At 43.3% G+C, this 144,179-nt stretch overlaps 2 protein-coding genes and 1 long non-coding RNA gene across 4 annotated transcripts; all 3 read left to right on the top strand.

The window, feature by feature from the left end:
* Positions 1 to 32,548: 32,548 nt before the first annotated feature.
* LOC133028665 (uncharacterized) lies at positions 32,549 to 57,983 on the top strand. Of its 2 annotated transcripts, none has more exons than XR_009683304.1 (3): positions 32,549 to 32,610; positions 56,054 to 56,154; positions 57,157 to 57,983. It is a non-coding gene; the product is annotated as an uncharacterized LOC133028665 (long non-coding RNA). The 2 variants fall into 2 exon arrangements; XR_009683305.1 differs by having other exon boundaries at positions 56,054 to 56,259.
* A 1,044-nt stretch (positions 57,984 to 59,027) lies between these two features.
* On the top strand, positions 59,028 to 73,461 carry ccdc149a (coiled-coil domain containing 149a). The gene is made up of 12 exons (XM_061066132.1): positions 59,028 to 59,141; positions 61,077 to 61,238; positions 61,639 to 61,677; positions 62,446 to 62,553; positions 62,660 to 62,776; positions 63,181 to 63,353; positions 64,029 to 64,101; positions 64,300 to 64,384; positions 65,083 to 65,227; positions 66,963 to 67,039; positions 70,571 to 70,663; positions 72,247 to 73,461. The coding sequence occupies exons 1-12, from the start codon at positions 59,076 to 59,078 to the stop codon at positions 72,744 to 72,746; spliced, it is 1,638 nt and encodes a 545-aa protein (XP_060922115.1). The 5' UTR covers positions 59,028 to 59,075; the 3' UTR covers positions 72,747 to 73,461.
* Positions 73,462 to 81,233: 7,772 nt separating this feature from the next.
* dhx15 (DEAH (Asp-Glu-Ala-His) box helicase 15) lies at positions 81,234 to 105,807 on the top strand. The gene is made up of 14 exons (XM_061066304.1): positions 81,234 to 81,394; positions 82,685 to 83,009; positions 83,953 to 84,146; positions 84,517 to 84,676; positions 86,329 to 86,547; positions 90,115 to 90,282; positions 96,645 to 96,731; positions 97,106 to 97,255; positions 97,744 to 97,852; positions 101,069 to 101,260; positions 102,279 to 102,401; positions 102,488 to 102,678; positions 104,183 to 104,352; positions 105,176 to 105,807. The coding sequence occupies exons 1-14, from the start codon at positions 81,390 to 81,392 to the stop codon at positions 105,291 to 105,293; spliced, it is 2,211 nt and encodes a 736-aa protein (XP_060922287.1). The 5' UTR covers positions 81,234 to 81,389; the 3' UTR covers positions 105,294 to 105,807.
* Positions 105,808 to 144,179: the final 38,372 nt, after the last annotated feature.

Below are 144,179 nucleotides of genomic sequence, written 5' to 3'. Positions count from 1 at the left end.
CCCGAGGGGTTCTGTTGTTGCTGGGGCATCTGGGTGAAGAGAGAAAGGTTTCTGTGAGCTCAGCCTATTTAAGTCATGTTCTAGGTGACTCCCCCCTGGGAGGAGGGGTCAGGGGTCAGTGTGGCCCTCCAGCCAATTGAGTTGTCAGGATTTGGCCCCCAGGGGCGGGCTTACAGTGGGGACCCAGGAAGTGACCTGCTGCCACATGGTGATAAACGCTCCATGCTGGATTTCTAATGTAAGGGGTTACCCGAGCCTGGCCTAAGGTTTTACGACTCTTTGTTCTAAGTCAGATCCCTGGGCCTTGCCCAACAACTGCCATTTTTAATCAGTCATGCAATGTAAAGGTTTATGTTTTGTAGTATTGTTTAAAGCATGTAGCCTTAATGTGCAATCTTCTTTTTTTTCTCAGGAAAGTACAATACTTGAGGCAGGTTGGGAACATGAAGGAGGTGGCAAGCCGACAAAATGTTAACCAGGAGTTGATTTCGATGCTGGATGAATGTGCTGAGGGTGTTCTCTACAATGATTGGAAAACTAAGGTGATGCAACATACAAATGCATCCTTTGAAACCCCACCACTTTGTTCTAACAAAGTTACTTAGTCACATTGTACAACTGTTAATATTAAATGTTTGCCACTGTAGTTTTCAACCGACTTGATGCAGAGGGTGGATGACAAGAAGAAACCATACATTGAAAACATACTGGGATTACTCCGCTTCATGCGAAACCTCCATGAGCACTAGTAAGTTAAAAGGAGGAATAAACTCAAAACAGTGATATTGAGATTTTTAACAAGTTGCCAATTCCCTCCCTGACCACCATAACTCTATTCACCTCCACCTTTAAGGTGAAGGAGTAAAATATGTTCATGAGACTGTGATTGACAAATAAGTATTTGGAAACATTTTAGGATTTTAAGCGTCCAAACAAGTATTTATTCAGTTATACATTTACATACAAGTTCATGGAAAAAAAATTTGGACTGCATTTATACAATAATTTTTTCCCAACTGTTTTATTTATTTGTTGGTATTAGTTGAACTAACTTTAACTTTAACATTGCACGTAGTTGTTGACTATATGTCTGCACATATATCAGTTCGTTGCCACTGTTATATGAATTATTACGAGAAATAATTACCTCCAAATACCTTCTTATCTCTTTTGTTTTTTAGTTACTGGATTATTTTGTGTACAGGCCCATCAGTCCCCTCAATATGACCGATTTTTTTCATATTTCCTGGGAAGTTTGTGAAATTGTGCAAAAGTGATACTTTTTAAGAGGCCACAAGCCAAAGTTTCAGAAGTTCCTGGTCTACTTTACATTCAGGATTTTCTTGGTAATATTATTCCACTTCTCTGTTTGCAGTCCCGATGATGCAGCCAGCGTTGATCTGATATCACTGTTTCCTGATCTCTTTGGATGCGTTTATAAACTCGCCGAATGGAAAGAGTGGAATTTAGAGAATCCCCTGAAGGGAATGTTCACACCCGAAAAGAGAGTAGGCGTCAACAGACATGAAGTGGAACCCCAAAACAAGGACGAGCACATTGGCCTTGCAGTTCAAGAATCTGGACACACTTTCACTGAGCCAACTGAAGATGCCAAAAGCAGCATCAGCTGTATAGTCCAGTAGTACGAACCTAAATGGACTCTGCATTGATGATGAAACTGCACCATTCATAGAGACCATTTGAACAAGCAGTTTAAATAAATGTTAATATCTTTAGGCTTCATTTTAAGTTGAGTTTAATTAAAGCACTCAAACAAATCCAATCAAGTTAACATGTGGCTAAAACTATGTTCATCACTGCCTCCTATATTTGTTAATAGATTTGTACTAACAGTTTATACAACTATCCTGTGCTGGGTACCTAGGTCCCGAGCTTTGTATTAAACTCCAAAATTAACATGGGGCAGTTTTCCTCAGATTCAGAAGTCCAAGGCTGGTCATCAAAATATTCCTCTTTCACTATATTATGATGATTCAGTATTTTATAATGTATAATACAGGACAATATATTGACTATTTTGTCTAAGCTTTTGATGAAGCTTTTACACTTGACCCTGAGACTTAAAAGTAACAATTCTGTTTTTTCTGGCCACAGTAGATTCTTATTTGACAAAGTTGAGGATTATAGCGAAGTAATGTGATCAGAAAAATCAACAATAATTTGTCATAGAGTACTAAATCTATATTTCTTGAAAAAAAACTTGACAAATATACATTACAAATATTGATTTTAGTCCTTTTAGCTCCTTGAAATGTTAAACTTGATCTATTAAACATGTAAAAATATGATTGTGAGAAATGTTTCAACTTGTTTTGATGTGTTCATGTGATGCTACTGCCCACCCTGCGTATACCCTTGTGAGAGAGCTTGTGTGAGTGCAAACAGGAACTTGGCTCCTGAAGAAGATAACAGAGGACATTTAGGCTAAAAAAAAATGGTGTAAATTACGTAGTTTCTAGTTGAATTTGAATGTCGGTTTAAGAAAACATTCTGTTTGTATTCATCTATCCTATTATTTTAGACCCTTTTACAAACAAACATGACATATTTAGTGCAGAATTGTATGGGACTGCTGGGTCTTTTGCAGAAGTACGTGCTTAACCATGTGCCATTATGACTGCACTGTATTTTATACTTTCAGAGATCTGAGGTTTTAAAAGGAGAAGAGGGGTTGCTGCTCAATGTAAAAAGCAGCTCCCATTGAAAATCCAGATGACGTTCCTGAGGGTAGAAAATGTATCCATTTGGATGTATAGATTTATACAATCCCCTTTGTCAATGGTTTTATACCCATAAAGAAAGAACCAGAACCTCATAGAGATATCATGTTATAAATATTGATTTATTCCCATTTGGGACAATTTGGTTTGGTTGCCATCTACCTCATGTTCCAGTGGTAATGGACAGGATGTTGCCTTTTGGGTTTCATGGACCCACAGTGCCTCCAGCTGGCCGTGATAAAGTATCACACCCCTTTCCTTTTTTCACACAGGGAATGTAATGAAAGCACAAACCTTTAATTATCATAGCTGAAATCACAGTTGTTAGAGTGTAGTTTAGTGGAAAAGATTACTGGGTGCTAGAGATGATATCACATACAGTTAGAAAAATAAGTGGTTTTTGGGATGAATTATTCAGGACTGGATATAGTGTAATGCCTTCTTAGACAAATGTTGATGAATAGAAAATCCCCAGTTAGATAGAATTTTAGCTCAGAGGTACTTAAAGTGGCAAAGTAGACATGAGATGTGTTTGGGTGATGTCAGGGAAATTCCACCTACTTACAAGTTTGTAAAAATAGCACCAGTTATTGGACTGCTAACTTTGTAACCTTTTTTTGGGGCTATCACTAAGAAAATGCTCCACATTGCTGAAGTCAGTGGACTCAAACAAATAAATACATTCAACCGAGGACAAATGTGTGTCCGGAAAATTAAAAAAAACTAAATCTATGTAAATATGTCCACTTCAGTTGGGAGACTTTTTTTGTCCATCTTTCTGTTCTTGGAAAATGTTGACTCACAAGCAACGAAATGTACATAAAACAAGGACAGCAATGCCACTACCTGTCTGTCAGCCAGAAATCCCAACAGATCTTCGCACTTACTTCAAAGAAAACAAAATGAAATGTTACCACAGCTTGCAAGAGTAAGACATTCAAAAAAGGGTGTTTGACAAATTCTTTTAAGATGAACCTAACAAAATCAGAATTCAAAGAGTACATCTCCTTATTAAGTGAATGATATTGCAATTTACATTGGGGAATATGCAGGCTTTACAACATGCAGTTTCATTTTTTATTATTTAGTTTTAAAAATATTGAATGTTATTCTCAAAATATACTGGAAGTTTAATCAGTTGTGTATGAAAATAAATGTGTAAATATATGATTGTGAGGTGTGTTCTATCGCGCATTGATCAGCACTTGCAGGGAAGTATTTAACACTTTTAATCAGCTAATACGCAGCAACCAAAAGTAACAAATGTGTTTTAGGGCAAAGGTTTCTTTCAACTTTCCCTGAGGTGGTAAAGAGAGTTCGACGGTGTATCAATGGTGTGTGATAGACAAAGCTCTGTATGAAAGTGTGGGTGAGGCAGACACATACAGGCCCCAACAGCTACCGATTTAAGATCCAGTGTGTAAGATTTAGGTGAAAGGGATCTGATGACAGCAATTTGAAATAACATAATCCTAGTGATGTTTTAACGAGTGTGATTCTTCTAAATTATACAAATTGTTGTTGTATTTTATCCTAGAATGAGCCCTTTATGTTGAAATACTTTTTATTTACATGGGGGGGTCCTCTCTTTGGAGGCCGCCATGTTTCTTGTAGTAGCCCAGACTGGATAAACTAAACACCCTTTGGATCTATTTCGACCTCCCTCAGACCGTCACCACGGTCTTAACACGAATGATGTCCTCATCTCCCTATCCTCGAGACCAAATATCAACAATGTCACGTGAGTGACCTTAAGGGGGCTGGGCTCACCGCCCATAAAGCTCCCCGGTGAGCGCGGCCGCCTCCTCTTTTCTTCACTCGCCTCATCCGAGACCGACAGGTAAGTAAGATATTTTGGGACTCCACTTTTATCAATCCGACACTTTTGTGCAGGCGCCTTGTGTCCCTGAGGATTGTTTGTGGTTTTCCCCTTCTCTAAAAGTGAGGCAGAGGGCTACACTGCATGTGTTAAGCTCTGCTCTTTGTTTCAGGCAGCTTAATTAGCTGCACCTGGTACTAACTACTCATGTTCACAGCTTTGGGTAAGTATTGTTTATCTCGTGCTGTTTGTGTCCATACAGAGTTTGTTCTCTTACAGGAGTGAGTAGAAAAGTTGGGAAGCTTAATCAATAAATAATCTATCCCTTAAAACTGATTTGGATCGGGGGTGCCCCCCCCCTCCTCACCCCGTAACTCGCTGTCCGCAGGGAGTGGGGTTTCTCCAACTCCCCCTCGTGCGTTTGCGCACAATGAGTGGAGGTGAGTTAAAGCCAACCTTTTCACGTTTATTTGCCTTTCAAAAATGAATAAATAAACCGTGTTTGAGGCCAGGTAGTGTCCCCTTTTCACCTCTGTGCGCAGCAGGTGGGATTGTTTGCCTGTGTTCCCTGTATAAAATACAGTTGGTTATTGGTTATCACCCTTTGTAGGTGCTATTTTGTTTCCCTTAAAGCCCTGTTCGCAGTGGCTGGGATGTTGTTCTCTCTCCACCCCCCCACCCCCCTTGTTTTCTGCCATTGCAGGCATACAGTGGGCATTTTCAGGTGAATTAGTTATGTCACCCCTTCCTTCGTTTTATGTGATATTGGCCAGCTGTGATTAGCCTGTTTATAAGATCCCCTTTACCAGCTATCCGTAGCTGCTGGGCGCCATTGTTTATATATTTATTCTTAAATCACAAAAGTAACACAGAAATGTCCTCACATTTGTGCCATTATTGCCGGGGTATCATGGATCCCCGAGATGGCCACCGTGAATGCCCGACTTGTTTGGGCATGGCACATTTAATGGATGATATTGAGAACCCCTGTGTGGCAGCAGTGGAACTGCCTGTGGAGGAGCGTGTTAAAAGAGCCAGATGGGTGGAGCAGTCTGTTCGTGCTGGGGCCGTGCAGCCTCTACCAGCCAAACTAAATGAAAGGGGACACACCTCAAGGAAAGCCCCCCGAAAACGTGGGCATGAGCACACCCCTGTTCGCAGGCGGGACTCAAGAGAGACACAGGCTCCAAAACCTTCACAGAACCCAGCTGGTCAGCATGATGACACTCAGCTGCAAATCCTAGCGGCCATACGTGGTCTGTCAGACAGGTTGGGTAGAGTTGAGGCCCAGTACCCGGCCACAACAGCTAGGGCATCGAGGCATGGGCACTCCTCCCCGGTTACCCTCCTATCAGGAGGAGAATGTGGTTCACCCTGACATTCTCTCTCTCTATGCTCAAAATTCCCTTTTTGGAAGTGATGGGCAGTCTGAGGGTGCTGCTGGGCTAAAACAGCCTAAATCCACACAATGTGAGGGGGCGTCCAACCTCAGCAACATGGGTGAAAGTGAGCCTTCACCCATGGACGTCATCTCAAGGGTTTCAAGTGCGGCAAAAATTGTGGGGCTCAATGTTCCAACTGAGGCTCCTGCTCCAATGGATGGGATTTGGGCCGGCATCACTCAGACCCAGCAATCAGTTACTGTACCTGTGGCTGGTGACTATTTGCACATGCTCAGGAAAGCATGGAACATCCCAAGTGGGGCACCTCAGTTCAATGCAGGTTGCCGGAGACTGACTAAGAATCAGTATGCTCCTGAAACAGGTATGGGGGATATGCCTCCAGTTGAGCGGGAGATGGCAGCCTTAACATCTCTGGGTCCAAAGCGGGTAACCACCAATCCACGCTGTCCCCTGAAAGAGTGTGATAAGTCAGACCGACTGGTGTCTCGGACTTATAATGCAGCCACACGAGCAGCCCCCTCGGGCAATGCACTCGCCATTTTATTGGCAGCTCTTAGGAGAACAGCCAACCCAGAGGACCAGGACACCATGAGCCTGATAGACTCTGCCCTGGTCACTCATTCCCAGTTAACAAGGGACATTGGTGCAGCTATGTCATCTGCCATGGTAGCTCGGAGGCAGATCTGGTTGGCACAGACAACTTTTCCCGAGAATATCAGGAAAGAACTGACCAATATGCCAGTCGTGCCGGCACATGTTTTTCATCCTGACTCCCAGGGTGTGTTAGATAAGGCTGAACAGTCTCGGCGTACCAGAGAGTCAGTACAGCGCACTTTCAGAGGGGCTGCGACTACCAGGTATAAACTTAGGGGCTCCCAGCCTCCCCACCGATCATCATCCTGGGCCCGTAAGGAGCCATGGGTGAATGACAGGCGACAGGCTACAGGATTCACAGCCTCTGGTGACTCCAAACAGCCTTCACAAAGTCGACGTGGGTTCTATCCCCGTTTTTCGACTAGAGGTGCTCCCCAGAGGAGGCGCCCCCCCAGAGGTCCAGGACCTCGGGGCGGTACAGCCTAGGGGTGGGGGGACACCCGCCGAACTTCATTCTCAGCTATGCCTGGACAGCTGGGAAGAAACTGTGTCAGACCCATGGGTGCTTGCTACAGTATCAAAGGGGTACAGAATTCAGTTTCGGCGGCGGCCCCCCCCTTACTCCAGGTTCCGCATGACGATTGTCACGGACCCAGTCCAGGCTCAAATCCTGGCACAGGAAATTTTAACCCTTCTGCAGAAGGATGCAATTATGAAAGTAGATCCAGACGAACAGCTCACTGGCTTCTACTCCACGTATTTCCTCGTGCCGAAAAAAAATGGCGGAATACATCCCATCTTGGACCTAAGGCGATTAAACGCCTTCATAAAGGTACTTCCTTTCAAGATGCTGACCACGGGTCAGATCTTAGAATCTATTGAAAGAGGAGAGTGGTTCACCTCGATAGACCTGGAAGACGCGTACTTCCATGTGCCCATCTGTCCAAACCACAGACCTTTTCTTCGGTTTGCATTCCAGGGGCAAGCCTATCAGTTCAAGGTCCTGCCATTTGGCCTTTCCCTCTCACCAAGGGTGTTCACCAGAGTGGTTGGGGCGGCCTTGTCTCCTCTCCAGTTGTCAGGAGTAAAAATCCTTCCCTACCTGGACGACTGGCTGATTTGTGCTCCATCTCTTGGCCAAGTTGTAGAGGATACCCAGAGGGTGTTGTCGCATGTACGGTCCTTGGGTTTCAAGGTAAATGTGATGAAAAGCAACCTCGAGCCAAGGCAGCAGGTGATTTTTCTGGGACTTTGCTTGAATTCCCTTACAATGTCTGCATCCCTCACATCTCAGAGGGTGAGGAAGATTCTAGCCTTCCGGAAACGATTCCGTCTCGGCAGGCAGCTACAATTTATCAGCTTTCAGAGGATGCTGGGGATGATTTCAGCCGCAGCAGCTGTTGTTCCTCTGGGCCTCCTCAGGGCCAGGCCAATTCAGAGGTGGCTGAATGCCTTCAAGCTCGACCCGAAGCTGGACAGACACGTGAAACTTCGTGTGACACGCACATGTCTCCAAGCCTTACGCCCATGGGCAGACCGGGTGCTCTTGCTCCAAGGAGTCCCCCTTGGGAACATTCCCTCGAGGAGGACAGTGGTGACGACAGATGCTTCCCTCACAGGTTGGGGAGCAGTCTGGGAAGGCAGAATGGTGCGTGGCCCGTGGATACCCCCTTGGGGTGGCGAACACATCAATGTTCTGGAGTTGAGAGCGGTTCACCTTGCTCTGAAGGCTCTCCTTTCCTCCATCCAGGGCAGGCATGTCTTGATAAGGACAGACAGCACTTCAACTGTGTATCATATAAATCACCAGGGAGGCACAAGGTCCCTGCGTTGCCTCTAGGTGGCACAGAAACTTCTGTTTTGGGCTTTTCAGCATCTGGCTTCACTCAAAGCAATCTTTATCCCAGGGATTGTAAATCGAGCAGCAGACCTCTTGTCCAGGACTGGTCCTCTCCCAGGAGAATGGAGACTTCATCCAGAGGTTGTATCCCTCCTATGGAGTCGGTTTGGCACGGCTCAGGCCGATCTATTCGCATCAGCAGAGACAACCCACTGCAGGATGTGGTTCTCTCTGAAAAACCAGGGAGGTCCCCTAGGCCTAGATGCACTATCTCAAGAATGGCCGGAAGGGTTGTTGTACGCTTTTCCTCCATTCCCTCTGATTCCCCAGGTACTCAACCGGGTTGCCTCGGGCCACTACGAGGTGCTGTTAATAGCCCCCAGGTGGCCAGGGAGGCATTGGTTCCCAACGCTCCTTCGCCTGGTTCACGGTCAACCATGGGCCCTGCCAGTCAGGGCAGACCTCCTCTCACAGGCAGAAGCTCAGATATGGCACCCCAGATCAGACATCCTGCAGCTTTGGGCTTGGCCCCTTCTCAGTACCTCTCTCAAAGGTTAGATGAGGCTGTCCTGAGGACCATAGACAATGCCCGAGCTCCCTCCACTCGGGCTAACTATGGCCATAAATGGAGTGTGTTTTCTACATGGTGTCGCAACAGACAGGAAAATCCAGCCGCTTGTCCTATTGAGCTGATTCTCCGTTTCCTTCAGTCACTTTTGGACTCTAACAGGGCACCTAGCACCATTAAGGTATACATTGCCGCAATCTCTTTCTTCCATGAGACAGTGGGAGATGTTACAGTTGGTAGACACCCTCTAGTGTCTCAGTTCATTAAAGGAGCACACCGCCTGCGACCAAGCAGGGCTCCCAGGGCTCCATCATGGCAACTCCCCTTGGTATTACGGTCCCTGATGCAGTCTCCCTTTGAACCCATAGGGCAATCCAGCCTTAAGTCTCTATCTTACAAAACAGCTTTCCTCCTGGCTATATGCTCTGCCAAAAGGGTGAGTGAATTGCATGCTCTGTCTATAAGTGACGATTGTCTAAGATGGAGGGCAGGTGACTCAGGTGTGTCTCTCTGGCCAAACCCCTCGTTTTTGCCTAAGGTCATAAACCATCAGACGGTAAATCAGGTGATCGAGATCAGCACTTTTCAACCTGATCCGGCTCTACTACAGGAGGAAGCCGACCTGCCTATGTTGTGCCCAGTAAGGGCACTGAAGGCTTATATTGCACGCACAAAGTCTCTGAGGGGCTCATACTCTCAGTTATTTGTCTGTTTTGGGGGTAAAAAAGTCGGCCACCCTGTGTCTAAACAGTGTTTGTCCCATTGGATCGTTAATACTATCGCTGAGGCCTATTCTGGACAGAACATACCAGTCCCAGATTCCTTGGTAGCTCATTCCACCAGGAGTATGGCCACTTCCTGGGCTGCTTTAAAGGGGGTCCCTCTTTCAGAAATATGTGCAGCAGCAACATGGAGTGCTCCCTGCACATTCTCTAGATTCTACAGGGTCAATGTGGTTTCCCCCACACCATGGGCTTCCGCAGTGCTGCTCTCAGCTGCTGGGCGAGGATGTGAGGCGATAGAGTCCTCCGTTCTTCGCGACCCTGATGATACTAGTCATCCGTGTTAAGACCGTGGTGACGGTCTGAGGGAGGTCGAAATAGATCGTAAGTTATGACCATAACTATGGATCTATGAGACCGACCGATGACCGTCACCCTCTTTTGTCACTCAGAACGGGCTGAGGCGTTCAGACAAGGAGGAGGCGGCCGCGCTCACCGGGGAGCTTTATGGGCGGTGAGCCCAGCCCCCTTAAGGTCACTCACGTGACATTGTTGATATTTGGTCTCGAGGATAGGGAGATGAGGACATCATTCGTGTTAAGACCGTGGTGACGGTCATCGGTCGGTCTCATAGATCCATAGTTATGGTCATAACTTACGTTGTGTTTCATGTTTGAAAGGGGATGATGAGGTGAGGGGTATTCAGCTGCAACATGACACTTCACCACTTTATGTCACTAAATTCTACACACTGCAACCTGTGTGTAACCTGAATACAGAACTGAGGGCAGTGAAGCTTGCTGCGGTTTGCACTCAAACAAGCTTATCAGAATTTCCCTAATTTCTTCATTCAGACTTCATTGATAGGAAACTCAGAGATCAAGGTGCGGAGTGACTTCAAGGAAAACAAACACTATAAAAGTGGGTGAAGTCCAAGTAGGTTGTCACTTGGATTGTTTCTATAAATGGGAGGAGCAGGAATGATACAGAGAAAGAGAGAAAGGAATACAGGAAACTCACAGTATGTTAAATTTCGATTCTTCTTTCTACAGGAGACACTTCACTTCGTCACAGTGAGTAAACTTCCCCTCCATTCCTCTGCTGGTAGATCAACTGCATTTCCTTCAATACAAGTCTGATTATAAACGAAACACCAGGACTCGGTATGATGACGTGTAACTTCCGGTCTGTCGATAACAAGCAAAGCCCCGTTTGAACACATGTACGGAGCTCACTGGTATCAGGAGAAGGAATCAAAAAAAGGTCCGTTCCCTCAGTTTAATAATCTGTTCCCTCGGTTTAATAATCGGTTTCCTCAGTTTAGTTAAGGAAGTCCTCAACTGCGTCAAACCACATGGAGCGCTCCCCGCCACCTCCTTCAGCTCGACATACTTTTAATAAGTTTATAAAGTCTGTTGTTTTTACCCAGACTGAGTTTATACATGTGCCCGATCATACTGCGTGTGTGAGTGTGTGTGTGTGTGAGAGAGAGAGAGAGACAGAGAGAGGGGAAAAGAGCGAGCGTTCCTCAGCCTGTAGAAAGAGAGAGAGAGAGGGAGGTGGAGAGACCACCATTACATTTTGCCTCTCGCGCTCCCCCTAGAGGCAGCTCGCGCACCACCACACTTTGGGAATCTCTGATCTAGAGCCTGCTTGACGCATGGATCATCATTATCTCAATAACGTGAGCTCGCACATCGTTCAAACAACAATTATGACATTATCGTAGACGATTTGTATCACACGCCCCTAGATTTCAGGTAAAAGCATAGACTGTATATAAAGATGAACAACAAAACCTATTGATTTATATAGTATCATAATCATACTACATATGCTTACATGCTTCAAGTGGTTAGTTAAACTGGGGGAACGGCTTGCATCCTTGTATCCATGTATCACACACCCCAAGGTTTCAGGTAAAAACATAGACTGTATATAAAGATGAACAACCAAACCTATTGATCTATGTAATCATATCATATCATAATTATACTACATATGCTTACATGCTTCAAGTGGTTAGTTAAACTGGGGGAACGGCTTGCATCCTTGTATCCATGTAGCCACTTTCTGATGTAACTGTTCTCAGTTTTGAACTAGAATGTCTTTCAATAGAACGTGCACCTAAGCCAAGGCCAAACTGTCTCCTTAAATTCAGTCAAACTGCACCGAGCTGCACATGGTCCTTGATATCAGTCCCTAAACTAGACCGGATTTAGTTTTTCATCAAGATCCTGGGAAATTGGTGAATGTGTCAAAAAACTTCTGTCTTGCAATGTTGAATAAATCTGTGCCTGAGTTTAATTGTTTTTTTGGTTTTCCACCAAATGTCGTGAAAAACCGCTAAGTAGTTTGTGCATAATCCTGCTGACCAACTAACCCAGTAACCAAGTCATAACCTCCTTGGGGAGGTAATCCATCTTAATACAGTAGTGGGAAATGGAAACTTAATTTAAGTGTTCAAAAGCGCTGAAAATGATGCAGATGGAATTTGGTAAAGTAGTGTTCATTCCACTTTTCTGTGGATTCAATCGGAAATATTCACGTAGCCACTGTGCTAAAATATCCCGAGTAGCCTTTTGGCTGCTTAACTCATAAGTTTACAAAGGCATCACATGTATTAATAATGATGATATTTGTCCGCCCACAGGTAATCTGAAGCAGAGAAATGGATTTTCTACCACAGATTAAACTGCAATTCCCTCCAACGTCAACACATCTTGTAATACAGTGTGTAATTCAAGACGACCTCAAGAGTCTAAAAAAATTACTGAGGGACAATGACATTAATGAACTGTTCCCCTGCACTGAGTTGGGTGATTATATAACACCACTGATTGCTGCTGTTGGATATCAAAAGAGGGATATTGTCATTTACCTTCTAAAGGAGAAGGGCGATCCAAATGCTTGTTCCAAAAAGGACTTGACACCTTTGCATTACGTTGGACTGTCCAATGCACCGGCAATTTTTGCAAGGATGTTACTTGATGAAGGCGCCGATCCAAAAGGACGATTACCACAGCAATTCACACCTCTGCAAATAGCCGGGATTTTTGACAGTGATGAGGTCATGAAAGAGCTCCTCTCTGCTGGTACACCGGTAAACTTGATACCTGTGACTAAACATGAAGATCATTCTTTGAACCATAAAATAGCTCAGACTATTTTTAGGTTGGCTTCCAATGGAGATGAACGATGCTCCAAATTAAGGGATTTTGTGGAACTGTTAATTGCTGTGCTACACGGACAAGGTCCAGAAGAAGTATTTAGAACTTTTGACAGTCGTATGCTAAGGGTTGATCCTCAGACTCATCTGACCATGATTGAACTTCTCTTTACTGTTACTGGGAAAAATGGAGACAAATATCGCAGAGAAAGCGTCAAATGGCTGAAAGAAAATGAAAATTTGAACTCCTTCATTACAGGGGCAGTGAGTCGCCTTCCAAAAATTCATCTGGAATATGTACATTGTTCGATAAAGAGTTTACATGTAGTCTTTTGCACAATGGAGCAGATCCCAGTTGAGCAAGCACTGGTTATCATCCCACAACTATTGGAAAGACTTGGCTACAAAGAGAGACCTGATATTAAGCTGTTAGAAGCTGTTCAGTCAACACTATATGTGATAACACAGAAAACACAAGTCACAAATGGCTGGCATCCCAGTTTTATTGAGAAGTTGTGCGGGACAGTTGCTCCTTTTGTCAACGAGCAATACTCCTCTGACATCCGAGGCTACACATATGGCATAGTTGGAAACTTGCTGTCTGTTGAACATGCTGTTAGCATCTTTACATCAGTGGGGATAACGTCAGTGCCAGAGGACATACTGGCATCTGCAGATATGAAAATGAATGACAAGCTGAAAGAAGTGCTCAGACGACTGAATGATCATTTGCGCAAACTCAACGAAGAGTGTGAAGGGGCAAGGAAAAAGAAGAAGAAAAAGAAAAAGAAGAAGCCAGAAAAGACCCAAGACCCAAATGATGAAGTTTGCATTGCTTCAACTGATCCAGCACATCCAGCTGAAGCATCAGGAACACACAACTGGCTACCAATTAGCAAGAGGTGGAGGAAAAAATTAGAGAAGCTTGAACACTGCTTAAAGACTGATGAAAGTAAAGTCATCAGAATTGGAGGCATTGCTTACATTAGTGATGTTGAGTTTCGCATAGCGAATGGGAGCGATTGTACTGAAGTCTTCTTGGGGCTGAGAGAAAGTGACGGCCATGAAATTGCAATTAAGAGAACTTCTAAAATCCACTTTCAAGTGCTGAAGCATGAGGTGGAACTTCTGCGACTTCCAAAACTGTACGATAGCCGTGTTGTGAAATATGTTGACTTTGCAGAAGATGAGAACTTTGGATATCTTTTTCTTCAACTTTGTGAATACACCCTGGAAGAATATATCAGAAACAATGATGGCAGTCTGCGTCCGGAGAAACTTGTCTATGACGTCCTTGATGGTCTAAGGGCACTTCATTGTCAAGAGCCACAAATTCTCCTCCGAGATCTTAAACCACAAAAATGTTTTGATCGGTAAGTAAAGAAAAAAATATCTAGAACAATATAATTCACTGAAGCTGTTTTCAAACATGAACTCTGGAAAATGTCAGGACAACTGAGTCCTGACACTCTACAGAGTTTGTCTTTCACACACAGACAGGAGATTATTCAGGTCAGACAACAGGAAAATGTTGAAGCATTCAGGTGATGGGTGGCATCAGGGTAGAGCATCGGGATGTAGAACATAATGTATAAATACAAATGCGTATATTGCATGCTTTTATTTAGAGTAACCAGTTTCGCCCCATAGGTCAAAAGCTAGTTGTTTTTCCGTGTTGACCTCTTCTTCGGTACCTTCTATGTCTATGCCACCATCCATCACTTGTTAAAAACATCAACGTGCCTAGGCAGCATAACAAAACAGAATTTACTAAATATTTGAATTCATGTGGTACAACAGATTTATTTTCACTGCATCAATCTACTCCATTTATCTCACAGATGTGACCGGAAGGGCTAGATTAGCTGATTTTGGCATAAGCAGACGTTTGCCTAAGAACCAAACAACTTATCACACACGCAGTGCAGGAACAGAAGGCTGGATGGCCACCGAGACTTTAAAAGAAGATGGTGACATACGATACAAATCGAGCACAGATATACAGGTTAGTATTTGTGTTGCATGTATTCTCTTTTTGATTAAGTGAAAACTAAATATTTTGTTGATTAAACTGCGCTGCTGACTTTTCAGGTGGCAGGAATGCTGATTTATTTCATCCTCTCCGGTGGACACCATCCTTTTGGAGGAGATCGCTATAAGCTTATGTCAAACATTCAAGAGGGGAAGTATAAGTTGGACCATGTTCAAGATGTGGTGGCAAAGGATCTCATCGAGAGGATGATCGATAAAGAACCAAAGAACAGACCCAGAGTGGAAGAGTGCTTGAGTCATCCCTTCTTCTGGACCAGCAAAAAGTAAAATCTCTTTTGTCATAGCCAGTTATCTCAGATTATTCAGATGCTGCAGCTTTTATGTTTGAGAGCTAGCATAGTGTTGACTCAAAGGTTTACATACAGTGGCTGTTTTCAGAAACTGTGGCTCTTCCAACTTAATGTTAACATGGTGATTCCAAGCAGGTAAAATATATACCACGGCCACCATCTTAGATTAAGATATTAGCATGTCAATATTTTCTAATAATAAGGAAATTGAATTTTCTTTTTTATATTTTACTTGACAGCACTGTAGGAGTTCAAGGATATCTATTGTGATACACCATTAAATGGATGTACTAGGTGACATGGCTGTTCATCAATTCAACTGAGATCAATTCAGTGTACACCAACATGGTGGACAAGCCCACAGATATGACCATCTGTAGAGCCATGCCACCAGTAAGACCATTAAAAAATGAAAGAGAAGTGGTTAAGCTGGAGAAGCTGCTGTTGACTTTTGTTGTTACTTTTTCTTCAATGTCATGCAATGAAAAGGTTTATGCTTTGTAGTATTGTTTAAAGCATGTAGCCTTAATGTGCAATCTTCTTTTTTTCTCAGGAAAGTACAATACTTGAAGGAGGTTGGAAACAAGAAGGAGGTTGCAAGCCGACAAAATGTTAACCAGGAGTTGATTTCGATGCTGGATGAATGTGCTGAGGGTGCAGGGCTCGTGACTGCGACTGATCTGGTCGCATATGCGACTGGAATTTTGGCCGTGCGACTTGATTTGAAATCACGGTCGCACGCGTGCGCCTATAAATATAAGCAAAAATTTCAGGTGTGCGCCTAGATAATGGGCTGCAGAACCAAGTCATAAGCTGGTATGAGCGCTAGAAATAATAAGATCCACGCCCCGCGGGCGAAAACTAGTCCCCTGACAGAAACAAGCGATCAAATAAACTACTCTGACACAAGCGATAGAATGATAGTTGCTGTCACTCGCCCGCTTACACAGAACCCGGAAGCGCTATCGCTGGCAGCGCTAGCAGCGCACCGATCCATAATTCCCATGACGTTTCATCGGCGCAGTGTGAGAGGGGCTTCTCCGCTCAGAGACGAATCAAGAGCTCCACTAGAGCCAGCATGGGTGTGGGCACCGTGGAGGATTTAATCCGCATCTCTGCGGATGGTCCTTCACTGGAGGACTTTGATCCACTTCCTTCTGTAAGGAAGTGGATCAGAGCCGGCCGTAGAGCCAGGAGACCGGAGTTCAGCCGTCCCTGCCCTGTCTAATGAGCTGACTGTTAACGTTGTTGTTTTTTCTTATGTACATGTATGATGTTGAGTAAGTAAGAAACTTAAAGGACATTATATATATAGTGTTGTAAAACTATGGCACATGTAGTAGATAGTAATATGTTGTTCTACTTATCATGACTGTAAAACTGATTATATTTTTAGCTATTAATGTCAAAATTAATCCTGATCTGTGAGGCCATTCTTATGTATGATGTTAAGTTATTAAGAAAGGACATTATATATATAGTGTTGTAACACTATGGCACATGTAGAAGATAGTAATATGTTGTTCTACTGATCATGACCGTAAAACTGATTATATTTATAGCTATTAATGTCAAAATCAATCCTGATCTGTGAGTGTCACCATGGTTTCTGAATGTTATAATATTCTTGTTATTTATTTTTCAACAGTTGACTGCAGGTACAAGAGCAGTCTGAGTAATAAAGAATTTGGTTAAAACAAATGGTGTGATTTGTCCTACTTCCCCTACCATCTAAACCACCTTAAATACCGTGCAATTATTTTCCACCTATCAATGTAGGCCTTTATCTAAGCAAGGTCATGCCTTACCTTTTATAATCGGTTCAAACATGTTATTCCAGGTTGTTAACATTGTCAATAGTAGTATTACTTGGTTTGGCCAAAGTTTTATAGTGGTGCGCCTAGATTTTTGCTGGTGCTCCCAATTTTTCTGGGTTAGGAGCACAGTGCTCCTAAGCCAAAAAGTTAGTCTGGAGCCCTGTGAGGGTGTTCTCTACAATCAGTGGAAAACTAAGGTGTTTGCAACTTAAAAATTCCTCTTTGGAAACCCCACTTTTGTTTTAAAAAAGTTACTTTGTCACCTTTTATAACTGTGAATATGAATTGTTTGCCACTGTAGTTTTCACCCGACTTGTTGCTGAGGGCAGATGACAAGAAGAAACCATACCCTGAAAACATACTGGGATTACTCCGCTTCATGCGAAACCTCCATGAGCATCAGTAAGTTAAAAGGATGAATAAACTCAAACCAGTGATATTGAGATTTTTAACAGGTTTTCAGACCCGTCCCTGAGCAGCACAACTCCATTCACCTCCACTTTTAAGGTGGATTTACAAAGGAGTAAAATATGTTCATGAGATTGTGATTTTGACAAATTAATATTTGGAAACATTTAGGATTTCAAGTGTCCAAACAAGTATACATTCTGTGATACATTTAAGCTAATGGAAAAAATGTTTTTATTGACTGCATTTATTCAATAATTTTTTTTTCACTGTTTTATTTATTTATTGGTATTAGTTGAACTAACTTTAACTTTAACATTGAATGGGTTCTCTATTCACCCATGTCCCATCTTTCCACCAAGTCTCAAGGAAATCTGTTCAGTAGATTTTGTGTGATCCTGCTTACAAACACACAAACCAACCAACAAACAAGCAAATGGCCACGGGCAAAATCATATGCTTCTTGGCAGTGATAACCAGTTGGCAACATGCAACTGATGATAAGGCAGTGTTAACAGTGATAGTTTGTGAAATTGTGCAAAAGTCATACTTTTTAAGAGGCCACAAGCCAAAGGTTCAGAAGTTACTGTACATTCAGGATTTTCTTGGGAATATTATTCCACTTCTCTGTTTGCAGTCCCGATGATGCAGCCAGCGTTGATCTGACATCACTGTTTCCTCATCTCTTTGGATGCGTTTATAAATTCACCAAATGGAAAGGGTGGAATTTAGAGAATCCCCTGAAGGAAATGTTCAAGCCAGGAAAGACAGTAGGCGCCAACAGACATGAAGTTGAACCCATAAACGATGAAGAGCACGTCGGCCTTGCAGTTCAACAATCTGAACACACTTTCACTGAGCCAACTGCAGATGCCAAAAGCAGCATCAGCTGTATCTAGTCCAGTAGAGCTAACCTGGGTAGACTATCACACAGACTGCGGGGGTACTTAGCTGGAGATAGACTGTCTGAAGGGGTATGGGACTGTAAAAAGTTTTGGATCCACTGTCATAGAGTACTAAATCTATATTTTTGAAAAAAAACTTGAAAAATATACATTACAAATTTTGGTTTTGAGTCATTTTAGCTTCTTGAGATTTTGAACTTGATCAATCAAACATGTAAAAATATGATTGTGAGAAATGTTTTATCTTGTTTTGTTGTGTTCATGTGATGCTACTGCCCAACCTGCGTGGACCCTTGTGCGAGAGCTTGTATTGGTGCAAAGGGGAACTCGTCTCCTGAAGAGGATAGCAGAGGACATTTAGGCAAAAACAAATTGTGTAAATGATGTCTTTTCGAGTTGAATTTGAATGTCGGTTTAGGAAAACAGCTGTTTGTATTCATCTATACTATGTTTTTAGAACCTTTTACAAACAAACATGACATATTTTGTGCTGAATTGAATGGGACTGTTGGGCCTTTTGCAGAAGTGTGTGCTTGACCATGTGCCATCTGGACTGCACTGTATTTTAAATTTATTCAGACTTTCAGAGATCTGAGTTTTTAAAAGGAGAAGAGGGGTTGGTAAATGTAAAAAGCAGCTCCCTCTGAAAATCCAGCTGACATTAGTGAGGGTAGAAAATCAATTTGGCTGTATAGATTTGTGCAATCTCCTTTGTTCATGGTTTTATAACCATAAAGAAAGAACCAGAACCTCATAGAGATATCATGTTATAAATATCGTTTTATTCTTATTTGGGACATTTGAGGATGGAACAGGTTTGCCACCTACCTCATGTTCTAGTGGTAATGTACAGGATGTTGCATTCTGGGTTTCATGGACCCACAGTGCCTCCCGCTGGCCGTGATAAAGTATCACACCCCTTTGCTTTTTTCACACAGGGAATGTAATGAAAGCACAAACCTTTAATTATCATAGCTGAGATAACAGTTGTTAGAGTGTAGTTAAGTGGAAAAGGTTACTGAGTGCTAGAGATGATATCGTGTACAGTAAGAAAATGAAGGGGTGTTTTTTTGGTGAATTATTCAGGACAGGATATAGTTTAATGCTTTCTTAGACAAATATATATTAATAATTGTTAGATACAATTTTAGCTCATAGGTACTTAAAGTGTCAAAGTAGACATGAGGCGTGTTTAGGTGATTTCAGGGAAATTCCACCTACTTACAAGTTTAAAAATAACACCAGAAATAGCACCAGTTGTTTGACTGCTAACTTTGTAACCTTTGTTTTAGGCTATCACTAAGGAAAGGATCCACTTGCTGAAGTCAGTGGACTCAAACAAATAAATACATTCATCCGAGGACAAAAGTGTGTGCCCAAAAATGAAAGGAAAATAAATCTATGTAAAAAAATCCATTTGAGTTGAGAGACTTTTTCTGTCCAAAAAGGATATTTGCAGGAGTCTTCAGCAATGAACCTAAGACAATCGGAAGCCTAAAAGTACTTCTAATGAGGTGAAGTGTATTGCAATAAAAACAAAATAACATGAGTGAATATGAGGGCTTTAAAACATGCAGATTCTTTTTTTTACTATTAAGTTTTAAACTTATTGAATGTTCTTCTCAAAATATACTGGAATTTTTATCAGTTGTGTATGAAAATAAATGTGTAAATAAATGATTGTGACATGTGTTCTATCGCGCATTGGTCATTATGATTGTTGTGCAATAGAAGGGTGACTCGTTGTTGGCTAATTATCAATAATCATGGAATATGATTATTGAAACAATAAAGATTATTTATCTAAAAATAATTAGATTATTAATTGAAGATGATCAGTAATCAAATAACAATAAAACTATTAATGAGTAAATAAGGAAGTTTAACAATTAAGAATTATTAAATCACTAATTTGAGAATAATAAAGTTTATCAATTAAGAATAATTAAATACTCAATGAAAAACTTAAGAATGATCAATCAATGAATAACAAACTATTAATGAAAAACAAGTAATTATCAATTAGAAAGTACAAGCTGTCAATTAACAATGTTAAGGTTATCAACCAAGAATAATGAAATAATTAGTCAAAACAATAAAATTATCAATTTAAGAATAATACTATCTATATTAATACTCGAAGAGGGCACCACCCTGGTAAACAGGGACCAGCAACTTAGTCTATAAATATCAGTCTCATCTGATAAAGTTAAATTGATAATCTCAATATTGGATATTAAGGATTATATAATTAACAGTGAAGGCTTGAGTTCGAGCACTGGCTATAGTTATCCAACTGTGTTCACAATGTTATGCACAAATAATCACAAGATCCAAATACTTTAAGTATAAAAGAGGATTTATTAAAACGAAGCTATAAAAGTCAATGTTGTTCAAAATGATTCTTCACTTAACACAATCCGCTATACACAATACAGCCACATCACATTCATCACAATATATCACACTGCAATACTTCTGATAAAGCTGTGTTTGTATGTGTATGTGTGTGTGTGAGTGTGTGTGTGTGTGTGAGTGTGTGTGTGTGTGTCTGTGCGTGGGAGAGAGAGAGGAAGAAGGGGGGTCGATGACTCACGAGTCTTAAGAGGGCCGGCTTAACCCTGGTGGTTGACTACAGAATTGGTGATGTAATAAGCTAGAACTACAACTCAAGATGGCGGAGTCGCCTAAGAGGTTTAGAGTCCTGAATGGAGGCAGGCCTCGATGTGTATTACAGTCGATGGCCGCCGGACCATGTGGCTTAGAATCAGACTGATCAAAGATGGCCGACTTGAACCCACGGGAGACAAAGGCCGAGTGAGAACAAAGGGATTCTTTATCTTAGCTTAGCTTTAGCCGAATGGCGTTGAGGGCTTAGAGCCAAGATGGTCAAAGATGGCTGACTTAAACACTCGTGAGACAAGGCTGAGAGAGGAAAAATGGGGTTCTTTGTTTAGCCCTAGAGCCGAACGGCGTCGAGGTGCGTTCAGGGGCCCTGGATATCAGAATGACTATGTATAAGGTGACTGTGTGTGTGTGTGTGTGTGTGTGTGAGGATGTGTATGTCGGCGGATGTGAGCGAACAACAGAGAGAGAGAGAGAGAGAGAGAGAGAGAGAGAGAGCAAGTAGTAACACAGATCGGAGATGATCTTAAAAACGCCGTCAGAGGCGATCTCACAGTGAAACCGGCAAACCAGTTACGTGAGAGGTGTCTTTTTAACAGATTCACGACTCAGTGAGGCCGACCTGAAGGGAGCCGAGTCAAACCGGAAGCGCCGGGTCGTCACCGCGCGCTTTTCACAGTAAGATCGACACGGCGGTCTTTCTATCAAGTTACACTCAAATAAGACACACTAAGTATAAAACTAAACTATGCCCAGACATATGTCTCTTACTTCGTGTTGCTTCGCGGGGTTTCGTGCACGACCGTGGAAGCGCGAATCCCGGAAGGAGGAAGTGGATGATTTCCTGGCCTCAGGAAGATGATCACGGGGCCGCGGCGGCGGCGGCGGGATGACGCTGGGCCGAAACGGAGAGGATGCTTTTCGTTCTCCTTGGCAAAGTCTGTGCCCGTCTGCAGGAAGGGACACCCGTGTCCGGATGGTCCGTAGATGGCGGGGGAAATGTCTCTGAGCTCGGCCAGCGAGTGAGGGGATTCTCTGCCGCGCTCTCTTCAAAATAAAAGCAACTTAAAAAGAAGCTTGTTCAAATTAAAAGCTTTAAGGAAAAATAAGGAAAAATAAGCTTACGATGTACTAAAAAAGAATAAGTTAAGCTTAACCTGGATTAGAAAAAGGTAGCTTTAGACTAAAAGTGAACTACAAAAAGATAAAGTTTTAGAAGTAAAACTTAAGAAAGGTCAAACAGCTGCAAGATGTGTTTCCTTTGTGTCCTCTACACTAAGAACTAAACTGAGATGCTAGCTCTACTGTATTTGGAACCGGAAAGAAAGATTTGAGATGAGTGGGAAGTTAAATAGTATCTCTGAACTGGCTCCCCCCCTCCGGCGGGGCTAAAGGTCTCAGGCCAATAGGGGGGTCAGAGATCAAATCTGAGGCGCGGCTAGAGACACAGCAGGGGTCACTGTAGTTTGGGGAAGCTCAAACTTTTCCCTCCAGAATACTGTTACATGGATCGGAATGTCACACAAGGCCTCAGTTCTGGGGCCTTTTTTCCTGTTAGGCCCCCAACATGATGATGAAACAATATTGAAACAAGATACCTTGTTAATCTCTCTCATTTTGCTAATTTTCTCCCCATAATGTTCAAGTGAAAACTCAAAATATATGGAAGCCTAAAGTTAAAATTTTGTCATCAGCACTTGCAAGGAAGTATTTAACACTTTTAATCAGGAAATATACGCAGCAACGGAAAGAAACAGATGTGTTTCAGGGCAAAGGTTTCTTTTAACTTTCTCTGAGGTGGTAAAGAGAGTTCGATGGTGTATCAATGGTGTGTGATAGACAAAGCTCTGTATGAAAGTGTGTGTGAAGCATTTTGAGTGGTTGATAACACTGGAAAAGCGTATATACTGAAAACAAAGCTCATTTAATCCATTTATAAGGTAGAGCAACCTGTTAGGCTACATACAGGCCTCAACAGCTACTGATTAAGGTAGGGCAACCTGTCAGGCTACATACTGGAAGGAGAGGATGAGGTGAGGGGTATTCAGCTGCAACATGACACATCACCACTTTATGTCACTAAATTCTACACACTGCAACCTGTGTGTAACCTGAAATACAGAACTGAGGGCAGTAAAGCTTGCTGCTTGTTAAAGTCATGACTGGTGTGCACTCAAATAAGCTTTTCAGCATTTTTATCATTCCTTCATTCAGACTTCAGTTTCAGGAAACTCAGAGATCAAGGTGTGGAGTGACTTCAACGAAAACCAACACAGTGAAACTATGAAAGTTTGGGCGGGATCTCCCAGTCCCATCATCAAGACTGTTGCATAGACTGTACATAAAAAAGTAATTCGAAACTCTCGGCTTCATGACGGCAGTTCAAAAACCAATGGGTGACGTCCAGGTAGGTTGTCTCTTGGATTGTTTGGGAGGAACAAGGAAGAGAGACAGGAAACGCACAACGTGTCAAGTCTCGATACTTCTTTCTACAGGAGACACTTCACTTCATCACTGTGAGTAAACTTCCTCTCCATTCCTCTGCTGGTTGATCAACTGCATTTCCTTCAATACAAGTCGGATTATAAACGAAACACCAGGACTCGGTATGATAACTCGGTATCAGCTGAGAGAGTAAACACTTTCAGGTCCACTCTCTCTCATTTTGCCGTAACACGTCGGGTCACGTACGGACTGTGTCTCCGGTTACTGGGACTGATGGCCTCAACCATATTGGTGGTGAGGCTGGGCAGGCTGTACATGAGAGATTTCTAGCGTTGGGTGGCTTCTCTCAGACTGGATCAACATCCGAATGGGATGTGGAGCACAGATCTCAAACATGCCCATATAAATTATCTGGAGTTGATGGCAGTGTTTCTGACGCTGAAACATTTTCTGCCGTTCCTCCGGGGGCATCATGTGTTAGTGAGGACGGACAATACGACCACGGTGGCGTATATCAATCGCCAGGGGGGGTCTACCTTCTCTACAGTTACACACTCTTGCACGCAGACTGATATTATGGGGCGAGGTGCATCTCCTCTCAGTGAGAGCGACACACGTTCCCGGAATTCAGAATGTGGGTGCGGACCTCTTGTCCAGGGGAAATCCTCTCTACGCGGATTGGAAGCTTCACCCGTCTGTAGTAGAGCAGATTTGGTCACTTTTCTGCCGTGCGACAGTGGATCTGTTTGCGTCGAGGGCGAACACACAGTGCCCACTGTTCTTCTCCCTGCACGACCGGAGCGCACCGCTGGGGCTGGATGCGTTCACTCACAAGTGGCCGCGCGTCCCGCTTTACGCGTTTCCACCTCTGGCTTTGATTCCCCCGACACTGCTCAGGGTGCGGGAGAATCGTCTGTCACTAATTTTGATCGCTCCTCACTGGCCGTCCATGCACTGGCTGGCGGAAGTGAGGCAGCTCCTCCACAGTCACCCGTGGCCTCTCCCGCTGTGCAGGGCCCTGCTCTCCCAGGCGCGCGGGCAGATATTTCACCCTCATCCGGAGCGCCTCGCCCTGTGGGCTTGGCCCGTGAGTGGTTTAATCTGAGCCTGACTGGGTTGTCACAGAGTGTTGTTAACACGATTCACAAATGCCCAGGATCATCCACTAGGTCTCTCTATGACTGTAAGTGGAGATTGTTTGAGGATTGGTGTGCTTCGGCACAGGAAATCCCTTTTCAGTGTCCAGTTGTTACAATCTTGTCCTTCCTGCAGGACTCGATTGATCAAAAGAGGGCATTTTCTACTGTCAAAGTTTACTTGGCAGCTATTTCCACTTGCCATGTTGGATTTGATGGAAAACCAGCGGGCCAACACCCCCTGGTTTGTCGTTTTATGAAGGGTGCACGGAGGTTGCTGCCCATCTCTAAGACTATGTAACCATCTTGGGATCTAGCAGTGGTGCTTGGTGCCATCGGGGTCATCCTTTTGAACCACTGGATAACGTCGACATGAAAAAGTTATCCCTGAAGGTGGCTCTGTTATTGGCTTTGGCTACAGCTAAACGAGTGAGTGATATTCACGCTTTATCTGTACATCCAGCATGTATGCGGTTCACCCCGGGGAACTTTGGGGTGACACTGAGGCCGAATCCTGCTTTTGTTCCTAAGGTTGTTAAACCATGCTTCCCAGTGGAACTGGCAGCTTTTCAGCCACCTCCCTATGGTTCTGCGGAACAGCAGCGGTTACACATGCTGTGCCCTGTCCGTGCCTTACACACTTATGTGGAAAGGACAAGGAACTTTAGGAAAGGGGATCAGTTGTTTGTGTCCTGGGCTAAGCCCCACTGGGGCAAACCTATCACCAAACAAAGACTTTCTCACTGGATAGTGGATGCCATTGCATTGGCCTACTCCAGCTCGAGCCTTCAGGTTCCGACTGGTTTACGGGCACATTCTACTAGAGGTCTTGCGACCTCTTGGTCCCTGTTCAAGGGAGTCTCTATCCAAGACATCTGCGCTGCAGCTAGCTGGTCTTCTCCCCTCACATTTGCGAGGTACTACAGGTTGGATGTCACACCCCCTGGCCTGACCCACGCTGTCTTGAGCGTGGGCTCTAATGTGGATCTCACTCCTAAGTGAGGGGGGGACTGGTGGTCAGTCACCGAGATAAGCTTGCCTGGCAATACGGGAGTCTCCATATCCCAAAGTGAGACATCGAAACGAATGCTAAGAAAGAGAACTTTAGGTTACTTTCGTAACCCCGGTTCTCTGAGTAGCATGAGTGAGATGTCTCACCAGACCGCCCTTCTTGCTGCTGGGGTGAAGCGAGAAGAGGTGTGCTTGTTTTGAATGACGTGTGATGCCGCGTGCACCGTATTTAAGGTGCGGCACCTTGACGCGGACGTCACGACTGCCAGCCTATCAGGGCTGGCGAATTGTTATAAGTGCTTCTGTGAACACGCGCGAGGGGCGTATCCCATAGTGAGACATCTCACTCATGCTACTCAGAGAACCGGGGTTACGAAAGTAACCTAAAGTTTATACATGTGCCCGATCACACTGTTTGTGTGTGAGTGTGTGTGTGTGTGTGTGTGTGTGTGCGCGAGAGAGAGAGAGAGAGAGAGAGAGAGAGAGAGAGAGAGAGAGAGAGAGAGAGAGAGAGGAAAAGAACGAGCGTCAGGTGTCCAAATTTGAGAATGGCGCGGCGCGGGGCTTTCGATTCCTGCAGAAAGAGAGAGAGAGAGAGAGGGAGGTGGAGAGAGCACCATTACATTTTTCCTCTCGTGCTCCCCCTAGAGGCAGCTCGCGCACCACCACACTTTGGGAATCTCTGATCTAGAGCCTGCTTGGTGCATGGGTCATCATTACCACGATAACGTGAGCTTGCACATCGTTCAAACAACAATTAAGACATCATCGTAGACGATATGTATCACACACCCCTAGATTTCAGGTAAAAACATAGACTGTATATAAAGATGAAAAACAAAACCTATTGATTTATGTAGTATCATAATCATACTACATATGCTTACATGCGTCAAGTGGTTTGTTAAACTGAGGACACAGATTGTAAACTGAGGGAACGACTTGTATCCATGTAGCCACTTTTTGATGTAATTGTTCTTTGTTTTGAACTAGAATGTCTATCAATAGAACGTGTACCTATGCCAAGGCCAAACTGTCTCCTTAAATTCAGTCAAACTGCTTCGAGCTGCACACAGTCCTTGATATCAGTCCCCGAACTAGACCGGATTTTTGTCATGGGAAATTGGTAAAAAAAAAAAAAAAATTTAAATCTATAATTGTTTTTTCTTGACTGGTGGAAACCCCCTAGGTAGTTTGTGCATAATCCTGCTGACCAACTTACCCAGCAACAAATCCATAACCTCCTTGGAGGAGGTAATCCATCTTAATACAGTGGTGGGAAATGGAAACTTAATTTAAGTGTCCAAAAGCACTGAAAATGATGCAGATGAAAATTGGTAAAGTAGTAGCGGTGGGAATTAGCAAAAATGTGACTATTCAATAGAATTGCGATATTTGGGCCACGATTCAATAGTATTGCGATTCTTAACATATTGCGATACAGCAAGTATTGGGATTCGATTCTGCGATATATTGCGATTCATGTCCCCCATATTATTCAAAGGCATTAGAAAAAATTTGGAAAATAAGACTGCTCAACTCACTTCAAATGTCACATTTAATTCTGTGAACAACATTGTCTTCTACACATTAACTTAGCTTTAAAGTGCAAAAACTTTGTCCTTGAACATTCAGGACACAGGACCTTTGTAATTTTTTTCTGAATAAGAGCTTCAATCCAATTGAGAAAAATAAACAAATGTGTACTACTAGAGTCTAGTCCAGTTCGCTGCAAGGTCATGACTAGGGATGGGACTTTACAGTAGTTTTCATGTTCGAATATTCATAACGTTATTGAACAATTATTCAAATATTCATGACCCCCCCCCCCATGTTTTTCCCCCCACCCATCACCCCCACACGCATTAAGGTCAAATACGCACACAACAGGACTGATATTTCTCAAAAATAGCTTTATTAAGGAAATACGCCATTTTGTAGTCAAGTTTAACTTTTCACAGTGCATTATGCCATCTGACGGATTTTAAGAGGTAGCGATTGCAACGCATGACTGCCTCGCTACAGCATAGACCTTTGAAAAATGAATAAATAATAATAACATTGGAAAATAATTTCAAAAAGAAATAAACATGGCCTAATGACTTACATCCATTCTTTTAAACGTCAGTCTTCCCAACGCTGGCGGCAACCTAATTATTTGACAATTGAGTTTTAACTTACTCTTAAGCTACTCTACTTAACTATGAGCGAAGTTGACTGGTCATCAGACTGGACACAAATACACAAGAATAATAACAAAACATGGCTTAATGCCAAATTAGATCATTGTTTTAAACTGACAGTCATGGCAACTTATTAGCGAGATGTAGGCTATAGCTACCTTACAGGCTAGCCTACTGCATTGCGAACTATGAGCGAAGTTGACTTGTCATTAGACTGGACACAAATACACAAGAATAATAACAAAACATGGCTTAATGCCAAATTAGATCATTGTTTTAAACTGACAGTCATGGCAACTTATTAGCGAGATGTAGGCTATAGCTACCTTACAGGCTAGCCTACTGCATTGCGATATCTTGGCGTGGTGCAGTGCACTTAAATGATGTGTTGAAGTAATATTTGGTTAGTCTCTGTTCGCTAATTCAAATATATACTGAAGTTCTATTTTTTTGCTTGAATTGAATTGTGTTAAAGTTATTATGGAGGCTCACTGTGAAAATATATGTTCCATTATCTGAATGATAAATAAATATACATATATACAATAAATAAATATGTTTATTTTTCAGTTAAGGAACCCTGGTCTGTGAGTTAAAAGGAAGGGATGGGGCGGTTAGAGTGAATACATATTTTCTTTAGATGTACACATCACTAACATGAACTAATAGTCCGTTGAGATATCTGACGGGGATTTAGCACCCGTTACACTCAGCTGCTGTAGGAAGTCGTGCTCGCGCAAGATACCGGAAGATGTTGTTCTCATAATGCGCGGGACTAGAACGATTATTCATTAGGCTTGGATTTTTATTCGAATAAATATTTAATGACAAATATTCGAATATTCATGACCAACCCTAGTCATGACCCAAAATGTTAAATTCATTTGGGAATATTGGCATTTTTTATCAGAAAAAGGAGTCGGTCCACATGCTCAGATGTTAAAGTTTTACTCTGGGCCGTGACTATATGTCCTGCAGTGGAGAACACCCTTTCAGCAAACGCACTAGGTATCTTTTAAACTCTGAAACTCTCCTCATCATGCTTTGCCAGCCAGGGGCTGTTACATATATAATTGTAAATAAAGTATTAAAAAAAAAATCTATATAATCTCGTGCGCAAAATATCGCGATACTGAACAAAATCTATTTTTCCCCCACCACTATAAAGTAGTGTTCATTTCACGTAGCCACTGTGCTAAAATATACAGAGTAGGCTTTTGGCTGCTCAACTCGTAAGTTTACAAAGGCATCAGATGTAAGAAAAAATGATTATGTTTGTCTGCCCACAGGTAATCTGAAGCAGAGAAATGGATTGTCTACCAGAGATGAAACTGAAAATCCCTCCAACGTCAACACATCCTGTAATACGGTGTGTAATTCAAGACGACCTCAAGAGCCTTAAAAAATTACTGAGGGACAATGACATTAATGGACGGTTCCCCTGCACTGAGTTTGGTGATTTTATAACCCCACTGATTGCTGCTGTTGGATATCAAAAGAGGGATATTGTCATTTACCTTCTAAAGGAGAAGGGCGATCCAAATGCTTGTTCCAAAATGTGTTTGACACCTTTGCATTACGTTGGAAGGCACAATGCACCGGCAATTTGTGCAAGGATGTTACTTGATGCAGGCGCCCATCCAGACGGACGGTATCGACAGCCATTCACACCTCTGCAAGTAGCAGGCGTTTATGACAGGGATGATGTCATGAAAGAGCTCCTCTCGGCTGGTGCACAGGTAGACTTCATGCATGCGACTACGCCTGAAGAACATTCTTTAAACCATAAAATAGCTCAGACAATTTTTAGGTTGGCTTCCTGTGGAGATGAACGATCCTCCAAATTAAGGGATTTTGTGGAAGTGGAAATTGCTGTGCTAGGCAGACAAGAACCAGAAGAAGTGTTTAGAACTTTTGACAGTCGTATGCTAAGGGTTAATCCTCAGACTCATCTGACCATAATTGAAATGCTCTTTAATGTTACTGGGAAAGATGAAGACAAATACCGCACAGAAAGTATCAAATGGCTGAAAGAAACTGAAAATTTGAACTCCTTCATTTCAGGGGCAGTGAGTCGCCTTCCAAAAATTCCTCAGAAATATGTAAGTTATTCGATAAAGAGTTTACATGCAGTCTTTTGCACAAAGGAGCAGATACCAGTTGACCAAGCACTGGTTATCATCCCACAGCTACTGAAAAGACTTGGCAACAAAAAGAGACATAATATTAAAATTATAGCCGCTGTTCAGTCAACACTATATGTGATAACACAGAAAACACAAGTCACAAATGGCTGGCATCCCAATTTCATGGAGAAGTTGTGCAGGACAGTTGCTTTTTTTGTCAACAATCAATATTCCTCTGACATCCGAGTCTACACATATGGTATAGTTGGAAACCTGCTGTCCGTTGAACATGCCGTTAGCATCTTTACATCAGCTGGGATAACGTCAGTGCCAGAGGAGATACTGGCATCTGCAGATATGACAATGAATGCAGAGCTGAAAGAAGTGCTCAGACGACTGAAGGATCATTTGAGCAAACTCAACAAGGAGTGTGAAGGGGCAAGGAAAAAGAAGAAGAAAAAGAAAAAGAAGAAGCCAGAGAAGACCCAAGACCCAAAGGATGAAGTTTGCATTGCTTCAAATGATCCAGCAGATTCAGCTGAAGCATCAGGAACACACAACTGGCTACAAATTAGCAAGAGGTGGAGGGAAAAATTAGAGAGGCTTGTACACTGCTTAAAGACTGATGAAAGTAAAGTCACCAGAATTGGAAACATTGCTTATATCAGTGATGTTGACTTTCGCATAGCGAATGGGAGCGATGGTACTGAAGTCTTCTTGGGACTGAGAGAAAGTGATGGACAAGAAATTGCAATTAAGAGAATGTCTAAAACCAACTATCAAGTGCTGAAGAATGAGGAAGTGCTTCTGCGACATCCAAAGCTGTATGATAGCTGTGTTGTGAGATATGTTGACTTTGCAGAAGATGAGCACTTTGGATATCTTTGTCTTCAACTTTGTGAATACACCCTGGAAGAACATATCAGAAACAATGATGGCAGTCTGCGCCCAGAGGATCTTGTCTATGATGTCCTTGACAGTTTAAAGGCACTTCATTGTAAAGAGCCACAAATTCTCCACCGAGATCTCAAACCACAAAATGTTTTGATCGGTAAGTAAAGAAAAGAATATATAGAACAATGTAATTCACTGAAGCTGTTTTCAAACATTTACTAAATATTTGAATTGATATGGTTCAACAGATTTATTTTCACTGCTTCAATCTACTCCATTTATCTCACAGATGTGAACGGAAAGGCAAGATTAGCTGATTTTGGCATAAGCAGACGTTTGCCAAAAAACCAAACTACTTGTCACACACGCAGTGCAGGATCAGAAGGCTGGAAGGCCACAGAGACTTTAGAAGATGGTGACATACGATACAAATCAAGCACAGATATACAGGTTAGTATTTGTGTTGCATGTATTCACTTGAGGATTAAGTGAAAACTAAATATTTTGTTGACAAAACTGCATTGCTGACTTTTCAGGTGGCAGGAATGCTGATTTATTTCATCCTCTCTGGTGGACACCATCCTTTTGGAGGAGATCGCTATAAGCTTATGTCAAACATTAAAAAGGGGAAGTATAAGTTGGACCACGTTCAAGATGTGGTGGCAAAGGATCTCATTGAGAAGATGATCGATAAAGAACCAAAGAACAGGCCCAGAGTGGAAGAGTGCTTGAGTCATCCCTTCTTCTGGACCAGCACAAAGTAAAATCTCTTTTGTCATAGCCAGTTATCTCAGATTATTCAGATGCTGCAGCTTTATGTTTGAGACCTAGCATAGTGTTGACTCAAAGGTTTACATACAGTGGCTGTTTTCAGACACTTTGGCTCTTCCAGCTTAATGTAAACATGGTGATTCCAAGCAGGTAAAATCTATACCATGGTCGCCATCTTACAAGATACATTTATTAATCCCACACACACTCATGCAAATGAGGGTAATTTGTCCTCTGCTTTTAACCCATCTGGTGAACACAGCAGGACACACAGAGCAGTGGGCAGCCATGTACGGCGCCCAGGGACCAGATGTTGGGGGAGTAAGGTGCCTTGCTCAGGGGCACTAGACAGTGGGGTAGGGAGAGTCCTCTTGGACTTTTTTGAAAAGATCCAAGTGTTGTCCATCAAGGTATGTTTTTTTGGTTTTTACTCCGTGGAGTCGAACCACTAGTGCACCGCCTCTTAGTTTAAGATATAAGCATGTCAATATTTTCTAATTATAAGGAATTAAATACAAATTATCTGCTGAAAATTATGTGAATGTCTTTGACCGACATGTTTGGCCATAGGCTAAATCAGAGTATTGGAAATATTTAATATTTTACTTGACAGCACTGTCGGAGTTCGATGATATTTATTGGAATTCACCATTTAATAATCACAGAGTTTTTTAGATCAATTCAGTCTACACCAACATGGTGGACGAGCCCACAAATATTGCCATCTGTGGAGCCATGCAGCCAGTAAGACCATTAAAAAATGTCAGTGAAGTGTTTCACCTGGAGAAGCTGCTGTGGACTTTTGTTGTTACTTTTTCTTCATTTGTTCCACTTTTTCCGTCAATCTCCATGAATATCTATACTGCCATTTTTAATCAATGTCATGCAATGAAAAGGTTTATGTTTTTTTGTACTTTGTAAAGCATGTAGCCTTAATGTGCAATCTTCTTTTTTTTCTCAGGAAAGTAGAGTACTTGAGGAAGGTTGGAAACAAGGAGGAGGTGAAAAGCCGACAGAATGTTAACCAGGAGATGATTTCGATGCTGGATGAATGTGCTGAGGGTGTTCTCTACAATCAGTGGAAAACTAAGGTGATTGCAACTTAAAAATTCATGTTTGGAAACCCCACCACTTTGTCCTAACAAAGTCACTTTGTCACCTTTTATAACTGTGAATATGAATTGTTTGCCACTGTAGTTTCCCCCCGGCTTGGTGCAGAAGGTGGATGACAAGAAGAAACCATACCCTGCAAACATACTGGGATTACTACGCTTCATGCGAAACCTCCATGAGCACTAGTAAGTTAAAAGAATGAATAAACTCAAAACAGTGATATTGAGATTTTTAACAAGTTTTCCATCCCCTCCCTGAGCACCACAACTCCATTCACCTCCACTTTTAAGGTGGATTTACAAAGGAGTAAAATATGTTCATAAGATTGAGATTTTGACAAATTAAAATTTGGAAACGTTTTAGGATTTCAAGCGTCCAAACAGGTATTTATTCAGTGATACATTTAAAATAATGGAAAAATGTTTTTATTGACTGCATTCATTCAAAATTGAACTAACTTGAACTTTAACATTGCACGTAGTTGTTGACTATATGTCTGCACATATATCGGTTCGTTGCCACTGTTATATGAATTATTATGAGAAATAATTATCCCCAAGGTTCTTCGTGAATCTTATTTTTTTTTGTTACTGGACAATTTTTTGTGCAGTCCCATCAGTCCCCTCAATATGCCAGATTTGGTCATATTCCCGGGAAATTTCGTGAAATTGTTGAGAGGCTGCAAGCCAAAGGTTCAGAAGTTACTGATCTTCTGTACATTCAGGATTTTCTTGGTAATATTATTCCACTTCTCTGTTTGCAGTCCCGATGATGCAGCCAGCGTTGATCTGATATCACGGTTTCCTCATCTCTTTCCATGCATTTTTAAATTTGCCAAAAGGAAAGGGTGGAATTCCAAGAATCCCCTGAAAGGAATGTTCAAACCAGAAAAGACAGTAGGCGCCAACAGACATGAAGTGGAACCTGTAACCGATGAAGAGCACGTCGGCCTTGCAGTTCAAGAATCTGGACACACTTTCACTGAGCCAACTGCAGATGCCAAAAGCAGCATCAGCCGTATCTAGTCCAGTAGAACTAACCTGAGTAGACTCTGCATTGATGATGAAACCATTCATAGAGACTATTTGAACAGGCAGTTTAAATAAACGTTAATCACTGCCTCCTATATTTGTTAATAGATTTGTACGAACAGTTAATACAACAATCCTGTGCTGGGTACCTAGGTCCCGAGGCTGGCATCAAAATATTCCTCTTTCACTATATTATGACAATTCAGTATTTTATAATGTATAATAGAGGACAATATATTGATTTGATATTATTATACACATAACTGTAGTTTGAGAGTATTGATAATATTTTAATAAAGAATGCAGACTCCTTGAATTGCATTCTTATACGTTGAATTATATACATAAAGTTTTAATCAATAGGTTGAGTTAAATGAAGTAAATTGATTTCAAGGGTTCTTTCTTTTCACTTTTGTACAAGGTTGAGGATTATAGCGAAGTAATGTGATCAGAACAATCAACAATAATTTGTCATAGAGTACTTAATCTATATTTCTTGAAAAAACCTTGAAAAATATACATTACAAATTTTGTTCTGAGTCCTTTTAGCTTCTTGAAATGTTAAACTTGATATATCAAACATGTAAAAATATGATTGTGAGAAATGTTTTATCTTGTTGTGATGTGTTCATGCGATGCTACTGCCCACCCTGCGTGGACCCTTGTGAGAGAGCTTGTGTGAGTGCAAATGTGAACTCGGCTCCTGAAGAAGATAACAGAGGACATGAATTTGAATGTTGGTTTAGGGTAACAGCTGTTTGTATTTATCGATCCTATTGTTTTTAGAAACTTTTACAAACAAACATGACATATTAAGTGTAGAATTGAATGGGACTGTTGGGCCCTTTGCAGGAGTATGTGCTTGACCATGTGCCATTCGGACTGCACTCAATTTTATATTCATTCAGACTTTCAGAGATCTGAGTTTCTAAAACGCGAAGAGGGATTGGTGAATGTAAAAAGCAGCTCCCCCTGAAAATGTTGTTGACATTCCTCAGGGTAGAAAATCCATTTGGATGTATAGATTTGTACAATCCACTTTGTTAATGGTTTTATACCCATAAAGAAAGAACCAGAACATCAGAGAAATATCATGTTATAAATATTGTTTTATTCCCATTTGGGACATTTGAGGATGGAACAGGTTTGGTTGCCACCTACCTCATGTTCCGGGTGGTAATGTACAGGATGTTGCCTTCTGGGTTTCATGGACCCACAGTGCCTCCCGCTGGCTGTAATTAAGTATCACACCCCTTTGCTTTTTTCATACAGGGAATGTTATGAAAGCACAGACCTTTAATTATCATAGCTTAGATCACAGTTGTTAGAGTGTAGTTAAGTGGAAATGTAACTGGGTGCTAGAGATGATATTGCAAACAGTAAGAAAAATAAGTGGTGTTTTGGGGGTGAATTATTCAGGACTGGATATAGTTCAATGCCTTCTTAGACAAATGTATATGAATAGAAAATTAGATAGAAATTTAGCTCAGAGGTATTTAAAGTGGCAAAGTAGACATGAGATGTGTTTGGGTGATGTCAGGGAAATTCCACCTACTTACAAGTTTGTAAAAATAGCACCAGTTGTTGGACTGCTAACTATATAACCTTTGTTTTGGGCTATCGCTAAGAAAATACTCCACATTGCTGAAGTCAGTGGACTCAAACAAATAAAAATACATTCATCCGAGGACAAATGTGTGTCCGAAAATTGAAGAAAACTAAATCTATGTAAATATATCTACTTGAGTTGGGAGACTTTTTTTGTCCGTCTTTCTGTTCTTTGAAAATGTTGACTCACAAGCAACGAAATGTAAATAAAACAAGGACAGCAATGCCACTACCTGTCTGTCAGCCAGAAATCCCAACAGATCTTTGCACTTACTTCAAAGAAAACAAAATGAAATGTTACCACAGCTTGCAAGAGCATGACATTCAAAAAAGGGTGTTTGCCAAATTCTTTTAAGATGAACCTAACAAAATCAGAATACAAAGAGTACATCTCCTTATTAAGTGAATGATATTGCAATTTACATTGGGGAATATGCAGGCTTTAGAACATGCAGTTTCATTTTTTATTATTAAGTTTTAAAAATATTGAATGTTATTCTCAAAATATACTGGAAGTTTAATCAGTTGTGTATAAAAATAAATGTGTAAATATATGATTGTGAGGTGTGTTCTATCGCGCATTGATCAGCACTTGCAGGGAAGTATTTAACACTTTTAATCAGCTTATATGCAGCAACCTAAAGAAACAGATGTGTTTTAGGGCAAAGGTTTCTTTCAACTTTGGCTGAGGTGGTAGAGAGAGTTCGAAGGTGTGTCAATGGTGTGTGATAGACAAAGCTCTGTATGAAAGTGTGGGTGAGGCAGACACATACCGATTAAGGTAGGGCAACCTGTCAGACTACATACAGGCCTCAACAGCTACCGATTAAAGATCCAGTGTGTAAGATTTAGGTGCAAGGGATCTGATGACAGCAATTTGATATAAAATAATCCTAGTGATGTTTTAACGAGTGTGTTTCTTCTAAATTATAAAAAATTGTTGTTGTATTTTATCAAGAAGCAATGATGTCAGTCTGCGTCCATAGAAACTTGTTCATGACGTCCTTGACAGTCTAAGGGCACTTCATTGTCGAGAGCCACAAATTCTCCACCGAGATCTCAAACCACAAAATGTTTTGATCGGTAAGTAAAGAAAAAAATATCTTGAACAGTGTTATTCACTGAAGCTGTTTTCAAACATGAACTCTGGAGAATGTCACCACAACTGAGTCCTGACACTCTACAGACTTTGTCTGTCACACACAGACAGGAGATTATTCGGGTTTCATTGCATGATAAAGGAAAGGCTGGAATTTAGAGAATCCCCTGAAGGAAATGTTCAAACCAGAAAAGACAGTAGGCGCCAACAGACATGAAGTGGAACCTGTAAACAATGAAGAGCACGTCGGCCTTGCAGTTCAAGAATCTGAACACACTTTCACTGAGCCAACTGAAGATGCCAAAAGCAGCATCAGCCGTATCTAGTCCAGTAGAGCTTACCTGAGTAGACTCTGCATTGATGATAAAACTGCACCTTTCATAGAGACTAATTGAACAGGCAGTTTAAATAAACGTAAATCACTGCCTCCTAATAACATAACTAACAGTTAATACAACAATCCTGTGCTGGGAACCTAGGTCCCGAGCTTTGTATTAAATTCCAAAATTAACATGGTGCTGTTTTCCTCAGATTTAGAAGTCCAAGGCTGGGCATCAAAATATTCCTCTTTCAATATATTATAACGATTCAGTATTTTATAACGTACAATACAGGACAATATATTGAGTATTTTGTGTATGATTTTGATTTAAGTTTTTACACTTGACCTTGAGACTTAAAAGGAACAATTCATTTTTTTCTGGCCACAGCAGATTCTTATTTTACAAAGTTGAGGATTATAGCGAAGTAAAGTGATCAGAAAAAAAACAATGCATTGTCATAAAGTACTAAATCTTATTTTTTGAAAAAACCTTGAAAAAAATACATTACAAATTTTTGTTTTTAGTCATTTCAGCTTCTTGATATGTTGTATTGTTCCTAAAATGTTGTTTTTCTTTTTTAATATCATACTCAAAAATACTTGATCTATCAAACATGTAAAAATATGATTGCGAGAAATGTTTTATCTTGTTTTGATGTGTTCATGTGATGCTACTACCCACTCTGCGTGTACCCTTGTGCGAGAGCTTGTGTGAGTGCAAAAGGGAACTCGGCTCCTGAAGAGGATAACAGAGGACATCATAAAATTGTAAATTATGTCGTTTCAAGTCGAATTTAAATGTCGTTTTAGGGTAAGAGCTGTTTGTATTTATCGATCCTATTGTTTTAGACCTTTTTACAAACAAACCTGACATATTCAGGGCAGAAAATTGAATGTGACTGTTGGGCCTTTTGAAGAAGTATGTGCTTGATCATGTGCCATTCGGACTGCACTGTATTTTATATTCATTCAGACTTTCAGAGATCAGGGGCCTCATTTATTACCGTTGCGTACGCACAAAACGGGCCTGAAACGTGCGTACGCCACTTCTCACGCCAACGTTGGGATTTATAAAAACAAACTTGACGGGAAAATGTGCGTATTTCTACGCAAACTTAGACCCTCCCGTACGAGCGTTTTGGGGAGACGGGAAAACGGCGACACAGACGTGAGGTGGTGAACTGCAGCAGATTATTGATCCAATTCATCATTTACATTAAAACCAACAGTTTTTCTCGCGCGACGTATCTGCTCCACATGAGCCTTTTAATTAAAAAAATATAAAACAACTTTAAGCAAATAAGGTTCAGATTCGATTTAACAGCAGAGTTGCGGTGCCGAGTCATTAATAGGTTTTAATAATATCTTCTAACACTGTGCGTGTATCATCAGATCGCTGCAGTGAACGGGACTGAGCCAGAGGGCGCACAGAGCGCACAGAGCACAGAGCGCACTGGAGATCACTTATAAGAAATGAGAAAACTTTCCAAATAATATCCCAGAAGAGGTGAGGATCCACTGATGTGAGGGAATCGGTCCGATGCTCTAAATAAATAAATACTGCCGTGACACCGGTGCGGGGAACTGCTCGATGTGTGCATGTGACTGGGAGGACGAGGAGGAAGCGATGCTTCAGCGATCTCTGATCTCACACAGTGTGTTATCCACAGCAGCAGCAGCAGAGTATCAGTGTATTTTCTTTATTAGTGACATCGCTGCTGTCCCATAAAGTCGCTCTTCACCTCCACCTCACTAACAAACACCCCGCTGTCAGTGTCAGAAAGTTTCACTTCCTCTTCACATCGCTTGATGCCGTGACTCCGTCAGGACTCACGGTGGAAACCCATTGGTCAGCAGCATCATTTAATATTCACGCTGTGCTTTGCGTTGACCATTTATGGTTGAAAGTGGGCGTGTGGAGGGCGGATTTGGAGGCAGATCCACGTACGAATGTTTCCAAGTGGACTGTGATTTTTAAAGCGAACATTGCGTTCAGTTGTACGTGCGCACGGTTTTATAAATCGGAATTATCTTTTGCGTACGCCATTTCCGGATTTTGTACGTACGTACACTTTTAGTATGAATCCTACGCACTCTTTTATAAATGAGGCCCCTGAGGTTTTAAAAGGAGAAGAGGGGTTGGTGAATGTAAAAAGCAGCTCCCCCTGAAAATCCAGATGACATTCCTGAGGGTAGAAAATGTATCCATTTGGATGGATAGATTTGTACAATCCCCTTTGTTAATGGTTTTATACCCCTAAAGAAAGAACCAGAACCTCAGAGAAATATGTTATGAATATTGATTTATTCTTATTTGGGACATTTGAGGATGGAACAGGTTTGGTTGCCACCTACCTCATGTTCCAGTGGTAATGTACAGGATGTTGCCTTCTGAGTTTCATGGACCTACAGTGCCTCCCGCTGGCCGTGATGAAGTATCACACCCCTTTGCTTTTTTCACACAGGGAATGTAATGAAAGCACAAATCTTTAATTATCATAGCTGAGATCACAGTTGATATAGAGAAGTTTAGTGAAATATGTTACTGGGTGCTAGAGATGATATCGTATACAGTAAGAAAAATAAGTGGTTTTTGGATGAATTATTCAGGACTGGTTATAGTTTAATGCTTTCTTAGACAAATGTATATGAATAGAAAATCCTCAGTTAGATACATTTTTAGCTCAGAGATTCTTAAAGTGGCAGAGTAGACATGAGGTGTGTTTAAGGGATGTCAGGAAAATTTCACCTACTTACAAATTTGTAAAAAATAGCACCAGTTGTTGGATTGCTAACTTTGTAATAAAAAATAAATAAAATAATGCTAATGATGTCTTCACGAGTGTGTTTCTTCTAAATTATACAAATTGTTGTTTCATTTACTCTAGAATGGGCCCTTTATATTGAAATACTGTATATTTACATCGGGGGGTATTCAGCTGCAACATGACACTTCACCACTTTATGTCACTAACTTCTACACCCTGCAACCTGTGTGTAACCTGAAATACAGAACTGAGGGCAGTAAAGCTAGCTGCTTGTTTTATTCATGACTGGATCTACACTCAAATTAGCTTATCAGCATTTTCTCCATTTTGTTTCTAGAACTGGGAGAGGCAGGAATGAGGCAGAAAACACTTCACTTCGTCACTGTGAGTAAACTTCCCCTCCATTCCTCTGCTGGTAGATCAACTGCATTTCCTTCAATACAAGTCGGATTATAAACAAAACACCAGGACTCGGTTTGATGACGTGTATCTTCTGGTCTGTCGATAACAATCACAGCCCCGTTAGAACACATGTACGGAGCTCACTGGTATCAGGTGAAGGAATGAAAAAAAGTCCGTTCCCTCAGTTTAATAATCTGTTCCCTCAATTTAATAATCTGTTTCCCCACCACCTCCTCCAGCTCCACGTACTTTTAATAAGTTTATAAAGTCTGTTGTTTTTACGCTCCCCCTAGAGGCAGCTCGCGCACCACCACACTTTGTGAATCTCTGATCTAGAGCCTGCTTGGTGCATGGATCATCATTATCTCGATAACGTGAGCTTGCACATCGTTCAAACAACAATTATGACATTTTCGTAGACAATTTGTATCACACACCCCTAGGTTTCAGGTGAAAACATAGACTGTATATAAAGATGAAGAACAAAACCTATTGATTTATGTAGTATCATAATCATACTATATATGCTTACATGCATCGAGTGGTTTGTCAAACTGGGGGAACGACTTGCATCCATATATCCATGTAGCCACTTTCTGCTGTAATTGTTCTCAGTTTTGAACTAAATGTATCTCAATAGAACGTGAACCTAAGCCAAGGCCAAACTGTCTCCTTAAATATAGTCAAACTGCACCGAGTTGCACACGGTCCTTGATATCAGTCCCTGAACTAGACCGGATTTAGTTTTTCATCAAGATCCTGGGAAACTGGTTAAAAGGTCAAAAAACTTCTGTCTTGATATGCTAAAGAAATCTGTGCCTAACTTTAATAGTTTTTCTCCACCAAATGTCATGGAAAACCGCTTAGTAGTTTGTGCATAATCCTACTGACCAACTAACCCAGCAACCAAATCATAACCTCCTTGGGGAGGTAATCCATCTTAGTACAGTGGTGGGAGATGGAAACTTAATTTAAGTGTCCAAAAGCACTAAAATGATGCAGATGAAAATTTGTTAAGTAGCGTTCATATTACTTTGTTGTAGATTCAATTTAAAATACTCATATAGCTACTGTGCTAAAATATCACGAGTAGCCCTTTGGCTGCTCAACTCATAAGTTTACAAAGGCATCACATGTATTAATAATGATGATATTTGTCTGCCCACAGGTAATCTGAAGCAGAGAAATGGATTATCTACTAGAGATTACACTGCCATTCCCTCCAACCTCAACACATCCTGTAATACAGTGTGTAATTCAAGACGACCTCAAGAGTCTCAAAAAATTACTGAGGGACAATGACATTAATGAACTGTTCCCCTGCAATGAGTTGGGTGATTTTATAACCCCACTGATTGCTGCTGTTGTATATCAAAAAAGGGATATTGTCATTTACCTTCTAAAGGAGAAGAGCGATCCAAATGCTTGTTCCAAAAAGTTGTTGACACCTTTGCATTATGTTGGATGGCACAATGCGCCGGCAATTTTTGCAAGGATGTTACTTGATGCAGGCGCCAATCCAAACAGACGGTTACCACAGCCATTCACACCTTTGCGAATAGCCGGCATTTTTGACAGGGATGATGTCATGAAAGAGCTCCTCTCTGCTGGTGCACCGGTATACTTGATACCTGCGACTAAACCTGAAGATCATTCTTTTAATCGTAAAATAGCTCAGACAATTTTTAGGTTGGCTTCCAGTGGAGATGAACTTTGCTCCAAATTAAGGGATTTTGTGGAACTCAACATTGCTGTGCTACACGGACAAAAACCAGAAGAAGTGTTTAGAACTTTTGACAGTCGTATGCTATTGGTTGATCCTCAGACTCATCTGACCATGATTGAAATGCTCTTTACTGTTATTGGGAAAGATGAAGACAAATACCGCAGAGGAAGCGTTAAATGGCTGAAAGAAACTGGAAATTCAAACTCCTTCATTACAGGGGCAGTGAGTCGCCTTCCAAAAATTCATCGCGAATATGTACATTGTACGATTAAGAGTTTACATGCAGTCTTTTGCACAAACGAACATATACCGATTGAGCAAGCACTGGTTTTCTTTTTTTTTTAACTTTTTTTTTTTTTTTTTTTTTTAACTTTTTATTTTAGTCTTTTCACATTTTTAAAGGACATACACACAATACAAGTACAATAACATAACCAATAACGAGGGGGCGCACCGGTATAACAGTTTTATACATATTTTCTTTGATTGTCCAAAGCTTATCCTGATATTGAAGCGTCATCTAATTCTTCAATAAAGGTGGTCCATTTCTCCCATTTACTTGGGAAAATCGCTCCTCTGGATCTGAGGGAGAAAGTAATTTTTTCCATTGTCTTAATCTGATTTACTATGTCCATCCATTGTTTGAGGTTTGGAGTGTCCGCTCGATACCAGTTCTTAGTGATTGTTTTCTTGCAGGCCATGAGCAATATTTTACACAGATACAAATCTTTTCCTGAGATGACATCCTTTAAAATACAGAAGTAAAGCACCTTTACATTGTTTGTGACTTCATATCCCAGAATCTTACTTAAAGACAGACATATTTTCCCCCAAAATATCTGAATTTTTGGGCATAGCCAAAAAATATGAGAGTCATGGGCATTCGTGTTTCCGCACAACCTCCAGCACGGTTCCTTTAACTGAATTTGCTTACTTTTAATATGTGGTGTTATAAAATAACGAATTGAGTTCCTCCAACCAAATTCTCTCCACTTCCTTGAGCTTGTGGATGAATGCTGTGCTTTCCACATAGAACACCAATCCTCCTGTGATATTTCTATGTTTAATTCCTTCTCCCATTTTGCTTAACATATCCTGTATTTTCTCCATTTTGTTTCTGTAGGCCCTGATATATTTTGGAAATAGTTTTATTACTCTTTTTTTTATAAGCTTCAACTAGGATTTCAACCACTGCATTACCCTCTACAGATAGTTCTGGTTTAATTTTTTTATCAAAGTAATCCCTAATTTGCAAATATCCGAAAAAATCTTTATTATCTAGATCAAATTCCTTTTGTAATTGTTCAAAACTCTTGAAGTGCCCACCCTGTGTGAGTGTACATATAGCTGTTATACCCTTGTCCCACCACTGTCTGAAGCCAATATCATTCGTTCCTGGTTTAAATTTGTGATCCAGGGCGGGCCAAGTCAAAATCCTTGCGTCTCCCTCCATTTTGTAGTCTTTCACCATCTTATTCCAAATACCCAGGGTCTGTTTGATAATATCATTGTTGCTTTCTTGGCGCATTTTATTCGCTGTGTCCCCTAACACTGCTTGGATTGGAGAGGTCTCTATGTTAACTTCAATGTCTTTCCATCTGGCTTCATATTGCGGGCAGCTTCCGCATACTACAAATCTAATTTGTGCTGCATAGAAATATTGTCTCAAGTTAGGCAGAGACACACCACCCTCCTCTTTATTTATTTGAAGTGTTTTATACCTGACCCTTGGTCTCTTGCCGGCCCAGATAAACCTAGAAATCAATTTGTCCCACAGCCTGAATTGTGCTTCTGGGATCATCTGTGGAATAGATTGAAACAGATATAGTAGTCTTGGTAGTATGTTCATTTTCACTATATCTATACGTGTCCCCATATCTAGGTTAAAGGCTGACCACCTCCTGAGATCTGTTCCAATATTTTCGTTGACCTGTTTATAGTTGATTTCAAACGTGTTGCCAAGAGTTTTTGTTAATGTCACTCCAAGATATTTTAATACTTTAGCCTTCCATTTAATTTTGTATTTTTCTCTGGTTTCTTTATTAGGAGAGTAATTGAAAGTGAGGATTTGTGTTTTTGCCATGTTTAATTTATAGCCTGAGTATTTACCGAAGTCATCTAATATTGCCATCAGGTTAGAAAAGGTTTTATCTTGGTGCAGCAGGGTCACAATAACATCATCGGCGAAAAGTCCTATGATGTGTTCCTGTTTTCCTATTTGGATTCCCTTCAGACTGCTATCCTGTCTGATCAGCTGTGCTAAAGGTTCTATAAATATGGCAAATAGAGTGGGGCTAAGGCAACATCTGTCACAGTCTGCTCATCTCCTGTCTGCTGGTATTTTTCCACTCCTCTGTCTCTGCTCCACTCTACCTGTTAGCCACGCCCCCTCATCAGGCCAACTCTCCACACCTGTGACAGCCCTGGCTGCATATAAGCCTGCTCCTGTCTCTGCTTCAGTGCCAGATTGTCTTGCGTAAATGCCTGACCTCCAGCATTTCTCTCTCCGGCCTGCTACCTGTTATCTGCCTGCTACCTGCCTGCTACCTGCTCCGGCCTGCTACCTGTTATCTGCCTGCTACCTGCCTGCTACCTGCTCCGGCCTGCTACCTGCTATCTGCCTGCTATCTGCCTGCTACCTGCTCCGGCCTGCTACCTGTTATCTGCCTGCTACCTGCTCCGGCCTGCTACCTGCTATCTGCCTGCTATCTGCCTGCTATCTGCCTGCTACCTGCTTGCTACCTGCTTGCTACCTGCTCCGGCCTGCTACACAGCTCACCACTGAACCTGTCTGCATCTAGGTAATCCTCCTGCTGTGGACCTTGCCTCCACTCAGCAACACCAGACTCACTCCTTGCCAGATCTCGCTGAAGATCACTGGGAACAAAGACTTTTCACCCTGCCACTGTTAAGAACTGTTTAAGACTGCAGTGAAAAATAAAGTTCATTACCAATTAAGATCTCGTCTGCCTGTGCTGCATTTGGGTCCTCACCATACCCGTGACAGTACAATCTGGCCAGACATGGACCCAGCGCACACGCCGATGGATCGCCTGGAGAAGGTAGAGGCGATGCTCCAGCACCACGAGGCGCTGCTGCTTTCGAACTCAGCAGATGTTCAACTGGCGGTGACTAAGCAGGAGCAGGCGGTTACCTTGCTAGCCTCGCAGGTCCAACAACTCGCCGCAGCTTTTGCTCAAGTTGTCCCTCTGCCTCCAGAACCAGTCCAGCCTCTACCAGTCCCGGCTGCCTCTGCTTCCGCCTCGGAGCCTCGTGTGGGGGTTCCTGAACGCTACGCCGGGGACGCGGAGGGCTGCCGCCCGTTCCTCACGAACTGTTCCATCCTGTTTGCCCTCCAGCCCCACACCTTCGCTTCGGAAGACGCCAGGGTGGCGTTCACCGTGAATCATCTGACTGGGCGCGCTCGGCTGTGGGGAACAGCCGAGTGGGAGCGTCGCACTCCAGCGTGCTCCACTTTCCAAGCCTTCGCCGCTGAGCTCCGCAAAGTGTTCGGAGAAGCTTCCCGAGGTCCGGACGCTTCTGGAGGGCTTCTAGGTCTGAAGCAAGGGTCTCGTTCAGTGGCCGATTACTCCATCCACTTCCGCACCCAGGCTAGCTCCAGTGAGTGGAACCAGGCTGCCCAGTGCGACGCATTCCTCATGGGGCTCGCTGACTACATTAAAGACAAACTGATTTCGTACGACCTTCCCACCACTGTCGACGGCATCATCGAGCTGGCGTCCCGCATCGACCGTCGCATTCAAGCGAGACAGCGGGAGAAACATCAGGGGCTCGCAGGACGACGCCAGCCCGCCCCTTCACCAGCGGCTTCCGACGTATCGATGCTTTCTGGCTGCCGGTATTCAGGGGAGCCTGAACCCATGCAGGTGAGTCGGGCCAGTCTAACTCCAGAAGAGAGGAGGAGACGCCGCGAGGGGAGCCTCTGCCTGTATTGTGGCCAAGCGGGACACTTTATTTCCAGGTGCCCGCTAAAAGGTCGGGCTCATCAGGAAGGAAGGAGTTCCTGGTGAGTCATACATCTAGCTCCTCCTCCAGCCCACGATCCCTGTGCCAGGTCCGCCTGCTACTGCCTGAGGGATCCCAGACCCTCGCCACCCTCATTGACTCTGGCTCTGATGCCAACATTATGGACTCTAACCTAGCTCTGCAGCTGGGTGTCGGTCAGATTCCCCTGCCAGCTCCAGTTTCCACCAACGCTCTGGATGGCCGACTTCTGGGAACTGTGACCCACCTGACAGTGCCTATACGGATGTTAATTTCCGGGAACCACCATGAAACACTCCAGTTTCACATCCTGCACTCTCCTCGTCATCCTCTCCTTCTGGGGTTCCCATGGCTCCGACGTCACAATCCACACCTTGATTGGACCACAGGGGCGATCCTGGGGTGGAGTTCATCGTGTCACCAGGTCTGCCTCAAGCAAGCCGCCACACCACGACCTTCTGCCACGACCAGTTCTTCTACCGATGTGCTGGGGGTCCCGGCTGAGTATCTGGACTTCAGGGAGGTCTTCAGTAAGGCCAAGGCAACCTCCCTGCCCCCACATCGGCCCTATGACTGCGCCATCAACCTCCAGCCCGGTGCCACGCCCCCCAGAGGACGCCTGTATTCCCTGTCCGTTCCTGGTTTCTTCTTCGTGGAGAAGAAAGACAAGACACTCCGCCCCTGCATTGATTATCGTGGATTGAATGACATTACCATCAAGAACCGGTACCCCCTGCCTCTCATCTCCTCAGCTTTCGAGCTCCTAGAGGGGGCCACCATATTCACCAAGCTTGACCTGCGCAACGCCTACCACCTGGTCCGGATCCGCGAGGGGGACGAGTGGAAGACGGCGTTCAATACCCCCACTGGTCACTACGAGTACCTGGTGATGCCCTTCGGCCTCACCAACGCTCCTGCTGTCTTCCAGGCTCTGGTCAACGACGTGCTCAGGGACATGCTCAACAAGGTCGTCTTCGTGTACCTTGATGACATTCTGATCTTCTCCCGCTCCAGAGAGGAACATGTACATCACGTCCAGAAGGTCCTCCAACGTCTGCTGGAAAACTCCCTGTTCATCAAGGCCGAGAAGTGTGAGTTTCACGTCTCGTCTGTCTCCTTCCTGGGGTACGTCGTAGGGAGAGGGACCGTGGAGATGGACTCAGCCAAGGTTTCTGCCGTCACCACTTGGCCCGCCCCTGATTCCCGCAAGCAGCTGCAACGTTTCCTGGGCTTCGCCAACTTCTACCGGAAGTTCATCAGGGGCTACAGTTCGGTGGCGGCCCCCCTCACAGCTCTTACCTCCTCCAAGGTTCCGTTTCTCTGGTCCACGGCCGCCAATGACTCTTTTCTGGCCCTGAAGACACGATTCACCTCGGCCCCCATCCTCCAAATACCGGACCCTGAACGGCAGTTCGTGGTCGAGGTGGACGCTTCCGACTCGGGAGTGGGGGCTGTCTTGTCCCAGAGAGCAGCCTCCGACCAGAGGTTGCACCCCTGCGCATTCTATTCCCGACGTTTGACCCCGGCAGAGAGGAATTATGACATTGGAAACCGAGAGCTCCTCGCCGTCAAGTTGGCTTTAGAAGAGTGGCGACACTGGCTCGAGGGGACTAAACTGCCGTTTCTGGTATGGACTGACCATAAAAACCTTGAGTACCTCCAGTCCGCCAAAAGACTGAACTCCCGCCAGGCTCGATGGGCACTCTTCCTGACCCGCTTCAACTTTTCCCTCTCCTATCGACCGGGGTCCCGCAACGTCAAGCCCGATGCCCTGTCCCGTCAGTTCTCGGAAAAGGAGGGGGACAGGACCGACCCAGACACTATCCTGCCTTCTTCCCGTCTGGTGGCCACACTCACCTGGGAGATAGAGGAGAAGGTCAGGGTCGCCGCCCAAGACCAGCCCGGACCTAGTGCTTGCCCTCCCAACTGTCTGTTCGTCCCGCCTGACCTCCGGTCCGAGGTTCTACAATGGGCCCACAGCACTCAACTTACCTGTCATCCAGGGATCCAACGGACCAAGGACGTGGTGCGGTGCCGGTTCTGGTGGACGTCACTGGATGAGGACATTCGGGGGTTCGTCAATGCCTGTCCCACCTGCAACCAGCACAAGCCGGCTCATCATGCCCCTGCCGGTCTTCTACATCCTCTGCCTGTGCCTCATCGTCCCTGGTCGCACATTTCTTTGGACTTTGTCACCGGTCTACCACCATCCAGCGGCAACACTACTATCCTGACGGTGGTAGATAGGTTCAGCAAGATGGCACATTTCGTGCCCCTGCCCAAACTCCCATCTGCCAAAGAGACGGCTAAACTACTCCTCCTCCACGTCGTCCGTCTCCATGGCATCCCAGTGGACGTGGTCTCTGATCGGGGTCCCCAGTTCGCCTCAGTATTCTGGAGGGAGTTCTGCTCGCTCCTGGGGGCCACCGTCAGCCTGTCCTCTGGGTACCACCCCCAGTCCAACGGCCAGACCGAACGCAAGAATCAGGAGATGGAAACGGCACTACGTTGCATGACGTCTCAAGACCCTACTTCTTGGTCCGAACAGCTCCTATGGGTAGAATACGCCCACAACACCTTGACCAGCTCCGCCACCGGTCTCTCCCCCTTTGAGTGCACCTATGGGTTCCAACCACCGCTTTTTCTGGCACTTGAGAAAGAAACATCCTGCCCCTCTGTCCAGGACTTCATCCGCCGTTGTCGCAGGACTTGGACCCGAGCCAGGGCGGCTCTACTCCGGGCCGCTGACCGCTACACCGCGGCCGCCAATCGCCACCGCTCCAAGGCCCCAGACTACCAGCCGGGTCAGAAAGTTTGGCTTTCCACCCGTGATCTTCCCCTCCGGGTGGAATCCAAGAAACTGGCTCCTCGCTTCATCGGCCCGTTCGAGATCCAGGAGATCGTCAACCCAGTGGCAGTGAGGCTCAAACTCCCTAGATCCATGCGGGTTCATCCCACGTTTCATGTCTCCAAGGTTAAACCGGTCCAAGAGAGCGCCCTGGTTCCTGCCACACCACCTCCACCACCTCCTCGCCTCATCGATGGAGGTCCCGCCTACACTGTCCGTCGTATCCTGCAGTCTCGCCGGCGTGGGAGGGGATTCCAGTACTTGGTGGACTGGGAGGGTTACGGCCCTGAAGAAAGGTTCTGGGTTCCTGGGAGGAACATCTTGGACCGCACCATCATCAGGGATTTCCATCGACGCAACCCCACCCAGACGTCCAGAACCAGGCCACCTCCCAGACCACATCCTCCGTCAGAGTCCCCAAACGACAGCGACGACAGTCTCCCCGGGACCAGGGTCTTGGAGATGGACGCTGGGCTCTCGGACGAGTATTAGCCCTCCGCCAGGCCCCCGCCTCCCACCCGGTTTGGTCCATTCGTCTTGGGACGTCGAGAGCCGTCCCTTGAGGGGGGGGTTCTGTCACAGTCTGCGCATCTCCTGTCTGCTGGTATTTTTCCACTCCTCTGTCTCTGCTCCACTCTACCTGTTAGCCACGCCCCCTCATCAGGCCAACTCTCCACACCTGTGACAGCCCTGGCTGCATATAAGCCTGCTCCTGTCTCTGCTTCAGTGCCAGATTGTCTTGCGTAAATGCCTGACCTCCAGCATTTCTCTCTCCGGCCTGCTACCTGTTATCTGCCTGCTACCTGCCTGCTACCTGCTCCGGCCTGCTACCTGTTATCTGCCTGCTACCTGCCTGCTACCTGCTCCGGCCTGCTACCTGCTATCTGCCTGCTATCTGCCTGCTATCTGCCTGCTACCTGCTTGCTACCTGCTTGCTACCTGCTCCGGCCTGCTACACAGCTCACCACTGAACCTGTCTGCATCTAGGTAATCCTCCTGCTGTGGACCTTGCCTCCACTCAGCAACACCAGACTCACTCCTTGCCAGATCTCGCTGAAGATCACTGGGAACAAAGACTTTTCACCCTGCCACTGTTAAGAACTGTTTAAGACTGCAGTGAAAAATAAAGTTCATTACCAATTAAGATCTCGTCTGCCTGTGCTGCATTTGGGTCCTCACCATACCCGTGACAACATCCCTGGCGAGTGCCTCTTTGTAGATTGAAACTGTTGGTTAAGTGGCCGTTGATTTTTATCCTTGCTGTGGGTTCTTTGTAAAGGCTTTGAATACATTGTATTGACTGTTTCTGAAAACCTAATTTCTCCAGTACCTGATATAAAAATTCCCAATTGACACAATCAAAGGCCTTCTCGGCATCAAGGCTCACTAATACTGCTTCCAGTCCCTGTTTCTGGATGTGATCTATGATATGTAGAGTACGTCTAATATTGTCCTGAGTCTGTCGCCCCTTAATGAATCCTGATTGATCCTCATCGATCAAATCAGACATAACATTTTCAAACCTTTTAGAGATGATTGACGTGAAAATCTTATAATCTACATTTAAAATCGAGATAGGTCTATAAGATTCACATAATTCCTTTTCTTTACCTCCCTTTAGTATCACTGAGATCACCGCCTCTTTCCAAGAGGGGGGCACTTTACCCTCTGTCAAAGTTACATTACAGGAGTTCAGAAGAAGTGGAGACAATTCCTCTTTAAATGTTTTATACCACTCGCCCGGATAGCCATCACTGCCTGGTGATTTGTTCAATTTTAATCTGCTAATAGCACTGTCTAATTCCTTTTTAGTAATAGCAGAATTTAATTTTCTATTTTGATCTTCTCCAATAGCCGGTAAGTCCAATGAATTGAGAAGTTCTTTCATCTCGTGTTTTTCTTTTGCTGGGGGCTGAGAGTACAGGTTTTCATAGTATTCTTTGAAGACCTTTTCTATTTCCTCCGGTTTAAATAAAATTTCTTTTGTTAAGGGGTCTCTGATCTTGTGTATCCTATTAGCAGCTTGCTGCACCTTAAGGCGTCTAGCCAAGTATTTAGACGCTTTGGGGCCCGATTCATAATATGTTTGTTTAGTAAATCTCAGTTTTTTCTCAATCTCATTATTTAAACTGTCGTCTATCTGCCGTCTTGTAATGTTTATTTGATGCAGAAGGGCTCCCCCCTCATGGTTTTTATGTTTCTGTTCCAGTATTCTTAATTGTTTAATCAAATTTTTATATTCTTCCTCTCTAATTTTCTTTTGGTATGCTGCCCTTGATATCAATCTCCCTCTCATAACCGCTTTAACCGTATCCCAAAGAATGGTATCATCAACAGGGCTGTCTATATTTTCTTCTATGCAGTTTTTAATTTCTTTTTTAATTCCCTCTTTTGTGTCCCGATTATTTAACATACCTGCATTTAGTTTCCAGAGTGAATTTTTCTTCCTTGCCTCCAATTTGATGTTAAGATAGACTATACTATGGTCAGACAGATCAGCTATCCCAATACTACAATCTTGTATTCTATGTCTGTCTGCTGTATTCATAAAAAAGTAATCTATTCGAGAGTAAACGGAATGAGGAGCAGAATAATGCGTGTAGTCCTTCTCTAAAGGGTGGAGTTCCCTCCACACATCAAACATCCCCAGTTCAACTAGTGTGATATTGACAAGTTTTGATAATTGTGTCTTATTTCTTTTAGCATTGGTTGTATCAAGTTTAGGATTCAAGATCATATTAAAATCCCCTGCACAAATCAGGGTCCCTTCATTTTCCAAGACTATAATTTCAAACACTGATTTCAGAAAAGTTTTATCACTACCGGGTGGCACATAGACATTAACCAAAGTAACTATATTATTGTCAATTTTTCCTTTTACGATGACATATCTCCCCTCTTTGTCCCTTATTTCTTTAATGAATTCAAAATTCACACAATTAGAGATTAATATGGCAACTCCTCTTTTGGGGCCATTCTTAAACGTACTATAAAAGGCATTTTTATATCCAAAAGACCCAAGCTTAGAATGCTCCTGCTGAGAGAGGTGAGTCTCTTGTAAATATATCAAGTGGATGTTTTCCCTCTTCATTTTGGTTATTACTTTTTTTCTTTTAATTGGATTATTTAAACCATTCACATTTAAGGACGCTATCCTCACATCACTAACGTGCATCACTTAAGGACAAATAAGAACATCAGTGGCCCCACTAACCGTGCCTGAACAGTGGCACAATACGAACTAAACAAATAAAACACTTCCAAAAGAAGGAGGTTCTTCTCGTCCTCCAGAATTCCGGTCCCGTTGGGGGGCCGAACGGAAAGCCTCTCATTCGGAGAGGGCCCTAACTTAGTTATGCCATAATGGCCTATGGTACAGGCTTTCGTCATTCTAAGTGAGTCCAACGGATAAGAAAAAAAAAAAAAAAAAAACTATGAGAGAAAAAGAATAAAAAATAGGGTAACACTCAGGTCCCGATAGTCTTAATTATTCTTACATAGGGCAAACGTGCTGATCAATATTCAACCTTTTGTAGACGTAGTTTAAAACGGAACATTCCTACCGGACAGGTCATCATGTTTGTTGTCTTGATCCTACTTCAATCTCCAGATCTTCTGAATTCTTGTAGTTTATCCCTTGCGCGTGTCGTTGCCATGGTCGTTGCTGAAGCGGTGCTCCTCCGAGGTCCCTCTCTGCGCTGCCACTCCATCGCCGCGGAAAGCCGTGTCTCCAACCTGGTCTCCTCCGTGTCGCGAGCCGGTGTCGGTTCAATGAGTCCGCGTTTCATCAATTCCTCCTTCACTTCACTCGCGTCGTTGTAGGTTCGGGCTCCCGTGCTCCAGTGGACTCTCATCCTGGTGAATGGTGTCTGAAACCGGATGCCTTTTTCCTTCAGGACTCTTTTAGAAGCGTTGTATTCTTTCCTCTTTTGAACAACCTCTGTCGCATAATCGTGATCGAATGACAGAAGTTTGTTTCTCAGCTGTATTTTGGTTTTCCACGCGTCCCGTAAGACTCTCTCTTTGGTGGTGAATTCCAGGAAATTAACGATGATGGGTCTCGGCTGAGCGCCGGCTGCTGGCTTGGGTGCCAGCGATCGGTGCGCTCTTTGTATTTGGAGATTTAAGTCATCCGGCAGTTGCAGTTCACGCCTGAGCATGTCTTGCGAAAACTTAGCTGTCGATTCGCCCTCTTCTCCCTCAGGGACCCCATAGATGCGGAGATTGTTTCTCCTCGACCTCGACTCCAAATCAGTTAACTTGTCTTGCAGGGTTTTCCGTTCTTTCAAAGAGGTAATGAGAGCGTTGTTTGCCTCCAGTGCCCAAGATTCTAGCTTCTCCAGCCGCGTCTCTGCCTCGTTTAGCCTCCCGCTCTGCAGCTGCTGTTCAGTGCCAATTTTAGTGAACTCTTGGTTAATTCCTTTTTTGAAATCATCCAGGTCTCGTTTCACATCCCTCCTCAAATCTTCACAAAATGCGCGGAGTAAGGCTGTCATTTCTGTTTTTAAGTCCTTTATGTCCTTGCTAATGTTTGCCAGACCCGAGCGCACTCCAGCCTCGCTGTCGGCTAGTTCAGAGCAGGTAGTTTCATGGCAGCCATCTTCTTCCATCTCGAGGTCAGCTAGCGCGTTTTTAGCTTCGTCTTGCGCCATAGTTTCAGGCTGATTGATCGCAGTTTTCCTACCCTTAGAACCTCTCCCCCTTGACATTGCAGCAGAGATGATTTCTAGCTCTGAATATTCGAGTTTTCAGGGGTATTGCACCTGACTATCGGGAGCTCTGATACCGTGCGACCTATCCCTCCATGACGTCACCAACCAGCAAGCACTGGTTTTCATCCCACAACTATTAGACTTGGCTCCAAAGAGACACCTGATGTTAAGCTGTTAGAAGCTGTTCAGTCAACACTATGTGTGATAACACAGAAAACACAAGTCACAAATGGCTGGCATCCCAGTTTTATTGAGAAGTTGTGCGGGACAGTTGCTCCTTTTGTCAACGATCAATACTCCTCTGACACCCGAGTCTACACATATGGCATAGTTGGAAACTTGCTGTCTGTTGAAAATGCCGTTAGCATCTTTACATCAGCTGGGATAACGTCAGTGCCAGAGGACATACTGGCATCTGCAGATATGACAATGAATGCCGAGCTGAAAGAAGTGCTCAGACGACTGAAAGATCATTTGAGCAAACTCAACGGGGAGTGTGAAGGGGCAAGGAAAAAGAAGAAGAAAAAGAAGAAGCAAGAAAATACCCAAGACCCAACTGATGAAGTTTGCATTGCTTCAACTGATCCAGCAGTTCCAGCTGAAGCATCGGGAACACACAACTGGCTGCCAAATAGCAAGAGGTGGAGGGGAAAATTAGAGAGGCTTGTCAACTGCTTAAAGACTGATGAAAGTAAAGTCACCAGAATTGGAAACATTGCTTTTATCAGTGATGTTGAGTTTCACATAGCGAATGGGAGCAATGATACTGCAGTCTTCTTGGGACTGAGAGAAAGTGATGGCCAAGAAATTGCAATTAAGAGAACTTCTAAAATCAACTTTCAAGTGCTGAAGAATGAGGAAGTACTTCTGCGACTTCCAAAACTCTACGATAGCCGTGTTGTGAAATATGTTGACTTTGCAGAAGATGAGAACTTTGGATATCTTTTTCTTCAACTTTGTGAATACACCCTGGAAGAATATATCAAAAGAAATGATGGCAGTCTGCGTCCAGAGAAACTTGTCTATGACGTCCTTGACGGTTTAAAGGCACTTCATTGTCAAGAGCCACAAATTCTCCACCGTGATCTCAAACCACAAAATGTTCTGATCGGTAAGTCAAGAAAAAAATATATAGAACAATGTAATTCACTGAAGCTGTTTTCAAACATGAACTCTGGACAATGTCACCACAACTTAGTCCTGACACTCTACAGACTTTGCCTTTCACACACAGACAGGAGATTATTTGGGTCTGACATCAGGTCAGACAAAAGGAAAATGTCCGTAGCAGTCAGATGATGGGTGGCATCAGGGTAGAGCATCAGGATGTAGAACATAATGTATAAATTCAACAGTGTAAATTGCCTGCTTTTATTTAGAGACACCGGCGTTAAAAAAAAGCTAATTGGATCTTGTCTTTCCCTGTTGACATCTTCTTCAGGACCTTCTATGTCTATGCGACCAACCATCACGTGTTAAAACCATCATCAATGTGCCTACGCAGCATAAAAAAATAAATATTTGAATTCATGTGGTACAACAGATTTATCTTATCTGTATCAATCTATTCCATTTATCTCACAGATGTGACCGGAAGGGCTAGATTAGCTGATTTTGGCATAAGCAGACGTTTGCCCAAAGACCAAACTACTTATCACACACGCAGTGCAGGAACAGAAGGCTGGATGGCCACAGAGACTTTAAAAGAAGATGGTGACATACGATACAAATCGAGCACAGATATACAGGTTAGTATTTTTTTTGCATGTATTATCTTTATGATTCAGTGAAAACAAAATATTTTGTTGATAAAACTGCGTTGCTGACTTTTCAGGTGGCAGGAATGCTGATTTATTTCATCCTCTCCGGTGGACGCCATCCTTTTGGTGGTGAACGCTATAAGCTTATGTCAAACATTAAAAAGGGGAAGTATAAGTTGGACCACGTTCAAGATGTGGTGGCAAAGGATCTCATCGAGAAGATGATCGATAAAGAACCACAGAACAGACCCAGAGTGGAAGAGTGCTTGAGTCATCCCTTCTTCTGGTCCAGCAAAAAGTAAAATCTCTTTCGTCATAGTCAATTATCTCAGATTATTCAGAAGCTGCAGCTTTATGTTTGAGAGCTAGCATAGTGTTGACTCAAAGGTTTACATACAGTGGCTCTTCCAGCTTAATGTTAACATGGTGATTCCAAGCAAGTAAAATATTTACCATGGCAGCCATCTTAGTTTAAGATATTAGCATGTCAATATTTTCTAATAATAAGGAAATTTAATTTTTTTTTTAAATATTTTACTTGACAGCACTGTAGGAGTTCAAGGATATTTATCGGGATACACCATTTAATGTATGTACAAAGCGACATGGCTGTTCATCACATCGTTTTTTAGATAAATTCAGTCTTCACCAACAATGTGGACAAGCCCACAAATATTGCCATCTGTGGAGCCATGCAGCCAGTAAGGCCAATAAAAAATGTCAGTGAAGAGAAGCTGCTGTGGACTTTTGTTCTTACTTATTCTTCATTTGCTCCAATTTCTCTGTCAATCTCCACGAATATCTATACTACCATTTTTAATCAATGTCATGCAATGAAAAGGTTTATGCTTTGTAGTATTGTTTAAAGCATGTAGCCTTAATGTGCAATCTTCTTTTTTTCTCAGGAAAGTACAATACTTGAAGGAGGTTGGAAACAAGAAGGAGGTGGCAAGCCGACAGACTGTTAACCAGGAGTTGATTTCGATGCTGGATGAATGTGCTGAGGGTGCTTCTACAATCAGTGGAAGACTAAGGTGTTTGCAACTTAAAAGTTCATCTTTTGAAACCCCACCACTTTGTTCTTACAAAGTCACTTTGTCACCTTTTATAACTTTGAATATGAATTGTTTGCCACTGTAGTTTTCAACAGACTTGTTGCTGAGGGCAGATGACAAGAAGAAACCATACCCAGAAAACATACTGGGATTACTCCGCTTCATGCGAAACCTCCAGGAGCACTAGTGAGTTAAAAGGAGGAATAAACTCAAAACAGTGATATTGAGATTTTTAACAAGTTTTCCGTCCCGTCCCTGAGCTCCACAACTCAATTCACATCCACTTTAAAGGTGAATTTACAAAGGAGTAGAATATGTTCCTAAAATTGTGATTTTAACAAATAAGTATTTGGAAACATTTTAGGATTTCAAGCGTCCAAACAAGTATTTATTTATTGATCAGATTAATTTGATGGAAAAATGTTTTTTATTGACTGTATTTATTCAATATTTTTTTCACCACTGTTTTGTTAAATTATTATTATTATTACATTACATTTAGCTGACACTTTTATCCAAAGAGACTTACAATAAGTGCAATTAACTGTGAGGCAACAAACACATAACAACAATAATCAAGAAAGTACAATTTCTTCAAGAAAGCCAAACTACAATTATTACAAGTATTAGCTGAACTAACTTTAACCTTAACATTGCACGTAGTTGTATCTGAATATATGTCTTCAGATATATCGGTTCGTTGCCACTGTTATATGAATTATTACAAGAAATAATTATCCCAAAATATCTCCGCCCATCAGTCCCCCCAATATGACAGATTTTTGTCATATTCCCTTGGAAGTTTGTGAAATTGTGCAAAAAACACAATGTTATAGAAAGGGGAGAAAACTAAACGGACCCACCCCTTTATCTAGATCTGCACCAACATTGAATGGGTTCTCTATTCACCCATGTCCCATCCTTCCGCCAAGTCTCAAGGAAATCTGTAGATTTTGTGTGATCCTGCTGACAAACCCACAAACTAACCAACAAACAAGCAAATGGCCAGTGGCAAAATCAGAAGCTCCTTGGCAGAGGTAACCAGTTGGTATCATGCAACTGATGATAAGGCAGTGCTAATAGACAGTGATACTTTTTAAAAGGCCACAAACCAAAGGTTCAGAAGTTACTGGTCTACTGTACATTCAGGATTTTCTTGGTAATATTATTCCACTTCTCTGTTTGCAGTCCCGATGATGCAGCCAGCGTTGATCTCACATCACTGTTTCCTCATCTTTTTGGATGTGTTTATAAATTCACCATAAGGAAAGGGTGGAATTTAGAGAATCCCCTGAAGGGAATGTTCATACTCGAAAAGACAGTATGCGCCAACAGACATGAAGTGGAACCCATAAACGATGAAGTGCAAGTTGGCCTTGCAGTTCAAGAATCTGAACACTTACTGAGCCAACTAGCGGTATCTAGTTCAGTAGAACCAACCTGGACAGACTGAATGGATTATGAAACTGCACCATTTATAGAGACTATTTGAACAGGCAGTTAGAATTTTTTTTATATTTTTACACTGCAATTTAAGTTGACTGATTAAACCAGTCAAAGAAAAAATATATATAAGAAAATTTGTTTGGTCATTTTAGCTTCTTGAGATTTTGTAATGTTCTTAAAAACATTTCTCTCTTTTAATATTATACTCAAAAATACTTGATCTATCCAAACATGTTAAAATATGTTGTGAGAAATGTTTTATCTCGTTTTGTTGGGTTCATGTGATGCTACTGCCATCTGTGGCGTACCCTTGTGCGAGAGCTTGTGTGGGTGCAAACGTGAACGCGGCTCCAGTCGTTTTGAAACAGCAGATTATATATTTATATATTCAATTGTTTTCAACCTTTTTGACAAACAAACATTATTAAAGTTGATGGGACTGTTGGGCCTTTTGCAGAAGTATGTGCTTGACCATGTGCCATTAAGATTCACTGTATTTTAAATGAATTTTGTTCAGATTTCAGACATTCATTGTGCGAATTTCAGCTGATTTTGCTGATATAGAAAGATCTGTGAAATTGAATTGTCTCTATTTGCAATAAAATAAATAATAATTGACCGTGTTTTTCTTCAGCGCGATCTTTTATCTTTATCTATTTAGTATACAAGGCTGACATTGTGTTCAGTGATACACAACCTATACTTGTTTCATAGCTGCTCTAAAGCGTGAGCAATTGTTCCTACGTGTGAAGGAAGGAAGGAAAAAGAGGAAGCCAGAGAGGCCCCAAGACTCAAATGATGAAGTTTGCGGTGCTTCAAATGACCCAACAGCAGTTCCTGCTGAATCATCTGGAACACAAACTTGCTTATTTTTTGACTAATTTTAGATTCTTGAGATGTTGAAGATTTTTGTTTTTATGTTATACTAAAAAATTAATTTGATCTATCCAAGTGAGACATGTTTTGTCTTATTTATTCATTCATTCATTAAACTTTAATTTAAACTCGGGAAATATATTGAGGTTGAGCCCTCATTTATGATATATAAAGAAAATAAACAAAACATTCTGAGATTCTAAAGAAAAGCCAAATAAGAAACGTTCAAATTTGCCAATAGCAAAAGCAACAGCCTTATGAATAAATACAGTACATGTAATTCAATTTTGAGCAAATCAATCAATTACAAAAAACTAATAAATTAAAAGCAACAAAAAGTGAGATTAGTTTAGTTGCTTCTTAGATTATATGCACAATATAGTGACACATATCTTATAACATTTTGTATTTTATTAATATTCTTGGTTTATTCTCCAATTACATTTGCTCACAGCTTGGTGGACATGTTCGCTGTGTGCTTTTACTTTGGAAGTCACGTTTTCATTATTGCCATAACTCCTCTTCAGAAGTTCTCCAGAGCTTTATTAACTAATAATATGGGCCAAACAGTGTTTCATATTAAAAACCGACTGTAGAATCACGCAAGAAATTGATGGTTTTTATTCGACAACTATTTGATATCATGTTGTACCGGAAGTGCCTTTTCCTCGCCTCCTGACGACGCGTGGGCTTGACGGGGGGAGTGACGTCACAGGGTAAACAAACGGAAACGGCTCGGTCGGAGGCAGAGAGACGGCGTGGAGGCTGCGAGGCTGTCGGGTGTCATGTCCGGGACCATGATGCCTTCTTCCCGGAGGAGTGAGAGCGACTGGCAGGGGCTGGTCAGCGAGGTGAGTGAGGGCCGAGGGCCGGGAACAGGCGCCGGAGAGGCGGGCTGCCTCTTCGCGAAGCTCCCCTGCTCCATATGGAACGAGCCTGCGGGGGTGTTACAGGCCGATGGCATCCTCCTCCAGATGGGAGCCACCTGTGGGAGCTCAGGTCCTCGTTTACATCGCTACAGTACTTTCATTTAAACCTGCTTAACCATATCTCGCCGTCACAATTTGACGAAGTGGATCATGTGGAGTCAAAGAATATACTGAGTTAAAGCCACACTGGGTCCCAGCAACAGCGCCCTCTGCAGCCACACGTGGGAGATGCATTCTGTTCAAGATTCAAGAATCAAGAGATTCAAGATTCAAGATTTTTTTATTGTCAAATGAACAGAGATAACATGAAGTAGTCACTGTCAATGTAATGCTTGGGTCACACACTCTCTTTAAGCAATGCTCAGTAATTTCAACCCAAACAATTAAAATAAAAATAGAAATAGTATAAAATAGAATAAAAAAGAATAAAATAGAATAACAATGAAATAGAATATCAAAAATTTAAAAAAGAAAATAAAATATGTACATCTAAATATATATCTTTACAGATGAATGTTGGGCTCCAGTTTCCGTCATAGGCTGTAGATATAAAGGTTTCCGTGCGATTAAAGGGATAGAGCACAAGGAAAATGACAATTCACTCATTACCTACTCACCGCTATGTCGATGGAGGGGTGGGTGAGGTGTTTAAGTCCACTAAACACTTTAGGAGTCTCAGGGATAAACAGCGTTGCAGCCAAGTCAGTACAATTGAAGAAGAAAGGTGATCAATTTGTAGAAAAACGACAGATAAAAACATAAAATGCCTCCATACTGCATGTGTGGTGTCATCCAAGTGTACATTCATATCTGACTCGATACAAGGTCATTTACGCTGTGCTTTAAGCCTAAATGTCCTCTGATATATCATTCAGGGACCGTCGTAAATGCTAACGTCCGCTAGCTTAGCCACTTCAGGTGGACTTTTAGGATTAAAACACGCTGTAAATGAACTTGTTTCCAGTCAAATTCTACTCAAACACTGTTTTCCCCTGAGACTCATTCAATGTTTTGTGGACTCAAACACTTTACCCACTCCTCATCCGGCATAGTGGAAAGTGAAATTTCTGGGTGAACTATCCCTTTAAAGGATATAACACAGTCACTGCCAGCATACTTCCATGCACCTTTATATTGGCATTGTTGTGAGGCTATTAATCCACCAGAAGGCAGCCCAGAGTCTAGAGTTTCAGGATTGCAAAAAACCTACTGCATGGATTTCCATAAAACTTGTGTGAAGGATGGGAGATGGGCCAAGAAGGCATCTATCTTGGAATATCTGATTTATTTATTAATCCTTTCACCAACTTTCATATAAATCCGTTCAGGAGTTTTTGTGTGATCCAAATGACCAATCAATCATTTAACCAACCAACAAGATAACAAACGAGCTGAAAAGGGTGAAAACATAACCTTCTTGGTAAAGGAAGGGAATAGCTTGGTTGAGCCACACACCACTCTACAACCTTTACTACACACTCTACTACAGTATACTCACCTCTGTGACAGCAGCTGCTGTTTGATTTGGTTATGAGCTGGTCGGACAGCTATCAAGGTTTACTCTGTTCCCTCTGCTGAGTCTTATCTACACTTTAAACACTTGGCTGCCGTATGTGTGTTTTTCAACCTCTGGGGAGCTGGTCTGGGTTGTATCGCTTTTACAGTCAGGTAATCTGGCCATTTCCATCCCTGCAGGAAATTCGACAAGCCAACAGAAAGCTGGATGATACAGTAGTCGTCATGATTGCGGAATGTTATATGGAGACTTATGTCAGCACGTACATGTGATTAACTTTGTCTATTATAATGCAACTAATAATACCACTGCTTTGTGTTCTGTCCTCGCATTTGTGGTAGTTCCTGGTGTGTCGGCGTAAGCTGGAGAGTAAGACAGAGGCCCTGCTCATTCTGTCTAAAGAGCTGGATACCTGTCAGCAGGAAAGAGACCAGTACAAGCTGATGGCCAACCAGCTGAGGGAGCGTCACCAGGGACTCAAGAAGAAGTACAGGGAACTCATTGTGAGTTTGTCTTATTTGGCCACGTGCACTCTAATGTCTCCTACTGCACTGCTTCTTCATGGACTATGATGAAACTTATCAAAACATGCATAAAAAAACATTTGCTAGTTGTATTTGATGATTGAGAATGTTGTAATTACTGTATATATGCCTCAACGGTTTGGTGCCATTTTCATGAAATGGATTAAAGTTGTGTGATCAAAGGTCAAGGTCACACTGACCTCACCAAACATGTTTTTAAGCCTGTGCAACATAATATCACATGTCTGCCTTTTTGGAATTTCTGTGGTCAAATGTCACAGTAATGAGGCTGAAACTAGACTGAAACTACAATGACTGGCTGAGGCAAGCCATCTTCTAGTCTATCTAATGTTCTCGTTTATTCTCTTGATCTTTTAAGGATGGTGATCCCTCTTTGCCGCCAGAGAAACGGAAACAAGTAAGTTGATGATTTAATAAACCTTCTCACTTGCAAATATGAGAGAGAACCTGCGTTAGCCTTCAGTTGTCATAAAGACTAATATGGTGTTTAGTTTGTCCAGTTTGGACGACTGTAAAAAACATGGTGGCCACCGTAGAGAGAGCCCGCTCCGGATCTGAATAGAAATCCGGATGTTGCGGAATTAAATGTAGTTTCAAATTTCAAAGTAAATAGGGCTACAAACTTGTAACTACCACTGATGTGCTGCTGTGGATTTGGAGTGGATTCAGGGAAAAAGCTATTTATCTATTTATATATCCTCAATTAAAGACACGTGCCCGACCATGTTCCATTCGATTTACCAATTTGTTTAATAAAACACTGTATTTTAAATTCATTTTGTTCAGATTTTACACATTCATTATGTCAATTTTAGTGGAATTTGCTGATATTATGTGATAAAAGTGAGAAATCAGCCATCGTCCAGACAAAATAATTGAGCGTGTTTTTCTCAGCATGGTCTTTTATCTTTATCTATTTAGTAGTAAAGGCTCACATTGTGTTCAATGATGCACAACCTATTCTTGTTTCACCGTTGCTCTTGAGCGTTAGCAGTTGTTCCTCTGTGTGTTATTCCTCTGAGCTAAAGAAGATGTAGCCTCACTGAGCAGGGATTTGTTGTATATGCACTCTCTATGATGGATCAGTAGCCCTGTCACCAGCTGTCTTTTGACCATGTAGATCTCTGTTCCTCTCCTTGTGTCCATGCTTAACTCGTCCTCCCAGGTGAACCTGGCTCAGCTGCTGCGAGACTCGAGGGAACGAGCGAAACAGCTCGGCGAGGAGGTGAAGGAGCTGACTCAGAGGCTCACCGAGGCCCAGGGGGATAACAAGGTGAGGTGACCAGGAGCTTTAAATACAGCTCATTCGACCTGGGCGCTCACATATTGCATGTGTAGATGTCGAGATAAGCAGTAAATTAAGCGTGTTTCTTCTACAGCTCCTGAGGATGACGATTACTCGACAGAGGCTGGGGGATGAGGAGGTGGGGGCGCGCCACTTTGCTGCCCATGAACGTGAGGATCTGGTTCTCCAGCTAGAGAGAGCTGGGTTACAGGTTCATACATTTTTCTCATTTTTTTTCTCAAGGAAATTATCATCTCAAACCAAGGAAAACACCTCCAGGGAATCAGTTAAAATTGTTTACAAATGTTCACTTGTACTCACGGAGCAACTGAGAATTTGATGGTTAAAGGGCAAAGGTCACTGTCACCTTACGAAAGACGTTTTTTGGTTTCATGAACGCAATATCTCAGGCACTTGAGGGAGTTTCCTCGAATCTGGTACGAGAATGAATTAAATTGTTGTGGCTCCATAGTTCCTGGAACTATTTTGTCAAAAAAGTGCTGTTGATAGTGAGAGAAATCCACCATAGATTTCAAACTAGAGCAATCTTGTCCCTTAAAACCTCCCAGCGGCTTCTCTCACGAGCTCTTTTCACCCGCTCTTCCGTTTTTTTAGCTGGAGGAGATGGAGCACCACACGAAGGCTCTGACGGACGAGCTGCAGGACGTGAAGGCGGAGCGCAGTGTGTTCAGGGAGAAGGCCGATCGAATCAATGTGGAGCTCAACCACATCTTGGGCAACCACGAGGCACGCATCATTGATGTGGACGCCCTCTGCATGGAGAACAAGTGAGTGGGACACGAAGGTATCGAGATGTAGAGATGACAGGGTCTCTGTCATTAGACACACTAATTCAAGGCTGATCCACTTGTAGTTCTTCAGATCACCACCTTTCTTTGATTCTCTCAATTTTAGATTTGAATGTCTTGATATTTTATTCACACACACCAATCCATTTATTAGAAAACCATACCATTACATTTTTGTGCAGCTCCAGATCAGGAAGAATATCCAGTCAATAATTTTTTTTTTACGTGATCAACATTGCACGATAGAGTGTTTTTTTTAAACATTTTCATCGATTTCTCATGATAATACAGGGATCTTGATAAAACAATCAGACATGATCAGTGATCAGATATTTATGAATGTGCGAAATTTGGTGCAGACCAAAATAATAATCCGGATCAAGTGAATTTAAATGCGGTTTCATTGTGTGGACTGTTGGGCCTTGCTGGAGGAATTCACTCTACTGCATGCCTGTCTAGTCAGTATTAGTCGTGTAATCCTTTTTGAGACCAGTAACACTGTGCAACTGATCTTATTTCAGCAAATTCCCATGTTTAATACTCGGAACATTCATGATTTTTTAAGCTTCAGCTCAAAGCAATTAGTATCTGTGTCTGCATGTAGTCGATCACCCCTTCAATAATCTTATGTGAATTTAAACACTGTTGCTGCAGGTATTTGCATGAACGTTTCAGCCAACTGCAAGAGGAGGTGAATCTGCTCAAATCCAACATCATGAAGTACAAGGTACAGATGGCGTGTTGCTTTTAACATGTTTAGGTGATGCTGTTTGTTAGGCTTATAAATCCTGACAGAAATGACGTGATTTCACTAAATTTGTATTCTTATGCTTGTGCACTAAAAGTAAATGAGGAGACTTTGATGTAAAGTGTTCATCAAACGTGACAGGGCCCGCTTTATTCTTTGGTCTACCCCTCCCCACAGACTGCTCTGGAGAGGAGGAAGAACTCCAGCACATATGGGAAATCAAACAGCAGTCCCCTCACTGGAGTTCTCTCAGCCAAACAAGGTGAAGACACAAACTGCTCAGCTCACTTTAAATTCTCTTTAAACTCAGGCATAGATAGATGCTGGCGCAGCTGATCGGGGCAACTGAGTGAAATGTTTTCCTCCGTTTCCCAGCACGTCAGTCAGTTTTTGATCTGAACAACTCTGCAGCCGATTCCTCCTATTTTTCTCGCCGTAAATCATTCCATTATTTAATGAATCTTTTTTTTTTTTTTTCGCTGATCCTTCGAGCCAACCGGACACCAGCTGGGTTACTAATTGTATTCTGAGTGGTGGAGAGCGCCACTGGCAGGGAAATGAGTCTGCCATGATGACTGACAGTTGCAGGCAGAAGCAGCACAGTGGGCCCTGGAGTTAAAGTTAGGAGTGTCACCTAGTTGACAGCTGTTTCTAACTTTCTATCTCTGTCTTGCTCTTGTCATGCTGTTCTCCCTGTCTCTTGCGATATTACCCCATTCCCACTTTATCAATTTTTTCAAGTCTTTTGAAAGTTTGATCAGTGCATCATTATTATATCAGGCTGCTGGTTATTACCCTCTGTATGAGAGGGTGTTCTTTGCACATATCTGCTTTCCAATGAAAAAGCCGTTCTCCTTCATTTGTATCCCTTTCTCCTCCTACTCCCCTTCCCACCTCTTGTTCTTTTCTCTTCTTCAACCTTATTTTTCACCGCCACAATCGCTTATCTCTCCTACTTAGTCCAGGAGATGCTCCTGGAAGAGCACGGCTGCAGCCTGCCTGCCACACCTCAGTCCATATCCGACCTCAAGTCCCTGGCCACGGCTCTGCTGGAGACCATCCATGAGAAGAATCTGGTCATCCAGCACCAGAGGCACACCAACAGGTACTGAGCACAGGCTGTTTGTAAACACTGACGACATGACGGCCCCCAAAAGTGAAGCCAAATCATTTTGATCGTCCCCCTGGTGGCTGGAAGCAGTAGAGGTCATAAACCTGGCCTGCCCCATATTGGTGGATGGCACGTGGACAGAACTAAAAAGTCGTAGTACATTAAATCAATTTTACTCAACAATAGTGTCTGTTGTTTTATGTAGTTCTTATCCAGTGATGCCGGTAACGCGCTACTTAGTAACGCGTTACTCTAATCTGACCCCTTTTTCAGTAACGAGTAATCTAACGCGTTACTATTTCCAAACCAGTAATCAGATTAAAGTTACTCCTCCAAGTCACTGTGCGTTACTATTTTGTCTACTTTTTGTTACTTTCATTATCATCTACACGAACATGTGCACTTCTCGCTCTTACTCCGTCACTCGCAAACATCAACAAGACTTCACTTCCTCATTGCCCCCCCGATCGCCAACACAAGCAGCCAATGAGGGCCTGACATCCCCCAAAACGCCATCCTATTGGTCCAAACAGTCACATGTCCCACCCCGACCCCTTCGATGAACATCAGGATATCGGAACGCTCCTTCAAAACAGTGTTTTACTGAACATACGTCAAATCCAAACATAAACATAAACCCAGTCCGTTACAATATATTTGATTTTCTTCTTGCGTCTCTGGGAGTGAGGTCACGTAGCCTATGCGACAATTAAGTTGAATCGCCCTCGTTTCGTGCCATAATAAACAAGATCCCTACTACTGTCAATGCCGGGCTGCCTCACAGAACAGCTTTTTGTAAAACCACTCCTTGCTTCTCTAATGCTGTGAACAACAGGTACAATGTTCATAAAACATGTTGAAAAGTTACATTTATAAACAATGTAGATCATAAGTAGTACGTTTCTCCATTACAGTGTTAACAGTTAAATATGTCAGGTCAAGAAAGATTGTCATTCTTTTATTTTTTATAAAAACAAGTATTTATGTTAAGTGAAGTCAAGAAAGACTGTCTTTATTTTATTTTTATAAAAACTTGTATTTTTTCAGGAAATAGTTTTTAAGTTCAACTTGAAATGTCAGGAGATACATTATACGTTGTTGTTGTGTACATTACTGTTAAAAATGCGTGTTGGCAAAACCGGTTGTCATTTTTATGTTGAGGCGACGGGGGTGTTGTCGGCAGCTTCTGAATGTAACTAATAAAGTAACTTGTAATCTAACTTAGTTACATTTAAAATCAAGTAACTTGTAATCTAACTAAGTTACTTTTTAAATCAAGTAATCTGTAAAGTAACTAAGTTACGTGGCAACACTGTTCTTATCACACTGATGATTTTTCCAAGTGTTCATTTGTCCAGTAAGTTTCGTTTAAACTAGTTATTTGATGCTGTATAAATGGAGTGAAACGTCATGATTGACAGCTGAGACTGACGTCCAAATGACGTCAAAAGCAGAAAATGATGGCAGCAATATCTGGGGTACTTTAGCCTCATTATTGTAGAATGAAAGGTGCGTCGTCCATCTTTATTAACGGTCTATCCCCTCATTCCTGTTCTTCTTCCCACTACTAAAAGCACTTTTAAAATCAACAACCTCACAGCATTACGATTGTTTGACTTCCTGTACTAAAAGTCCTCCTCCGCCTCCAAGACAAACACCACACAGTGCGACACAGGCACACACTGTTCATCCCCCCTTGTAACCTGACCCTTTCTGCATTGTTCTGCAGGATCCTTGGGAACAGAGTTTCAGATCTGGAGAGGAAGCTGAAGACCTTGGAGGTTTCAGGACTGTGGAGCCTTCCAGGTTGGTTCTCAACTCAGGAGAAAAACCCAAAACAATATAACAGTCCGACCACAAACGATCTCTCCATCGTTCACTATAACACAGAGATCAATCCAGCTATAAAACAATTACAGAGTAATAACAGTGATTGGACTGTTGTTCAGGGCGTTAGAGTTTTCAGCACATTCCCTCTTAACAGAGAGTTTGTGTTAAATATAATCGTATCAATCACCTTACAATTTTACAAATTTTTGTAACTGTTTTTTTATTTTATTAAAAAACTTAGAAATAGTCAGTAAATTAAATAACTACAACACTTATAATGAAAAGACTATTTACTATTGAATGCATATTTGTAATGAGGATTTTTTTGTATGGGTTAATACATCAGTCTCCATCTCTGTATATAACCAGTCTGTAGTCCTGCCACACCATTAGCAAACATGACCGCGTGTGTGCGTGCAGCTAACTCACTTAATAATTAATAACATGTTGCTCTTGAATCCCTGGTATTATCTCTTATGTCTTAATGAATATTGAATTTAACTCTGGGATCTTTTCTCTGATTGTTCTACCTAGTACAGCGATTTAAATTTGTTTTACATTTTCTCCCTTTAATGAGGTTTAATGCTCATAACAACGTGTCTTTCTCTCCTCTCTCGCTGCATCTCAGGCTTGACCTACCGTGTGTCTTTGGGAATTGGGAGTATGTATTCCTTCTGCCCCACTTAGCCCATCCATGCCCTCCGCTATGTCATGCCAGGACAAATCTGGGCAGACGCCCAGAAAGCGTGTCACCTCATGCCCACCGTTCTCAGTGTGTCGACTCCATTGACCACCCGCTCATGTGTCCACTCATGATAGCATTGACTAAGCCAGGCTACCTGAATATCACACACTGATCATTTTTTGGTCCAGTGGATCTGTCTTAAATTCTACCCCAGGGAAAAAAAGTTTGGGTCTTGGGATATTTAAAGGGCACGAGAGCTCTGATCCATTTTTTTATGTTCTCAGATTATAAGTGGCCAGCATTAGAATTTTAAATCATGTTCCAAAAAGACTAAAATATTGACATATGTTGCTGAGTAGCCAGAGAAGAGAGAACTTTTGATTAAGATAATTAACCATTATAAGGTTTTTTCCCGACATGAGGATGTTCCCCCCCCATTCAAAATTAAACTAAAAGTTGATCATTGAACAGTTTACCTCAACTACAGTCTGCCTCAAACATAGCTTCCTCTTTCCCCACTGGAGGGAGGTGTTGTGTCGCGTATGAGCCAGCCCTGAGAGGTGGTGGGGCTGCGGCTCGATGGAGGTGCCCTGTCATGAGACCGTCATTCTCACTGCCATAAAGCTGACAAGCATCCATTACTGAAAATGATTGCCCACATTACAAACACATTTAGGGGAATGTGCCGTTATTAGCGAATTTGTAGGCGAGGGCCCAGAGTGCCTGACGACCACGCTGTCCACCACAGTTAGGGAGACGGAGATGTAGAGAGAGATGTGTGCGTCTGTGGCCTTGATGTGATATGAAGTTGGGCTGATGGATATTAAAGGCAAACAGGATAGGATGGAGCAGCACGGCCGCCTATACCTGAGGCCCGGAGAACACGAGAGGGTGACTGCATTGTCTCCGGATGAGAGGGAGCAAAAAACAGTAACAATCACATTGATGCAGTGAGTCAGATAAAGTTGTGATTGATAGATCCACTCCTGAGTCCACCCCTCCCCCAATGTGGAATGATTGCAAGGCGAAATGTAACACAGCAAGTGAACAGTCTGCCCGAGGGCATCAGCTATTGAAAAGACGGGTGGATACAGAATGCACCGATTTTTTTCCCCCCAGTTTCATCTTTTTGTCTCCATGTTTGTTGTGTTTATGATCTGGTGTGTTAGGGTGCCACGACAAGCAGAAAGTGCTGTTATCATTGCAGGATAGGTGCGTACAAATTTAAAGCATGCTGCGTGTGAGAGAGAGCGTTGAGGAGATGGTGAGATGACTGGACAGGAAGCTGCCGGTAAGGGTTAAAGCCACCGGTGCCTCCTGCTGCGAGCCTCCACGAGACGCTCCACTGTGCTCAGTCGAGGCCTGGGCTCCTGATACCTGACAAAAAACACCACCTTATTAGTGGCTATGAAATTCAGTCCTCAGAAAGCCCCCCTCTCAAAGCCACACCAAAGACCAGCTACCTCGGCCTAATGGAGGAGATGCTTGCTTCTAGAGAACTGCTTTTCTTCTTGTTAGCAAAATTGGTCAGTGGGACACAATCGTTTCTATGAGTTATCTGGTCATAATTTAACGTCTGGAAAAAGTGGAAGTTTTGGAGTTATGGATGCTTGTACCGAAAATCATCCCGATCCGTCCAATAATTGTTGAGAAATCACAAATATATGCCATGGTGATGATGCAAGAGGAAACATTAGTATACATCCTCTGGAGACCCTGCATGTCTGTACAAAAAAGTTTCATGGCATCCATCAAATCCATCAAAGTGCTGAACTAACATTTTCATCCCCATGGCCATGCGCCAAAGAAAAAATAAACCTTTGAAATGATAGGATAAGATAAGATAAGATCTGCCTTTATTGATCCTCCATAGAGGAAATCCACAAACGACACACAGGCTCAAGGAGGAAGCGGCACAAGGGGCAAATGCATCAAGAATAAAAATAGAAATCCTATATACAATAAAAGTAGAAAAAATAATACATGTACACGTCTCCTTACTAAATGTACAATATAAAGATATGGAGCAAGGTTGTGTATTTTTTTTTATAATATACAATATGTGCAGCAGTTGTTTTTTGAATTATCCTCTCCGTTAAAGAAGTAAAGGAACTATTTGTTAGACGACAGAAAACTTCTTCTCTCTCCTATTTGCAGAAGCCTCAGCATTCGAGTAGCCCCCACCCCACCCTACTCTCTCTCTCTCTCTCTCTCTCTCTCTCTCTCTCTCTCTCTCTCTCTCTCTCTCTCTCTCTCCCTGTCTCTCTCTCTCTCTCCAAACGTTGAGCATTCATAACCGTATGGACTGCATTCATAACAATATGGTCTCCGTTCACCATTCATGATTCTCACGCCTCGCGTCACCCAGTCATCCATTTTCTCATTCTTCTGTTTGTTTTCGTGTCCCCACACTTGAATGGGTCTGGTTCCTTGTCTATTCACAGAGACTCTCTGAGACAAAGGCTGATGGGCACACTTGCAGACTTATAGGCATGTAGTTAATGTGTGTGTGTGTGTGTGTGCGCGTGTGTGTGTGTATTTGTGATGTCGCGTTTATAGTACACAGGCTCCTATGATTAGCATATGTTGTCAGCCTAAGAGGCATGCAGCCTTCACTAATGAAGACAGATGACAGGGAGCTGAACCCACTTCTCTGTAAAAGCACTGCAGTGCATACATGCTTGTATGTTTTGTGTGCTGCATCCATCCATTCCTCACTTGCCGAAACCTTTGACAACTTTTCACATCACTTTGTCTTTTTGTTGTCCTTTGCAAAGGGCTAATAACAGCGACTGTGTGTTGTATGTGTTGTGCTCTCACAGGGACAAGACACAGCATCGTGCTGAACGACAACCTTCAACCAGAGCTTCATCCGACACGTGCCACTCCTCAGCCAATCGTGCAGCCGCCCAAAGGTGAGCGAGTAATTGTGTGTGTGCAGGCTCCTCCACCGTCGATGAGAGCCCTCGCTGTAATTAGCCACGATGTGCTAAGCGCTCCTCGCTTCTTTCCATGTTTAACCCGAGTCCTTTGCATTCCCTCCTCCACCCCGCTCGGCTTCTCATTGGTGCAAGCTGCCCAAATGCCATGGCATTTTGGAAATGTGAAGCAAATTCTCGCCCGCTGACATTCAGAAACTTCTGCCATCTTCTCTTTGAAAGGGGATGGGGGGGCCATAAATATGGATGCTAGTTCCAGTCATGTTGCTTTCTTCCTGCATGTTTTTGCATGTGTGTGTGTGTTTGTGTGTGTGTGTGTGGTGGGGTACTCTATGTGCAGTCTTTAACCTTTTTGCCTCCACATCGACAAATATGGGTCAGTAATCCCCAAAGTGAGAGCATATTTTGGCAGAAAGAAGCAGAACTAAGCTGTTGCTATTGCTGAGACGCGGGGCGTCACACTTGTCTTGCGTCCCGTTGTCTGGGGCACTGCTGCTATATTTAGCCTGTTGCCATGGAAGCACTTCAGTCACATAAGTAATTGAAATAACTTTCTACATTGACACAGTGGCACGGATCCAAAAGAGGAAAGTTTTTCTTTATTTTCTTTTTCATTCTGTCATAAATTAATTTTCTTTAAAAAACAACAACCTGAATGATAAAAGGACAGACAACCTTTGCCCTGAGAATCAACAGACAGATACATCCTTATAAACAAAAAGAAAAGAGCGGAGGAATAATACGAGTTCCTAAATATTCTTTGCATTAGTCTAAGACTCATTGTCTATATCTCCAAAGTCTAATTATGTCACTCTTCTCTGTCAACTGTTACAAGGGCAAAAATATAAAATGTATGTCCTTCAAATTCCATTCTAAACTCTAACTCTAAATGTTTTGCCGATCAGGAAATTAATCCTGATCATTTCCATAGTCAGTTCATTGTTTTAACAACCAATTTTATAATTTATTAAATAAAAATTCCTTATGTTTGCTGGTTCCAGCTTCTTAAATGTAATTTACTGTCACTATTCAATATTCTTAAAATAAATACAATTGGGGTTTTCTAAAAACAAAAAGTTGAGATATCAGGGAAGTTGAGAGGTGTCCATTAATTTCTGATAATCAAATGTGTTGTAGCGGCCCTGTTCCGGTGTCCTGTAGAGTTCCTCTGCCTGACCGATCAAAAGAGTGCATGTAACGGAGTCACTATGCATGCTGCTGACTGGTTGGAGTACATGAGCTGGGAGGAAGTGAATTCTCTGTCACTTCCTCTAGCCCTGTTGCTTCCGTTTTTCTGGGCTGTGTGTCCTTTCAGAGTGAGAGTTACGGTGCAGCTGATATATTGTCCATTAACACCAATAAAGTGAGCGATAAACTACCCCCAATCTCCTCCTTTACGCACCGGAGCTACAATAGTGGCGGCCATAATTGTGGTATAATTTCTTGGTGTTGTTTTGCACACATTGCTGTGCAGCATAGGGCAGAAGTGCTTGTTTTCTGATGACCACAGATCAAATGAGCAATTAAGATGACCGGTTGTCTCGTCTTCCTTCCCTCAGCTGTGTCAGGCAACAGAAGTTCGGAGGAATCATTGTGGGAATGCCACACCGCCGGCAGCGACCTTGGCACAGATGGCGTCGGCGGGGACGACACACCTGCACTGCTCAACAGCCTGGAGCAACTAGCGGGGGTGGAAATGAATGGGATCGACGGGAGAGGAGGGGGAGAGAGGGCGGCGCTGATGGAAGACGGGGAAGAGGGGCGCAGTCCGGTGGAAGAGGCGGGGCACGAGGTAGAAGGAATGGAGGATGAGGAGCTTGAGTCTACGGTGGAGGAGGGAGAAGAGGCCTTGGCGCTGGACGTGCCGCCCACTGAGTCAGAGCGCCCATGCCTACCGATGGAACAAGCCTCTTCCGAGTCTAATAATGTCACTGAACACGTAAAGGCCTCCGTATCAGCTCCCGAGGACCAGGCCACAGAGGTGTTGAGTACGGTGGAGTGGGACATTCACTGTGGCTCGGAGCAGGAGGACACCAGTCACAGCGACAACCTGGCATGAGCCTGGAAACACCCGAGACGTCGTTTTACATCCACGTCCGCGTCGTTCTTATCGATTATGGCGTTAATCATCCCTCGTTGCATTCTCGCAGCGTTGCCCCTGCTCACCGGCTCCCTGTTCCACCCGACAGCCCCTTTTTTTTTTATTTCTTTTTTTTTTCAAGTCAATAAAACACAGAGAAAACACTTTCACTTCTCAGCCCGCGTCGACAGAGCCGGAGGTGCAGTCGTAGCCAGACAGGCTTGTTACTGCGCAGGAACAGACAATCTTGAAATCAATGGAGTTGCAAACTTCATGCCCTACAGGAAGAGCGAAGTTCGGAAAATAACAAACATGGCAGCCTCAGCTCTCGGGCTCCATATTCCCCCCCTCTCCCCCCCCTGTGATTAGATAATCCCAATTGTTTGCTTTCCTCCTCTTCCTAGGGGATGCAAATCAACTCTCCGTTCCACCGTTGCTCTCATGGGGGGAGGGGAGGTTCCAAATTATCTCACCAAAACTTTTGCCTGAATGTCTTGTAGATATGTGTGAATTTATAATGTTAACGTAAGAGATTCTACTGATATCTATTCATCTGTATGGGCGAATCTCGCCAATCATCGTTTGTATTTTCCCCTCATTTAGAAGTTAATATTCGGATGAGACTACATGTGCCTTATACAGAATGTGGAAATGTGAACTGATATTTATTTAATTAAAAATGTATAAAAATCTGCAGTATTGCTGGTTGGTATTTTTCTTCCTCTCCCTCTCCCTCCTCCTCTGCGTAGGGTCCTGAGGGGGTCCGTCGTGCCTGGGTGCACAACTGAGACTCAAGAATCCTTTTAACCCCTCACACATCATTCCTGTTATCACATCTCGTTGGTGGTGTGGTCCTTGCCAGTGAGAATAAACCCAGAGTTTTGGCAGTGGCCATTGAAGGTGCAATCACCGGTCCAGTGATGGTGAAAGTGTGACCGATATGTGTGTCAGCTGAAAATGTATCTGATCAAAACTTCACCTTTCCTAGCTCCTGATATTTGTCTGAGTTATCATGTGACTTGTTTGATGTCAATGTTCCGAGCTAGAAAATGAGAACAAATCCGCAGGAAAGGCGCAGAGTGATTTGTGTTCACACGGTTGGTCTCTCATCAATTCTAAATGCAACGGCCTCAGTCACTTTGATTGTTTTAAGAGATTAGAGCCGCTTTATTTTGAGTCACTGCCTTTCAGCCTCGGGAGAGCAGTGTTTCAGCAAATCTAAGGTGAGTTGTCACAAATCCTGACTTTTTCTTGAATTCACAAGTTTTGGATTCAAACAAAGACGGTTTAAAACTTTAATTGCTAACGTGAACGTGGTGAGCATGGTACTTTGGTCGCGTAACTAAAAAGCTAAGTCGCAGACACTAAAAGTTTTCCAGATCTGTGAAATGATTTCGCAGTCAAAGTCCATTGCGCACAGCGTATCGAGAACAAGTGGCGAGGCCGACTCCTCCCGCTCGCAGGTGACAGCTAGTCTCTCCAGGCCAACACAGCATCAAAGCCAGAATCCACGAACTGCTTATTCTGCAAAAGACCACTTGCTATTTTTAATCTCAGACACAAAATCAAGGCAAGGAAAGAGAACAAATTCAAGCTAGAGAACTGTGGTGTGCACCCAGTGTCGGCGCCGTGCCAGGCAGATGATTTGGCAAGTTGCGGCGGGCCTATTTATTTTATTCAAAGAGTTTGTTTAGTTTATTAGCCAGATGGAGTCCAAGTTAATGAAATTGCGCCATGATACCGCTGGAGTCCTCATAAAGTTGTTGTCCAGTTTATGATGTGTATGAATGGCTTAAAGAAGTAAGTGAGCTTTGCTGAGATGAGGTGAGATGTCATCCTGTATGCGTGATACAAGTTAGAGGTAATCTGGGGAATTGAAGTTGACAATATCTTTTGTCTATCCTGCCCTGTATATTAAAATGGATGACCTGATTGCTTCCAAAAGTGAAGCCAATTCATCTTGGCAACCCCCTGGTGGCAGGCTGCGGTATAGATCATAAACCCTGCTGCATCCATGTAAGCAGATGGGACATGGACCAAATAGTCAAAGTACACGTGTAAGACAATTTTCTCAAAAAAAATGTCTGGTCTCATTACCTACATCAAGGCTGTATTCTCACTCTTGTCCTTTTGTTTGTTGGTTCATATGTTTATTGGTAAGCAAGATTACACAAAAATTGGAAGGAGCAGATCCAGGCATTTTTTATTAATCACTTTTCATAAACATTGTTAGTGAGCGAGTGCTTATTGACTTTTTCTCATTTTACCCAGGTTTATTCAGGGGACTAATTTCTCTAATTTGGTACAGCTTGATTGAATTTAGGGAGATTATTGGGCCTTGGTGGCGATACACGCTCTTACTAGTTCTAGTTTTAGGTTGATTTTGTTACACTGATGTTTGTTCAATTGTAAGTGTGGTTTTCACTTGACAGCTGAGACTGATTCACGTTTGAGCCTGTGCATGACATCTTTGATGGCTTAATTTCTGGCTAGTGTGAGTAATTGGAGATGCGTCATCCATCTTTATTTACAGTCAATGAACCTGCCTTTAGTTCCTTAACCATTAGCTTTCACTTCAATCGTTTCCTTAACTCTCTGCTGCTTGGATGTGGATTGGATGGATCCAATAGTTTATCGTTTATATCTGTGTGTATCCAGTAAGTAAGAAGAAACTGCAGCACATGTCCAGTCCACTCATGTGGACTTTTTAAACAAGGCATTTAAAGAAAAGGAAAACAAGATAAGCCTCAGGTGCCAGTAGTAAAGAGAAAATGTCTGGAAGTTTATTGGCGATTAACTTTTATCTACCTGAATTAACCCCACATAACCACCCAAACAACCACCACAGGTATACGATATATGAGCTGTTACTCGCTAAAGATTCATCAGAGACCCTCTGACGGCTTCCCGTTAGGATCTGACTGGCCAGTATCTGGCCTTGTCACACAGCTGAAAGATTCAGGCTCCCTCTCCAGACCCCTAGAGAGAGGAAGGAAAAAGAGGGATTGCTGAGAGCTGTTGTAGCCAATCATCGCCACTACAGATAAAAATGAGGCTACGGCACCGGCAGCTAGCCCATGCCAGAAACTAATCTTGAACCTTTTTTTCTGTGACAGTGACATTCCCCCAATGGAAGGAAGTAAAAAAATGTGCATTGCAAAGTGCTCCGATTGGACCCCGTGCTGCTCGAATCGCTCAGGTGTGTGTCTCTATTTGTACTTGAAAGGGAGATCAAAGTGGGGATCATCCATACGTGTGCGCGAGCCTGTCCTGAGATTTTTGCAGCTTTGTACGTAGCTGCTTCCCTTTCATGTTGTACAAGTTGAGATGGCTTTTACCGGATCATATACAGGCTTTTTCTCCTCCGCAGACATGTCCACATGTCATTGAGGGAGAAGCAGAGGTGTTCCTGACGACGTCCCAGTAATTAATTTCAGTATTTATACTGTACGTCAGCTTTTCTTGCTGGGACATGTCTGCCGTGGAAAAGGCCCATGCTGCTCATCTTATCGCAGCATCAGCTTGCTTTGTTCTGATCCCCCACCCCACCTCCCCATATTATCCCACCCTGAAGTAGAGAGAGAGACCAGCAGGGTCACAGCAAATGCTCACCAACTCTAATAAGTGTGACCAGGGAGCCAGAGGGCGTGTGGATGTAGGAGGGTTTGACACCCCATCATCTCGGGGCCCTCCGAAGGTTTGAGGAGTGAGAGTAGACAGGGGCGTTCGGAGCCAGCGGTTTCCAGGCCAACCACTCAGTCGGGTTAATTACTCTACCAACGAGATGCCCTTTCCAGAGATGGTCAGTGCCCTTGTGATCCACGCTTCATTCACTCACCTTGCTATATATATTTTTTTCTACCCATACCTGAGTTTTTATCATGTGGTGCCTCAAAGACACTCCAGTTCGCCGAGCGCTGCAGGGTTGCTCCCCAGGTGATGCGATTTGAGAAGTGTAACTTTCTGCTCCGCTGCTGACAAGGCTCTTATTATCTGAGATAATAGGGGACAGAAAAAAAGTAAAACGGGCAAAATATGTCAGTCATCTTTTTCCCGCTTGTTTCATGTGGCGTTAATAACGCTAATGCGTCACAGATGCGATTTGCATAACTGCATCATTTTCTTGGTTTGCACTTAAATCTGATTCGGTACCTGCAATTACTGTGTTAATTCAGATATCACTTCAGCTGACAAATATGAATATGGTCACGTGCAGATTGGTAATTTGAGCTCTTCTTCTTGCATAGGCTACAGCATACACTGTAGTCATAAGGTACCCAGTGATGTTGTTCATTTCTTGTGAGAATTAGGTTGTTTATAAAAATGTTGCACAATTCAGGTGGCGATCGAGACACTGGCTAAAGTTTTGGGGAGCCGTAATGTCTTCAGTCTTTACAGTCAAGGTTTCTGCAAAAGAAAATATGAAGCCACAGCTGGCATCCAGAAACCTTAGCTTAGCATAAAGATATGACACAGGGGTTTATCCAGTCAGGCTCTTATTCATTATTCTGAAGTCCAAATCAAATTTAATTATTGTGAAAAATAAATTAAAGAATTCAAATACTTTAATGAAGAAAGTATGATTTACAACTTCATGCAAAGTGTATGTTCTCAACTCTTATATTACTGGGTTGTAAGTTGCCTGTTACCCCTGTTTCCAGTTTTATACTAAGACATGATCGACATGAAAGTAGAATCAGTCTTCGCACCAAACTCTCAAAAAAGCAAAGAACAGATATTTCAGAAAATGTCCAACTGTTCTTTTCAAGCCACATTAGATTACAGAGCTGTAAATACCCTGGGAATGCCATCAGACCTCGTGTTAATCAAGAAGTTTACTTGATCACAAAATACTGCCTGCTGCTTGTGCTTCCTCGTCCCCTGTGACCTACCTCAGTCGTTTCCCCATTTCCTGGAGGCAAAACTGAAACTGACTGCAATAACAACAACAACAGCAACATGGCTCCGGAGACCCTGCTGGGAAGCAAGGCAGGCAAAGTCGCGGGATGTTGGAGGATGCGAGAGCTTGTGGACAGCCGATAAGCAGAAGGGCCACACCGGGGGTCAGCACGTAGCCACGGCATACAGTCAGATCTCTATTAAGATAGAAGATGGTGGGCCATGTGTGATAAGAGCCGACAGGACCCGGTGATGGGATATCAGTGATTGGGCAGTGGCAGCAGATGCCACTCTCATCAACCAGCGGGGGAACCGGGGCTGGGCCTAACTTGTTCCCCGGCATTTGTACCATAAAGTAGTCCTCCATATTCTTCATGCAAATTTCACATATCATATTTTGTAAATTGCAGAAAACAATCTTGAGTTTTTAAAGCATTGAATCCACCAGATACAGATCTTCATATGACTTCGGAGAATTACCCAGTTGAAAAGTTCCACAGATTTAAACTTGAAAGGGATTTAGAGTACATAAAATGGGCCCGGAATGAAAAGATTTCTTCAGGAAAGCAAGATTCCGTCACAGTTCAAGACTTTCAATTTATGCATCTGTACTTGCTCACCAAGACAGTGCACCATTGGATATGTGATTACAGGTAACAGAATAAGTCGCAGCATCCTTGGTTGCAGTTTGTTTGTCCTAAGCTTTCCTGCAGGACTATTTTCCAGCGAGCTCGACTTTTTCACTCCAGTAACAGGCACTTCTGTGGCCTGTGTTTCTGCTCCCATGGCTCCCCTCCTCTCCTTCATTAACTGCAGTACCATCTTCTGTATTTAAATCCTTTCCAGCCTGTTCATAACGGACTTTCCAATAGCTCTCGTGCTGAGCCACAGTAAGTGTGGCCAATCCCGCCATACACAACAAATACACAACTTTATTATGCTGACTGTGCACATCTTCAGGTAGATTTTTGCAGGTATATTCTCTAAGCTCCACCTTTAGGATCGAAAGTACATTTTAAGTTGTGCAAAGCGTCGGCATATTTCCTCAAAACTATAAGAGCAGCGTCCACTGATGTCCAATTTATGAAATGCCTCACCCTTATACCATTTCAAGGGACTTGTTAAAACTTCTTGTTAATGCTATATAAGCACATTATGCAAAACCACTCATTGCCCTGAAGAGTGTGTGTGCGCACTACAAAAGGTTGTTGATGCAATGGACACAGTTGATGTGACACACAAAAAGTATTTAACTCATTATGCCAGAAACAATTTGATTTAAAAAACAACTACAAATACTTCATAATTGTTCATCAAATATTATTACAACTGTTTTGCAAAACAACCCTCTCCAAAAATGTATCTTCAAGCTTACAGCATCCCTTCTAGATTTTTAATTATTGTTATCTTTGAGTCTGTTTCGCATCCACTTCTTTAAAGCTGGGGGATTTCATTCTGAATCCGTGTGGCAATTTAGCAAACGATTAGTTGCCATCCAGTGTTGTCCATGCTGTCCCTGCCAGCTCTGCTATGTTTGCCAGAGCTATTTCATACACAATTGGACTGCTATTTAATAGCCTGTGAAAGAGAGATGGACAGCAAGGTGGAAAATCCCGAGCATTTCAAATTATCCTTGAATATTCGAGCATTATGACTTTGTTCAAACGTTGACTTCTCCTTAACCATCACCATCAATCCCGCTGCTATAAGCAATGAGCCATTCGCCATTATGCAGCTTGTTAGCAATGTCCAGGCTGTGTAATTACCTGTGTCAACTGCAATAGATTGTCTTCAGTAACAGATTATTCATCACTTTATAATTGTGGAGGCTGAAAAGGGGAATTTTAAGTTGTTGCAATAAAACTAGAAGTAAAAATGTCCATGCTCTTCACTTTTCATGGTTGCAGATTCCAGCCGGGATCCTGTTTGTGCATCTTGAGTCCAGAAAAATATGGGAAAGCACAAATACTTGCTGTTCCTTCTGGGAGGGGAATTAATATGCATCCGGTATGAGCTGAAACGTATAAAAAGTAAATTGAAATAGAAAACTTCATACTTTATTACTTTGTGAGTTGCAATAATCTTAATTTTAGCTCTTGGATATTTCCATACAAGATTTGCATTTTCTCCTTGCCTGCCCAAGTATGAATAGCACAGTATAGTAGTCATTGAATCTAGGGCATCCAAACAAAGGTGAGGAGCAAATGCCTCTTCCTCCAGGATCTCAATCTTTTTTCAGATGATCAGTTTTGGAGTTTCAGAGCTGTGTGACAACACTGCCAAAAATCATGCGATTCGCTAAGACTTGGTTTTAGGGTTAGGTTTCGGGCATTTAGTTTGAATGGTCATAGTTAGGGTTAAGGGTAATGTATAATATCAATGAGTGTCCTCACTGAGATACAAGTACAAACGTTCACTAATTAGGGCTGGAGCACCTACGGTGGGAGGCCCTATTGCATTTCGAAGGATTTGTATTTCCCCTTTGGGCTTTTTCAGGGCCTAGACATGCTCAAATTCGTACCAAAGTTTGCAGGAAATTCAAAACCCCAAAGAGTAATTGTATTCTGGAGTAATTTGAAATGGGCGGGGAAAAATGGCTCAACAGCGCCATCTAAGAAAAAGCCCCTCAGTAAGCTTTCATCGAAATCTTAACAAAAAAAGGTAGCCCAGGTGTATCATGACTAGACAAAATAAAGATGTCAAGAGGTGCAATGGAAAAACGCAACAGGAAGCCCGCCATTTTGGATTTAGTGGCCATTTTGGCCGTTTTCTTATCCCAGGGTTTTCATCAGATGAACTTCATATGGACATGAGTGTCCTCACATGAAGATGGAGATATAAACAACCTTGAAGTTCGAGTTTTCATCACACGTTGTGATCGTGCCATGGCGTAAAAGTTTGATTACACGCCATCAAAACACGATGTTCTGTATCTCAGACATACATGATGCAATCGACTCCCAAACTAGACATGTAAGACAAGAGTCCCGGCCTGATGACATCTACACAGAAATTATGAATTAAAATCACAGTGCCCCCTGGTGGCAACAGGAAATGTCTTGTTTTTGGAAGTGATGTTAGAATTATGTCTTTGATGCAAAGATGAAAGATGCATACGATCTGAAGAGAGACAAGAGTGTTTTGGACCTGAAGAGATCTATTAGTCTAGTATAGTGATAGCGATAGCACCACCTACTGCCAAAAGGAGGTAAGCCTCGTTTTAAAACTAAATTCGATTTAGATAGTGTCCAGTATGGGGTCTATATAATATAATTTAATTATAAATATATAATTTATAATGAACAAACATATATCGAAACTGGTTTTATTGCAAAGCGGGTTTACACATACAAGGAATTTGCTTCGGTGTATTTGTGCAAGTATACGTGTGAAGAATATTGTAGAAAATAGGAAACAAAAATGAAATATACAAAAATACAATAAGCATTAATTAACATGTGTGTGTGTTGTTTGGTGGGTACATCATCATCATCATCAAAGCTCCATGCCTCCTCCCCCTCCTCCTCCCCCTCCACCCCCCCACCCCCCCCGGGCACCACTGCTGCACCGGACCCGCAGCTCATCCTCCGACTTCCGCAGACAGCGCCATGTGCAGGACTCGGTAGAACCGGCGCCTTTTCCCCCCCTCTCACTGCTTCACCCGCGGGGAGAGTTCACCGTCAACCGCAGCTTTCGACTCGGCTTTCCTAAAGGATAAAAACGATGAGGTAAGAGTTTCCGGTCGCCATTTTCCCGGTGTGTTGACGGGGTTTCTTATATCCAGGGAGAAACTGCATGAGAGAATTAGCCGCTTACCCCGCTGTGTGTCCGGGGCCAGCTCGGAAAGTCCTCCGGTAGAAAGGGGTCCTATCCCGGGTTAGGCAGCGTGCTAGCTTAGCCCACTGTGTTGTTGCCCCGCTGCTAACTAGCCGAGCTAACCCCTCCACAAGTTAAGCTAGCGAGTTAGCACTGACGGATGAAAGGACACCGTGCTGTTTATGGTGGCTAGCTAATGTGGCTAATGTAGCAAACAGCTAGCTAGCCAACGTGGCCCTCCCTGGCTACATGCTAACAGGGAGGGCTGTTTCCTAGCCCACCGTGCACGTGATGATGCCAAATAAACACAACAGTGTGTGTGTGCGTGTGCCACGACATGTGTTGTTGTCACAATACAGGGGGAAGTGTGCGTTGGGGCTGCAGGCGGGGCTGTGCTAAGCTAATGCTAGCCGCGTAGCATGAACGAGATGCCCTGTCAGTCAGATGTCAGTGTCATGGTTCGTGTTAAAGCCCCGAATCGGTGGCAGGCGTTTTAAAAGCTGGTAGTTTGGGATCCTAATGGGGCTGTTGTGTATCTATACATGGCCTGTAGAAGTTGGATGACACCAATAGTACAAGCTCAGGGTCACTGCAATGTTTTTTCTTTGACCTTATAAAGGAGAAGTAACAATCAGGTGGAATATGCAAGGAATTCATATTTATTTCTATCAAGATCAAGGTGTCATTGTCGTATTCAGCCTTAGTTTATTGTTAGACAAATGAATCAGAGCTGCAGCTATAATCAAATGCATTCTCACCCTTCCATCTAAGCACCATCTTTTACATTTGGCACCACATGCAGCCAGCTTCAGAGTAAAAACCGTGTTTGAGTGCAGCTTTTTTTTCGTGTGTGGATATAAATGTTTCATATTTACATCTGACGCCATTATATATGAATATATTCTTCTGGAATATGTAAAATGAAGTGTTTTTTCATGCCCTTTGCATGCTACACTTGTTTAGGCGGTGCTTTTGACCACGGCGGACGAAGGATAATATTTATGCTCCGTCTATTCCATGTTGTTCCTTTCCTGTTTTGTTTTCACTGCACCATTCCAAGGCCACACTTTATGTATGGTGTGTGTGCACATGCATCCATGTTAGCACCAGTTGGAGATCAGTGCTGTGGTGAGTTCTGTTGGTTATATTTTGTAGCAGTGCTTCACCAAATCTTAATCCGCCTGCATCTCCCCTTCCCGCAGGCGTGGCTACGACAGAGACCGCGATGATCGGTCGAAAGAGAGGACCCGTGACCGGGAGCGAGACCGTGACCGGGACAGGGACGTGAAGTCATCTGGGGTGCACAACATCCCCACTGCACCCAGTGGAGGCTTTCTTAAGCCAAACCCCGTACAGCAGCAAATCAACCCATTCACCAACCTGCCCCACACACCGCGCTACTATGAGATCCTCAAGAAGCGGCTGCAGCTGCCTGTCTGGGACTACAGAGAGACCTTCAGTAACATCATGCTGCGGAACCAGTCCTTTGTGCTGGTGGGAGAGACGGGCTCTGGAAAGACCACACAGGTACAGAGGCTGAATGTTCGGCAATCCAAGAACTTAGTTGTCAGTTGCCCCTACAAATACACTTCTACTGAACCTTGACTACGAATTTGATCAAATTGGTGTAATAGTAAAATGGAAAACAGGGTGCAGTGAGCAGATGATGCATTTTAAATAGGTTCTCTGTGGAGTTGACTCCCAGTATGTGGTTATTATAATTCTTTTTATTTAAGTTCTTGAAAGAGCTTGATTGTGTGTTTTTAAAATTTGCAAGAGAGAAGATTAAAGTAAATCACTGATTGGGCCTTGAGGTCCTCCCGAGGGGAATATAAACCATCTTCTTAAATGAAGTTGCACAGTCTTTGCACTGTGTTTTGCCTTGATTCCCAAAAGTATCTGATTCTCTAAAGTTCTGAATTCCACAGACATACAATGTTTAGTAGAGGGGGCTTGATTTATGGATATCTCTTGAAAAATAGGGGAAATAGTCCTTGATGCGATTGAGTTGAAAAAAATGGGATTTCTGTTACTTTATAACAGCAGCACATTGAAAAAAATAAAAAAACACTGTTCACTTATTTTTAAATGCAAATGCAGCTTATTTTTTTCCATGCACAAATTAGGTTGCACGCAAATATATATTGAGATCACATTGTTAAACAATGAAAAGTGCAGCCCGTTCAGTATACTACCAAACATGGTGTTTATGATCAGCTTTTTTAAATACTTAAACAAGATTGAAATACCGTAAAATGTTTGTCTTCCAAACCTGTCATTGGGATTTGTTCCTTCTGATGACATGTTATTCAAAGACAGTTATTTCAAAACAAAGGTCGTTCATCCCGAAATGAACTTTTGCTTTGCAGGACATTGCAGAGTAGCAATGCACTTTCAAGTTGTATCATGATATAATAGATTATTATTTGCGTAATCATTTCAAGAGTTCATCATGTGCACTGTCTTCCAGATCCCACAGTGGTGTGTGGACATGGTGCGCTCCACGGGGGGGCCAAAGAGAGCGGTGGCCTGCACCCAGCCCCGGCGGGTTGCGGCCATGAGCGTCGCTCAGAGGGTGGCTGATGAGATGGATGTCATGCTGGGCCAAGAGGTCGGCTATTCCATCAGGTTTGAGGACTGCAGCTCTGCCAAGACTGTACTCAAGTAAGAAAAAAATTCAGATTGGTCCCAGCTTGCTTTGTATGAGAAGGACAATAGCAGAAGCCTATGAAAACAAACGCTTTATTCAAATTAGAATTAATTTAATTCAATAGAATATGCGGCTGCTGTGAATAACACATGAAGCGCATCACAATACAAGTTCAAGAATAGCTTTGAATTTATTAAAAGCAATATATATTTTTTTTTACTGCCCCAATTCATAATGGGCAGTGAATTGTAATGTATTTGACCACATAGAAAGTCTCTTCAGGGGAATGTTTTGCTAATTGGTTTAGTTTCAAACAGGGTTTTGATCAGATAATGTCATTGTGCGCGGTGATAAAGCCTTTTGGATCTCTTGTTTTTCTCTCAGGTATATGACAGATGGAATGTTGCTGCGGGAAGCCATGAACGATCCCCTGCTGGAGCGCTACGGTGTCATCATCCTGGATGAGGCCCACGAACGCACATTAGCTACAGACATCCTCATGGGGGTCCTCAAGGAGGTGGTCCGCCAGAGGCCTGACCTCAAGGTAAATAATCTTTATTTTATGGCCTTAGTTTTACACTATTTGTTGAGCCTATTTTTTCTCTCAATCAAATAGGCCTCACTTTTATTTTGTCCTCTCTTTAGACTTGTTTTCAAACATGAACTTTCTTTGTGAAATTTGTGTCTGGACATTTTCCAGAGTTTGTCTTTCACATATGCAGAACACAGCAGGATATTGTCGGGGCCCGGATTCAGGCGTTGGGTGGCGGTGCTTGTGTAGAGCATGATAAGGCAGGGCATGAAGTATAGATTCTGCTCTTTTTGTTTTCAGCTTCAGCCCTTTTCGCCAAAAACATTGTTGCTGTCTTCTATGTGTGTTGCACCTAATATTCATCCTAAGTTATTTGTATATACAGCTTTATTTTTTTAAAACATCCCCGCACCCACTCGCTTGCAGGGAACCTTCCTGCTGTTCATTCCAATATTTTCCAGACATTTTACTAAGGGGCTAGCAGCAAATTTCCTGGAACTGACTTGGACATTTGTGTTATCTCATACAGCAACTCTGAAAGTGTCCTGACTGCAAGCAGCTTTGGTGTAGAAAGTACTCTTGACAGTCGTCGTTTTTGTTTACAGAAATGTCCCACTTAATGCTTACAAATCATTTAAAGCTCTACACTATGACTCCCTTGTAGTGTTTATATCCCTCTTTTCTGGCTCCCTCCTTTTATTTACAATTTTCCCGACTGTCCCCATGTCTGACAGCTGTGTGTGTATTGAGGAAAGACAAATGTTGGCATTAGGTTCAGGAATGCACATCTATTCTGCACCGCAGCACTTGCGGAGATTGCTCCCAGAGTCGGCCCCATTTTAAGCCAATCGACCAACGGGAAGAACAGCAATGTGTCGGTGTGGATGGGAGCGTACAGGCAGGCAGAAGTTTTATAGGTGGCGTGTGCCAGAAATACTTCTCATACAGCAGATGGATAATGACTAGTTGTGTGTCAATGTGGAATCAAAGGTTAGATTGTTGTTCGCGGACTGTTAAATGAGGTCTAGGTTATTGGGAATGATCATCCACCCACACCCCTCTATCTCCTTCATTCCCATCCCCTACCAAATTTGAAAGTTTAATTTGCCTTGATTAAGAGCAATTATGATGTCTCGCAGAGCGTAAAGGGAAATGCAGAGACGCTGGCCCCTGAAAATGCTAGAGATTGAAAATGGGAGACGTGTTTCCCATCAGAATCCTAATGTGCTTTATCTAATGGCTCTGGAGAGAACATTGTGTACCCAATATCAGGAACAAGGTCTGTCATGGCTCGGTGTAGGTCAGTGACTACACAGAGCGCCAAGTCACAAGTCACTGACTTGGAGTGTAATGCCCACTTCTGCACTACAGACACCACCTTGGGTTTGTGCCAGTGCGTTCACCTTAAATTCTTATTCAGGGCATTACCCACTTCATCTGTCCTGTATGTGGTTGCACTGTTATCCACTTAGCCTGTGTCCTCATCCGCAATCACCATCAAGCCATATTTAGTGTTAACTCATTCTTCACTTGAGTGCTCCCTCCCTTAATTGCCACAGTCATTTAAACTCTGCTGTCTTTACTTTTATTTTAATCTTTTCTTTCACCTCCTTTATGACGACACAGTCTCTGAACATACCCCTTTCCCTTCCCTCTCTGCCCAGGTCATCGTCATGAGCGCCACACTCGACGCCGGCAAGTTCCAGGTGTACTTTGACAGCTGCCCACTGCTGACCATCCCTGGACGCACCCACCCCGTGGAAATTTTCTACACACCGGAACCAGAGCGCGACTACCTGGAGGCGGCCATCCGGACTGTGATCCAGATCCACATGTGTGAGGTGGATGAAGGGGACCTTCTGCTTTTCCTCACTGGACAAGAGGTACGAGTCCACAAGATTATGGGTTTTTTTCTCTGCAAAAAACACTTCTGTATTGGCTTTAAACAGGAAACATTATTGGTGCCACCACAAACGTGTTAATGTATGTAATTATTATTCAATATTTGTAGGGCTGCAGGTAATTATTGTTTTCACGTAGTTATTTTTTCTTTCATCATTGAGGCAATAACTGCGCCCATCAGAATGTTCTTGAGCATAAAATGACTTTTTCAACTTCAAAACCCAATTCAATATATGTAAACAAGCCAATGTTTTGTATTTATGCCTCATACACACACACACGAGCAATAATAATAATAGTTGCCTATATTTCGCATAACTAATCTATTAATCAGCCACTCGTTTCAGCTCTCGATTTATTCATGATTGTGTTTTTTCTGTCCCAACAAATTTGTTGAAAGACTGTTTACATCCCCAAAGTTAAGAGCATTTAAATTAATCTAATTACATAGATGAGTTACTCCCATACACTTTGACATGTGCACACACGCACTTCCACTTAGCACAGGAAACTATTAATCCTCAGACTTATAGATGTTAATGGATGTGACTATACCTGTTTGGGAAACCACGAGCATTTGCAGAGAGAAGGCAAAAAAAGGAAAAAGATGAGTGACCCACACGCTGCCCTTCCCACGAATCTCTGAAATTAAGTCATTTATTATTTTTTCCCCCTCTCTCTGCAAATGCTGTCCGCTGACATGTAATGGAGGTCTGGGTTCATGCCCACAATGATGAATTTGGTTACACCTGGGTGGACATGCGCGCACACACACTCACAGAAAAAAAGAGCAGCAACAAATGTTTCAATCTCCTGATCCATGGACAAGAGAAGATTGTCAGAGCCAACAGCGCCTGTGCTACTGTGATTATTCTCTCACTACTCTGACAAAATGGTTTAAGAGACAAGGTGCGGTTGAAAAGTAGAATATAGCTTGTGTGAACAAAATCCAAATAGTTTTAGTTTTTCCTCTTCAGTGGCTTAACACCAGTTTTTCATACATTTAGTCCCGTCCACTAACATGGAATAACTTGGATTTATAACCTATACTGCAGCCAGCCACCAGGTGATTCACATTTGAGGAGCAGCCGTGGCGTCCGTCTTTATACCCAGTCTACGTTCGTGACTCTGTGACTTTCCCCAATAAACTGTGACGGTGTGTTTATTAGCAGTAATTATTTGTCACTCCACAGCAGCCTGACTGTTGCAGTACCTCTCCGTCCGTTTTCATTTGTCAGAGCGTGATCAATATGCAGCTTGTTATGAAGGGGATGAAGTCATTAGAGGGCATGGTGTTTGAAGTGGTCTCCTTTGAGGGCTGGTAATTGATTTTAGATTTAGAGGTATCCCAGCTGCTCGGATGGCCTGAAACACTGATCGTCACTCTTATGAATGTGTAGAAAAGTTTGTGATATTCACAGCCAATGTGAGATTTTTTTTATCTTTTTGCTGTTAGATGTAATTTGTCGAGTTATATTCCAAGCTACCCGCCCCCCCCCCCCCTGCCCCACACTGTGTCTAGCTGAAGCATTACTGAGAGCACTCCCACGGCGAGTTCATTATCACCCTGTCCTAATTGGGTTAAAGAAGTTAATGTGTGGTGGGTCTGGCAGAGACGGGTGTTCAAAGGGTGCTGCAGCACACCCCTCGAGCACTCCTTAACCTCGTCAGTCTCCCAGCGACGTGGATGTGGACTAATGATTGTGAGGCAGATCCCTGGCAGAGCCACAGACTCTCTTCATCTGACCATTTAATTTAGAACAGGCAGACGCAAAATGCACAGTATTGGGTTCTTCTGTTACGCAGTTTTTCTGTGAGATATTTTGCTTCCACAAACAAATAGAGCTGAAGCACCAACTCCAAACAAGGAAGTCGAAACATATCACAGCTGTTGAGCTAAGATAAGTCCTAATATTTAAGCTTCCCCCACAGCAGCTAACATCAAAACATGGGGATTGGCAGGGGGGTTGTTTGCTAGTCAAGAGGAGTTCCTAAATGTGTCGGTTATTATCTTGGCTGTAGATTGTTGCTTCTGGGGGTCGTAGGGAGAGCTGGCGGACAGGTTTTCCCACACTGGCCAACTGCCCCGATGCGTGCATACACACATTTACACACAAACGCAACCACACACACACACTCTGTCTTCATGTCCCTAAGGGACAGACAGCCAGCTTGCTTCCAGCGCTTTGGCAAAGAGGGCAATTTTTTTCCTCCATGGCAGCTGCTGCATCCAGAGGCTTGATAGGCTATTAATACCCAGGATAATTTTACCAATCCATTCAGATTTACCGTTTCCCACTTGTCAGTGTGTTGATTAAGAGGCACATGGCCATCAGCGGGCTTTGGCTTAATGCAATGAACAAGGGGACAAACGGGGCTAATAACACTCTTTCAGACCAGAAGGAAAACAGGAAACATCACCCGGTGTTATCTCATGTCAAGGCGAGTCTTACTGGCTTCACACAAAAGTGCAAATCCTTTTTTTTCAGCCAGGCTTTAACTAATTTATGCACAGTTTGCTTTCCGAAAAGGAAGCAACAGTGTCAAATAAGTTTTACTGGCAAAATATAAAATAACAAGAATAACACAAGCTGTGATTCTTTTTTTTGTGTGTGTCCATAACCACTTATGAGACAATTGTGGGAATCCGAGATCCTGTTCATCAGTGTCTTCACTGTGACACTTGAAAGAGCGGCTGCATTGTTCCCATGGGCCTGCAGGTGGTGCAACAGTATAGGCTTTAATGTGACACACATAGTAACTGCTGCTTTATGAGGATTAAATGATTGTTGTTAGGAAAAAAACAAAGAAAATGGTCCTAAACAGCGGAAGTTGCTTTTAAATGAAAAGCTGTTTTATGATGTTCTGGCCCATTAAAAATGTCTGTATATCTATAGAGGTAGGTAAAATAAAACCCCTTTTCCTATTGTAGTGATGCAGCTGTTCCTGTGGAGTATCTATATGTATTTTATAATATTTAATATTGTGTACTAATAGGCCTTGAGAGCATAGGCCCTAACCCAGTGTTCACTCATCATGCTTTCTTATTCCTGGTGTTACTCAGGTCCTCTGTCTGTCTGCCAGCCCACCGGCTCTAGAACGTTCAGCTTCACTAAACTGATCTGCCATGATTTGCCGCTGGTTATGCATCAGTGCTGCAGTCTCATCTCACATTCCCTTCTACAATACTGCACTGTGGAATAATGAACCCTGTTTGAGTCTGTCTGGCTCAGTGTGTGTGTGTGTGTCCCTGCATAGCGTGCACGTCCATGTTTTTCGTGATTGCTGCATTTGACAACAGAGCCACAGGGAGCTCAGCAAAGCATACTGCAGTCCAGGTTTAATTTCCTCCGTCAGATGGAGCGATAGTTAGAACAAATGTACTGTAGCAGGGAACCACGGTTTCCCCGTCCGCCTCCTCTTCGCCTTCCTGAATCATCCACACTCACTGCCATTGTTTTTCCAGGTGCTTTTCAGAACCTGTTTGCTTTCGCTGCTTGCATACACGAATGATGCCACGATTAAGTGCCGCACTCTCTGTCTTTCAGGAAATTGATGAAGCCTGCAAGCGAATCAAGAGAGAAGTCGAGGACTTGGGGCCGGAAGTTGGCGATATCAAAATCATCCCGTTGTACTCCACTCTGCCTCCACAGCAGCAACAGAGGATCTTCGAGCCACCCCCACCCAATAAACCAAGCGGTGCAATCGGGAGGAAGGTATAACGGCCTTGTTGCTATAAAAACACTGAGAGGGGGAGGTTGAAAAAGAGAGTTTGAGGGAGGGGGTAAGTGAAAGAGGAACTGAGTGGGGATGATGTAGGAAGAACAGATGGAGAATAAGGTGGGTAAAAGAAGAGAGCTGGAAGGAAGGGACCGAAACTTTTTTTCCCTTTCTCAGCTTTAGTGCAGAACTGACTCACACAACATATGCTGCTTTTGTCAGCATGCAGTTCTCTGCTCTAAATTATAACTGGGGTTTTACTCACGCCCTCTGAGCCTGAGGAAAGTATTGCATTCTCAGTCATTTTTATCTTTCCACTACATTTGCAAAGGCCCTGCTGCTGCTCAGAGAGGAGGCCTAAGACCTTTGCTGTCTGATTTGTCAAAGGTGATCTGAGCTGACCAAAAACAGGACTTTTCCGGCTGTAGGATCTCAGTGGACTGGAAGGTCCTTTTATTGATACAGACAGAAGACAATTCCTCTCTTTTGTGTGACAGTTTCTATTGAGAACGGCTCATCACCGAGAGTCGCAACACCACCTGCGCTGGCTCACTGTTGGCCAGGGATCTGAAAGAGTATCAGAATATCATCACTGCCAGTGAATGAGCAAACATTCACCCCTAGCATCTGATCAGGGACGGTGCTGATGAATGACTCATTGCTACAACACATCTAATTGAGGCAGATCAGGCCGACACATGAGCAGTGAATATATATCTATCAAAGTTGTGGTATGATTTTTTGGTTTAGTGATATCTAAACTACCTGCCATTGGTCAGAAAGTCCGACACTTTACCTAAAAATGTTGAGTTTGATCCGGACCAAGACAACCTTTTAAGTTTGGACTCAATTTCCGTCCGTTGGTCCAAGGCAGCTTTCACACCTGTTGTGAAGTTAGTCCAAAGCTCAGGACCAAACCAGTTTGGTGTGAATGCCTGCTAAGTCCGTCATCACATAAATATATCTAGCAAGGCCCATGCAGAAGCTTCGCTTACAAAGTTTGGATAATATATTTGACAATAAAACCCTATCTCCCTAGTTTCAATTCTTCAGTCTTGCTGTTTCAGTCAACAATGGTTGTGTAGTGCAGGTTTGAGAGGCTCATCATTCTTAGTGGTGAGATGACCCAGTGTTGGTTTGTAAAGATCTTTTTTCAAAGTTCAAATGTCATCGACAGTATTCGCCTCGGAAGAGCATGAAACATGGCCATGGTGTGTTGCTTCTTTACTAACTTCGCACAAGTGAATACACTGTGACCCATTCAACTCTGAACCCAGCTACCACTTTCAACTCCACACCCTGTTCTCCCCAAGACAGATTTGTCAGGCGCTTGTTGAATTGGTCGAGGTGGCATCTAAAGTTGCCGTGCTTGAAGTAAATGTGCTTCTCCTCCATATCTGACTGAGCAACTCATCAAGTGAAAAATGCAGAGATGTCATTCAAGCCAGCCCAAGAGGAAGGAGCAGAAAAAAATTAATGTTCGTCATGTCTGCAGCTACGCATGCTAACGACTGCATTAGGCACCCCTCAATTAACATAAAGCCCTAGCTCGTCATTGCTCCATTTCTCCAGGAAAGCCACTGATCTTCCATTTTTGAACAGTTTAATCATTTAGAGCCAAGGCAGCAATTGACTAATTACAAACAAAGACTATAATCTCACTTTGCTTTCCAGCGTCTCAAAGATTGTCTCTAACAAATGTGCTGTGATGAGTGTTAGGTTTGTTTTTAGCATTGTCACGTTCGGAATAGTCCCTCAAATGTCACTTTTAATTCCACCTATATCCATTTCAATGAGCCCTAAACGTGGGTGTGACAACGCAGCTCAAGGCACATTCTCCTTTCCCCGGTTTGGGGAAGGCTTTATTTGTCAACAAGGCTGTGTCTCCCAGCAGGAGACGTGAAAGATGGCCCGTGTTAGCCATAGCATTTGCTCTCCTGCAGGTAATAACCCAGAAATAACATGCAGAGATGATGCTGTAATGATATTACTGATGAAGAAGCCAGGATTATCCAGTTCAGCAACAGACTGGAAGGAGCCAGTCTGCCTTCAGTATAATGGCCCTAGGCTGGATAATCCTTCAGAATCAATGCAGCCAATGAGGCCACCCATATGATCATGAAATGTGAGAGGGTGTCATGTGTGGCATCTGCTGGAGCACTGACTGTGTCCCAGCACACAGGGCAGCGCAGCCTCACCTATTCCATTTTTTAAAACCAGACTTTGAAGCATTCCATGCCTTTCATTCCTTGCTGGGACGCTGGCATGTAGTGTCTGTCATGAGACACTGTTTGATGGCCTGGTCTGTCTTTGTTTGGCCAGCCAATTTATTTTCAGACTGCCACACTGTGGCGAATTGCCTTCACAATGATGTGACTCCTCTATACCTTTGGGCTTGTGCTTTCACACTGCAGGAACTTAACAACCTCTAACCTGGAGCTTTGTACTGAGCTCTTTGGAGCTTTATGACTCTTTGGTACCTGATTGTTTTTGGATATTGTGCAATTAAAAAGATAAAGCAGAATTTCCAGCATATTAAACAAACTGAAATTATTTTTTTGGTATAATGTTGAGTATGTCTTCAATTTTTCTTTAGATTTTGTCCTACGCTTTATGGCTGTTTGGTTTATCTCCATTTGTTCAAGACACTAAGAAAAAACTCCCTTCAGCCTGCCTCCCCAAGCATTCTCCTTTCTTCTATTTTACTTTTAAGTATTTGTTTTCTTCTACAAATGCAGTAGTAAAATACTGTCATCAATCTTTACTGTGATGCCACATTTACTAGACCAATCAGGATGGACGGCACTGCGGACAACCCCTGAAAGGACCTGGAAACTCTGATAATGCTTTGTTTTCAGGAACACACTCTGCTGTGTGTAAAGTCGACACACGTGTCGCTGAGTTGACCGGCATTCTTACATGAATAAGAGCCCCTGCCATTCCCCAACAGTCCCTTTTTAAATTCAATCTAGTTGCACCACAGTAAACACATTTGCAGATATAAGTTTCCTAAATTTGCCTGATTTATTACTCTAATTGGTTTCCTGGAGAATTGCGCCGTTGTTTTTGTGTAATCTTGTTCACAAACAAATCAAGCAACAAAAAAACAGACGGGTAAAAACATAACCTTCTTAGCCGAGTTTATAACCACTACATCCATACACCAGAAACAACTGTCTGATCAGTTTCATATGGAGATGGGTGCTCGCTGCCTCCTCTTCATTTGTCTGTATGAATACTAAGGGGAATAAGTCTTTGGGCAGGTGAATTACTTGAGGTCAAGGGCTGAATGAGGGTGAAGAAAGTCCCTCCCTGGCATTAATAACTAAACAGTCCGGCATTCTGTGGCTGGTGGAGAGTCTTTGCTTAAAAGGTGGGATTTAAAAGTCTCTACGGCTCACAGCTTGGCGGCAGCTGAAGAGGCACAGCCACAAAGGAAGTGTGTCAAGTGTGCAAAATTGGTTCTGTGGACCTGCATCAGCAAAGACTAGAGAACTGTTTGGTTTTGTGCTAGGCATTTTATTATGCACACTACCAAGAAAGCAGACTGGCTACCACCAAAATGAGTGCTTAGGTCAGCCCGCAGCTTGTTCCTGTCCTGGTGGATGTCAAGTGAATGAGCAAGGAAAAGACTTTTCAAGTGTTGAAAGGTGCTTTTTTTTCTTCTCCAAACACCCACTTCCACATTGAGCTGTGACACTGGAGTGGCAGTTGCCAGTAGAGTGGGCTATGACCCGGCTGCCACAGTCTGAAGTGCTATGATGAATCTAAAGGATTTCTCTGTCCAGTCGGCTCCCAGTGTTATATAAGGAGAACTCACCCTAGCGGCGGTCATGGTTCGCGTGAGAGCAGCTGCAAATCTGTCTCCCCCATCCTCTCCCCTCCCCTGTTTGTGTATATGCTGACAGCCAGAGACCCATAGGGTGATGTGAGTCATTTGATATTTTTTATTTTTTTTTGCTCCAATTCAGCTGTCGTTTCTCATAGACAGTCTTGCTATCGGGGATAATTGTAATAGAAAAAGATCTGAGACTGAGAGATGGTGCAGGTTCACAGTTTTCCCCCATCCGTCTTATTTTCAGAAACCAAGCAGCTTTTCCTCTGCGCAGTATTTCTCTGCACACAGACAGTTAACAATGACATCTGCCCTGATGCTTAAATCAACTCCCACGCCACGCTGGCACGCGACGGGTCCAATAAACCATCTGTATCATCACTACCCTTTTTACGTTCCCCAGTTTTCAGATGATCAGAACTGCGTTAGCATTTGGTTGCTCGCTTGTTTCTTTATTTGTAACATTTCCTTATGCCCAACATAGTAAGCGTATGTTGCACAACCTGCCTGTCTTGCTTGTTGAAGCTTGAATGGACTGATATCATTAGATTGTTGTGATGTAATGTTGCTTTGACTTACCAGGTTTGCTTTTCATCACACTGGTTTGAAATTACTGAAGCTGGACTTAGTAATTGGGAGGAGAGGGGGTTGCAGCGTAGCTACAGCGACAGAGGCTTCCATGTATCCGCTGTAGTTTTACTGTAGGCTGTACCGTAGCTTATATGTCAAGATGTTACATGTCAGCAAACAACCAGAATGTATGTACACGTCAGGGCTGTGGCAGCTACTAAGAGACGAGACAAGAGCTGTAACTGGCCACCTTGTGTTTTCCTGCTAGTCTTTGATGCCAGTGGGGATTGTTGCGACTGAAGAAGACATGAAGGAAGTTGAAGACAGACTCGGATGTCAAACACTCATCTGTCAAATCCAGCTCCACTGCAAATTGAAAAGCTGCACTCTGTTTCATGAGTTAAAAAAAGTATCCAAACTATTTCTGGATATAATTCCAGCTCTGCATGTCGCTCCATGTGAGAAAGTGAATGTAAGCATCTCTTGTTCAATTAAATATTATTTGTACAGAGTCAAATCACAACATAGAAGGTCGAGACCTTACAATATTGTAGAGAAACCCTATAGTTCTTACAATGAGCAAACACTTTGTGACTGGAGAGAAAAAAAATGTTTTAAGTGGGGAGAAACCTCCAACTGAACTGGGCTCAGTTCTCGACTGGTCCGGGTGAGAGGAGAGAAATTAGGAAGGAGACCTGATATACATCTATTGTATCAAGTATCTACTTGGGGACTAATTCACAGTATAAATCCAACTTTAGATTTGCTACATCCAGTATCTTGTCACTCTCGTTTTAATCTGGACGTGCCACGAGAATAGCGAGTCAAAAAACCCAAAGTTAAAATAATGCCCTCCTCGTCTCTGCCCCAAAATGTAATGGTTTCTTTGTTGGCTGATGTTCCAACCTTGCATTAACTTTCATGGAAATCTGTTGGACTGTTTTTGCGTAATCCGGCTGACCATCAGACGGCAAAAACATTTTTAGCGGAGGTAACAAAGAAGTGTTATAAAACCATCAATGCCAAATCTCGAAAGCTCCCACACAACTAACAGCATTTCTGCCATGATGAAGACTTTTCTCGTGGTCAAGTGCAAATGCAAACTGCAGTGCTGCTTGCCTCTGGTGGTGTTTGAAGCACAGCTTTGACAGAGCCAGCCTTTCGTAGCACAGAGCGAGAGCCAATCGGCGACAATGAGCTATGCACAGCCGGTGTGTCTGCAGACGGCAGTGTTCCAAATTTCAAGACATGTGCCGGGTTCACATGAGAGAAATACAGCAGCCGCGAATTAGGGGAGAGAAGACGCTCACAGGACCACCGTTGAGCCTGCAACGTGTTAAAAAGCCGGAACCATTACATCAACTGCTTTCCTGCAATTTTGAAAATCTCCACAAAGGGCTTTCCAAGTGAGGGAAGCTGACACCTCAACAAAAGCAGCAGCGTGCTGAGGACAGTCAGGCAGAAACTCCAACTGCATGCACGCATAACACAAAGAACAGAGGTAATGCATTTGGATGGGGCACTGAGCACCTCGCCGGCTCTCTCCACAAATTCGCTGAAAGCACATTGAACCTGATTGCAGAAACTGTTGTTGTACTGCCCTGTTGGGTTACATTAGACAATGTGTGTACAGAGCACCACTGAGGCTCCTTCAGTCAACTCGCTCACATCAGGGAATATGTTTCAAGTTGCAGCAAAGTGTTACATCTGCACTCGTCTGTCTCTTTTCCTCTTCATGAGAAAGACTTACTTATTTTTTCCAGATTTAGTTCTGCACGCTGGTTTCTGTCTGTGAAACATTATAAAAAAGTCATCTTTCATGTGTCCAAGTCGTTGAGTTGTCTGTTTTTAATTACTAAATAACTGTTGAGCATGCATACCAGTGTGTTCCTCCGATCTCCCCCCACCCCCACAGTAGATCATGTCTTCACCCGCGTGTTCTCTTTTCCACAGGTCGTCGTGTCAACAAACATCGCAGAGACGTCCCTTACCATTGACGGCGTGGTGTTTGTAATTGATCCCGGATTTGCCAAGCAAAAGGTTAGCTTTCCCCCCATCACCCCCCACACCCCATCTTCTCCCACCGCTCTTTATCTGCAGTGATCATCTGCGTCTGTTGCCTGAGAATCCCCAGATAAACACAGCAGTGCACACCTGACAGCGGCAAAAGATGGAAAAGCCAGTTATTTATTCCTCTGACATTTCACCAGCCTGGAGCCAAGTCCTACACATGGCGTAAAAAAGAGACGATTTATGCACTGTAGTGAATTGTGTGGAAGTGTTTTTTGTTAGCTGCTATTGTAGCACATTGTGGGTGTTAGTGTGTTTGACCACTTATTTATTTTTATATCTATCCCTGGGAAAAAAAATTCTATCCATCTGAAATGTAATTTTTATTTCTATTTTCCCGTCAGGTGTACAACCCAAGAATCCGAGTGGAGTCGCTTTTGGTGACGGCCATCAGCAAGGCCTCCGCCCAGCAGAGGGCAGGGCGTGCTGGAAGGACGTGCCCGGGAAAGTGTTTCCGCCTTTACACTGAGAAAGCCTACAAGACAGAAATGCAGGTAAGCAACAAGATAGTCTAGGGGGGGAAAAAAACTAAATTCTATGAGGTGTAAACAAGCGAGTGATTGTCATATCTCACATTCTTCAATGCCACAAGCACTTTGTATCCCCCTGGAGCTGCCCTCAAGCTGGTAAAGCTCTCTGTTATGTAGTACTTGCAATTCCACGAGTCCCAGTTTAGCTCTGAGTTCTATTTCCAAGAGTTCAGTGCTAAACCACAGTCTCCCCACCCTGCCTCATAACCGTACTAACGACTCCGCTGCCTTGTGACAAATGACGTGCGGATGCTCAGTTCTCTTTAACAGGGTAATTCCTTCACATCATGCTGAGGGGCAAATGGAATTTGAAAAAATAAGTTAAATAGCCCTTCAAACGCTGTAGACTCCCAGGTTGACATATGAGCGACACATGAGGAGATAACAAGTGCGCTGACTAATGCATTTTAAATGGACTCAGGGTTTTTTCTTGTACCTCTCACCTGGCGCAGGACAACACGTATCCAGAGATCCTGAGGTCGAACCTGGGCTCTGTGGTGCTGCAGCTGAAGAAGCTGGGTATTGATGACCTGGTGCACTTCGACTTCATGGACCCACCAGGTTAGTGTGAACAAATACCGTTTTTCTTCAGCTCAAAAAGACATGTTTCTGTTCGCTACTGCTCAAAGCTCTTTATGTTGTTTCATTTACAGTTAGTTCCACAAAAAAGCATAAAGCTTTAATATAGAAATTAATATAGAGAGTCGGACTGTACTGTAAACAGTCCCCAGTTGCACCTCTGTTGTATTTCTGAAAGCATAGTTGCTAAATTAGTGTTTTCTGTTGTGTCAAACTACACTTTCTTTCCCCAAAACAAGCATGACTATAATCTGAAGCATTATGACGTCTTGATAAAATATAATGTTGGTCTTGATCTATGGCTCCATTTGAATCAAAACAAATGCAGCTGCTATGAAATCGAGCAACATTTAGTTTACGTGTGGTTCTGATGTGCTGTATCAAATCTGGGTCAGCTGAGTCTCCTGGGAGCTCAGCAGCGTAAATGAAGTGATCTTGGCAGATATCAAGTGGTGAATGTTGAGATTTGTGGATAAGCACTCTGGTAGACATCTCAGTAGCATTCTGCAGTTTTTATGAGAGAGTGAGAAAAGGCAGTGACGCTCCGGCAGCCTCTGTTTGTATTTCTTATGTCTTGTACATAAAAATTACGCTGTTCTCTGCCAGAACACAGACCTCTTCTTGCTGTGGCGCCAAGTTATGGCATTCTTCGGAGTGTGTGTTCCTACATCTTCCCAAGGAGACCACCCCCTCCTTTCCCTATCCCTATCCCTAACCTCCCCCCCTCCCCCCTTTTCTCACCATAATATAGTTTTCATCTCACCTCTGAGATTAAACCCATCTCTCCCCGTCCACTGTGGCAAACGCCATTTTGAGAATGAAATTGGTTACATCAATAGCAGCGCTATCACCTTGGCTATTGCCTTCCCTTTATATTCCTCCAGTGAAACGTGACTGACCTCCACCACCACCCCCACAATTCTCACAAAACGTACGGGTAAGCGCCGGCATATAGGATTGGCCTTGTCTGCCGAGTCTAACTGGGAACAGTGGGGTGAAGGCAAAGGGGAGGATTACCTTTTTATTTATTTGATCCATTCATGGCGAAAGGTTCCTCCTAACTAGCTCCTGAGCACACTGGAGGCTGGAGCTAGTTGAGTGCAGCGAATGATGTCTGCTTTGTCTCAGTGATTTCTGTGAGAGCTCCTGGACAGGCACTTCATGATATCTAGTTACAGTGGATCAATTTTGATACCCTGTGTCAAAGGCCCCCCTCAGAGTAAATGCACAGGTCAAAGGAGCGTCGCTGGAGAGTCGACACATCAGAGAAGAAACAATAGAGTTTGAAGGGTTTTTCTGTCATAAATCCTTTGTTTCAGGCCACATCGTTTGTTTTTATAATCCTGGGCCAACATATATTTTGTACACTTGAAATTTCAAATAATCTCAAATATATTTAAGATATTTTTCTTCTCATGGTTCACCCAAAATGCCAGTGTTATCCCCCCCCATTTGAGCTTGTCTATAATATTAATGGATCCTTGATTTTCCTTTTTGCTGTGAAACTCAAGTGTGTCGTGCATTTTTCTCTTTACCCACCTCACCCCTTGCTCGCTAAACACGGGAGCGACCACGTGAGCCAGCCAACCAAATGGAAAATCCAAAAGAAATCGGTAGCGATTTACACAGCGATCTGGCTGGGTGGGATTCATTTGCCTCATGACATTTCCAAAGAAGTACCTTTTCAAAGCCAGTGTGGTTTAATGTACCTTTAGCCTTTCGTCTCATTGATTTGGCCCTTGGTTAATATATCGGATTCTTGTGTGTTGAGGCAGTCAATACTTACTTTCTGATGAGCCGCATTGTGAATAGATTGAATTTCCACACTGCTTCATCATGCTAGCAGAACTTGGAAATCAGGTTTACACTTTTTGTGCAGCCCCCGCTCAAGCCATTGGTGTGGTACGTAATGTAGCCGGCACTCACTTTGTGTTTTTTTGTGTTTTAAGAGCTTTGATGCCCCAAATCAATATTTGTTAATCATAAAAAAATGCCTCCCTGCTGTTTGAAATTGAATTTTTTTGTGAGCACTTGGGAGAAATGAAAGTGAACGAGCACCACAGCCAGTGCTTGAAGCTAATTTTCAGTTAACATGCAACTGGTCATTAGGCTTCAGCTCTCGCGAGCCAAAGGTCAATAATTGCATCTGGAGGGAAAATCTTTTAACCAAACGGTGGAAGCCTTTTGTGTTGAAGCATTAAGTAGAAAGTTCTCCTGTAATTGCATTAGTTGTTTCGGATTGCCTGAGCGAAGGATGAAAAATGAGCTTTGCCGTGATTACTTCTCCGCTAAGTTGCTGTCTAGCGTCGCTCTGGCCGTCACACACACGGAGAGCCTTCTCATTTTGATTCACCTCATGCACCCTGCCACAAAACCTGCAAACAAGCCGGCCTTTGTTTGAGTGACTGTGTCTTTTTTTAACTCTCATTTGTCTTCCATTAAAGGTCCAAGAACAAGCCGATGATGGAACTCTATTGTTGTCACAGCTCTTTTTTTTCTTGGGCCGCCTCTTTTCTCAAATAGTAATTTGGTTTCATCGTGGTTGCAAGAACCGCTGAACCACATGTCACAGCATAGTATTTAAACTCTTATCTCCTGGCTTAAAGGAAATTAGTTTAAAAAAAAAAAATAATTTCTGCCTAAGATATTATTTGGGGAAATTATGTTTTAATATTTAGTTGCTTGAAGGTAGAATTTTCACTCATTTACTTATTCAGCCTTAATTGCATTTAATTTAATTTTGAGGACATGTGGGACAATGAGGGATGATTTTTTAATTCTCAACCAGATAAATATTGCTTTGCACTTTTTTTATAATTTTATATTTTTAAATGTTGATTAATCTGAAGATTGTTTTTGTGATAAATTCATTTGGAAAAAGTATTAGATATATATTGAATTTTCATAAATGACAAGTTGTTAAATTTGAGAAGGGGAAATGTGAGAGGCTGGCATTTCTACTTTAATTAATTAAGTGATTATCAAAAAAAGTCAGATTGATGTTTTGAGAGCAGATGCGGTCCTTCATCTCAGTATCAATCAATCCAATGTGTTCCTCGTAGTTCTTCTGCAGGGTGGCCGAAATGAAAGAAGTTTTGACCGTTTTAGAAATGTTCATTATTTCTGTGTGATTTGCCCATGGGCTTAAAACCATTTTTTTGTAATGGCCTGTCTTCGCCCCCATTCTGTCTCCTCCAGCCCCAGAGACCCTGATGCGAGCCCTGGAGTTGCTGAACTACCTGGCGGCGCTCAACAACGATGGCGACCTGACGGAGTTGGGCTCCATGATGGCAGAGTTCCCCCTGGACCCCCAGCTTGCCAAAATGGTCATCGCCAGCTGTGAATTCAACTGTTCGAACGAGATCCTCTCCATCACTGCCATGTTGTCAGGTAATGCTTGGGGCCTGCCTGCTGTGTGGGTCTGAGCTGCTACTCTTTCCATTTCCTGTTCTCGTGGACCATGCCTCAGAAATAACCAAAGAGCTTAAAGTACACGTGTATTTTATAAACTATTTAAGTCATATCTAACAGTGAAGTAGTTTTAGGTATTGTTTAACACACTGTACGCTCTCATTTAAATACTACTTACAATTGACTTAACCAGTATGAGCAATCCCGACATATGAAATGTTGATCTACGTAGAATAAGTGTCCTACTGAACTTTACTACAAGGCAAGCAGAGGATGAAGTTAGTGATGTCAGCTAATACTTGTGAGGAAGGGGGAAAAAAACATGTCTGGACAAAATGTATAGGTGTAGCTCGAGCCGCACCAGCATACTCCTGCAGTAATTGTGCTTCAGGCTTTTCAAAGCAGAATGCTGCTCATTGAGATGAATCTTGAAGCCTTTGAAGGGAGCGCGAGGGTCTTTGAGAGTGGGGAAATGGATTTAAGTAGGTGTGCGTGGCGAGCACTTAAAGCAGGTGTTTCAGGATGGCAGGTTTCTGCTGAGTTCATTAGAGTAAGCAGCAAAAGTACACCTGAGGACGATGCCGCCACAGCAGCCAGCCGCAGGGCTCGATAAAAAGGGGGTTTTCCTATTAAAGCTGCAATCAAGCAGCTTTGACGTTAAGCAATTCAGAGCAAGTTCGCAAGAGGGGAGAGGGCAAAGTCCTCTGGGTAAATTACACAGCTCTATTTTTATTTTGCTTCAGTATCAGGTGGGTAGGACAGGATGCTTGTTTTGCCATATCTGGTATAAAAAGGCATCAGGACGGAGAAACCGATCCTCTTCCCCTCCTCTTTGACCCTCCTCCTTTCCCTCTCCACCATAAACACTTGGCGAGAACAGTGTGCCCTGTGAAGTGCTCTGTGCCTCTCTTCAGCTGAGGCCTTGTTCCTCTCTGTGGGATTTGCTTAACTTATCCCTATGGGCGGCTGTGTTGCGGCCTATACCAACCTTGTTTAGTCCCACAGTGCTTCGTCCGACCCACGGAGGCTAGGAAGGTGGCCGACGAGTCCAAGATGCGCTTCGCCCACATCGACGGAGACCACATGACGCTGCTCAACGTCTACCACGCCTTCAAACAGAGTGAGTGGCTGTTTCGCGCACTCACTTTCCCCCAATTGCGATTCATGTTGTCACATTTTGTCTAAACGGACCCTTCTCTCCAACAGACCACGACGCCACTCAGTGGTGCTACGACAACTTTGTCAACTACCGCTCCCTGATGTCGGCAGACAACGTGCGGCAGCAGTTGTCCAGGATCATGGACCGCTTCAATCTGCCGCGACGGAGCACCGAGTTCAACAGCAGAGACTACTACACCAACATCCGCCGAGCGCTGGTCACTGGCTTCTTCATGCAGGTCAGTCAGTCACATTACGAGCCTTTGGTGAAGTGTTGGTTTGTATTTGTAACCTGTTGACCTGAGCCAGTTGGTCTCAACAGTGCCAGTTCTAAATCTGCCCGTTTGGAATGGGCTGTTTGCTTGGCCTGTAACAATGCTGGTTGCAGCGTTATTTAATTTTTATTTCTGGAACTGTAAAAGTGACCTGGGCTAATTGAGCCACGGCAAGAAAAGACCCACAGCAGGTCTCAGTCCACAGAACCTTATAGCTGCTCCACTGCTGCTGCACAAACAGTGGCTCAACTGTTTTTTTCAAAGTTCAGTGAAGTCATCTCAGAAAGCAGAAGGCTAAACTGGAGATTCAGTTGTTGTCGTGAATGCGCTCTTACGTTAAAGAGTCCAAGCCATTGCTGCTACAGAGGGCTGGTCGCCTGTTTATTCAAGGTTTATTAATATTGAACATATTGGGGGTCCAAGTTGCCCCAGATTCGACACTTCACTTCCTCTGGGCCCTAACAATACACATGCAGAGTGTGAAGCTGATGATTGTGCTGAAAGATGATTGCTTCTCCAGATATGCGAGTTACATACAGACAGAGATTTCTGGAATTATTGGATAAATAAGTCACTTCCACTTCCACCGTCTGATCGGATGAAATGATGGAGAGGACACTTTATATCCAAAGTCCGATTCAACACCATAACCCAGGAGCAACAGGGGAGATGGTGACGATAGTTCCTGACTGGTCGGGCAAGGCAAACAATCAGCAGGCAGCAATTATAGTTGTTTTGTTGTAGTTTGTGATTTTTGCACACAAGGCCTTTTTCCACCGCTAACCTTATGCTCATTGAAGTTTGCCCTTGTTGAGTTTGATCATTTGAAAAACAAGTGTCTTTGTGCCAAACATTCGTACTCACTGCAGCGGAGATGTTTATTGTAATGGACACACACACACACACACACACACAAACAAACTCACACAGCTGTTTTGTTTTTAAACACATAACAAGAAATCATGTCAATTTGTGCCTCCCTTAAGGAAACCAATGGCATTTTGCGAGGAGCCATTTTCAAGGCCACCTGAAACAAGCAAACCTGACAAGTTGAATTATAGTGTTAATATTTAAATATTTGTCAACATTAACCTTTATCTCTGAGACAAATTTGCGGTTCATGTTCGAGCTTTCACAGCATTTGAGTTCATGTCTTTGTTTGGAAAGGTCTTTATTGAGACTGATTGCCTTGGTTAATCACAACAGCCACCGCAGCTTCACCAAAGTATCTGCAAAGTAGAGAGAGAAAAAAAGCCAGCGCCTGGTTACAAACACGTTTGTCTTCTGTGTCGTGTTACTTTTCCTTTTTTAAATCAATTTGTTGTTAATTTACATAGGTTAAAATGGGTCATGAGTAGCTACAATAAATAAATCAAGCCCCAGAAAGGCAGTGTTTGTGGGCATTTTGTTTTTTCCCTTCTGCGCGGGATCCTGTAACGACCCTCTTCTCTTCCTGTGCTGTAAATAGATCGCTCACCTGGAGCGCACTGGCCATTACCTCACGGTGAAGGACAACCAAGTCGTTCAGCTGCACCCCTCCACCGTGCTGGACCACAAGCCCGAGTGGGTGCTCTACAATGAGTTTGTGCTCACCACCAAGAACTACATCCGCACGTGCACGGACGTCAAACCAGAGTGGTAAGATTCCGTTTTAGCTGCATTTTTGATGAAGTCGGCATATTTCAAAGATAATGATCACATTTTCTAAATGTAATTTGAATAATTAAAAATTAAACCCTCCACATCAAAAACTGAATAATGTTTAATTATTTATTTTTATTTAATTTTGAGTCATATGGACATTTAATTATTTGTGTTGGCAACGAAAAGTATTTTTAGATAGATAGATAGATAGATAGATAGAGTACTTTATTCATCCCCGAAGGGAAATTAAGTTGTCATAGCAGCTGGTATATTTGAATACAATAAAATACAATACAATACAATACAATAGAATAAAATTAAAAATATTGAGGTATTCCTGTATATCAGCTGTGTGTGTGGTTGTGTGTCTTTTTTTGTTAGATTTCCAATTCTGTTAGTTTTAAAGTTGTATTGACATTAAAAAAATCACTTAAAAACGTAATGTGACACAGTGCAAGATTCTCTCTCAGCTATACTTGGGCTATTATACACAGACTATCATGTGAGACCAAGAAAACAAATAGTAAAAAGAAAATAATAGTATTTTAGAGTTTGGACTCTCATCTTTGCCTTTAATATTACTGCAACAAATCACTGACCATCAAAATGAGCGTCTATCAATTCTATCTGTCAGTCCGTTGGGTACTCAATGAAATGTTTGAGCTGTAAGTGCACAAGTACAACTGATTTAAGTCCAATAAACAGAAGGAGTCAGCCTCACCACTTCAGGCTTCGTATGCAGCGCTCACCATCAATACTGAAGACAATATTTTCCACTAACGTTTCCTTCCTTCCTTCCTTTCCTTTCCTTTCCTAGGCTGGTGAAAGTCGCCCCGCAGTACTACGAGATGAGCAACTTCCCCCAGTGTGAAGCAAAGAGACAGTTGGAGCGAATCGTCGCAAAACTCTCCACCAAGGAATACTCTCAGTACTAAGAGGGTTTGCATGTGCATCCTCAGTATCTGAACAAAGTCCAATCGGAACTCTTTGAGCGTCATGTCTTTTTTTTTTTCTCTCTCTCTTATCTCCACCAACAATCTCATCCTGAAGTCTATTTTTGTCTCACTGTGTTTAATGTATTTTCATACCGATCGATGAATTGTGTCCAGTTGCTTTCTCCGGCCGACGTGTCTTTGGAGCGAAGAGCGTAAAGCCCTGTTAAGAATGGACTGTGGGACCGGTTTTCAGGAATTCTGTCTGGATCATCATTATAAGTCAATTTCAACATTCCTCTTAAAGGCATCAATGCTAAAAAAAAAATGTCACCTCGGAATTCTTGCTCGGTCTTTTGCATCTACAGCTAAAAAACAGCATTTCGTCCATTTAGACAAGCTTTTGATCAAATGTAATTTATACTGTATTTTGATGCAGGCATAATGTAATGTCCTCTTGTCACGGAGGAAGAGGCACATTTCCAGTCAACTTAATAAAAACGACTTTGTAATAAAATATTTTTTCCAGTGTCAGCATTAAAATAACACGATAATCTACGCATCAACTTTTCACTTTACCCTCATCCACATGCACACACACACAGGCAGTGTGAGCGATCACGTTTTGACCTGCCAAATCCAGCTTGTTTCCGAAACTCTTCGGGGAAGTTAAATCTTCTTACTGGGATATTGATAGCTTCAGAAACAGTCGGAGTGAGGGGGAATGTTAATTACAAATGTTTCGGAACAAGATCAGTGTGGAATCCCTGCTGTGCCGGAGCCTGTTCTGGCTCCACCGCTTTGTGTCGGTCTCTCTCTTTCTGGGGAAGGTAACGCTTGCAGTCGGGAGAAGCAGGGATTCGAAGCACGGCAGCGAATCTGAAGAATAACCACTAATGGCTAGTGATGCAACTTGACTCTTATTAATTTTGTGATAGTCGAGCCACTTACCTTTGAAAATGGTCTCCAACAATGAGCTCATTAACAAAAAGAGAAACTTTATTTGTAAGCTTTCCCCTCATTACGTAGGTCAACAGCGTAATCAGGCGATGTTTTAATCTGCTGGTCTACAAAATTAAAACGTTTTGTCAGACCAACAATCAAAAACCCACTTAAAATCAGTTCCCTTTTCATGTTTGAGAAACAGCAAATATCGAAAATGTTTACGACTAAAATCATAAATCCACGATCTAAATAGCAGTAGATTAATTTTCATTATAACCAAACCCTCGTCTCCAGGAGGACCGACTATTCTGAATTGGAAGCATGAAATGAAAATAGTTCCTCATCTTGAACACACCCCGAGCCTTAAAGATGTCATATCTTTGCCTTCCTCTGTTCTGCATCTTAAGTTTACATGAATTATAAAGAAATCAACAAAACACTGATGCGAGGGTAAGAGGCAAGAATGAAGCCGTAAGCACTTTTCACAATCTCTGTAGTGTCTGGAAGAAAGCCGGCAGAGATACTAGACCTGCTAAGGGAGTTTTAAATCAAGCCTGCAGATTGTATAATATGCTAAGTCAGGGAAATTAGCATGTGTGCTTTAATATTTTTTTGGACTGTTGGGAGACACGTTTTTAAGTGGATGGCCTTTTGCCGGGGAAACGTGCAGAGGACTTGAAAATGGTGCCGGAGAGATTAGCCGCTCCCTTCCAAAGTGAAGCCAATAGAAAACCCATTAGTTTGAGCTGATCTGGAAATTATATGGAATTGATCCTGAGGTAAGAACAGTTTTTCTTGCTCGATACTTCCCATTGATTCACGCTGCCATAATTACAAATGAAAATCATTATGTCTCCCAAGTTGTATTTTGTTAGTGTCTGATGTGGGCGCACGCGGTCGTACTTCTCGTGCTTAATCATTGGTTCGTGGGTGCCAGACGTTCATACATGAGAATCTTTAGATCTGATTTAAAATATGGGATTCTGACAGAATTGCAATGAGTTTAGTTGTTTACCATTTGTTAAGCTATTAGAAGCCAAAAAGGTATTTGAGGTTAAGGATGTTCGGAGCTGAACAATGCAATGATACACTGTGTATTCCGTCCCGTAGCTGTTCCACACCTATTCTTGCACCCTGTGCTGGGGGCCATTTTATGTGGCTCTTTGACAGTAACTCAACAGAAGCAGCAAACACAAACCGACACCAGACAGGTATTGTTCAGCGTGTTTCCAAACAGTGTGAATCACCAGCTCAATCTCCCGCCACCCACAGAGTCCTGGATGGTGCCTCATCATCATTTGAGGCCTTGGGTAGGGGGAAGTTTATTGCCGAACACCACGGCGTCTCAGGAAATCCATCCGCCCACCCCGGTCTCCTCCTCCTCCTCCTCCTCCTCCCCATCCCACGCCGGCCCTTCTCCTCGACCGGGGGCCGCCACCAATCGCAGCCGAGACAGGTGTCTTATCTCCATCGCGCAGCACAAGCACAGCCAATCTTCCAGGAAGATGGCGACTGGAATGTGACAAATCCATCTGTCCTGGTTTGAATTTGTATGCTAATTTGAAATAATAGCCCCTCTGGTGACAGTGCAAGGGAACAATTCAATCATGCCATCTCTGACAGTTGCTTTGCAGCCTTCTCTGTGATATGGGAGTATATGCATGTACCGCTGGGTTAGGCTTGATAGATTGGTTATGTAGGGGAGATGTGGCCTGTAGACTCTATGTTTAAAATGGGCCTGCCAAATGAATCACCCAACTACTGAAGGCACCTGTGCAGTAACATGCCGCCGCTACTGGTAGGCAGGGGGGGGGGGAAACAATATTTGATTTGACCTCATTTATTTCCCCCGCGACGCTGCCGGATCGCCCTGAACTCTCACCCGATTTCCACCGCCGCAGCCTTCAATGGGACGCGTGTGAATGATCGAAACGTCCCCACAAGAAATCACACTAACGCAGTTGTTACATTGTCACACTGAATTATCTCCGGCTGTTGATTTGATTCAGCGGAAAAGCTTTCATGTGTCACCGGGCAGAAGAAGAGGCAGATCAGAGGAAAGGGAGCGCGGAACACACAGGGGCGAGCTGAGCCGTGCCATATATTCCGAGAGGAGCCGGGCTATACGATCTGTGATTTCTCCTGTGCGCGAGTCCCCCACTGCGCAAACGCATGGCACTCGCTAATCTTTAAATTAATCTACAACACGGGACAGATTATGGTCGATTGTGACAGATAAGGCTAAAGAACAAACTGCTCTTCATTTTGCTTGTGTCGCTTTTTTTTACCTCACCTCCACATCAGGGCCGGCTTTCTCTTAAGGCACCCAGTTGGTTCACCCCATATTTTTAAAGACAATTTTCAAAAACGTAAACTTGCTTGTACGTTTGAATAAAGGCAATTAAAGGGTCAGTGTGTAGAATTTAGTGACATCTAGTGGTGAAGTTGGCTGTTGCAGCTGAATCCTCCTTGCCCTCCCCTTCCAAACATGACAGAGAACCTGTGGAACCCTTCAGATGTCCTAAACACTCAAAAGGTGTTTCGTTTGTCCAGTCTGGGCTACTGTAAAAAGAGAGAGGACCCTCTCCTGATGTAATTAAAAAGTATTTCAATATAAAGGGCCCATTCTATGGTAAAGAAAACAAGACTTCTTACAATTAAGGGGATCACACACTAGGGAAAACATCAATAGGATTATTTATATTCAATTTCTTCGCTCGATCTCTCTCACCTTAATCTTACACACTGAACAAATAAATGTATTGTTACTCCCTATCAGTATTGACACCACTGACAAGCTTCCTGACAATTCACGATGAAATGTGTCAACTGTGTTATGGCCCATCGCTGCCCGGTCGGGGGACATCCACCGCCGTCCTCTGCCTCTCTGCACGTGCACTGCTGCAGTCGATCCTCGAACAATTTCTGCAGGAGGAGAAAAGTGCACGGCGCTGTGCCAATTGACCACACTTCAAACGGCCGCAGATCATGCGTGGCCAACCGGTCTGATCAAACGAGATGGCGAAGAGGACTGATGAACAAAAAAAAGGCCCCGTCCAACCCGCACGCGCCCGGCCTCACGATAAATAGTGTGCTAAAAGACAGCTCTCCAAATGAGTTCTGCGAGCAGCCGCGCTCGCACGGCTCTCACCAAGCTTGAAAGATTCTCTGTGCTCAGCATGACTGCACGTGGATAAAGCAAATTCCAGTGCATAAAATTACTGGTTTTGTTGCATAGAAAGAAAACAAAGCTTAGATATGCTCAATGGAGTGGTTTTTGTCTAAGGCTGCATGGATATCACATAAAGCTACATTATAAAACTTTAATGAGGCAGACTTTATATTTTAATCAAGCATAATGGTTTGATTAAACGTGCAACTCGGTCTCTTGTGTGCGTGGCTAATAAGTGCAATCAAACACGACATGTACGGACAAATAATGTATTCGTTGAAAAGATGTGGAAAATAGTGATAATAATGACCAATATTTTCATTATCTGTAAAACCTTGTATTGAGATTGAAACCTTAATATTTGATGCTTTCAGCCTACACTCGTCTCCGGGATCCACGAGCCCCATCATAATAAATAAAGTGTCCATATTATAATGCTTTAGTGGGTTTATGTGCAAGGGCACTCCCTGTTCCTCATTACGCACAGTAGATGTACTGTAAAGGTCCATGGAGTCTGAATTGTAACAGATGAGTAAGAGGACAGCGATTCAGTTCAATGAGATTTTCATGGGAGTATCCACTGTTTTCTTTAAAGTGCAGGGTGCTGCGATGGCATTTCAGTATTAAACCGATAACTGTGAGTCAACCTTTGGTCAGACAGTATAAATCTAGGGTGTTTGCTGAGAAGCTTTTTGCAACTAAATCTGAATTAACTTTGAGTTTCCCATGAAACACATTGATTTTATAGTTTGATTAAGTATATGGAGATAAAAAATCAACTCATTAAAATATGTAAACTGTACTGGATTTCTGTGATAAACCAGCGTTAACATCTATTCTGGCATCACTGCAAGCCACGATCCTTTAAGATACAAAACTTCTGTAGTACTTATTGATTTGTCTTTCTCAGACGGGATAACTGCTGTATGTTGTCGACAAAGACCAGATGGAATCATCATAGTGAGAAGTATTAATGCTGCAAGAAGTCAACAAATGATAGAGCATCCAAACCAGGGAAATACAGTTGGCTGCATTTTTATATATACAATTATAATGCTTAATTTATTATAATAAGACCAATGAACTTATAACAAATTATTTGTATTGCTGTGTTTCTGTGGTATCAGATCCTGATGCAAAGGATCTCTAGCTGTTCGTACTTGGCTGATTTCCTGTACCTTGGGTTAAATTACTCTCAATTTGATAGCATCATTAGCATAATTAGCGTAAACTTTTAAAGAGTTCTAATTTTAAACTTTAAATTCTGTGTTTTGTCTTAAATAAATTCAATGCAGACCTCTGCAAACGCTGAAGCTACAAAGGGAGTTGTAACGTGGGTCCACAAGACTGATTCTGTAAGGTCTCTTCATGTCGCATTTCTTCTTTTTCATTTGAAAGTTACTTCTCTTCATTGAGGACATTAGTACTTATGTATTTTTGGATTGGATTTTTTTTTTTTTTTTATTGGTTTGCACACAGCTGTGTTTTTAGATTCAACACAGCAGGAAGAGACTTTTGAAAATGATCATTTTAACAATGGCTTCATTGTGAGCCAGGAAACGGGATCACTTTGATATAGCGCAGCTGTAATTAGTGTTTGCCAAGAAAATGTCTGTTCTTGCACTGATCCGCAGGGCTGTGTCCAAAATCACATTGTAATTGCTATATGTCGCACTTTATTTACCCCCCTCTGTTTCATTAAAGTGTTTAGGTCCTTAGCGTGAAGTATAGGCTGCAGAGGAGGCAGAAAGTAATTGTTTTGTAAGTTACAAATTAGTCCAAAGTAAAGTGCTAAACTTTCTGCCTTACAAGTCATTATGTGGATCTTAAATTAAACTTTATAAAAAGTCTGTAAAAAACATGTCAAACTAAAGGGATCGAGTGTGGTTTTATAATTGTATATGTGTGATTCACATAAGAGTATTTGTAATGAATTGGCTTTAGGTTATGCATGTTGTTGCTTAAATTTGGAAATTGAGAAGCTTTGACTTGGAACTAAATAACTAACTAAATAGTGTATTCAGACAATTCACAAATTCAAGTCCCCTACACGTATTCACCTAACCGTTATCTGTCCAATGATGATTTATCTTGTCAAAATTAAAATAAGCCTTTTGGCTGAAACGGGAATCGAACTGCAGCCGGAGCCACAGGTGAGTGCAACGAGGCAAACAGGAACTATGGAGGAGAACCAGGACACTGACAACACTAATAACACACAAAGATAAGCTATAGAGACATGAACCTAATCTCCATCGTGTTGTGTGTGTGTCTGTGTGTGTTTGGGGGTGGGACGCTCGGTGGTCCGCGGACCCGTTTTTGGGAACCACCGCCCCTGGGAAGCAGCGTGGTTTTTTGGGGGGGGGGGGGGGGGACGCGCCCACGTGACTCAGGCGAAACATCAGCCAGCGACACCGCAGCTGTGCGTGTGACAGAGAACACGGCACCGGGCGGAGGAGAAGAGGAAGAAGAAGAGGAAGAGGAGGAGGAAGAAGAGAAGGAGACACTCGACGAGGTAGAGACTCAGCCTCCGCGGACTCCTCCATTCACCACCCCCCCCAGCGCCATGGACGGTTCCGCCCGGACCGAGGACGAGCTGTTCTCCGCCTGCCTCCTGAACCTCACCTGGGAGAGCTGCTACGAGCAGGTAGGACTCCGCCGCTGGTTCCGAGTGAGTCAGCAAACTTCACCCAACTCCATTCACCCCCCCACCACCCCTCCCTCATCCTGCTCAGCCTCAAACCTGCAGCTCAGGAGCTCAGGAACTTTTTTTTCCTGTCTCACATCACAAATGGAAAAGTTGTCCCACAAGCATGGGACGTGTCTCAGGTGTGTCCTTGGGACGTGTCTCAGGTGTGTCCTTGGGACGTGTCTCAGGTGTGTCCTACAACTCTTTCGATTGGAGAATCTTGTTCATTCATCCCTGCACTGTTTACTGTTGGCTCTCTAACCCTGCATTGAATTTATATTGAACAATTGTTCCTTGTTTCAAAAAATGTTGTACTTCAAAAAAGCTATTTATTCATATGCAACATTTCATACAGCAAATTCAAACTCGTGCCTTAAATCAAAGATTAGCACGAATCATAGGCGGATAGATAAAAAAATAAAAGGCAAAAACCTAGATGAGAGAATGGTAATATCCTAGAAAACAATAAACAACACATCAACAAATATAAATTGTACTTTGATAGAATACATAGCACATGTTTACATAGATGAGTATTGGCTGGGACAACGTCACGTGAGAAGAGCTCTCGTATTCACGTTTGTCATCCCAACAAATGTAAACAAGCGTAGGATCAATGTTTGACTTTTATAACTTTTACAAACCATTACAGTGTCACTAATATATCAAATTATGATACATTATGGGCATTTATGTATTGTGGATGATTCATGGGGCCCAATATTTGTATAAAGACGATAACTTTAGTACATTTGGCATTGCTGAGCCCTACTTTCCTGAACGGTTGCCTCTCCCAACTTCCCCCTGCGCTCTGTCAGGGCTCAAACATCCTGCCCTCCAGATCAATAATGAATTAACCTGGTAGACAAAATGAATCTCATATGCCAGGAACTCCATCGATAGATCAGTGGCAAACCTTCACTTCCTGTTTGAAGAAACTAAAGATGATGTTTTGTCGGGGTTGCAAGTTAAGGTGTTTTAAAAGCAAGTAATTGGCAAACTGGCGATAGACTGAGTTTGTTGCACAGACGGAAGATGGACCATCAGTAATAAATCTGCCTCCTCCATGTTAAGTGATGGGAGGCAGACAAACTAAAATGTCAAAGTACACATAGAAAAACATTTGAAGATGAATATTTGATGATTTGAAGATGTTTCTATCATTTTAGATTGTTCTTATCGCACTGATGTTTGCTCAAGTGTTTATTTTGAGCTTAAGTTTGTTTTTAATTGGTAATTTGATGTTAGAAAAACAGGCTAAAACCTCACGATTGACATCTGAGATTCGTTGTGTGTGTGTGTGTCGATGGGACTTCACCACTGAGCTTCTGTCTCTAAATGCGCAGGATGAAATGTGGGATACTTTGGCTTCAGTTCCTGGATAGTGGGAGGAGGTGCAGACGCGGCGTCCATCTTTTATATACAGTCTCTGATTTGTTGTTGTCGAGCGTAGACTTTGATCCTGGAGCGTTGGGCCCGTTCCCACACCGGCAGAGCAGCGGCGGTGTCTGTTTGGAGATAATTACCTAATTCCTCCCTCTTCCCCTCAAGCTGAATCAGTTCTGCCTTTTAAAACACACTTATCGTGCAGTGCGAAATCCCCCTTAATTCTCACGTTCTAATTTGTGTGAGGCTCAAGTCATCGGCCACAAAAATGAAATGAAATCGCTCCCTATGAAAGCGAAGAGGGCCCGGCTACTTAGCAGTTTATACTCTGTGATTGATGCCAAAATATTTGTACAGTGATTTTTATGGCAATTTACTTCAATGACTATACGAGAGCTTGTATATATAAATATACAGGATATTTATTTCTGTTATCAGCATGCAGGTTGCTGTACAGTGGAGGAGGACATCCAAACAATAAATCTCCTGTGCTTTAGTCGGCTACCGTTTAGAAATACAAGTAATCACAAATTAAAGGGGATTAGGCTCTTTTTAAGCCCGAGCCTGCAATCAGCTGCACTAAGAGTCACATTGTGACAGTTATTCAGACGCAGGGAAAAAAACAAAAGCCCCCAAATATGATTCAGAAATGCAAAGTCACAGTGAATGGCATTGTTGTTGTTTTTTTAAGTGTGCAACAATTAAGCCTCAGCTGTTTTTGCTGCAAAATGGATTTTGGCTCATCACTTGGGAGCCACTCAGTTACAAACCTGAGGCACTTAAATCCACAATGAAAGAAGAATTGACTTGTAGGTTTTGCCTGCATCATCCCTTCATAGCTTTACTTCTTTGTTCATAAAGAGAGAAACCAAATTTGTTATTTGTACCTTTTTTTTGTGTTGCTGAAACAAGAAGCTGTTTGATTAGTCCATTCATTCATTTGTTGATCAACTTAAAGTGACGTGTATTTGGATGATGAATTCGTTTTTTGAGTCAACTATTATTGGCTTTTCAATTAGATTAAATAGTTTGGGGGTTTCTGTCTGCTGGTCAGACAAAAGAAGTAATTTCAATGTCACTTTGATTGAATTTTACATGTCACCTAATTCGTTACGATATGTTTGAACACCCCTTCCTTAAACTACTTTCACTTTGAGCTCTGGGAGTTTGCAAGTTGCAGGCAGGCCCCTTCCTTTCTGTGTTAAATCTCTCGCTCAGGCAGAATCCCTGTCTACCCTGACAGAGCTCGCAATGTATTCTCCCAAAACTCAGTTGGGCGCAGTCTGCATTCTCCCCCTTTTTCAAAAAGGGAACCTTCTGAAAGCAGGTCATCCGCTGGGCCAACGGGTTGTTAGCCATGCACATATCCTCCTTCGCCCTCCCCAGCTCCTACGGCGGGTGGGTAAATAAATAAATAAGCGAGTAAAGGGAAATGTTGACACAGCCTGTCCTTGTGGCCAGATTATCCACTCATGCTTGAGTTCTGGGTAAAGGCCCTGCATTATTCAGCCTAAGACACAGAGATGGGGGGGAAACTGTGGAAAAGCTGGGTTTTGCTGCAGGGGTGTGTGTGTGTGTCTGTCTCTCTGTGTGTGTGTGTGTGTGTTTTGGGGTGGGGATGGCTGGAATGCATGTTTTTCCTTTTGCCTAATTACCAAATGAACTCACTGCCTGTCACGTCACTCCCGTTCAATTCCCACTCGCTGCCTCCGTCTCACACACTCCCCCCCCCTGTCAGGCTTCTGGACGACCGCTGTCCGTGGTGCTGAAAGTTTCATCACACATTTCGTGCGTGTCTATTTTGAATCCAGCGGCTCTCCGGTCCCCGTTCGGCCCTCGCCGCTCTTCAAAAGCAATGTATTCGGTTTGTCTGGACAAAAAGTCTGCCAGCGCTTGGCAAGTCTACCGAAAAAAAAAAAAAAAAAAGAGCGAAGCCTATCATACGAGGCGTTCTTTAGAAAAAAGCTCAGCAGGTAACAGAGCGTGCTCTCAGATGCAGTGAGGACTAATGTGTTTTTTTTTATGTCTGTCTGCCTCTGCCTACAGTATGTTTCATCACAGCAAGGCTCAAGTTAAAGCACTACTCGCTCAGTGGCTTGGTTTAAAGAAAGCTCCTTTATGTGTGCTCTTATTTACAGTATTTAATCCACGCAAGTCAGGAGCCTGAATGGTTTAGAGGAGGCACTGCAGTAAGAAAGGGATGGAAATGTATGAATATGGTTGAGTTGTGGTTGAGTTTGTGAATTTTTCATCTTGGAATACTTCCTTTAATATTATTTACTGAATAAACCATTTTAGTAGACTTGTAGAAACCTTGTATTTTTTCTTCTGTCCACTCACACCCAACTGCCTTGCTTCAGGCGGTGTCTTATTGTTGCAGCTGGTTATAGTTTTTGTGTTTAACATCCGAATCTGAAAATCACCTAGTAATATTTGTTGTTAAATAAATGCAGTGAAGTAGAATTGCAGTAAATAATGGAAAAATTGTGAACAAGTACCTCAACGTTGTCCTTAAATACACATCGAGATTTTTTTTTTCCTGACAATAGATCGGGCTCATTCAGGAATCTGATATATATGAGAGTGTGAGAAATTTGGTGCAGCTTGATTTTTAAGGAGACTGTTGCCTTGGTTTGAGGTATTCGCTCTACACGAGTGGCATTCTAGTTTTTTATCTGTCATACCGCTTGTGCTCTTTAAGGTGTTTTTTCAATTGCTTTTACAAGGGAAGTCTTATATCCTGTTCAGACGTTCGGAAATGGACTGCTCTGTGTACAGCACCTAAAACTACACCCACCTCTCATAATTACCCTCAGAGGAATGAGTCTAATTTCCACGTTGGCACATCCTACGTTTTTTTTTTTAATCAACAAGTGTGTCTCCTGAACACCTTGCTTCTGATAGCAGCCCACAGGAGCAGGGCCCGGCGTCAGTTTAATGAGCATGTTGCGTGTCGTTCCCTTGCAGCATATTGCCAAGATATGAATGGGCAGTTATCTAATTAAGACTTTGTGAAAGCGCCGCCACTCACCCACCGCTGACCTGCTCACTGTCTGCCAGGGTTTTTAATGTGTATATACTCCATTTTAATCATGTACAGTCCCTCCATTTTGGCACTTTTTTTATAGTGTATTAGTGTTGGGTCAATATTAAGGTGATACTAAGATTCCTGTCTTTTTATAATATGCAGAAACACGAACAATAAAGGCATTTAAAACGTATATTAAAAGGAATCTTTAGGTTTAACCCAGGATATTTTCATGTTGCTCAGTGGGATTTATAACAAAGTTCTTTCAAGCAATATTGATGTAACAGATGTAGTTTTTAAATAATTAAACAACAACAACATTACACCGACATGTCTCTCGGTGCTTACTATGTTTGGGACGACATGCCACTGCAGCTCTCCTGTCATTTCTAAAGATTTAACAGTGAAGTCGCTGCACAGAGAAGAGGAGATAGAAAAAAGAAAAGAGTAAAAAGGGTACAAGATGCAGCAGCGTAAACACGGAGCCACGTGGAGCGTTTGTTTCAGCTTCAGACAAAAGTGCTGTCTTGAAACTATGTGCGTGTTTGATATGATCATCTAGATATAAGATGATGGGATGAAACAGTCCTTGTATTTATTTTAATATCTTCATTATTCACAAAAAAATAATTTCAGTTTTTCAGTTTGTGTATTTTTGGGTCCAGTAAGTTGATAAACTGCCAAGGTGAAACAAATGTATGTCTGGAAATACAAGCAATACTGTGCTGAGAAAAAGGTTGCCAAACAAGGCCATGCTGTTTTCTTTTTATGTGGTGTATATAAGGACAACTTACAAAGCATTTAAAAACTATCCCCAGAGCCCTAAAGGTTCAACATAAATCAACCTCTCCCTAACTTTATTTGAATTCCAGAGGGAGTTTTGCACCAGCAGGGGGAGCGACGAGCTTTGATCCCCTGTGGAACTGTAAAATTAGTCGGTAGTCAAATCTCTTTTCGACAGAACAAATACTTTTTTGTGTATTAGTTTTTGCTTGTTTCGCAGATCAATGAATACAAACCCAATATTAGTTTCCAGTGATATTGAATCTTTTAGTCTTGTTGCACCGGTGACGTCTCGCATGCACTCCAGACTGCATTCTTTGAATACGTGCGGGGAAAACGTCTTTCTCTCCATCGACAATCTGTTGATACCTCGCGAAATCCGAGATGAAAGGGGAACGCGGCTCAGACTGTGAAGAACCCTGGCCTCCTCACCGGGAGGTAGAAGAACTCTCACAAACATTGAATTGTACATCTGAAGTGTTATCAATTCCACCTGGAACCGAGGGCCCCGGTGGCAGAGCTGAACCCCTGCGCTTTTGATCGCGGCAGCGGCGCCTGTAAACAAGTATTTTTTCCCATCTCCCTCTCTGTCTGCGTCTCTGTTTCTCTGCCTCCGCCCCTCCCCCCCTCCTCCTCGCCAAGGTTTCTGGAGGGGAAGGTTCCTTTGATTATCTCCGCTGCCGATTAATTGCTTTTCTTAACCTCTGCACAGACGTGCTCCTACACCGCCCCGGAGCCTGCCGCACGCGCCCAGATGGACCCCTGCCAGGAGAGAAAAACAAACCACACCGTGCCTCTATCTCCCCCCCCCCACCCACCCACCTTCTCCCAATTACTGACCTTCATCATTTGCTTTCGCCTTGGATGTTTATCAATGGCATTATCAGTGTATTTACTTTGTTTGTTTAGTTAGTTACTTGGTGCACTGCAGCATTCCTGGGCAGCTTTTGAAGGCACGTGTGAGAGGTGTATTAATATCTGGGAATAGATAGAGCAGCAGATGAGACAAGTGTTTGGACAGTGAAATGTATTGTGTTAAGTGGAGAAGGGGTGGGGGGGTGTTTTCATTCAGAAATGGTACTCTGCCCTTTTTTTCTGAAATGTCCTTATTCAATGAGTAAATAGATTTTGGCCTTGAGTTATGCCGACCAAGCACTTTCAGTCACGGCTGCTCTTTTTCATCTCACTTTGCCTTTGAGACGTTCAGGTGCATCAGGTCTCAGGAAAGGTCCCGGCGCCTGCCTGCAAACACTGGAGCGGTGTCATACAGCAGCACCCTGCCTCCTTCAGACCTTGGCCTCCTTTTTTTCTTCCCTTGAGGACATCCAGAGCACGTCCAGAAGCCATCTCTGTGATTTATGTGCCACATCTCACATGCAGACCACCTACTGTACCGTCACTGTTTGTACTTTACTAAAATGCTCTCACTTTAACTTAGACCTTGATTGCCACAGAGTTAAAAAATATATTTTTCTTATTTTTTGGGGTTGTTTTTTTTCTTTTTCTGAATTTGATACGCTTGACTGAAAGTTCAAAATTTCAACGGGAAGAAGTTTCTTGTGCAGCTTGGAGTTGCTGGCAGGAAAGTGTGGAGACGTAACCTTCCTAGTCTGGCGGAAGTGTCATAATCCATAACTCTGACTTTTTGGTCTTGGTCTCTCTCCAGCTCGTCTTCTTTTTTAAATTTTTATAATTTAAGTGAATCCAGACAAACTTCTTTTAAGCTAAGTTTTGCACGACTGTTACTGGAAGTGGCTTAAGGGATTTCCTTTTTTTTCCCGACGAGTGTATCTTAATTGGTTGAGGTTTTTGATATCGAGAGCACTGTGCGGCTCCAGTCTCCCAGAGACGACGCAGCCCGCACACATACACATGCACAAATGCAAAAAAATCGGCACGTGAGACATGAACACATAATGTGCACACTGACTCACTCATTCACTCACTAACGGGCCAGACTCCCTGGACTGTGCGGTACAGTCTGGTGTTGCTGAATTTCCCCATCAGCAGAAAGCCGGGATGAGCTGAGCTAATTGAGCTGGGAGGCCCGGCGGGGGAACAGGGCCCCTTCACACACCGGCTAGCCACTTCCTTTCTTTTTTCCATCCACCACTGTGTCTTTACTCCCATGTCTCCAAAACACTCTATGCTGCACAAAAGGAAGTATTTTGATGCACAATTCAGCGATATTGCTTTGCCGGGTTGCTTTTTGAAGCGTGTTTAGATTGTTACTATAAATAACCTTAAGTAGGTAAGGAAGCTGTAAGCTCTCACATATGTGCCCAAGTTGACAGGGAGTTATTTTTGTTTCGTTCTGGGCGACACCCTAAGCAGGACTCCAAGGCAAAATGGACACACTATATTGTCTGCATCACGGCAGACTGGCCGACAACAAAAGCAGATTACCTGTTCTATTTGAGGGATATTAAGACGTTACATGCCATTCGATGGGCCCTGGGAGGCCTGTCATAAAAGCCACTGCAAGCTGTTGAGACGGAGACTCTGAGTTGTTTCCATCTTTTAGCTGCACTTGGGGACTGATTACGGTCAGGCAAACGGCCTTTACCTGGAAAGTCACTTTCACTTTCTCGTCCACCATTTGTTAGTATGGCTAATGTCTCATTAAGCCTCACAGAAGGGAAATGATGTGCTCTCCGGGTGAAGGTGAGGCTCTCGACTTACCAGGAGACAAAAGAGAGACTGATGACTGGAGCACATTCATGCCTTAGCCTATGTCTTTCACAACAAGTCCTATTTGTGTTACTGCCGGAGCTGCTTCATTACCCATAATCTATTAGCCCTCCCTCCACCTCCCCTGAATAGAAGTTAAAACATTTTGGCTAAATGATGAATGCATGATCACTTCAGCGTGGTGCTCTGCGGATAGGAGTGGACGGAAAGGGGGTGGGGGGTAAATTTTACATTATCAAGGAGATAATTACAAAGCAATCATAAGCTGTTTCCGGTAAAGTGGTAAACAAGCCAAGGGCTTGTGCTCTTTTCCCAAGAATAATTAAAAATCGTTTTGCATTCCATGCATCAGTGTCCTTTCCTCCACTCAGTGGCCACCTCTTGGCATAATAACTCTGGCTGTATCTTACAATAGGGGAGGGGTCCTTCTTTCTCGTATCTTTCATACTTTTGCACGTTTTTCGTGAATAGTATTAATCAGTTTTATTTTCCAGGCAGTTCCGGACAGCTGCAAGTTGCTGTGTCACTAAGTGGTAAGGTTTCCAAATATGGAGTTGAACTCCTCCATGGCCGTGCCTTTTTAATTCCACAGTAAATTAATCCATTGATTGGTTCAGACCTGTGAGAATGGCGACTTGCTGGTGGAGGTGGAGAAAAATTTGATTAGAAGCCTTTTGTTTTCCTTTGGCTGGACTCTCCGCCGTAATAATTCCAATCAACTTTTACTAAAGTGACAGTAAAAAGGATATTTATATTCAACACGCATTTCAGCCACAACCCGGCATTAAAAAACAAGGGCAAATAAGCTTGGCAGACAAGGCTGTTTGTTTTAAAAGTGGTTCCATTTTGTGGGTTTTTGGCAATCTGTGCTGTTTGTAAAAGTTTCCAAGTTTTCTGTGCTTTCCTGTATTTTCACACGTTGACACCATGTACATGGTAATGACCTCCTGCAATCACATTCCTCTAATCCCTTTTAACAAAGGCCTTGCCTCCCGAGAGAGCTAAAACCGAGGATGATTTCCTTTTGCATGTTGTCAACTTCCTTTCGCATGTCTACGACTTAAAATGCCCGCGGGCTGTGTCGTATCACAGCGACTGACATTTAGTCGTTACTCGCCTTCTAACAACACTAGAATTAGTCAATTATCCATTGAATCGATCAACATAACCCCACTGCCACTAATTTGAAAGAGCCAATCAATCTGCATGGGCCTTTTCTCTGTTTTCCTCCTGTTTGTGTGTGTGTGTGTGTGTGCCTGCGTTAGTAACTGCCGGTTGGCCCATGATGGATCTACTCGACTGACGCCTTGTCTTCTGATTTATGGCTGTTTATTGCCGGAGTAAGACTGGAGCTGACCTCTCATCTCAGTCGCCACCACTTCCCATGATGCCTGCAGAGCCGCACATCCAGCCGCACCATTGCCTCGCCGGCCGCGGTGCCATCCGAACGGAATTCACATGTTTATGAGCGCCTGAACTTTAAATGTTTGCACAGGAAAGCTCTTAACCCTGACTCATTCCCTCATCTGGGCCCCGGCTGCACTTGCCAACTCCTCTGTGACTTCATTACTAAATGAAGTGGCCCATAATTCCACATCCCAGCGTGGATAAGCGCTGCAGCGAGAGTGTGCGAGGCGGAGAGAGTGGCGTGGGGTTGGGGGGGTGGGGGGGGGGACACCTTGTCCTCCCTACCTGATGACATGCAAGGTTTATCACATTGAGCAGAGACATGGTCACCTTACCCCGGGCCTCATTCTGACAGCCAGCAAGTCACTTGAGAGCACCATTGGAAATCAATAAGCCTCCGCTCTTTAATTGTTAGAAAAAAGCTTCCCTGTTTACAGCATCACATCATCAGTCAGGACAGCCTGACTTTCATTTATTTTTTGTCTCTTCCCTCGCTCTCTACCGCTCTCCCCTCTGTGAGATATGCTGGCTGGCTGATTGTTCGGCAGATTGCACAAGGCGAGCCGGCTGGATTTTTTATTTTGGCGGGACCTGTTTGATATGCATGCAGAGGCTTTTCTGGTTAACTTCAGGGTGCTTAAGGCATTTGTTTGCCTTATCTCCGTGAGTGTTTGCCCCAGTGTGAGCTCTCCACTGTCTCGCACTAACAGAGGACACATGCTCCCGTCTGTCCTCTGTCGACTTCCAGGTGCAGCTGCCTCATGTTGCCGCTCTGTGTTTTTCCCCTTTTTTACTTACTCCCTGTGATCACGGCAGTCCCTTGGCTCCCGTCCTCCTAATGCATCCTCCTGATCCTTTGCCACAGGTTACATTACGTCTCAACATTGGTGTAGCACAACATTTTTTTATTTCTGGCACTTTACAATTTGAAGATTGTGCTATATCGAGCATATACACAAGACAATATGAAGGTCAATGCAAAAATCCACAGGGCACCATTTTCAGACATGAACTCTGGTCAGACGCACTCACGGCACAGTAATCTCATGATGTGCATACACCGTGGAGATCACATGTTTCCATATACAGCACATGTATACCAGTGTTGACCTTAGTCACCAAAACCTCTTGACCCTTCTCTTTCCAAGTTGACGTCTTCATTGGTGTCTTTTATGTGAATGGCTCCTGTTTTTCATCGGTTACGTGTTAAGGCCGGCGCATGCTTCTGCAAAGGCGTCTGCGGCTTTTCACGCAGTTGTGACGCAGGACTTGTTGTCATTCATGGTTTTCCAAGCGTTGCGCGTGTTGCCATGCAATTCCCTGCCAGAACAATAGGCAGAGTAATGTTTTTTGTCGAAGTCGGCTCTTCTTCGTGTGTGGCACGAAGAAGAGCGGTTTATTTACATCGCCACGGCGGCTCCTCAGATCCGCCGGTCAGCGACGGGTGATACTAGTGGTCATAGTTTCCGATCTCTTCTGCCAAGTGCTCTTCTATTTGGTCCATATTCGTTCTTCTAAATCTTCCGTGGTTTCCGCCGGTATTATCGGGCATGAACCGGAAATACGACTCCGGAAATGATGTAGTTAGCAGACCAATCACAGCCTTGCCGGCTACGTGACTCTTGCGGAGCTTTGCCGTCTAGTTAGAAAAATTGGGCGACGCACGTAAGCACGTAAGAAGAGATACGTAAGTACTTAAGGGGCCCGGAAGGGCTCTTACGCTTCCGGGCCCGTGAAAACGCAGAAGCATGCGCCGGCCTTTAGAAACGTCATCAACACGCCCATTAGCTTGCAGTGAATCCTCCAGAAAGTAGCTGGCTGTATTCTCACATGGACCAACTAAGACATTATCTGGAGTTTTTATGAGGAGGCAGGTTGGAGAAACTCTGGGGAAAGGTCAGGAGCCTCAAACTCTCCCCCTCCAGATAATTTTGGGAGAATATTCAGAGTTCAGTGCACGGCTGAAAGCAGCTCTTGATAAATCTTGTGATCTCCTGGGGGTCCTGAACCTCACATTGAGCCACTGCCACATGCCGAACAATATAATTCATTTGATACATTAAAATTAAAAGTTCAGCCCAATACAGTTTCTCTTTTTCACGCAGGTCAGAGCAGGTTGTTGAACCTTTCTTACGAGAAACCCAAAGCCAACCTTGCTTCCTCCCTCTTTACTCCATCTGTGGCTCCACAAGCGTCTCCTATTAGTGCGTTACCTGGGGAGGACCTCTCTGGCTAATTAACTGCTCGGGCCACATTTGGCCATTTGCAGCGTTTAATGGAGGGACGATGCGGCAGCTGTCCTTCGTCTGTCATTCATCCGATTTGTGCCCTTTTATGCCACAATTTGTGCCATAAAATTCATAAACGGCCAAAGCTAGCATAGCATTTATCACTCTCGTTAAAGTGACAGAGAATATGGCGCACACTGCATCTTCGTGTAAGCAGCAGCGAAGGCCGTATTCTAATTATGAGAGAGAGGGCGACGGAGGGGAAGGCTTTTGTCCTCGCGGAAGAAATTCCTGGTGATTCCTAGAGAGAGAGGACCTAATTATGACAATGCTGTGGTGCTTTAAAATGCCGCGAGCGGGATGATCGCTGTTAATTTCCCTCTGTCCTCTCTCTTCTCTTTTTGCTCCCTGGCTATTCAGGGCAACAGGCTGCTTAATTATTTATACCTATCCGTTACGGTTTGAAAATCGGGAGGACACTAACATGCATACAACAGAAGGAATCTAATATTCCCCCTTGTGCGTCTACTTTAGACTTTAACTCTCTCCAAATCCCTCCCTGTGTTTAGTAACCGTGGTAGGGGGAATGGTAGCATTCCTTTTTAATCCTGAACAGATGGCTTCTGTTGTGCTTTACCTGCCTGCACCTACGCACCAGCATGAACATCCTTTAATAAGAAATAGTACAGTATATAACCACCCACTTGCACCCGCTCCAGGCGTGATGGTAACATCCAGTTGTCGTGTGTTCTTTCGGAGGGGAGCGCATTTGCCCACTCTGCCCCCTTGTGTACATAGAAAGAGTTAAATGTATTTTTTTTTTCTTTTTCTTGAGCAGCACTGTTGGATTATTTTTGAAGTTGTTTGGTTTCATTTTTACTTCTGGCTATGTTTTGCATTTAACCTGCTTGGAATTCTGCACAAGCATGTTTGCAAGTATTATTTTTTTTTTTTCTCACGCAGGCGAGATGCATAAATTGAATATAGACAGCGCTGCTTTTCAGCAAGTTTAGTACCACATCTTCATACTAGTTCATGTTCCAACCCCTTTGGATGTTTATTTCCAACATTGTTCTGGAGTGTGTGTGTTTGTGTGTTTGTGTGCGAGTAGCCTGCACTTATTTTTTCTTTTCTTTTTCCTCTCCCCCACTCCATCCCGAGGGAAAGTGGATAGCACATGTGAACGGATCACTTCTGATTAGTGGGGGTGCTTTTAAAAGTTGCCCGTAGTGTTTTTCTCTCCGAAACAAACAGTGGTGTGGCCTCCGCGGGGAAGATAGCCATTTTCTTAGCACAGCACAACCCCCAAGAGAGGCTGCTTTATCTCCCAAGTGCCGTTAACTTTGGGTTTTAAACTGTGTGCCCGGCCAGGCCTTGTTTTTCACATCACAAGCTGATGATATTGTGCAGGATGTGGGGGGGGGGGACATTCAGTTTCCTCAAGCCTACACAGACGATGGCTTTTTAAAACTGTAACATCCTCATAACATGAACTCGCTGTCACTCGAGTCTCACTCATTTACATATAAAGTGTCTGATAAGTATATTTTGTGTGTTGACTGTGCACATTTTCACAATTTTGTGTCAAAACAAAAAGGTTGACAGGAATTTTGGCTTTGTTTTGAATAAATCGTGGCTTCTTGAGCGAACGGAGGCAGCAGTGAGGGGAGATGGGCAAATGGAGGGGTGGGGTCGGGGGGGGGGTGTTGGTGGTGGGGGCGGCAGAACAGGCGACTGATTTGTCTCCGTTCTGTCGGGGAGGATTTACGGTACAAGTGTGTTGAGCCATCAATCAATTGTGGCGCACTCCAAGGACAACTTTGCCTCTTTATGCAATTTGTAAGGCTGTCCAGTCAAATTGATTCCTTAACCAGGAGCCGTCCAGCTCCCGGAGAAGAGTGAAGCCCCCCCCCCCGAGAAGAACATCCACCTCGCTCGCTGTAAACCAGACAATAAATGATACGACTGCTTACTATTGATGGCCAAAATCAGGCGGCAAAACAAAGTGGGTGACAAAAAACAAGATTAAAAGTGATCGCAGAAGTGATTGACTCACTGTGATTAAATGGAATAACACAGGTCTGATGCTGTCGGGTGCTTGTGACAAATGATTCCGCCGCGATTTGTTTTACTCTCGGCCCTTCATGGATTTTTATCAGCAGAACAAAAACAAATTATATTTACACACAGAAATAAACATTTACGCCCCCGATTCAGTAATGCACACGCTCAGTCTTTCAAGGAGGAAGTTTAAGCAATTTACTTCCTAGCAATCATCATTTTGGGAAAGTGGAATCAACTTGTTAGACCTGTTGCACGTAATCTTTCATCCTTTCAGCGGTGCCAGCGGTGTGGCTCTACGGATGGCGCTGTCGCTCCTCCAATTTCATCCACACTGAGATGTGTCAACAGCTATAAAATGGATTACCATGAAATCTGGTGTAGATATCCATGCCGTCCAAACGGTAACTCTTAAAGGAGACACGTTCTCATATCCAGGTTCCTAATTGCCATATTTGTACTTACTCGAAAAGGTTTACATGCTCTGATGTTCTGAAAGCACATCAACTTCCCTCATACTGTCAATCGCCGCAGCTTTTCAGCCTCTGTCTGAAACACTCGGTTTTTGCTCCTCCCTCTTTAAGGTGATGAAACCCAGTCTGCTCTGATTGGTCAGCCGGCCCACTCTGTCGTGATTGGTCAACAGCTTACAGCGCCTGTAGGAAATAATGGCCTCCGCGCTCGCTTTACCGGGGTTTGCTCAGGAGGCGTGCCACACATTCTGCTCTGGGCGTGGCTTTACGCAAATGTGCTACTGACTTTGGGCTTGTCAACTTTGCAGATCACATAAAAACTTTGCAACACACTAGAGGAAAGAAAAACTGAAAAGCACATGTTAGTAATTGTTTGATTTATTGTGCTTGAATGGGGATAAATTCAGTCCCACGTTCGTATTCACCCCCACAAACCACGTCCCATGAAACAAAGAGCAGAGCATCCCCCTTGCACAAAGTACACATCATTAGACAATAACAATAGTAAGGAAGGACATCTCATGAACAGGAAACACTGACAGTAAAGAGCTGAGTTATTGGCAGGATGTCTTGTTTAGTGCTGCTATGGCTACAGGTACAAGGTTTCTCCATAATGACATTTGTGTTTTTTTTACTGAAGTATTCGATGGATTGTCCTAATATTTGGTGCTTTCATGTTCTCCGGTGGATAAAAATTGTTTGGTTTATGACAAAATATCCTTCAAACATGGTGACATTGTACCCACATAACATCAGCATGTTAGCATTGAGTTTATAATCAGCTTTAGCCTCTACTTTTCAATATTTTGGGGCGTAAATGGCGATGTCCAGGTTATAAGTAGATATAAGTATGTTAAAGTTCCCCGAGTTGATACAAATCAACTGGTAAGTTTGATCTTAAGTTCTGTCGCACCATCTTTTAAAAAAAGAAATACCCATGAATGGGGCATCATTTCCTGCTGAGCACGCACTCAGCCTCCTTCCATGTCGACTCTGCGTTTAGCGGACAATATGAAAGCGATTACCGAAACAGGCTGTACACTTGAATAATTGATGCAGGAAATCAATCTCAGCTTTTCAGAATTCAGAATGACCCCCCCCCCACACATTATTCTTTACCCTAACGTACACGCACACATACACTTGCACACACACAACCCCCAAAATATTCGGTTCCAGTTGTGTACAAACACCTGCGACCGACTGCTGTGACTCACTCCGCCCGGGTGCAGTGATCACATTAATGTGGAAATAAAATTTAAAAAATCCAACATTAATGGCATATAATGAATTACACTGCTGAATAAATGTCTCAGCATTGCTTTTAATATGGTCTTTAAGATTTTAGATTAGCATCCCCTCATTTTTTCTGCTGTGAAAATCGGATTCAAAGGAACATTTTCCTTTTCATTCCGCCGACTGAAATGACTCGAAACATAAATATAGAAACAAATTGAGTCAAAGATTATCTAATGGAGCGTGCGTCAGTGCAGTTTGTCACAAGCTTTATATAAGAGTCTTGCTCTATGGCCACAGTTCTTTGACTACTGAAACCATTTTATTTACCAAATAGCCCCGGTTCTCAGCTGCTCGTGCACCTATATCATTCATTTAAGACACACAAACATTCTGCCACCAGTAAGGCTTTGACAGCTCGCACAAGACACACATCACATCCACGTGATGAATTTCTGACAACAAATCGCCTGAAAATATAGTTCATTCCAGTTTGATCAGGGGAGGAAAAAAAAAACCACATTCAGTCTGAGGGCTGTCTGACAAACGGCTCCGTGACATGTCAGGCTCGCTGCACATTTTGTGTGTGATAAGGAAAATCTAGAGGCAGGGGAGATCCAATATTAACAACAGTGGTTTCCTTCACAAGAGATCTTTGTGGATGTGACATCCCCGGCTGTCACAGCAAGTGAAATATCAGCGTGATGTGATGTGTAGGTCTCAGGACCAACGCTGCACCGAGCAAGATCCTCAAATTCTCCTTTTTAGTAGCTATTAAATCATGTCATGATGACGCTGTTGACCGTATTAATTATTATTATCGGCTGATGCTAATCTTTTATAGGATATATGATAACTTTTAGTTTGCAGATTCAGAAATAATGTGCATCTTTTTACATTTCACATTAAACATTTCATTTTCCTAATTTGACTTTATATTTGGTGAATCCCTCTATCAAACTTTATCAATAATCATAAGGTGTAAAATATTAAGCCTCAATGGCATTTCATTTTCAACGACATCTTTGAAATCAAATCATTGCCATATTTATATCAACGTTTGGACTATTTTACTTCCCAATATCTGTTTAAAATGTCTTTGTCCAGCTCCCACACACCTTTTAACTTTTACCAGTTAGAGATGAAAGTGCAGAGAAATGATAAAAACCTGTGTCACTGCTGCACAGCCTCTGGAAACCAGTCCGACCTGTAGACCAGGGAAGTCACTGCAGATGTGGACCTGTTGATGTGCATCCTCTACAAATGATCGCCGCAACAGTTTGGACAGCCGCAGCCTGATGGACAGAGTGAAATGACATTTAGTTTTTGTCCTTCTGGCACTGTCATTTCAGACGTGGTAATGGTTTCGTCGGATCAGTTGTGTTGTTTATGAAGTGTATGATTTTAGATTCTACGCAGAACCCTGAGCACTCTGCGGGTTTGATCCATCTGAGATGAAGGTTGACGGGCGTAAGAGAAACTTCTTTGAGCTGGTGAAAAGCCATGTCCATAAATTTCATTGACATTAAAAGGAGTTCAGGAGAAAGTTTTATTTTTAGCATTGTACAGCTGTATCAGTGGGTAAAGCTGAGACTTAACCAAGGTGACTGCACTTCAATGACACGCAAAAGGTTAATCAGTGACTTTGCCACGAGCCAAGTTTGGTATTTGTCACTCCGGTAACAGCGGGACACCATTGTGTAGGAATAACTGTTTTTATTTCAATTGGATTATTCGGACATGGTTTCCTTGTGCGGCGGAGAAATCTGCTGAGGGATAATTTTGTCCTGGATGTGAGGAATACACATGGCAACCGTGTGAGAGGTAGAGCTTATTTCTTTAAAATAGGATGAAGGAATGCGAATGGAGTGACTTTCTCAAACGTTTCATGCTCGGCTGTCTTAAAAGGCCCGGGACATGTTGCACACGAGTGTTTCAGTAATTGGACTCTATGGACAGATTCGATTAGTGTCTGCCTGTGTAACCTGTAACCTCTATTCTACCAACTAGTTTCGAAAGTCCGTCCAGTGCCGGGGGAGTTCACAGGGAACAAATGAACTACTCGTGGACCCAGCTGTGCTCACATTTCAGTCAACACAATAACAAGACATTTTGATCAGAAAAAGCCAGACAACCCGGAGCGGAGGTGCCCATCCACCTCTCTCACATTTCAAGGCCGTAGACTTGGCTGAAGTGTGATGTCCAACTGCTTGGCTCAGTGGAGCTTTTTTTTGTGGCTCCTGTCTGAAGCACTGGACGTGTCAGCCAGCGCTGCCACTTCTGGCTCCATTAGAAACTCTGTCTTTTTTCCGCTCTCGCAGCTTATTCGACATTCTGCTCACCTGTGCATTTGCCAAGTGAGGCATTGTGCTGCTATCGATCAGCCCAAGACCTGGTCAGTGAGGAAGAGCGCGTGCCCGCCAGGTTATCAGTGACATCACTCCTCAGAAAAGGCGCGTTTGCCTCTCCGTCCCTTATCGATAGTTTGGGGAGTGCATTAAGAGCGGCTGCTCAGCGTGATTTATTGAGACGCGCCAGCGCCTCTCCACGCGCCCAAAGGCCACTGGGTAACAATCCAGTCTCACTTCCTCTTCCCTGCAAACAGCGTTTATTTACTCGCTCTCAGGGAGGCAATGAAGGCAGCTCTGACAGACAAACAATCTTATGATGCACCCTTCATGTCAGCACTGGATTTTTTTCCCCCTCTCTTCCTCCTCCCCCCAGAATGTCTCAGTCAGTTGTCAGTCGTTTTTTTCCCCAGCCATGGGCCCTGTTGACACAGGAATCCGTCACTCCTCACACGGGGGAGAGTGGGACATGTTGGCGGCCATTACTATTCATGAGGCAGTGTGATCCACTCTGTCACCCGTTGTCAGCGAGAGGTGTCTGTCTGCACCGCCGCTCCCCTTACTCTCTTTATCAGCCAGGGGTGGCTAATGAGAAGCACCAGGTTAATACCACCACTAGAACAGCAATGGCTTTTAAACCTCTTAATTCATTTAGACACTGCTAATTGAAACCCATGTAAACTACACTCTGGACACCATCCATTTTCCTGCAAGCCACCGCTGCAAACGTGCATGTGATCTGATCTAATTCTTGGAAGTGGTTTCAGGATTAACTCACCTTCAACCGGAGCAGGTCCCCCCCCCCCCCCCCCGCCCCCAGCAAATGACAGCCCTTGCTCATGATAACCATTAAGCCAGCATTAAGTCTTTCTGGGTAATGGCAGGAGACAACCACAGCCAAATATACTCGGTGGTGACACACAAACACCAAAAATAACCAGCTCCAGATTGTCGAAAAACATCTTAGTCCAATTAGAGCAAAAACAAACGGCAGCCATGACTAAGACCAGACAACCTCCTGGATGTGGCAAAGCGTCAATTAAAAACTCTTACTCACACGGCAGTTGTCAGACTTCATGACTTAGTCCTCCTGCACTCGAGTGTTTAATCAGCATGCAGTGAACACTGTGGGCTTGTTGACTAAAACCAGGAGTTCTTACTCTCCCTCCTACCACCTCCTTCAGCCCTCATGCATATTTATCCTTTTGGCTTTTTTGTTGTTGTTGTCAATGCTGCCAGAAATGAATATTGACAGTAGTGAGAGGGCGTTCTCCATCCCACCACATGGTCAACCGGGTGTATTTTGCACCTTGAGGCCTCTCCTGCCCTCACTGTGTGCGAGATAACCAAACACCATGCATGCCAACTTCTTCTCTTTTTTTCCCTCCCTTGCATTTTACTGCCGCCTCTGATGCATCTTTATGCTGCACTGACGGGCCTGTGGCCTAATGATAGGAGATCATTCTATCTACCTTAGATGCAGCTGTAAATATTCAAATGAGCCATCATCAGTCGATGGTGTGAGAGATAACGGGTCCATCTTTTACCTGCCCCTTCTTGTGTGTGACAGCCGGATACATTTAGTTGACGGCATCATCTTCCCCAAAAGCGCTTAATTCGCCGGCATAAATTTCAGCAGGCGCACATCCCTCCCCGCGGCCGCAGAGGTAAATGCTTATTCACTTACCCGTTCGTCATTTCAATAGTTATTTTATGGTGGTGCTGTATTAATTGAACTGCTTCCGCCGCACAACAATTCAAGGCCCAGTACATCTATTACCGAAGGAGTGTGCCTGCAACATCGCTCAATGGGCTCACAAATCAGCCTAAGCTGAGAGGGGAACCTCACAATAATGTAACACAATCGCACTAATCTTTCATTTTCAATGTGTTCCTTCCCCAGCGATGCACGGGAAATGCGAAATCAGATCTGCTGCATGGTTGGGTTCAAGTAGATTACTCTGTGTTTTAGGTTTCATGGGAAGAAATGTCCTGTTTGTTAAGAGTTTCCATCTGCTGCTCATCATTTGGACTGTCACCTTGTTTTTAAACCTTATGTGGTGTCAGCTTCCAAGAAGGAAATGTGTGGCCTTTTTTATATCCTATTTAAACTTGATTTTTAAGCTTGAGTGAAAATCTGATGAAGGAATTAACATAATTTAAAGGAAATATATTAGTGTTATAAATCATTGTTTACAAGGCTCTAGGCCCATTTTTATATTATATAACAGTTCAGATCACAGATCACTGTACATGCCGAATGCTTTGAAAAGCTCTATGAACATGGAAAATCAGTGGGAACGATCAGTACATGAAATTGAACTTAATAAATGGAGTCTGATAACTGTATTTTCAGGATTGGGTCACATTTCTTTCTTATTGCTTATTTTCCCAATTATTTTTTTTATCTTACACAGAAATATATATTTTCTTTAACATGAACACGGAGAGGTCATTTTCATATCTGTTTTTTTTTATTTAAAGAGGTCAAACAGCTAATAGATAATTAACGGCATGTTGATCTCTGATTTAGATTAAATACAAAATAGAGCAGATAATGGAATATATCAAAAACTAATCAAAAGAGTCTTTTGTAGTGTGTGTGTTTGTGTGTATATGATAATTATGTATGGGTATTAGATATTTTAACATCCAGCCGAAGCAGCATCACATTATTTAATCCTCTTGATGAATCACAGGTCAGTTATTGTCCCTTTTTTGTCGCTCCGATTTGGTCTCCACCAACTCTTGAGTCTCTCTTCTGTGGCTAAACGCTCCACTATGTTCTCCAGCTCTTTCTCTGTCTGTCATGTGGTGCTGAGCAGGCAGCGAACAGTGGGTTTATCAGACCTCTCTGTGCTGAAAGCAGCTGCCTGATACGGCTGGACTGATCCCAGTGCTGATGAAAGTGGTGAGAGTGAACCAAAGCAGAAAAGCTACAGGCTGTAAAACCAAAGCAATGAGCTAAAGACACTGACAGGCTCTGTGGACCTGAAGAAAACTACCCAACCTACCAGTGACCCCTCACATACACATTCAGCTGTGTTATAAAAAGAAAGATAGTGATTTTAGCATATACAGTAACTGCAACTAACATCTATGAGGTCTCCAAGCAACACGTTCTGTACTTTCCTTATAAACTGACACATTTTTGGACACATTTTTACTAGGGCTGGGCAAGTTAACTCGTTTTAATCGAGTTAACTCAAGTGATGAGTTAACTTGATTGTTTATCCGCCAATTATTTTCTTTTTTCCTGTTCTGCAGCAGTCAGCAACAGACTTTCACAAAATAAAAGCCTGACTTTCACAATAAAACAATAAATAATCAAACCTGAGTTAATGCGAGATAAAATAATTAATCGAGTTAACTCATCACTTGAGTTAACTCGATTAAAACGAGTTAACTTGCCCAGCCCTAATTTTTACCCAATCACCCTCCTGCCTGTTATCAGTGACTCTACTGCGTTACTTGACATCACATTAAAGTCATTGATGGTGCAAACTTTAAGACATTTTCCCTACACTAAAAATAATTAGAAAAACTCTTATCTTATATGGATTGTGGCTTAATAGTTTTTTGATTTGTCCTTTTTTTTAATATAAAACCAGCAGGAAAAAGGAAAAAGACAGTCGCCTTTTGCTTGCTTTGTCACTTTAATTCATCTGTTATCTTCTGAAAGACTTAATAATACTTCTGTGACTCAGCATCCCGTGCTCTAAAACAAACAACATGCTCCAGAGCTGATGGAGACATCCAATTTAACTGCCATCTTAATGGAATCTATAATAAGGCAGGGGCACAATAATGGCAAAGTACTGCATCTTCCGATAACACAGCAAGCATCAAACCCCTGTGATCATCACACAAGTCCAGCATCCCCCCCCCCCTCGGAGGAGCTAAGAACAAAGTGTCCAGAAGTCATTGTCAAGTTGCTGGTAAGGTTCTCCCCGTGGGCTCGTCACAGGGGGCCGCCTCGGCTCTGCAGCAGCTCTCATGCTATATAGAGGTAATCTGCAGTCTGCAGCACGAGGGGCTCTCTGCATTTCCTCTCACACTTCTGAAAACCCCCCTGACTTTAATTTCACGGACACCTGTTCCCTCATGTGCTCGTGGCAGAGGAGTCAAATCACAGACTTTCATATAAGCACTGGGACCGAGCCAGAAACTGGTGATTCAAGAAGAGAGAGAAATGCCTTCGCTACAAGAACACGTTATATGACGAGCTTGTCTGGCGGTGACACGTCGAGCCGTGTTTTTGCAAAGACAAATTTGTGCCGGTGTTTGTCATCCGAAGTGGCTGCCTCCTCGTGTTGGTTTGACGTGCAGGCATGACGCGGACAAGCGATAAAGCAAACGTATGTTGAGTCGGGGGTCCGTTATGGGGAGCAACAGGGGCCACAGATGGCTCCATGATGTTGTGTGCACAATCCTTCTTAGGGTTTTCCCGTGGTGGTGTTCAGTGGGGATAAAGCGAGCTGCACTACAGGAACTCGGAGTTTGAAGTTTCCAAACTTTTTTTTTCCGGAAGCTGCTGCAAGAAATTAGGCGGACTGGGCAAACGCCCGGCCTGAGCTGCGGAGCGTGCACGCGCCGCCGCGATGAGATGATTGCAACTTTGGCTCCTCCGCAAATATTCAAATGAGATTACGTGAAAGCCAGAGGAATGGCTGACAAATGGACACAAATCAGGCTTCATTTGTTTACTCTTCTGCGATTGTGTTAAGCAGAAGACCCCCCCCCCCCTGGCTCCAGAGGTAATGATTGTGGTGGGACCAGATTAAAGGCTGTAGTCAGCTGTTTAGTGGGGCTCTGCTAACAGAGATTAGCGGCAGCTGCTTGGCGGCGGACTTAGTGAGAGGGAAGGAAAAAAAAGCCACATCTCGACAGAGGGCTTCATTGTCTCAGATCACAACCACCTTGATGAGTAAGAGTCTCGACAACAGGAGGCAGTATGAGCATGGAGGATTGGCAGCCTTTGCTTTCTTGTTTTTCTTCCACACGGAAACTCAGTCACCAGCTTGTAGTCTCTCTCCTCTACTTCTCTGCCCCTTCCTCTCCCCCCCCACTCCTTCTCGGTGGCGTACGCATGGCGAGTTGTTGCAGATGTTGCCCGTAATGATGCAGACGGCACACACAATCATACAGAATGGAAGTGGAGCTCGGCGAAATTAGTAAAAATTACTTTCTCATTACCTCCCTCATTGCTCCTGCAAGTAGTCTGAGTTTCCGCACGATTAGGAGAACGAGTCGTGGAGCACTGGGCCTAACCGCACTCTCACTCTCTCAAACTCACACACACACACACTGTGGTAAGCGCTCACCACATTCACTAATCGTACCACGTCAGATGCAGGAGATCATTAGGGTTTCAAACTGTTGCAGCGACCTAAAAATGTTTTAATACTGAGTTTTTATCTTGTGGGGTTTAAATGAGCCTGAGTATCGCCTGGAACGTGGCGGGAAGGAACTGCTTTCCAGGAGAAAAATACACTGCAAGAAGCACCCGGGATGAAATTTCTGATTGTGTGCCTGCTCTTCAAGCTGCCAAAGCTTGGAAGACTTGAAAGGGTGCAGTTGGCATGGCTGAGTAATGGATCACTCAAGACGGTCCGGAACAGTGGTGTGCCAGGATCGCTTTACACGAAACCCAGGAACAGAGAAAAATGCAATGTCCGCACAAAGCATTGCAACAGGAAACCCGGAAACGGGTAGCTTGTGAACCACAGACAAAACGGTTTGCTCCTTTTTATAGGAATGTTCACCTTTTTTTTTTTTTTTTTTTCTTATTTCCTTTGCTCAGAATACACGAGTAAAGTGTGCGAGCTGTGCTTTGTAAATCTAGGACATGGCAATGCGCCCAGGAAGGAGCTGATAATGTAATGAGTCTCAGTGCAGAAGAAGAAATGAATTTGAGTGAAAGTGTCCATCTATATTTGCAATATGCAGCATGTCACTGAGCCAACAGAATCGTCTGTTTGTTCAATTTACATTGATTCTTTCACCCTATAATTAATCATTGTATGCAGAAAATGCCGGCAAAACAAATATTAATTTGCACAAACACCGGTATAATCCAAATCATCAGTATAATGGGTTGTACTTTCTTTATTAAAACATGTAAAGTTTGTATTGTAAACCTACTGTCAAGAATGTCTTGGGGATCTATTTTCGAAGCAGGAAACGATATTACACCCACAGAATTCTTCAGCCAAAAGTCTTGGCTGTGACTGTGCAGGAGTTTTAGCACCTATCTCCGGCTGCAGGACCTCAGATAATGTCAGATGTGTCCTGCGCCTGTTTCTTCCAACTGCGTGTTAGGTTTTTTTTTCCGCCTGCTGTGCCTGGTGCCTTGTAAAGCGTCGCCCCAAAATAACTTTCCTACTGGAATGCAGGAATAGGAAGGAATCGTGCTCATCCAGTTAAAATTATCTCCGGTCGCTCTTTGGGAAACCCACACACTTCATCCCGAAATACTCCTGCCTTGCGTCACGGCTGGACGTTTGCAAAGGTTTAGACGAGGAAACTGGTGCCAGGCGTGCGGAGCTCCAGCAGCTCGTGCCAAAGTCTCATGGTGTGGAAACGGCACCAGCTGCATGTAAATATAAAAAAAAACGGCTGTCTTTTTCATTTGTGGGTCACAGGGTTGAGTCAGCTGAACTGGACTGTTGCTCTAAGTGGGAGGTGGGCCACGGCCAACTGTACTTTATGCCGGGTAATGCTAGCTATGTTGTGGCATTTGTTGTCCGCTGTTGTGAGTCCCACTTCGCTGCCGCAACACATAAAAAATACATGTATCACATATTTTCAGAAAGAGGCCGATTATTTTGGTCAGATAATTTCATTCCAGTGGGAGGCTGGAATGACTTTATCCTGCTGTTCAAATGTATGGTAATAGAAATGCATCATATTTTAGGAGTTTGTTTATTTTTTCAGGTAAATTTATTTTGCTAAGGGACCAGTAATTGCATAGGTACGCAATGTGAGTAAAAGTCAGACAAGAAAGACTTTAGTAAGTCTATCAATCCAGGGTCTGATCGTCATGGCAACGCACCCTCCGCTCCCCCTTTTTAAATATGAACACCACCGGCCTCCTGCTGCCGGTCCACAGGCTCTGTCCCCAACCTGCGTGTGGCATTGAAGAGGCGTGTCAACCAGGACAGCCCAACACTGTCCAGGGCCTTCAGCGTGTCAGGGCCAATCTCGTCCACACTTGGTACCTTGCTGCTGAGAAGTGACAGTGACCTCCCTGCCAGGGGTACAAGTGAGGCCCCCCCCCCGGGTCTTCAAACTGTGCCTCCTCCTCAGAGGACTCCATGGGTCAAGGCCCGGCCACCGCACGCCCTCCCCTCCCAGGGCTGGCACCAGCATGAGTCCCTGATTTTTTTTTTCCCCATGCTTTCCCAAAAAGAATCATTCATGAGGATTGTTTGAATCGCTCTTAGTCTGGTCCCTCCCCTGTCACAAGTTTATCCTGGGAGACCTTACCAGAGACCTTACCCCCATTAACACATCTTCCAGGATCAACGGGACACACAAACCCCTCAACCATTATAAGGGGGGGATTTTTAGAAGGGTCCATTATACCAATGCTATAATAAATTTAGCTTGAACAGTGTCGTTGCTTTTTTGCAGCAACACACAAAATAAAAAAAAGCTAATATTACAAAATACTACAGTTTAGCCACCAACCTGAACAGTAACTTTAAAGTATTAGTAATAGATCTCAGTCTTTAAAGTACTCTGTCAATCCCTGTTATCATTCAAACTTATCACCTATTTTATTTTCAAAAGGGAAATATGTGGTATTCCTCCAGTAAATCTGTTTTCATGAGAAAAGCCGGAGCTGTTTATTCTTGGCGTGGCAGCGGCGCCCTGCTGGTCCGAACAGGCCCGGGAACAGCCATGGGGCTTCCTCTGAGGCAGCTGGCTTCAAGCGGCCACCAATAAACGATGGTCACTTTTTAATTTGCAGGAGTCTTTCATCGGGCTTCGCCGTGGGGGACATCGTAGAACAACTGATGATTTAAGACCATCTTTGATTGGCCGGTTGCTCCCGCAGCATTCACTCACCCGGGCGTAATTAATTTGGTATAGATCAGATTCTTCTTCTCTTTTTTTTGGTTGTAATTAATGTAGCTCTAACATCTGAATTAGACTCTTTGCATAGTGTCCTCAGTGGATGGCTACGCTTGGATACTCCCAATGAGTTTGGAATGTAGGTGTTATCTTGACCATTTGAAGGCAGATGTACAATCAGTGAATGAACAGAGTTATACTGTACGTTATCTAATCAAGATAGAAAAATAGTGTGCACGTGACATGGACGGGCCGTTTCCACAATAGCAGGAGGGATTTCTGTGGCTCAGGCACAGGACCCTGCCCTCCTGCAGCTGATCACATCTCGGTGAGTGCCAGACTGACATTTTTGCTTTCAGCCGTCACAAAACAAATTGTCACTCCCGTAAAGAGTCGGTCAGCCTAATGAATCTGTGAATGGCCCCACAAGCTATTGATACTCAAATAATCTGAGCCCGCAGGATTGCAGTTCCTGTCTAAATGGCAGGTTATGTCAGTATTAATCTGCATTATGAGGTCATTCAAACAAGGTTGACATTTTGCCTGCCTGGATCCCCCCCCTCCCTGTCACTTTGTGTTTGTGATACCAGCCTATGTAAATAAGGGAGCTCTGCTCTTCTGTTCCGCCTTGCCTCCGAATTTGTTTAGGATTAGAAATCTCATTTTGCCCCGAGCCCTGCTTGCTTTAGATCAGTCAGCTCATCTGCAGATCTCGGAGCAGATAAACACAGCCGTTCTCCGGGCCTCAGCGTTTTTTTACTTTCTGCAATTTGCAGAGAACCAGTATGCTCTGTTCCTGTCACATCGCGGGCCGACTGGGGGAACGAGTGCTGTGTGCATGCATGTGTGTGTGGGTGGTGGTGGTGGGGGGGGGTTTGGGGCGTTGGCACACCTGCAGGTTGTGACACAAGTGTGCTAGGAATGGCAGAAAGAGTAAGCGCTCCCGGGGTTATCTACCTAATTTCATATCCATTCTGGGAGGAAAGCCCGGGCGCTATTGCCATCTTTACAGAAAGATTTAGAGCGAGTCAGTTGACAGGGCAAAAGGGCAAGGACAGCCTTTGTGTGGGAGATGAGTGACAAAATGAGTCATGGCAGTTGGGTTATGGAGTGTGATGAGGAACAAAGACTGTTGGCCTGTCAAAGAGCAAAGCCATTAGACCAAATCCCACTCTACCTGTCCTCACCACTGGACCTGGAATTCAGTCTTTTTTTCATTTTTTTTTTTCAACTTTAGGCAACATAATATGAACCAGGACTTGATTTGCGCCAAAACGGGAAAAAATGCAAAGGTCTGCATTCGACAATAAGCAAGTTAAAAATGGGAGGCGAATTTGAAAAGACGCTAAAGTTGAGTGATGTCTCCTGCAGCTTTTGTTTTGTCACGCCTCTCGGGTGCCGTCACGCAGGGCGACCCAACTCTGTGCCAGGCCTATATTGCTATTTCTGGATGCAAAATATGGACGTTATATAATTTCTCCTTCTGCGGCCCAAGCAAAGGTCGTGCCCACGGTGCAGAAACTGAACCGGAAGGGGCCGGTGCCGCGGCCGGGCACTGAATGTACTCCCATTGTACGGCACACCAATCTGTCGAGGGCTGAGTCAGAATGGCCACCCGTGAACGCCTTCCTCTGTATCAACGCAAGCTGGCCGCTCGCTGCGAGATGTCAGCCGCTAATCTAGCATAACGGGGACTGAAAATGAAGCAGACCAGAGAGTGCCGAGGTATTAGCATTTGAGCGTGGCGTGCAGGAGGAAAAGCTTTTTAACAGCCCACTGCACCCATATGGCATTAGCACATAAAATGCCACTGTTGACATTTTGGAGGCTCGGTGCCTCTGTAAGTACAGGGCATCGATATTAGTCATTAGAGAGGGTACTTGATCCCATGTTGATGGTGAAACAGTCAAGCGCCACCTAGCCAAAGGGAGGTTGAGGCATTACCTCTCCTATTCCTTGGCTGATTCTCTGCACCGGGGGGGCCTGATTGAGTGCTTACATTCTCCTGAGCTGCGAGAAATGAAATGACAAGCCGAGATAGCCGGCCCGAGATCCACCACCACCACCACCGCTCAAACACCTCACACATCTCTACCTCCGCTTAAAAGAATTCTCTTATTTATGTGGATTTTAAATGTGGCCACTCCAGGATTATACCTCGGCAATCATTACCTCCGCTTAGCTGGTTGATACATGTCATCCTGTTGCAAATCCTGCTCTTGATAGACAAATTAAAGCTGCTTAAAGGTCAGTTAAAGGTGACAGGCACTCGTCAGCGGCTCCCTGGGTCCTAGTAGGTATGCTTTGTATTGATCTGAGTTCTTCACTGAAACATTTCCTCTATGCGATTTTTTGCCCGAGACCACGGGAGCCTTGATTAAACCTAGATTTACCCGTTAATTATTGTCGTGATTTCCGTCCTGGTCAACAGTCACGTGTCTCGCCCAGCATTCTTCTCCGCTGTTACTTTTTCATAATCCCCATTAACTACGGGGAATAGCCTCGGAGCTAACAACCTGCATGCTGAAAATAGCAAGTTTTTGATGATTTGAAAAGTGCAATCACAGTGGACATATGTCTTTTTTACTGTTTGTCTTTATTTTGTGGCATTTTCTTTCGCAGGGAATTATCCATTTTTAATGACAATGATCGCCTCCCGATGTGCAAATGTTCCACCAAAACAACGCCTCAGGGTTTTTAGTTTTTTTTAATCTTGTCAACGTGAGACTATTTTTTGCCTGGAGATCTTTCGAAGTTTAATTTCAATGTAACTAAAGTTGAAGCCGTGTGGATTTGATGGACCCAGGTTTTGCAGTGCTGACAGATTGAAGAAATGTTTTGTCTGTCATCAGAAAGTGTGGATTTTGACTGTGGTTCTGATGCAGCAAACCCAAGCCTGGATGCATTTTAAATAAATCTGGACCAGCACTGAAGTCTTTTTTCCTGACATCTTATTGAAATGCACAAATTCAAAACTGGAAGAATACAAACATCTTCAGGATAAAAACAGGAGCCAAACACATAGAAGACACTGATGAAGATGTCAGCTTGGAAAGACACGATACCATAATTGGAGTAGGATAGAAATAAAAAGGAAGGCTATAACTAGGGATGAGCATTGATAAGATTTTAACGATTCCGATTCCTTATCGATTCCTGCTTATCGATTCGATTGCTTATCGATTCTCTTATCGATTCTTTTTGGGCAAGGGGGGGAAAAAAGAGCACAAACGGGTTTATTTACATTAATTTTCTTTTACATAATTTTCTATAATGATGCACACCATATACAGTATGTATACATAAACATTTACATTTTTTAAATAACCAAAAACATTCACGTATTCCTCTTGAAGTAAAGATAAACCTGACATTCTTCTGTAGAAATTACGATAAAATAAAACTTATATAACTTAAATAAAACTTACTCTGTTTAATTTAAACATGTTACTAGAAACTACAATGCTCCTTCCTTTTTTAAAAAGGGTATATGAAAACTGAGCTGCCAAAATTAAACTAGCAGTGGCAAATACCATCAAGTCTGCACCAGCAATTGTAATCAACAAAATCAACAATTCTTGTGCAGAAAAATAAGCATGTCTGCTTTCTCCAGAAGGATACGGGATCTCTCAGGACTAATTGTGTCTCCAGCCGTGGAGAACACTCTCTCAGATGGGGTGGAGGATGCCTGAACACACAGATAGGACTCAGCTAGACCTGACAGCAGGGGTAAAGTGTGTCTCTGGTCCCACCACCAAAGGGTGGCGTTATTCGTAGAGGGGATGGAGGGCAGACTTCTGTACAGCTGGACCTCTTGATGCACTCTCTGGGCCATGGACTCAGGGAGCTGTTGTTGTTGCAGGGACTGCGACGTTACCGACGAGCGAAGCTGCAGTAGCCGCCGAGCTACTGCGACGTTACCGCCGAGCGAAGCCGCAGTAGCCGGCGAGCTACTGCGGCGTTACCGCCGAGCGACGCTGCAGTAGCCGGCGAGCTGCTGCGGCGTTACTGCCGAGCGAAGCCGCAGTAGCCGGCGAGCTACTCCGGGTGGCCGCCATGACATGTTTGCTGCCGTCTGAATGAAAAAGTTCGCGCATGCGCAACGGCACAGGGAACCGTTAGCAGAATCGTTAAAGAATTTCGCTAACGATTCCAAGGAATTGGTTCACTGGGAACCGGTTCTAAACAAGAACCGGTTTTCGATTCCCATCCCTAGCTATAACATATATTCCTCTCTATTATACTTTAACCTACCTGCTGATTATGTTTATGACGAGCGCCCCCCCACAAAACAGTGACCCATATTCCAGTTTCACACCTCTCCCTGTGTGGAACTCTCCCTATCACCTGAGCCTTTTTCCCCCGGATCTCACTTCCCCCTCCTCCCCTAAATAATCTCCAGATAAGAAATAACACAGCTGATGATTAATTATAGCCATTGTGTTTGTGGACTGATATACTCCCTCCTCACATCCATCTTTACCCCCCCCCCCCCCACTTCCCCCACTATCATTCCACTCCACGTGACCATTTGGCTCTGAGGATAGTTTTCAGAGGGACATAAAAGCTAGTCAGCTGTAAAGCTAAATGAAAGTCGTTTGCTCTGCACATAGTCGACTAATGTAACATGCAGCTTTAGGGACTATTGCTCTTTCTGTAGTTATAGAGTAACTCGTTCTTAAAGGCGGTGTTTAATAATTGAAAGTGATGGAAGGGAACAAAATTAGAATGGGCAAATATAATGATTAAGTGTTCATTTCTTTTTTGTCCTCCATCTCCCTGTCTCCACTGTCTTCTTTCTCTCCGCTGCCTTTCATGCTCTCCCGGCATCAGAGTCTGCGCTCCGTCGGACGTTGATGCAGTCCTCCGTCCGCGCATCACTCCTCATTCGGCGTGTTTTTTTCCGTTGGTTGTTGGCAGCGTTTGTCGGCGCGCGTTGTTTTTCGATTCGCTCAATTGATTAAAAAAAAGATGTTGTCTCATGCATTGTGACGGGGTCCTTCCTCCAGAGGTTGCAGAGTTATTACAGAGCGGCCGTCCGGACACCCGTTGATGTATTGTGCTGGGCTTTGGGACCGGGTGAGGAGCGGGGGGGGAGGGAGGGAGATAGGGGCGTGCCCGGCGCGGAGTTAAAAAGACGGACAGGAAAAACAAGTCGCCTGCGGACACAGCAACTTCATCACACACCTCTCGGAGTGACGGCGCCGAGGACTGCGTGTCTTCTGCCACGTTCAATCCCCTCAATCATCTTTCCATCAAACACCCCCTTACTAGTGTCCAGACGCACACACACACACACACACACACACACACACACACACACACACACACACACACACACACGTTGCCTTACTACCAGGTTGTCATAGCACTGCCACATGGTTGTCAGTGTCAAGGAATCTCCAACTGTCTGGAGCTGAGAATGTGGAGAGGATAGTTTGTGTTGTCAGTGACAACACCTTGTCTGAGTTATTCCGAGATGTGAGAAGGAACAATATTGCCGGGGCAGGAAGTCGCAACACAGCCCAGGTCGGAAGGATAATCAGTGTGAACTAATGCCTGGAGTGTGAGATCATATTCAGCAAAGATCCAACAACAAAACAGCTTCACTACTCTCCTCTCTACCCTCCGTCCAATTGTCACATGGGAAATATCAAACATTTGTGTCATGAATCATTTAAATGTTATAAAGGGTTAGGGTTAGGGTTATTCCATATTGTTAACTACTCTGTTCTTAAATATGTGCACATGGTAGTGATTTCGGCATTCACTTAATTTTCCTCATGTGAAAACCATCTCTCCGCCCCCTCAGGGCTTCAATTTCAAACCACACTTTGAAAAAGAACAAATACATCCAGCATTTAAAAGAGCCACACAAGACAGAAGCAAAGTGAGCCAGAATCCAGGTGCATGGGAAAAGCAGGGAAATGCAGGTCAGTAGACGGGGAGCGCTTGAAGTGCATTTGTTTCACTGGCACTGTTCTCTTCCTCTGCGATTGGGTTGAAGCAGAGACTGTGTGTGCAGCCTACTTTCTTTTTCCTACGTACTCCTGCGCTGGCACAAGATGAAGGTCTAGTTTTTCCAGGGCTTTCTTCCCAAAGTGTGGCGTTTGAAAAAGATGTACACACGTTCACTTTGACTGCGTTTTGATTGGCAAATGTGATTTATGTTGAGTGTCTTATTCTCCATTGCTTATAATTGATCTGATATCATGAAAGGTAATTTTGAAAGCTCACATATTGTATTGGAGCCATATTGTAGGTATAAAGAAATGGGAGATTACGAGAATTAAGTTGCAATATTACGAAAAGAACATACATTTTTTTAAGGAAATAAGCAGCAGGGAAAACCCTTGATTACAA

This window comes from Limanda limanda, chromosome 22 (assembly GCF_963576545.1).
Source record: "Limanda limanda chromosome 22, fLimLim1.1, whole genome shotgun sequence".
Lineage (NCBI taxonomy): Eukaryota > Metazoa > Chordata > Actinopteri > Pleuronectiformes > Pleuronectidae > Limanda > Limanda limanda.
Note: the sequence above shows the minus strand (reverse complement) of the source record. Positions and strands in the feature narration are given on the sequence as shown.

Excerpts from the sequence above, each read along its gene's own strand:
- ccdc149a (XM_061066132.1), top strand. The coding sequence starts at position 59,076 with ATGTCCGGGACCATGATGCCTTCTTCCCGGAGGAGTGAGAGCGACTGG. Across the intron at positions 62,554-62,659 it reads AGGCCCAGGGGGATAACAAG|CTCCTGAGGATGACGATTAC; the intron begins GTGAGGTGACCA and ends TTTCTTCTACAG. Across the intron at positions 65,228-66,962 it reads CACCAGAGGCACACCAACAG|GATCCTTGGGAACAGAGTTT; the intron begins GTACTGAGCACA and ends ATTGTTCTGCAG.
- dhx15 (XM_061066304.1), top strand. Across the intron at positions 84,677-86,328 it reads GCCAGAGGCCTGACCTCAAG|GTCATCGTCATGAGCGCCAC; the intron begins GTAAATAATCTT and ends CTCTCTGCCCAG. Across the intron at positions 97,256-97,743 it reads CCTACAAGACAGAAATGCAG|GACAACACGTATCCAGAGAT; the intron begins GTAAGCAACAAG and ends CACCTGGCGCAG.